The sequence below is a fragment of the Eleutherodactylus coqui genome, chromosome 1 (genome assembly GCF_035609145.1).
Source record: "Eleutherodactylus coqui strain aEleCoq1 chromosome 1, aEleCoq1.hap1, whole genome shotgun sequence".
NCBI classification, from domain to species: Eukaryota; Metazoa; Chordata; class Amphibia; order Anura; family Eleutherodactylidae; genus Eleutherodactylus; species Eleutherodactylus coqui.
Genome location: NC_089837.1, coordinates 232,911,507 through 233,055,685, shown reverse-complemented (window position 1 = coordinate 233,055,685; position 144,179 = coordinate 232,911,507). Strand labels below are relative to the sequence as shown.

Below are 144,179 nucleotides of genomic sequence, written 5' to 3'. Positions count from 1 at the left end.
AATCCTGAAGAAGGACAGCAACTCATGGCTAAATGGGGCATCCGGACGGAAAGTCTGAGCGCTCCGGCACACCTTGATACAGAATGAGACAAAGTCCTCAACCGCTGACCATCAATATGTAGTCAGGGTTTCCAATACAACAAGAATTTGGAAGTTAACTTACAAACCAGTTACGTTAAAGTTCCCTCTTCAAGCCTGATGCGAGTAAGGCCGAAATCTTGCAATGGCTGGACAGTTTCCCACCCCCAAGACAGAATGGTGTCCTTCTGCTGACGTCTATACGCCCAAGGAAGGACGCTGCTGCTCTAAGTTTTCTAAGTTTGTTTCTTCCCACCTGCTTATGTGTTTTTTCCATCCCTTGCCATTCTTCCCTATGTTAGAGGTATATCCTGTCTACTAACTCTCTCTCTACAGCACGACACAGAAGATGACCTAAAGAGAAGATTTTCCTGCCAGGCCGACCGAAGCTGTCTGGAGATAGTAACTATACTTGCAAATTTAGAGCAAAGTTCTCCCACCCTAAATTCCCAGTGATATTAATGTCAAATGCAGAAAAGAAAAAAGCAGGTGTCCTTATAGCTATCAGAAACTCTATTGATTTTAAATTGCTTAACTCCAAAATAGATGAAAAAGGCTGATATAGTTTACTAATTTGTGAAATCAATGGTTTCTCTATAACGCTAGTCAATGTATATGCACCGAATTCTTCTCAGATACGGTTTCTTGACAAACTGAAGAGAAAAATTAGGAAAATTCAGAGGGGTCAGCTTTTGGTATGTGGTGATTTCAATATAATCTCTGACAGGACTTTAGATTCCAATAGTAGAGGAAGATCGATTACTCCTACATTAGCACCATGGCTCCTAAAAGAGGAACTCTATGATACATTTAGATGTATTACTGCAAATGAGAAACAGTACTCTTTCTATTTCACGAGACATAGAATTTTCACCAGAATCGACATGTTTTTAGTGAATTTTTTTTTACTTCCGAGAGCGAGAGAAGCTTCGATCGGAACTACGTGCTGGTCAGATCATGCCCCAGTGTTTTTATCTATGGGGTTATCACAATCCAAGCATATTCCAAAAATTTGGCAGAACAATACCTACTTAATGAAAGTTGACCCTTATAAAAGCCAAATACGCACTGCTATTCAGGAGTATTTCATAATTAATGATTCTCCTGGCATAAACCCGTTTACGGTATGGAATGCGCATAAATCAGTAATAATAATCCAGCAAGGGTCCCAATATAAAAAGGAAAAAACTAAGAATCTGACTGAACTTTTAACACAAGTAAAAGATTTAGAGATATTGGTACAAAGAACCCCGACGGATACTATCCATCAAAAACTACTGAGTTCGAGACAACAAATAAGAGACCACTTGATGCTAAACCATGAGAAACTACTTAGGGCCCACAAAACCACTTATTATACAGATAACAATAAATTTAGTAGCTATTTGGCTTGTAGAGTAAAACAACTGAGAGTTAAATCTAAGATTCCGTTTATTAGGGAGCCAGGCTCGGAATATAAAATTAGCAACCCAAAAGACATAGCTGAGGCATTTAACAGGTTCTATGCAAAGCTCTATAACTTAAAAGCCGAAAACTCAATAACTCAGTAACCCAACCTAGTGACAATTAGCCCGACAATTAGCCAATTAGCTAAAACCAACTGGAAAAACTCAATGCTCCAATTACTAATCAGGGACTCTCAAAATAATCAACTCTCTCAAAAAAGATAAAGCCCCGGGTCCTGAGTGGTATTCTAATGAGTACTACAACAATTTTGGAAAAGAATTGTCAGTAAATCTTACTAAAATATTTAATGAAGCTAAGAAGCAAGGGAAATTACCTGCAGAAATGCTCCAAGCCACAATAGTAGCAATTCCAAAACCAACAAAGACCCTTCCTCTCCGACAAATTTCAGGCCAATTTCCTTATTAAATACCAATACAAAGATATATGCAAAAATCTTAGCCCAGAAATTAATAGAAATCATTCCGAGTTTAATACATAGCGACCAAGTAGATTTTACTTTGGGATGTCAAGCATCGGATGGAACACGAAGAATAATAGACCCTCTAGCCGCAGCGACGGAGATGCGAATGCCTTCTCTGCTCCTCACACTGAATGCGGAGAAGGCGTTTGACAGAATTCACTGGGGCTACGCATTTGCTGTGCTGGAGAAATTTGGATTCCAGGGAGAAATCCTTGGGGCTATCCAAGCTTTATATTTCTCTCCGTCGGCAAGAGTATTGGTCAATGGTACCCTCTCTAGCTGTTTTCAAATCACTAATGGCACACGCTAGGGGTGCCCTCTTTCACCCTTGCTGTTTGTTCTGACAATAGAACCATTTGCCAAGAAAATAAGGACAGACCCGGAAATCAGAGGTATTCCTCTATCGTTCCGTCAACACAAAATAGGCCTATTTACAGACGATGTGGTGCTGCTTATGACCTATCCAGCATCATCCCTTAGGGAGGTATCAAGAATTCTAAATAACATTGGACAAGTCTCGTCCTATAAAATTAATGCTAATAAGTCTCAAATATTGGGGATCAATGTTTCAAAAAATCTTAAGGAAATCATCAAGAGAGAGTTTCCATTCTCGTGGGAAACGGAGGTGATGCCGTATACCAAATTTAAGCCCTCTGATTAGCTCGTTATAAAAAGACCTAGATAGATTTGATAAAACAGAACCTTCGCGGCTAGGGAGAATAGTACTATACAAAATGATGGTATTACCAAAAATCTTATATGTCTTTAGGACTATGACGATACCAACTTTCCAGAAATATATTAAACTTCTACAAAATCAAATGTTGGCATTTATTTGGAAAAAAAAAAAACAAGAGCGGCAGCCTCTATATTATATTCTTCAAGAGGAAGTGGTGGTATGGGAGTCCCTAACCTCCCAGCATACTATAGAGCCACCGTAATACAACAGTTAAGAGCCCGGAGTGCCCCACAAAATCACATCAGCTGGCCGGCAATTGAAAAACACTTGGGAGGCAGTGGAAACCTTCGCACAATCTTACTAGCAACCTCAATTGACCCGAGCATTAAAATCCCAAACTGCCCGACCATTAAAGCGTCAATAGAAATATGGTTATTAATGCTCAAGATTACTAGATCTCACTCCCCGATAAAACAAGTACCACTACCTATTGATATATAGGAATTATTAATTCACAATTTATCAGTAAAACGTTTTAACTCATTATCAGACATTCAAGACAATTCTAAGTTTAAAGGGGTTGTCACGTGGCAGAAATGTAAATTTTTTCTCTTCCCAGTCCCCCTTCTAAAGCAAACATAATACACTACCCGTGGAAAGCGTTTTTAAAGAGCGTTTCTACTCACCATTAGCTCGTTTCGTGAACTTATAAAAATTCTTCTTTCAAGATGGCCGCCGGTCCTTTCCCAAGGTGCACCGTGGTTTTCTCCCATGGTGCACCGCGGGTCTTCTCCCAAGGTGCACCATGGATGTTCTTCTCCAGTCTTGCGTTCCACTGTCGATTACAGCCACCTCATTGGCTGATCGGCACCACGTGGCGGAGGCGGAGCTACGATGATGCGGAGAAGAGGGAGGAGCCAGGATGCCGCTCGTGAGCCCGGACACAGCCAGCAGAAGATTCTTATCTGCGCAAGCGCCGACTGTTGCGGCGACCAGAGAAGAAGGCTTCAGTCGTCGCCATGGAGACAGGGACGCCAGCGCCGGAGGGGGTAAGTGTATAACTTCTGTATGGCTCATATTTAATGCACGATGTATATTACAAAGTGCATTAATATGGCCATACAGAAGTGCTTAACCCCACTTGCTTTCACGGGACAACCCCTTTAAATCTTTTGACAGGTTGTGTGAAGAGATAAAACTTAGCAGTGGAGATCTCCTTCAATACTTTCAGATAAAGAGCTTTTTGTCGCTCAAAACAAATCTTACATGAACATTAGAGATGAGCGAGCGTACTCGGTTCGAGCACCGCTTTTTCCGAATAACTGACAACTCGGACGAAAAGATTCGGGGGGGGGGGGGGCGCCAGGGGGCGGGGGGTGGCGTGGTGGAGCGGGGGGTAGCAGTGGGGAATAGGGGGAAGTTCTCCCTCTCTCTCTCCCCCCCCCACTCCCCTCTGCAACCCCCTGCTCACCACCTGCGCCCTCCGAATCTTTTCGTCCGAGTAGTCAGTTACTCGGAAAAAGCGGTGCTCGAGTGCAAAAACACCCACACCGAGTACGCTTGCTCATCTCTAATTAACATCATCTATACATTTGTACAACTTACTTTATCCACAGGAAACCCTAAAAAGTAAATTCAAATATTGGTATGAGATCTTCAACGGAGAAGCTGCAGAAGATCTTAATAAACAGAAAAAAGATTTGGAAGTTTCCCATGACTTGAGCTACTGGGCTAAAACTTGTAAATGGGTCTACAAATGTACATTAAATGCCAGGCTATTGGAAGTCCATCAACAAGTATTGACAAGATGGTACTACTTCCCTTCAAGATTGGCTCAGCTATTTCCAGGTACACTGGGGGTATGCTGAAGGGGCTGTGGTGAGGTTGGATCCCTTCTACACCTATTTTGGGAATGCCCCTACCTTTGCTCTCTGTGGAATTCAGTCTCCACAATTATCTACAAAATATAGGGAACCAAAATAAAATTAAAACCACAAATGGCAGTCTTGCTGTTAGGTGTGGAGGAACTTCCCATTCAGAGCAGGAAGTTTATTACTCATGTGCTGTTTTGTGTTAAATTACTGATTGCTAGGGAATGGAAAACCAACAAAATACCTACAGCACAAAATCTTACCAATATGATATCTGAACATAGCGCACTTGAAAAACTATTTGCAATAAGACAAGATAGAACTACCAGTTTTAAAGAAATTTGGCAGCCCTGGATAGACGGGATTAAAAGGGGGATGATTCCTTAGAGGCCGGACAATTTTCAATTTTTTAAGTCTTCAAAACTTCCAACAATTTCAAAGTGTTAGGCAGGTTTCGGACAAGCTCTACTGTGGCACTGGGGGATGAAGATCTGATCAGAATAGAACTGTGGACAGAGTCTAGGATGTACCTACCTACCTCCTTAACTCCCTGTCCCTCACCCCTCCCTACCCTATTCTCCTCCCTCGCCACCTTCTTTCTGTTCCCGACTTTTCATTGTTGCTATAAATATCTGTAATTGAGTTGGGAAAGCGAGAAAAAACAGAAAATGTGCTGTTTAGGTCAATATCTTATATGATGATGTGATTATTATTATGCAATGCTGCCTAACATCACAATAAAAAACTTATTGAAAAAAAAAAAAGACAAACAAACATGTATGATAGGTTGATAACTGATCTTGGTGGAAGAGTACACAGTAAGCGACCTAAGGGCTAACAACCGAAAATGACAAAGGTGGAACCTCATAGAGGAAATCCACTGTATGGTAGTAAATTCAGGGGTAGATCAGTGCCAGTTTCAAGTTAAGCGTGATATACTGCCCCAACTGGTGTTGAGATTTTAAGGACAGTACTTAGTCCCTAAAAAAACTGATTCTCCCCTGTTTAGAATTGTCGTAAACAATGATACCCTGCCTTAGCGATATAGAGTTTCTGGAGGCAATGCTTAATACTTACAAAACTGGTACTGATTCTTATAAAACTGGTTCTGGACCCATAAACATCATTTTTCAAACTGATGTCAATTGAAAAAGTATGTTGTGATGCAATAAAGAAATGTAATATTTAACCATTAGATCAGCCTTTAATGTTACTGACTACATGTAAATAAGCACTGACTTGAATATTATCCATCCTTGAGCACAGTTTTGTTTTTTTCAATGTAGAAAAGTCTGTGGCGATCAATCTTTATATTTGTTGGAGCTGATTTTTTACATGACTCTTCCTTTCATACGAATAAAGTTACATAATACATTTCTGGCTTCCTATAGTCACCAGTAGATAGACTCATAGACTAGTAAAGTTGGAAGGGACCTCCAGTGTCATCTGGCGCAACCCCCTGCTCGGTGCAGGATCACTAAATCATCACAGACAGATGTCTGTCCAGCCTTTGTTTGAAGACTTCCATTGAAGGAGAACTCACCACCTCCCGTGGTAACCTGTTCTACTCATTGATCACCCTCACTGTCAGAGAGTTTTTTTCTAACATCTAATCTGTGTCTCCTCCCTTTCGGTCTCATCGCATTGCTTCTAGTCTTTCCTTGTACAAATGAGAATAGAGCTGATCCCCTGCACTGTGACAGCCCTTCAGATATTAGTAGACAGCTATTAAGTCTCCTCTTAGCCTTCTGTTTAGCAAGATAACATTCCCAGATCCTTTAACCGTTCCTTATAGGACATGATTTGCAGATTGCTCAGCATCTTGGTAACTCTTCTCTGAACTTGCCCCAGTTTGTCGATGTCTTTTTTTAAAGTAGGGTCCCCAGAACTGGACACAGTATTCCAGATGGAGCTCAGTAGCTGAACTTTATTGTTTGTTTGTTTTTTTTAAATTCAAAATGAGTCCATCATTTTGTGTTGAATAGTTTCATGACATATCTTTATATATCTGTTATTTTTTTAATACAGAGCTCCAAATCCATTTCTTTCAAAGGAATGCTTTTAGGGAACGTGAGATCCATAATACGGCATGTTACGCCACAATTACTTTTCTTATAGATTTTGTATGAATTTGTGTTCTCGGTAGGGATGAGCGAGTATACTCGCTAAGGCACTACTCACTTGAGTATCTCCCTGCTCGTCCCTGAAGTTTCGGGAGCCGCCGCAGCTGACAGGTGAGTTGCGGGAGGGAGCAGGGGAGAGCGGGCGGGAGAGAGGGAGAGAGAGATCTCCCCTCCGTTCCTCCCCGCTCTCCCCCGCAGCTCTCTGCCCCGCGGCGGCCCGAATCTTCAGGGACAAGCAGGGCGATACTCGGCTAAAGCACATTACTCGAGCGAGTAGTGCTTTAGCGAGTATACTCGCTCATCCCTAGTTCTCGGTGTGTCTCGGTATAAAACTGCAGACACATAGACATACAGTATGGGCCATAATATGCTAGACGAGGAATATTACAATTTTGCACATTACTGTTTTGTGCATTAAACCTTAATTGGCAGGTGTTTCTTTAATGCTTTTTTCTTTTTAAATGTGGCATATAAGAAGAAAATGGTGCATTGAGACCCCACAACCTTCATGAATAAAATACATAATCCAGAGATAAAGGAAAGTATTTTAAAAATTCTACTGAATAGAGTCTGTGATGCAGGTTCTGTATGCAGAAGAGAATGTTTGTGTTAGTTACAGAGCACATTCACACTTTGCACACTGCTGTCCTCAGGCATCAGTGTTCTTCATGCATATGTTAATGAAGCAAGCTGTTCTTGCAAACCAGTGAAAGGATATGCTGAAGTGACCTTGAAACCCACAAACTCAAAAACTGTAACTATGTTCTGCATTTAATATCATTTTTTAGCATATCCTAATGATTTTACAATGATATTCATATCCCATATGTGTCTCCATAACCAATATTGCCAAAATTTATCAAGTTTTTTTTTCCAGTTTAGTGATGTATATATATATATATATATGTATATATATATATATATATATATATATATATATATATATATATAGTACATTTCAGTGCATTACAAATTAATGTCAGGACAAGAAGACTGGGGTTTAGAGGACAGCATGCCAGTTCAGTACACTTTCACATGTTTACTTTAGGAATAGAGAATTTTAAAATGCAGTGTGTGCATGCGTGTGTGCACATGCGTGTGTGCGCGTGCCTGTGTGTGCGTGCGTGTGTGTGTGTGTGCATGTTTAGCTCTTCAACAAATGTGGTTCAGCTGTTAGCATTATTGCCTTTCAGTGCTGGGGTCCAAGGTTCAAGTTTTGTCAAGGACAACATCTGAGTGAGCTTTGAAAAACTTATCCAGATGTTTCCCTTGGTCAGATTTGAATCTGTAACTCCAGCACTGCAAAGTAACAGTGCTAACAACTGAGCCACCGCATTCTGCTCTAGATGAGAAGAACAACAAGAATAAACAGAAATGAAACATAAAAGCTCATCCAGATTTTGCCCTTGGTCAGATTTGAACCTACATCTACAGCTCTGCAAGGCAGATGTGCTAAATAACACCAAACCTATGCTTTCTACTCTAGAGGAGGAAAAGAACAGGAAGAACAAAAACAAACAGAACACAAAAAACACCATCCAAATGTTGCCATTGGAAAGTTTTGAACCTTAAGCCCCAGCAAGGCAACAGGACAAGTGTCTGAGCCACCATGCTTGCTCTTCCTTCTCCTTCTTCCTCCTCCAGTAGAAAAGAAGAATAAGAAGAAAGTGAAGAAGTATAAGGAGAAAGAATAGAAGGAAAATAAGAAGTATACTAGTAAGGGCTCCTACACACTTGCGTTTTTCTTGCTCGTTTTTTTCATGCGATATCGCTGCGTTTTTTTTTTCACGCGATTGTCAATGGGACTTTCTAATGTTAAAAAAGCATCACAAGTTTGAGCTTTGCAATTTTTGTGCGATGCGTTTTTAACATTAGAAAGTCTAATTGACAATCGCGTGAAAAAAATGCGCCAGAAAAACGCAAGTGTGCAAAAGCCTTAGAAGGAGGAGACGGTAAAGGAGAAACATATTAAGAAAATAATTTTCTACTTCTCCTTCTCCAGAGAAAAAAAGAAGCAGCAGGAGAAAGAGGCTTGGTGGCTCATTGGCTAGCACTATTGCTTTGTAGCACTGGGGTTCTAGGTTCACAGCTGATAATGGACAACATCTGCATGGAGTGTGTATGTTCTTTTTCTGTTTATTCTTCTCCATCTTCTCCTCCTCTGGAGAAAGGTGAAGTGTTGTGGCTCAGTTTTTAGCACTGCAGTTGTAAATTCAAATCTAACCAAGGGCAATATCTGGATGGAGTTTTTCAAAGTGTTTACAGATGTTGTCCTTAATTGCATTTCAACGTGGAACCCCAGCGCTGAAAAGCAAGAGTGCTAACAGCCACATTTATAGAAAGGGCGTGTACACACACTTTATTAAAGTCAATTTTTTACTCCCATTGATTTCATTAATTCAGCCATCCCAATTCACAACAATTTTTATTAAATCAAATCAGGTACTCCCAACCCAAATATGTCGTTAATCACTCCACACTAACTGCAAGCAGATGAGCTACACAGAGATTTACATAACACAACCACCTGATTCTTATGCCTGATTTTATACGTTTTACAGAGTTATTCTCCATAGTTACCTAGTTGTTTATTAGATTGGCTTATAGAAGCCCTGCTACATACATTGTTTAAAAGGGTTGTCTGGATTCTGGGCAACATTCCTATGATAGCTGAAACTGCATTAAAATGACAAAAAGAGCAGTGCTCACCCATTCTATGCAGCTGTAGCCCTGCTGTCCTCCTGGTATAAGTTGTGGAAGATGTCAGAGAAAGTTAGGTGACCAGTGCAGCCAACCAGCGGTTGCAGCATCCCCTTTTGTTCACCTAGCATTAGTGCTCACATCCTGGGTGCCACAATGCCAGGAGTTAAGAACAGTGACCTTGCAACCTCTGGTTAGCTGCAGAGGTCAGATGATTTTCTGTGACGACATCTTCCATAGCAAATGCTGGGAGGATGGCAGGCTATAGTACTGGATACCCACTGCAGAGGATGGATAAGTACTGCTCTTCTTCTTATTCTAATGCAGTCACAGCTATCTAGTGAATGTTGTCCAGTAACTGGACAGCCCCTTTAAGTCAGTGGTCTTCAAGCTGTTGGAAATCTATAACTTTCAGCCTAGGAGCTGTAGTTTCACAACACCTGGAAAGCTACAGCTTGGAGACCCGCTAATGCAAGGCAATCTTCAGGCAAAATCATCTTACATCCCTTCTGTGAAATTCCGATCCTCTCGCGCTAGTTTCACGCGCAATAGCGAATCAGAAGTGTTTCCAATTGATTTTAATGGGAAACCTCGCATACCACCCATATCGCACAGCATGCAAAAGCATTGCAATGTATTTAAGATCCCATTGAAATCAATGGGCAAGGCATCTAAGGAACACAAAAAAATTTAACATGCTGCAATTTTTTCCCTCGCCACATCACAGTGAGGAAAAACACCACTTAAGTGTATGACTCCATTCAAAGGAATGGAGTTCGTATTTGCATGAGTTTTGTAAGTCTCACATCGTAGAAAACTCGCCCGTGACTTTGGGCCGTATGAAACTGGCCTAGGTGATATAGAGATATTTAGGTAAATAGATAGACTCAGCCTTTTCTTGCAGTAGAATGGATTTTCACCAAATCTGTACCATAAGAAGTGGTTTTATATTTCTGTTGTTTCAGCACTGTAATAAGTGATACAGTTTAGTACAATGTAAGTGAATGTATTGTATTGGATGTGGAAATGCATTTATTGTTGTGAGTGACTTCCATAGTGAAAATCTGCAGCAAAATTCACACATCGATTTTGGTGCGTATTTACTCCATGATGTGTGATCGTACCCTTTAGATCTTTTCCATGTCTTGTCATAAAGTAATTCATGTTAGCAATTGTATTAGTAGAATTTAAAGGGGTTCTGTCAATAAAAAAATTCAGTACTTACCTATTTCTTTCCCGTCAGTCTTCTTACCAGATCTTCAGCTCACTGATCTGCTGTTGGCTCCTCCAGTCCCCAGGGCACCTCACCTCCAGCGTGCCAGCCGGATCCTCTTCTTTCTGTGACGAAGTGTACATTCCTGCCATTCTCCCTCCTGCAGGTCAATGTACGCTGCCTAGCAGGGAATGCTGATTCTCGGCAGCCTGCTTTAGCGCACAGGCACTGCGTCTTGATGTTATACATACTATATGAACACTAGCGCTGAGACCCAGTGCATGCGCACTAAAGCAGGTTTAGTACCCCCAGAGTTGGAGTCCCACAGCATTGTTCTTGTTACTTCATGTAATGTGTGGATATATGTGTGAAAATGTGTGAAATTAGGTATATATGACTTTGATGGTTAATAATGTGTTCCTATTGCGTAGCACTGTATGACTGTGCAGAATGTAATCTAACCTGCTCTAGCATCTGTCATTCACCCCTAGCTAGCCTTAGATTGGGTAGAGAGATTTCCATCGGCTCAAGATTGGTTAGAGGCGAGAGTATAAAAAACAGAGAATTGATGGGGTTAGCCAGTCCAGACATGGAGAGAGTCTAGTCCAGAGGAGCCTGAGACAGAGACCAAGGAGGGAAAAGCTGACTGTCTACTTTAGCCATTGCGGTGGAAAGAAGAACACCAAATGTGAGTACTAGCCAATAAAGTTTATGGAGAGAAAGAGAGAGAGAACAGAGGAAAAAGGAAAATAAATCAAGTTTATGCTGGAGGGGTTAGGAGGAGAGAGAAATAGAAGTCAGTCAGCAGTTAAGCGTTTCCAGTCACAAATTCTTACAAAGTGGTGGCTCTACGTGTGAAAAAAACACTTTATTCTTTAAAACAGGAAGCATCAGGCTTTACAGATTACATGTTTCCCCCAGCATGCCTGTCTTGATCACATCTAGCAAGCCTTTGCTTGAACTGACATTTAAAAGTTCTACTAAAACCAGCTGATAGCCTTCATTCATTACACTCACTAAAGATCCTCCCTTTTTCTAACAGACTCTATAAGTGCTGGAGAAAATCTACAGCTCCTGCACAATTCATTTACAAATCTGTCTTCTCCAATTGTTTACTTAGCCATAAATTATCTCAGACACAACTCAGCGGTCTTGACAGAAGACACCGACCTACCCCCACCACAGAGATCCGGTGGGCTGAAGGACCTGCGATGACATCATAGGCATACCGGTATGGGGTGCCGGGGTCACAATGGCAACCCGGCCCTTGCGCTTGAGGGGGCCCAGAGGCCGCCCTGCAGCATATACTGGTGACTTTAACTTTGTACTGTCGGCGGCCGCTTGCTAAGTTAGTGCGGTCCGGCCGACAGCACAAGCCAGGAGGAGAGTAGGAGAAGGGAGGAGTGGGACTTGGAGAGAGGACAGGGAAAGAGGAGGGGGTGGGGGAAGGAGCAGAGAGGACTTACCGGCACACAGGCACATCACAGCAAGACATCGAGTGGCCAGGGAAGATGTCATCTCCCTGCTGCTTCCTTCCTGTTCCTGCTGACACTGCGTACACCTGCTCTCCTGAGCAGAGAAGTAGTCCGGGCACCAGGGTATGTATCTATCAGTCTGTCTGTATGTCTTTCTATGTGTCTGTCTATCTATCTTGCCTAGTCTCATATCTATCTATCTATCTATCTATCTATCTATCTATCTATCTATCTATCACATATCTATCTATCTATCTATCTATCTATCTCATATCTATCTATCTCATATCTATCTATCTCCTATCTATCTATTTATCTATCTATCTCATATCTATCTATCTATCTATCTCCTATCTATATATCTCCTATCTATCTATCATCTATCTATCTATCTATCTCTCTATCTATCTCTCATATCTATCTATCTATCTATCTATCTATCTATCTATCTCCATATCGATCTATCTCCGTATCTATCTCTTATCTATCTATCTCATATCTATCTATAATCTATCTCCTATCTATCTATCTCCTATCTCTCTCTCTCTCTCTCTCTCTCTCTCTCTCTCTCTCTCTCTCTCTCTCTCTCTATATATATATATATATATATATATATATATATATATATATATCAATGGAAGCCGCGGGAGCCGTTCGTGTGGCAGATCCACAGGAAAATAGAGCATGCTGCGATTTCTTCCTGTGCGTGTGACCCGCAGTCCGGGAAGGAATCCCATCTGCATGCTTTTAGCTGCCCTACCGATGCTAATGCATCCCTATGGGCAGTAAGATGCACGGATCTCCCGTGCGGGTCCACGTGCGGATTTTATAAATAAAATCTGCACGCGGACATTGGCCCTCAGACATAGATATGGGGCGAGGGGGAAATAGGACCTGGGGGGGCCCCAGCTGAACTTTTGCACCCGGGCCCCTGAGCCTTTAGGTACGCCCCTGGATGACATCACTGCTGTGGTAGGATCCAAACTGTGTTTGTCTTGTGTGGGAATCAAGATGGGTGTAGTAGAGCTGTTTGTGTGATGTGTGGTGATCATAATGGATGTACCATGTAGCAGAGCGGTGTATGTGATGTGCCGTATGTAATGTGTGTGGTCAGAATGGATGTAGTAGAGCTTTGTGTGTGATGTGTGGGGATCATAATGGATGTACCATGTAGCACAGCTGTGTGGCGCCACCAGAAACACTGGTACTATCATTTTTTAATAATTACTAGTATAAAAATAAATATAAAACAAATTCTTCAGATCATAAATAAATTGCAGTTACACCCTTGTTCTTTGTGCAATTGGTATACTATTATTTGATACTGTATGTTTCTACTTAAACCATTTTGTGTGGCAAAAACTCTTAAACAGAAAAATCAAATCACCTGTGAAAGCCACATTCAAACCGCATCTGCAATCCGGAAACAGATTATCGTTCACACAGACGTGTGGTCCTTATTTATGCATAGACCGGTTTGTATGAGTGACAGACATCGGAATTACTGATGCTCTATAACACGATATATACAATGGAGGTGGCAAAGTTTGGCTTATCTGCAAGATCGCATTCAAACCGTATCTGTGATCTTAATATATTTTTTCCGGTTGCAAGACCATATGATCTGACATATATATCAATATTAAAAATTATTACTACACTATACGGCTCCAACTCGATGTAACAGTAAAGTATCAGATTCTTTAGTATATAAGCATTAAATCTGTTTTTAGATTTAAACCCTTCGGGATTCTGGTGTCCAGTTTCAAAATCCATAAAGCTTCTCTTTTAGGGCGCCCACCCACTGGCGATTTTTTTTTCTTTGCGTTTTGCGTTTTTTCTCAAGAGCAATTAGAATTGAATGTACTCCTGTCCACTGGCGTTTTTTTTTGCGTTGCGTTGCGTTTTTTAACATAGGAACTGTCAGTTGCATATGTGTCCTTATTTTTCTCCTAATGCACCCATGAAAGTCAATGGAAATTAATGGAAAAGCCGCAAAAACGCCGCGAAAACGCGGCAAAAAACGCCGCGAAAACGCGCCGTTTTTCACGCACGAAAATCGCAAACGCCAGTGGGTGGGCGCCCTTAAGTATCATTTTTTTATTTGCAACCTGTCTTTTATTAACTCTGATTAGAGATGAGCGAGCACCAAAATGCTCGGGTGCTCGTTAATCGGGACGAAAATTTCACGATGCTCGAGGGTTCGTTTCGAATAACGAACCCCATTGAAGTCAATGGGTGACCCGAGCATTTTTGTATATCGCCGCTGCTCGCTAAGGTTTCCATTTGTGAAAATCTGGGCAATTCAAGAAAGTGATGGGAACGACACAGCAACGGATAGGGCAGGCGAGGGGCTACATGTTGGGCTGCATCTCAAGTTCCCAGGTCCCACTATTAAGCCACAATAGCGGGAAGAGTGGGCCCCCCCCTCCCAACAATTTTTACTTCTGAAAAAGCCATCATTAGCAATGCATACCTTAGCTAAGTACCACACTACCTCCAACAAAGCACAATCACTGCCTGCATGACACACCGCTGCCACTTCTCCTGGGTTACATGCTGCCCAACCCCCCCCCCCCTGCACGACCCAGTGTCCACAGCGCACACCAAAGTGTCCCTGCGCAGCCTTCAGTTGCCCTTATGCCACGCCACACTCATGTCTATTTATAAGTGCGTCTGCCATAAGGAGGAACCGCAGGCACACACTGCAGAGGGTTGGCACGGCTAGGCAGCGACCCTCTTTAAAAGGGGCAGGGCGATAGCCCACAATGCTGTACAGAAGCAATGAGAAATATAATCCTGTGCCACCGCCATCAGGAGCTGCACACGTGGGCATAGCAATGGGGAACCTATGTGCCACACACTATTCATTCTGTGAAGGTGTCTGCATGCCCCAGTCAGACCGCGGTTTTTTATAAATAGTCACAGGCAGGTACAACTGGGAATCCCAAACTCCGCAATGGGAATTCCGTGTGCACCCACAGCATGGGTGGCTCCCTGGAACCCACCAGCTGTACATAAATGTATCCCATTGCGGTGCCCTGGACAGCAGAGCTAACGTCAGATTAAAGGGGCTGTCCCGCGGCAGCAAGTGGGTCTATACACTTCTGTATGGCCATATTAATGCACTTTGTAATGTACATTGTGCATTAATTATGAGCCATACAGAAGTTATAAGAAGTTTTTCACTTACCTGCTCCATTGCTAGCGTCCTCATTTCCATGGAGGCTGTCTAATTTTCGGCGTCTAATGGCCAAATTAGACGCGCTTGCGCAGTCCGGGTCTTCTTCTTTTCTCAATGGGGCTCTGTGTAGCTCCGTGTAGCTCCGCCCCGTCACGTGCCGATTCCAGCCAATCAGGAGGCTGGAATCGGCAATGGACCGCACAGAAGCCCTGCGGTCCACCGAGGAAGAAGATCCCGGCGGCCATCTTCAACCGGTAAGTAAGAAGTCACTGGAGCGCGGGGATTCAGGTAAGCGCTGTCCGGTGTTCTTTTTTAACCCCTCATCGGGGTTGTCTCGCGCCGAACGGGGGGGGGGGGGGGTTGAAAAAAAAAAGAAAACCGTTTCGGCGCGGGACAACCCTTTAAATGCAGGTGGGCTTCGGCCCACACTGCATGCCTCAACCTGACCGGGCTTTTTAATTCATAGACACAGGCAGGTAAAACTCCCTGTTGTGAAGTCCCTGTGGACCGACAGCATGGGTGGGTGCCAGGAAGCCACCGGCAGCACATAAATATATCCCATAGCATTGCCCATCACAGCTGAGGTAATGTCATGTTTAATGCAGGTGGGCTTCGGCCCACAGTGCATGCCCCAGTCAGACTGGGGTTCTTTAGAAGTGGACACATGTAGTTACAACTCCGTGTGGACCGACAGCATGGGTGGCTCCCTGGAACCCACCGGCGGTACATAAATATATCCCATTGCAGTGCCCAACACAGCTGATGTAACGTCAGCTTTAATGCAGGTGGGCAAAAAATTAATTGGATTACACTGTAGGCGAGGGCCCCAAAAAATTGGTGTACCAACAGTACTAATGTACCTCAGAAAAATTGCCCATGCCCAACCAAGAGGGCAGGTGAAACCCATTAATCGCTTTGGTTAATGTGGCCTAATTGGTAACTAGGCCTGGAGGCAGCCCAGTTAAAATAAAAATTGGTTCAGCTGCAAGTTTCAACGCTTTAATGACCATTGAAACGTATAAAAATTGTTTAGAAAAATTATATGACTGAGCCTTGTGGGCCTAAGAAAAATTGCACGTTCGGCGTGATTACGTGAGGTTTCAGGAGGAGGAGCAGGAGGAGGAGAAGGAATATTATACACAGATTGATGAAGCAAAAATGTCCCCGTTTTTGATGGTGATAGAGAACGATGCTTCCATCTGCGGGTGCAGCCTACGTATCGCTTAGGTATCGCTGCTGTCCTCTGGTGAAGAAGAGAAGTCTGGGGAAATCCAGGCTTTGTTCATCTTGATGAGTGTAAGCCTGTCGGCACTGTCGGTTGACAGGCGGGTACGCTTATCCGTGATGATTCCCCCAGCCGCACTAAACACCCTCTCTGACAAGACGCTAGCTGCTGGACAAGCAAGCACCTCCAGGGCATACAGCGCGAGTTCAGGCCACGTGTCCAGCTTCGACACCCAGTAGTTGTAGGGGGCAGAGGCGTCACCAAAGACGGTCGTGCGATCGGCTACGTACTCCCTCACCATCCTTTTACAGTGTTCCCGCCAACTCAGCCTTGACTGGGGAGCGGTGACACAGTCTTGCTGGGGAGCCATAAAGCTGGCAAAGGCCTTGGAGAATGTTCCCCTGCCTGCGCTGTACATGCTGCCTGATCTCTGCGCCTCCCCTGCTACCTGGCCCTCGGAACTGCGCCTTCTGCCACTAGCGCTGTCGGATGGGAAGTTTACCATCAGTTTGTCCACCAGGGCCCTGTTGTATAGCATCATTCTCAAACCCCTTTCCTCTTCGGGAATGAGAGTGGAAAGGTTCTCCTTATACCGTGGGTCGAGCAGTGTGTACACCCAGTAATCCGTAGTGGCCAGAATGCGTGTAACGCGAGGGTCACGAGAAAGGCATCCTAACATGAAGTCAGCCATGTGTGCCAGGGTACCTGTATGCAACACATGGCTGTCCTCACTAGGAAGATCACTTTCAGGATCCTCCTCCTCCTCCTCCGGCCATACACGCTGAAAGGATGACAGGCAAGCAGCAAGTGCAGCAGTGGGCCAAGCTGTCTCTTCCCCCTCCTCCTCATGCTCCTCCCCCTGCTCCTCAACGCGCTGAGATATAGACATGAGGGTGCTCTGACTATTCAGCGACATACTGTCTTCCCCCGCCTCCGTTTCTGAGTGCAAAGCGTCTGCCTTTATGCTTTGCAGGGAACTTCTCAAGAGGCATAGCAGAGGAATGGTGACGCTAATGATTGCAGCATCCGCGCTCAGCATCTGGGTAGACTCCTCAAAGTTTCCAAGGACCTGGCAGATGGCTGCCAACCAGGCCCACTCTTCTGTAAAGAATTGAGGAGGCTGACTCCCACTACGCCGCCCATGTTGGAGTTGGTATTCCGCTATAGCTCTACGCTGCTCATAGAGTCTGGCCAACATGTGGAGCGTAGAGTTCCACCGTGTGGGCACGTCGCACAGCAGTCGGTGCACTGGCAGATTAAACCAATGTTGCAGGGTCCGCAGGGTGGCAGTGTCCGTCTTGGAGTTGTGGAAATGTGTGCTGACCCGGCGCACCTTTCCGAGCAGGTATCACAAGTGTGGGTAGCTTTTTAGAAAGCGCTGAACCACCAAATTAAAGACGTGGGCCAGGCATGGCACGTGCGTGAGGCTGCCGAGCTGCAGAGCCACCACCAGGTTATGGCTGTTGTCACACACGACCATGCCCGGCTGGAGGCTCAGTGGCGAAAGCCAGCGGTCGGTCTGCTCTGTCAGACCCTGCAGCAGTTCGTGGGCCGTGTGCCTCTTCTCTCCTAAGCTGAGTAGTTTCAGCACGGCCTGCTGACGCTTGCCCACCGCTGTGCTGCCACGCCGTGTGACAGCGACTGCTGGCGACGTGCTGCTGCTGACACATCTTGATTGCGAGATAGAGGTTGCGTTGGAGGAGGAGGAGGAGGGTGCTTTAGTGGAGGAAGCATACACCGCCGCAGATACCAGCACCGAGCTGGGGCCCGCAATTCTGGGGGTGGGTAGGACGTGAGCGGTCCCAGGCTCTGACTCGGTCCCAGCCTCCATTAAATTCACCCAATGTGCCGTCAGGGAGATATAGTGGCCCTGCCCGCCTGTGCTTGTCCACGTGTCTTTTGTTAAGTGGACCTTGGCAGTAACCGCGTTGGTGAGGGCACGTACAATGTTGCGGGAGACGTGGTTGTGCAGGGCTGGGACGGCACATCGGGAAAAGTAGTGGCAACTGGGAACTGAGTAGCACGGGGCCGCCGCCGCCGCCATCATGCTGTTGAAAGCCTCCGTTTCCACAAGCCTATACGGCAGCATCTCCAGGCTGATCAATTTGGCAATGTGCACGTTTAACGCTTGAGCGTGCGGGTGCGTGGCGGCGTACTTGCGCTTGCGCTCAAACAGTTGCGCTAGTGACATCTGGACGCTGCGCTGAGAGACATTGCTGGATGGGGCCGAGGACAGCGGAGGTGAGGGTGTGGGTGCAGGCCAGGAGATGGTAGTGCCTGTGTCCTCAGAGGGGGGTTGGATCTCAGTGGCAGGTTGGGGCACAGGGGGAGAGGCAGTGATGCAAACCGGAGGCGGTGAACGCCCTTCATCCCACCTTGTGGGGTGCTTGGCCATCATATGCCTGCGCATGCTTGTGGTTGTGGCTCCCCAGCTGATCTTGGCGCGACAAAGGTTGCACACCACTGTTCGTCAGTCGTCAGGCGTCTCTGTGAAAACTGCCACACCGTAGAGCACCTTGACCTCTGCAGGGTGGTATGGCGCGAGGGGGCGCTTTGGGAAACAGTTGGTGGATTATTCGGTCTGGCCCTGCTTCTACCCCTGGCCACCGCACTGGCTCGGCCTGTGCCCACACCCTGACTTGGGCCTCCGCGTCCTCGCCCGTGTCCACGTCCTCTAGGCCTACCCCTACCCCTCAGCATGCTGTATTACCAGTAGTGCAGAAACAGAACGCTGTAATTAAATGTGCCACTTATTGGCCTGTGGTTGGAGGCTGACTTCGCTTACGGAACACACAGCAGAGCCAGGAAATAATTTTGCACAAGCCTGCTGTAACACTTAGCTGGCTGCGTATGAATTAGGACAACTACCCCCAGCACAGACCCAGTACACTGAGGACGGTCACAGGCAGCCCAAATAGATTTTTTTTCCCAAATGTTTTTGGAAAGGCCCACTGCCTATATACACTGTACATGTCTTCTCTCTCTGCGTCACCACTACTGGCCCTGGAGTATGTAAAATAACTGCAGACTGTTGCACTGTGGACTGGAATACAGCGGTGATGTAACAGCCAACACAGAGCCAGGAAATAATTTTGCGCAAGCCTGCTGTAACACTTAGCTGGCTGCGTATGAATTAGGACAACTACCCCCAGCACAGACCCAGTACACTGAGGACAGTCACAGGCAGCCCAAATAGATTTTTTTCCCAAATGTTTTTGGAAAGGCCCACTGCCTATATTCAATAAATATGTCTTCTGTCCCTGCCTCACCACCACTACTGGCCCTGGACTATGTATAATTACTGCAGGGCGCAATGCTCTGCACGGCCGATATACAAAAAAAAAAAAGTGCAACACTGCAAAAAGCAGCCTCCACACTACTGCACACGGTTAGATGTGGCCCTAAGAAGGACCGTTGGGGTTCTTGAAGCCTAAAATACTCCTAACACTCTCCCTATAGCAGCTCCAACAAGACAGCACTATCCCTGATCTCTGTCAGAACGCATCTGTGGGGAGCCGCGAGAGGGGCCGATTTATATACTCGGGTGACACGTGATCTCGCCAGCCACTCACTGCAGGGGGGTGGTATAGGGCTTGAACGTCGCAGGGGGAAGTTGTAATGCCTTCCCTGTCTTTCTATTGGCCAGAAAAGCACGCTAACGTCTCAGAGATGAAAGTGAAAGTAACTCGAACATCGCGTGGTGCTCGTTTCGAATAACGAGCATCTCGAACACGCTAATACTCGAACGAGTATCAAGCTCGGACGAGTACGTTCGCTCATCTCTACCTCTGATTTGTTCAAAACCAAAAACTTAAAAAAATATGCAGGATTCCCATTATGTTTGTCTAGAAAATGTTTCACCGCTCCTGAGCTCTTTGCATTGCCATTATTTATGTTGCTGATATGTTCCATGATGCGAACCTTCAGTTTTCCGGTTATACAACCAAAATACATTAAATTGCACTCTGTGCATAATATAATATAACTTAGGTTCTTCAGATTACAGTTAATGAATGTATTTATGTTAAATCTAAGTTCTTTGTCACTACTCTCAAAATAGTTCTTTTTTGAAACATATTTACACGCTCTATGAGGGTTAAAATTCTAAGTGCAACACCAATCGGGCCCACCCCACTTGCCCCGCTGCCGGCCGCAAGAAGAGACACCACACAGGGATCTGGTATCATTCCTCACACGGGACATGGCTCTCAGCTGTGCCCACGTCGACGTACTTTATTACAGATTACATGAGATCTTATACACTTTGTCCCCTCCCCACTAGGGGGTGATGGGCTCATAACCATATATGGGCAGTCCGGATTTGCGGACTGAGACAGTGAAAATTATGTACATGGTTGAACATCTTGATATGGGCTTCTGGGAAAACAGCCAAGTACATGCGTCCTTGCGTCTGGTTCGGTATCTTCTCTGAATTTCTAGAACATCTTCTTGCAAAGCCTTGGGATATTTGATGTAAGGCGACATTTAAGTTTTTTCTCATTTGGAATTGAGTAAAACTTGCATATAGGTATAAAAGCATAAAAAACACAAATGGCAATATATATATATATACCCTCACAAACCCCCCTAAAAAACTTAATATGGAGATCAAGCATCAGACTTTGCACTCTTCCTCGGTCGTCTCTCCCTTGCGTCAGGGTTTCTCCACTGCCCGTAAGTCCCTACTCCTAAAAGGGAAGGGATCCCTACCTCACCTCAGAAGGAGGCCATGGATTCCCTGGGCTTATTTCCGGGCATCCATACCCTCTATCTGTACAAGTTAACACCCCGCAGGGTGTGCCCTCGCCGGAACCTAAGGTCTTCTGCACTTTCCCTAGGCAAATGGGAAGTCCACTGACAGTCCATCTTATGAGACTGGGGCGGCGCAGTACTAGTACATCTCTCCATTCTTCTGGTAACATACGTGGTTGGCATTATCGGAACTGGCTCTTCATCTTTTTTAAACAAGGGAAATTTTGGTCACATTATCCAGTCCCTTACTCATACTCTTTGATCAAAGGGAAAATACACATACAAGAAATTACATACCCCACCTCTTTCTGCTAAAATCATATCCAGGGCCACTCTAGGGCCATGGATGCAGTGGGCCCTAACTGGTCAATTAACCCTTGTAAAGCATCTCTGGTGTAGTTTACAAACCTCTGCTGATTGTAATAGATATAATTCATCTAATCTACATTATTATTAACAGTGACAAAAGCAAATAAGGACTCAAAACCTGCTTTAACCTGATCTCTAGAATTAAATTCATCTGGCACCCCCCTTGGCACTCCTATTGCATCTATGTGTACATGTGGATCAAAGTTACCACCTTGAGTGTCAATGTCTCTCTTAGCAGGATGCGGTGTTGGATTCTCACCCTCAGTGTACTCTTCATATTGCACATTTGATTGTATTAATTTGTTGTGAAACAGGGGGCTAGTGTACAGTAGTCAAAGGTGTGTGTTAGAGGAATTGTACCACATTATAGCATGTAAAGGATATGCAGGATCATTAGTTTTTTCAGTGCGAAGTGTGGATCCAAGTGGGCTTTCCTTCGAGCTTGACTGCAGTTGGGGTGGTGAACAACATCTGGTAGGGACATTCAAACCAGGGTTTGTCTCTTAAACTTTTTCACATAGACCCTGTCACCTGGTTTCAGATAGTGACACTCATCTGTAGGACCTGGGATAAAAGCAGAGACTGCAGAATACATTACTAACAATTCCTTGGAGAGGCCTATGACAATATTAACAAGAAAATCATTCCCCAAACTCAGATACTGTGGCATGTATCCTCCTAAGAGAAAAAGAAAAACTAATAAAAGACACTCAATTCAAAATTTGTCCATTTCCTCCATCGCCTTTTGTATCTACTTTCCCCCTACTCCGCGGACGGTAGGGTGTGTGAAAAACCTGGAATATACCCAAAACAGACATGATGTGTTGCATTATTTCACCTGTGAAGTGTGTACCTTTGTTTGACTTAATCACTTCCGGTACCCCATATCTGCGGATTACCTCATTCATGAGCTTCTGAGCGATCACCTGCTTATTTACTTTGGTAACAGGGTAGGTCTCCAACCTGAAAAACATTAACAACAACAAGCACATATTCATGCTTCCCAACAAGTGGTAGCTGAATGTAGCCAATTTGCAATCCCTGAAATGGGTAGAGTGGTCTAGGCAAGTGTGATGTGGCAAATTTACTTCTGCCCTGCTGCTTATGGCAAAGATCATGCAAAATTGGACAAATGATGCAGCAGCTACAGAAAACCAAGGAGCCACCCGTCCTTGTTCAAGCGTCGACATCATTACTGCTTTGAGAGGTGCGTCTTTTTGTGCGTCAGCTGGGCCATTATGAGGCACAGGGACTATGGTGGGCAAGTGCTGTTGACTGTTCACCATACGCCGTCTCTTTTTAGTCCATTTGTCTTTTTCTTAACTGTAAAGTCTTTAGCATATCAAAGTCCAATGTTTTTTTTTATCAAAGTCCAAGTTCAAATCAAAGTCCAAAATTATTATCAAAGTCCAAGTTGTTATCAAAGTCCAAGTGTAGTCAAAGTCCAAAATTATTGTTAAATTCTTCTTTTCTTCTTTCTTTCACGGCTTGAGGGCCGCTGCTTTTGCTGTTTGGTCTGTGATGGCATTGCCTCTTGTTTCTCCGGTGTAGGAATTGGTGTGAGCTTTCCACTTTGTCAGGTAGAAGTAGGGTCTCCGTGAGACTCTGCACCGCTGCAACATTTTTAATTGGCTGTCCTGCTGTGGTAAAAAACTGTCTGGCCTTCCATGTTGGGCCTTAATCATGAGCTATGCCAAATGCATACCGGGAGTCAGTGTAAATGTTTGCCGTCTTACCTGTGGCCACTATACACTCCTCCGTGAGTGCTTTTAATTCCGCTTCTTGTACTGCGACATGCGGAGACATTCTGCTTTTTAGGACATCTTGTTGTGTAACCACCGTATATCCAGTGTGGAGTCGTCAATCACCCTGGGTACCATCTATAAAAAACAACTCAAAATATGCATTATTAACAAGGGCTTTCAGTAACTTTTTAAACTTAAATTTTCTTGTTGCATCAATGCTAGACAATCAGGCTGGTATTCTATTTCAAAAAGATCAGAACCTTGTTGCAAAAAATGTTAAAATTTAAAAAATGGCTTGCAAAAAATTTAAAAATGGCTGATTTGCAATACCTAAAATGGCTGATTTGCAATACCTAGATCACCTATGCCTTCTCCTCCCCCCCTTTAAACCAGGGTACTCAATTGGAACAATAGTAGCCGGGTTTAAGTTATTATAACATTGTAAAAAGATTTGATGGATGCAGATAAGGCCTGTAAAATGTTAACACCAATAGCAGAAACATGAGTTACACCGGGGCAGAATAACCTACAAAACATCTATTAATATTTGAAATGTGATATCCCTTTAAGTGAATTCATTATTAGTCTGTTCCTGCCTGCAGTCTTATCAAATCTCAGACAGGAGAAAAAAAACAAAACAAAAAACTTTTACTAGCTGCTCAAAATTCTCACCCCCTCCCTTGGACAAGAAGGATGAAACATTACTACGTACTATTACATCATATAGTTCCACCCCTTCGATATTGGCTCCGTGCGTCCGTCTTCTCAGCTTAATTTCAGCTTAACCGTCCACACGTCCACATCACAACCAAGCAAAGTCCCATGCATGGGGAGGACTCCCATCCCCAGTCAATTATCCACATCACACATTCCACCACAGCTCGAACACGGGTCACTAACTCTCATCCATCCATGCTCTCAAGTCTGCTCCGTCACCCCCCTTGGAGGTGTACCAGTGCACACAGATGCACGGACAAAAAAAGTTTGACAAACATACATACATCAGTTGAAAAACATTGAGGTGAGTGCTTTTAATTTTATAAAGTACATAATTCTATTGAGATGAGATTGTGAATGAGCGCTATCTTTGACAAATTATGTGAAAAAGTTTGCTGAGTGACTGAAATATTCTATATTTCTTATCTACTGAAGCTATTATATGCTGTATTAAACGCTGAAGTGTTTTAGAATCTCTGGGTATTTTTCAACCCCCCTTGTGACCCTGAGCTCAGAGTGAATCTGAAAGCCCCCACCTTTTCAAAACAAATCTCTTATCTCTCCGCGACTATGAAACACATACTGAATAAGTTTTAGCTCAAACTATTGCCTGCATTTTAAAATCATAATTAACACATATCCTGGGACCTTGCAACATTCATTTTCAACCCCTGTATAAGTAAGAATATACATTAGAAATTGCCATATTTCCCTGCCTACTAAGACAGTATAACTAATTAAATTCATTTCAATTCATTGCAAGCAAGCCAAGATATTAACCAAGGATGTTATTACATTTTCTCTCTCGCTGTTATCTTCCTGACCTTGGAAGGCTACACAGAGTCGCAGCTACATGTCAACAAGCCTCTTCTCCCCTACAAGCAAGCTGTTAACTATTTGCACTACAGTATATATATATACACATATATCCACCTAGTATGGATTATACATATTATCTATTATCTATCTTGTATTATACACATTTTCTTTCTCTCTTTGCCAACAAATCACGTGCATTGTAACTTACTTATCGACTTGCTTGTTACTCATACTTCTCTCCCCTACCTAACTGCCAATATAACCTTTAATAGACACTCTCCTGACGCCCTCTTGATCACTTACTGTACTTTTCAACATTTCACTTACGGATACTTTCTTAAACAAATAATGTGTATATACGTAACTTTCTCTGACTGTCTCTCTCTCTGCTCCTAGCAAACCTTGGTCTTCCAAGGCACCTCTCGGTCCTAAAGACCTCCTCCCAGACACCATTTTGTAATCTACCGTGCTGGTCGGTGTCACACATTTTCATTAGATTTTTCTTACATTCTACAAATTCATCCACACGGCGGCAGCCCTTGAGGGGCTCTATCTTCTTTAATAAGGTCTTACGCATATTACAACAAAAATAATAATAATAACACGCTCCATAGAATGCATCCCTCTTAATTTTCAAATTGTCAGCCCCTTATATACCGTCAGACAACCGAGGGTCCCTTCTCCTTATGGAACCAGTCCCATAAAAATGCATCTCTCTGAAATCAAATCGCTAGCCCCATATATAAGGCAAACCGACCGAGAGTCCCTTTTTTCTTATGAAGCCTATCTCACAAAATGCATCCCTCTCTGCTAAACCATTAACAACTAACTAAACTAACCTGAGGGTCCCTTCTCTTGTGAGATCAAATGAAAAGTAAGAGAAAAAAAATTCTGCAGATACAACAAACAATCTCCACTATCGCTAAAACACTACGGACTTCAACAACAAATAGACTACAGACTAGTTTCTGGGTGAGCCATTGGTGCGCATATCACGGTCAGTGGTCCATGACGGCAAACCCGGAGCCCACACGAGTTACCGTGTAGAACTCTTAACCCAACCCGTCCGGTCACAAACCACAGACAGTCCATCCTGCTGCAAGACTCGCAGTGTAAAACACAACATAAATATATACTTGTCTTACCTGGAGTTCTAAGTGAGTTGATCAGGCTCGGTTTGCAGCAGGACGGTTTCTCAGTAGCGTGGATCCGGGTGAATTGCGCTGTAAGCTCCGATTTTACCGCCCCAGTTGGTTGCGCCATTTATGAGGGTTAAAATTCTAAGTGCAACACCAATCGGGCCCACCCCACTTGCCCCGCTGCCGGCCGTAAGAAGAGACACCACACAGGGATCTGGTATCATTCCTCACACGGGACATGGCTCTCAGCTGTGCCCACGTCGACGTACTTTATTACAGATTACATAAGATCTTATACACTTTGTCCCCTCCCCACTAGGGGGTGATGGGCTCATAACCATATATGGGCAGTCCGGATTTGCGGACTGAGACAGTGAAAATTATGTACATGGTTGAACATCTTGATATGGGCTTCTGGGAAAACAGCCAAGTACATGCGTCCTTGCGTCTGGTTCGGTATCATCTCTGAATTTCTAGAACATCTTCTTGCAAAGCCTTGGGATATTTGATGTAAGGCGACATTTAAGTTTTTTCTCATTTGGAATTGAATAAAACTTGCATATAGGTATAAAAGCATAAAAAACACAAATGGCAATATATATATATACCCTCACAGCTCCACATTTATTACTACTTCATTTATAAAACCATTTTTGGGATAACCAGTTTTGCTGATCTCTATTGGTAGAGAGCTTACTTGGGGACAATCTGTTACCCAAATTCCTGGTTTTTTTTCGGGACACATAGTTCCCTCCCTGCAATTACTCTGAAGCTGGGTAGCAGCACTAGCGAACCACATGAAATGTAAGTGTTCTTGTTTGTATTTAAACCCGTTGTGTTTTATATGTATCCATAGCTTGAGAAAGGCATAATATGTTTGCCGAAATGCGTAGCTAATAAAAAAAATTGTACTTGGACTTGATATCCTTATTGAAGTATTAAGTCTTTTCCCTGCGGCTAGGTACGGAGCGCTGGCACGACTTTTATTTTTTTCATATCGGTGTACACATCACAATAAACTCCTTTTGATTAGCAGAGTAATCTCCATACTTGACAAGGTGAAACTCAACTGCTTGTATGGGTACATAGTGTGGTATACAAGAATACAGATCCACAATATTGCAAGCAAGCCACTCACATTCCTGTTCCCATTTGAAATCTCTGCATTGTTGTATAACACTTTTGTTATCAATAACAATAACTTTCGATCTAGAAAAGCTTGAACAATGGGCGTCGACTAACAGAATGGTATTTAACAAGGGGAAATGCAAAGTCCTACATCTGGGCAAGAAAAATGAAAAAAGCACATACAGAATGGAAGGAATTGGGCGAAAAAGACTTGGGTATACTAATAGATCATATATTGAACATAAGTCAACAATGTGATGCAGCAGCCAAAAATGCAAACACAATTCTGGGATGTAATAAGAGAAGCATAGAGTCTAGATTACGTGAGGTAATTACCCCCTCTGCTCTTCCTTAGTCAGACCTCATCTGGAATACTGTGTCCAGTTCAGGGCACCCCACTTTAAAAAAGACATAGACAAACTGTAGAATGTTCAGAGAAGAGTTACCAAGATGGTGAGCGGTTAAAGGATCTGGGAATGTTTAGCTGAGAGGACACTTAATAGCAGTCTACATGTATCTGAAGGGTTGTCACAGTGCAGAGGGATCAACCCTATTCTCATTTGCACAAGGAGAGACTAGAAGCAATGGGATGAAACTGAAAGGGAGGAGACACAAATTAGATATTAGAAAAAACTTTCTCACAGTGAGGGTGATGAATGAGTGGAACAGGTTGCCACTGGAGGTGGTGAGTTCTCCTTCAATGGAAGTATATAAACAAAGGCTGAACAGACATCTGTCTGGGATGATCTAGTGAATCCTGCACTGAGCAGGGGGTTGGACCCAATGACCCTGGAGGTCCCTTCCAACTTTGCCATTCTATGATTCTAATAAGATGTCCTGGTATACGGCACACCAAGGGCTGCAGAGTATGGTCCACCCATTCGCTCAAGTGCTCACAGAGAGATCCAATACCTGCAACTATTAGGCACATAGTTGGAGGGAAAATATTTTTATGGATTTTGGGTTATACGTAAAATACAGCCGTTATTGGATGCTCTGGGGATAAAAGAACAGCTTCGTTATTAGTTATGGCTCCCAAGCACTGTCCTTTTTTCAAAAGGTTATTTAATTTCCCATGCATTCTTTTGTTGGATCTTGTTTTAGTTTCCTGTAGATCTTGTTATTGTCCAACATTTTATGTATGAGAATAGAGTACAGTGTGGTGTCCACGATGACAACATTTTCACCTTTATTTGAACTTTTTATGATAAGGTCTTTGTTTGCGTTAGAATTTCCAATTCTTCATATTGCTTTTTTGATAGATTTCTGTGTTTATGTGGTTGCTTCTGTAATTCTCTTAGTTCTTTTTCTATCATATATTGGAAATCTTCTAAACATTTTACTCTAGCTGATGTTGGATAAAAGGAGGGGTTTGATATATTCATATTCAATTTTTTCTTATCATTTTCCTTTTTCATGTTGATGGTCTCTCTTTCCAAATCCTGGAGATCCAATAATGCCAGTGCCTCAGCAAGATTTCTTCCTTGATATTCATTATGAGCTGGTGCTGATATTCCTTCTATGTTGGGTTTCACATTTTTTTATCTGTATTTTTTTCAAAAAAGTATTTGTTTAACTACAAGGGCTCTACTAAATCTGTTCAGATCTATAATTGTTTGAAATATGTTGAAATGTAAATAAGGTACAAAGTTTAGACCTTTGTTGAGGACAAGTACTTGCTCCTCCGATATGACAAATGGAGTTAGTACCGTAGGACTGCGTTGTTTATTTCCTTAAACGACTTGGGTACCTTCTTTTTCCTTCTAGTTCTTCTAACCCGTTTTTTGACGATTTTATTTTATGTTCTCTTCTGATGATAAAATCCTCTGAACTTGATTGGTTGAAGCTTGGTGACTCATAGTTTGTATCCAATTCATCAAAATCAGATGAAGAAAAAGTCACTCTAGTACGGGATTTGTTCTTCTGTCCTTTATTTCTCAAAATGGATTTGGGTTTATTATAAGAGTTTTTTCTTCTCTATTCATAGATTCTTTTTTTATTGTAGTCCATTTGATTTCTTTCAAATTTATCTGCATGATGGATATTTATCTGCATACCAACTAGATTTCCTCCAGCACTTATAGAGCCTGCTATAAAAAGGGAGAATCTTTAGTGAGTGTAACGAATGCCGGCTATCAGCTGGTTTTAGTGGAACCTTTAAATTTCAGTTCAAGCAAAGGCTTGCTAGATGTGATCAAGACCTGCATGCTGATGGAAACTCGTCATCTGTAATGCCTGATGCCTGCTGTTTTAAAGAATAAAGCATTTTTTTCACACGTAGAGCCGACACTTTGTAAGAATTATGCCTAGTAGTGCTGTTTGGACTGTCGGTGTGGAGCTCTGTGGACTTATCCAATAGTTTCCCGTTGGAGAGGAGGTGAGCGTTTATTCTTTTGACTGTGTTTTCCAGTCACAGCCCACTAACTAACTCAAACTACTAACAACCACTTGTCAGTTAGTATGTGAGTGCTTCTGATACTCCACCCCTGGCAACGTCATCGCTCCACCCCCTGGGGACGTCATTGAAGGTCCTGCAACATATATAAAACACAGGGCCTGTCCGACAGAAGAACAACACAGTTAGGGCTCTTGAAAAGGGGAGGACAAAAAAAACGAAATGAGAATATAACTAAGCTGTTATTATCTCAAACACAACTCAGTGGTCCTGACAGAAGACACTGACCTACTGCCACCACAGAGATCCAGTGGGCTGAAGGACCTGCGGGGACATCACTGCTGTGGGTGGAGCCATTGTGCAGCTTGATAAAAGAGATCCAGTTGTAGCAGAGCTGTATGTGTCATGTGCTATGTGTGTGATCAGGATGGATGTAGTAGAGATGTGTGTGATGTGTGTGAATCAAGATATAGCAGAGCAGTGTATGTCATATGCTGTGTGTGTAATGTGTGGGGTCAGAATGGATGCAGTATAGTTGTGTGTGATGTGTGGGATCATAATGGATGTACCATGTAGCAGAGTTGTGTGTGTGAATCAGGATGTGGCAGAACTCTGTGTGTCATGTGTGGGGATCAGGATGGATGTAGTAGAGCTGTGTGCATGAATCAGGATGCAGTAGAGCTGTGTGTGTTATGCGCAGCGTGTGTAATGTGTGGGATCAGAATGAATGCAATAGAGCTGTGTGTGATGTGTGGAATTATAATGGATGTACCATGTAGCAGAGCTGTGTGTGTCTGAATCAGAATGTTGCAGAGCTATGTGTGCTATATGCTGTGTGTGTAATGTGTGTAGTCACAATTGATGAAGTAGAGCTGTGTGTGATGTGTAGAATCATAAAGGATGTTCCATGTAGCAGAGCTGTTTGTGTGTGTGAATTAGGAACTAGCAGAGCTGTGTGCGTCATGTGTTGTGTGTGATGTGTGTGATCAGGATGGATGTAGTAGAGATGTGTGTGATGTGTGTGAATCAAGATATAGCAGAGCAGTGTATGTCATATGCTGTGTGTGTAATGTGTGGGGTCAGAATGGATGCAGCAGAGTTGTGTGTGATGTGTGGGATCATAATGGATGTACCATGTAGCAGAGTTGTGTGTGTGAATCAGGATGTGGCAGAACTCTGTGTGTCATGTGTGGGGATCAGGATGGATGTAGTAGAGCTGTGTGCATGAATCAGGATGCAGTAGAGCTGTGTGTGTTATGCGCAGCATGTGTAATGTGTGGGATCAGGATGAATGCAATAGAGCTGTGTGTGATGTGTGGAATTATAATGGATGTACCATGTAGCAGAGCTGTGTGTGTCTGAATCAGAATGTTGCAGAGCTATGTGTGCTATATGCTGTGTGTGTAATGTGTGTAGTCACAATTGATGTAGTAGAGCTGTGTGTGATGTGTAGAATCATAAAGGATGTTCCATGTAGCAGAGCTGTTTGTGTGTGTGAATTAGGAACTAGCAGAGCTGTGTGCGTCATGTGTTGTGTGTGATGTGTGGGATCAGGATGAATGCAGTAGAGCTGTGTGTGATGTGTGGAATTATAATGGATGTACCATGTAGCAGAGCTGTGTGTGTCTGAATCAGAATGTTGCAGAGCTGTGTGTGCTATATGCTGTGTGTGTAATGTGTATAGTCACAATCGATGTAGTAGAGCTGTGTGGGATGTGTAGAATCATAAAGGATGTTCCATGTAGCAGAGCTGTTTGTGTGTGTGAATCAGGATGTAGCAGAGCTGTGTGTGTCATGTGCTGAATCAAGATGGATGTAGTAGAGCTGTGTGTGATGTGTGGGAATCATAATGCATGTACAATGTAGCAGAGCTGTTTGTGTAATGTGCTGTGTGTGTATTGTGCGGGAATAAAGATGGATGTAGTACAGCTGTGTGTGTAATGTGTTGTGTGTGTAATGTTTGGCAATCAGGGTGGATGTAGTAGAGCTGTGTGTGTGATGTGTGGGGATCATAATGGATGTACAATGTAGTACAGTTGGTACTATAATTTCCTAATAATTACTAGTCTATATTGAATGATGCATGTGGAGTCTGTAATCTAAATACTGCCAACGTAATGAGAATAATGTAACTGCTATGGGAACAAAGAATACTCTCCTAATAAAGTTTGGAATTGTTTTCATCTAAAGTCTGCTAAAGTACATCCCACCACCTACGAAATCTGCACTGAGATACCACACGACACTACAGGAGTGCAAGGACCACTACCCGCATTATTGTTTCATTCTTCAACATTTGTATTTATTATTTTTGTCCAGAATGAGTCCCTACCCATATACGGACTGGCGTCATGACAAATCCAACATCTCACCATACCTGACCCTGCGGGTAGCAAGCCATAACAACTGCCTACTGTTTATTTTATTTTCGTTGTTTTTACCACTCTTGCATGTGGCCTGTCGGTACAGAGTACGATTCCCATACATTAAAGGGGAGCAGCAGAGTCACTGCTGACAACTATCTTATTACCTGCTGCTTGGCTCTTGTCGTTGGTCAATGCGCAGTCTGGCTCACTGCACAAGCTGTCAAAGATCGGCATTCCTTGCTATGCAGTAAACGATATGTCACTAATGACGTACCATACATTGACCTGCAGGAAGGAAAATTCCAGCCATGTACATTTCATTCCAGGAAGAATGTAGCATTAGTAGGATAAATTTAACAAACAGCTGTTCATTTTCCATGGATTACTTTGATTTTGCAATGTCCAGCATATTTATGGGCACAGTGTGCTTCTAGTTAGCAAGGTGAGGAAGGCAACAAAGTACAATACTCTATACTGCTCTCAGTAATGCATCTCTGTGCCTCTTGTTATTATACATTTTAACCTTTGTAAAGCCTGAAAACTTAAATAATTCACTGGAGGGTTACTACTTGCGGGAACCCAGCTGTAACAAAGAACATAGAGTAGGCTGGCACATGTATAGAGCAGCTGTACTTCTCTACCCCCAGACATGAAGTATGATTACATGTCTTCAGCAACACTGCACCTTAAAAGCCTACAATAGAAGGTAATTGCTTTAATCATGGGCAGATTTGCTTTTACAAGGCTAAAGCTCCGATTCTTTTAATTGACTTCAAATTGTTCCACCTCAGTAGAGAAAAAAAAAAGATAATCTAATAGTTTATTCTGGAATACACAAATTAGGCTCTTGAATTTAAACAAATGACATTTCTTGTAGAAGCGCAGTAAGCTCTTTCACACCCACTTGACATTTTATTTTGAATCTTAATAAAAAATAATGGTATGAAGAAGGAAAGTGACCACACAAGGTAAATCGAACGTAATTAGAATGAACTCCACTGAGATTTACAGACATGATAATGCCATTGCTCATGGGTATTATCTTCTCTTTCATAATAGCATTTAGTATTCTACAATCTATACACTGTGACCAATCTCATAAAAGTGTAATCATTGGCATGAGAGAATTAATGACCCCGGGCAGAACATTCATTACAGTGGGATGAGGCTTCTTTCACTTGATCATGAACTTTCCTATCTCTTCACTTAGAATAGTAAACAAGGTGATACAAGTCTCCAGCCAAAGACCAACCAAGTAGGTAATAGTCTGATAACTGCTTAGGAAATAAAGATTAGAGATGAGCGAGCCTCGCTCTTCTCGAGTAACTGCATTCTTGTACAAGCGGGCTCGGGGGATAGCGGGGGTAGCGGGGGAGAGAGTGAGAGAGATCTTCGCCCCCCCCGCTCACCTCCGCCGCCCCGACGAGCACGCTCAGACAAGAATGCAGTTACTCGAGAAGAGCGAGGCTCGCTCGAGTAACTGACTTATCTGAGCGTGCTCGCTCATCTCTATGTTGCTCTTGGACTTATTTGAACCTACAGCTCCAGCACCACAATGCAGGAGTGCTCACAATTTCGCCAGCACAAACCTTGTTTTCCTCTCTTCTCCAAAGTGGGGTTCTTATGATGTTTTGTGTTTATTTATGTTTTTCCCACCCTCCTCTTGAGCATAAGAAACAAGTGTGGTATCTCACTTGTTAGTACAGCTACTTTGCAATGATGGAATTGTAGGTTCAAATTTGTCCAAGAGTAACATCTGGATAGGGCTTTTACATTATTTTTGTGTTTATTTGTGTTGTTCTGTCCCTTATCTGGAGAAGAATAGACGAGTGTGGTGGCTTAGTTGTCAGCAGTGCTGGAGTTGTAGGTTCAAATGAAATCGAGGACAACATCTGGATGGAGTTTTCCAAAGTCTGTGCAAATTCTGTCCTTGATGGGATTTGAACCTATAACCCCAGCCCTTAAATTTAACAGCACCATCCTCTGAGCTATAGTCATAGGAAAAAAACACTCACTGTCTCTGACTTTTATTTGTAAGACGATTTTTGCAGAAAATCTGGTCCGGACGCCTCGATCTGATTTTGTGGCCTGACAATCACGACAAGCAACATTAATCAGGATGGATCATTAATATGAAATTGGTGGGGATATGCTGCTTGAGATACTGTTTATCAGCTGTTTGAAGAGGCTGCAGCTCAGGTAAATGATGTCATGTTCAGGAGTCACATAGCCTGAGAACAGCTCAATCCCATTCAAGTGATTTGGATGAAGCTTGTTTTCCAGGCTATACAATGTACAGCACTGTGCTTGGAATGTAATGAAGTGGCCGTAGCAGTTGCTTGAGTGCCCGGTTCTCTTCACTCAACTGATTGGCAGAGGTCCTGAGTGGCAGACCTCACCGTTCTGATACTGATGGCCTATCCTGGGACTAGATCTTCAATATCTTAGTCTTGGAAAACCACTTTATAAAAGAAATATACATCACATAAAAAATATCAGCAAGACATATTCTGCACAAACACTACAGATATGACTTCAGTTTTGTAGCATATGATAACTATATGCATTTCTAATAAATGCATTCATTTGGAGGTATTGCCAACTTATCTGAAATTCATTGAAGCTACTTATGATTCTGGCACATGGACATGTTTTTCGTCCGATTTTCATGACCGGGAAAAGAGGTGGTGTAAACAAAACCACTGAAATCTCATAGAGATCAGGGGTTTTGTTTTGTCCCATTATATGTTCGTGATTATCACGGCAGTACGAGATATAAGTAGACAAAACCATGCTCATTTGAATCCACGCTTATCCTGCACATTTGCGCACCAAAAGTTCCCATAGAAGTCAATGAGGCATGCAAATGTGCTTGCAATATACTAGGAGATGTGTGGGACACTGCATAATTGGACAGGAAAAGGAACACATCTTGAACTCATTAGACTAATTGTGGCTGGGAGCATCAGTGAGTATTCTTTTGCGCGCACAATTGTGTAAACTGAGCAAACATTTACTTCACCCCTGACATAGCTTTAATTGAAACTTCTTTCCTGAGATTTATTTATAAAGAAATCCCATTAAAATGTGATCATAAATTATTATGAGAGGAAATTCTAAATGAAAAATGTCATTACATGAAATGAAAACTGCTTTTCTGTCCCCTCACTCCATGTTTCTAGTTCTTAAATAAGTCTAGCAACAGACAGTTACTGATCTGCACTATGAAGTCATCTAATATTACGCATTTATACTTTGCAAATAAATAAAATGCTTAACCTAGACATTGGTGGCGAGGGGGAATATAAACCCTACCCCGAAAATAAGCCCTAGCTACACTACCACCTCCAGCAAGCGATTGCTCTGTTTGGTTTAGAAAACTGCCTCAGCCAATCAGAGCCGGCACTCGATGAACCAATCACAGCAATTCATTGAATAAAATCATTGAATGACTGTGATTGGTTCATCGAGCACCAGCTTTGGTTGGCTGAAGTGGTGCTCTTCAACTCATCAGAGCAATCGCTTCCTGGAGACAGGATATGCAAGCCCTGTTGCCAGCAAGAGATGCTCCTACGGCATTGAGCACTACACAGAAGCCTGCAAGAGCGCCACAGCCTAGCAGGGGGGGAACCGAATGGTACCTGCTAAGTGAATATAAGACATCCCTCGAAAATAAGACCCTGTGCCTCTTTTGGGGAAAAATTATATAATACAGGGTCTTATTTTTGGGGAAACACGGTAGAAGAATGGTTGACAATTAAGTAATGCATTTACTCTAAAGAAGAGACGGCTATATACATAATTAACCCTATAAAATCCAATGTGATAAAGTATTATGTTTGTAAGCCCACAGAGAACCTCTGCTATGTGTTAGAGAATAAAGAAAGTGCAATTGCATCTCAAAAATAAAAAGATAGTCAGGACAGCGCCTCTAAGGATGGAGATGTTGCTTGCAGCCAAATCTTTAAACGCACCACCTGCAGAAGTTCATCATTGTGTCTGTGATGTGCATATAGAGGACGTGCTGGTGGTGGAGGACACCCTTTCCCAAAGGACATCTGAGGAGACCAAATGCAAGGAGAAACTCTGGGGTGTCAGACAATACCCCAGGTGCGAATAAGAATAAAGAAGATTCCTGCACTCAGGATACCAAGGACACCAGACAGTAAGAAGGATTACATCTATAGAGAAACCTCTTGTGGAATCAATATAACTCTATCCATGAGAAGTGGTCTTAAGAAGGTCCAGAATCCTCTGTATTTTAATCAAGTGTGTATTTATTAACTGAAGAGTCTGAACGGCAGTGCAACGCGTTTTGAAGCTGATGGATGTGGCTCCGTTATCAAGCACAAATCCTGAGCTGTCTCTACTTCAGTGCTGATAATAAGAACATGAACATAACAATAGTGCCTAGCTTATGACCTGCTTCCTAAAGAGGTGATAAGGTTGGCACTATGGTTCTGTTCATGTTCTTATTATTGTCTTATACATATGAATATGTAGTAATTAGAGATGAGTAGAGATGAGCGAGCACCAAAATGCTCGAGTGCTCGTTACTCGAGTCGAACTTTCAGTGATGCTCGAGAGTTCGTTTCGAGTAACGAACCCCATTGAAGTCAATGGGCGACTCGAGCATTTTTGTATATGACAGGTGCTCCGCTAAGGTTTTCATTTGTGAAAATCCTAGCAAATCACTAGAGATGAGCGAGCACCAAAATGCTCGGGTGCTCGTTACTCGAGACGAATTTTTCGCGATGCTCGAGGGTTCGTTTCGAGTAACGAACCCCATTAAAGTCAATGGGCGACTTGAGCATTTTTGTATATCGCCGATGCTCGCTAAGGTTTTCATTTGTGAAAATCTGAGCAATTCAAGAAAGTGATGGGAACGACACAGAAACGGATAGGGCAGGCGAGGGGCTACATGTTGGGCTGCATCTCAAGTTCCCAGGTCCCACTATTAAGCCACAATAGCAGCAAGAGTGGGCCCCCCCAACAACTTTTACATCTGAAAAGCCCTCATTAGCAATGCATACCTTAGCTAAGCACCACACTACCTCCAACAAAGCACAATCACTGCCTGCATGACACTCCGCTGCCACTTCTCCTGGGTTACATGCTGCCAAATCCCCCCCCCCCCCCACGACCCAGTGTCCACAGCGCACACCAAACTGTCCCTGCCCAGCCTTCAGCTGCCCTCATGCCACGCCACCCTCATGTCTATTTATAAGTGCGTCTGCCACAGGAAAAGCAGGCACACACTGCAGAGGGTTGGCAGGGCTAGGCAGCGACCCTCTTTAAAAGGGGCGGGGCGATAGCCCACAATGCTGTACAGAAGCAATGAGAAATCCAATCCTGTGCCACCTCCATCTGGAGCTGCACACGTGGGCATAGCAATGGGGAACCTATGTGCCACACACTATTCATTCTGTCAAGGTGTCTGCATGCCCCAGTCAGACCGCGTTTTTTTTATATATAGTCACAGGCAGGTACAACTCCGCAATGGGAATTCCGTGTGCACCCACAGCATGGGTGGCTCCCTGGAACCCACCGGCGGTACATAAATATCCCATTGCAGTGCCCATCACAGCTGATGTAATGTCGTGCTTAATGCAGGTGGGCTTCGGCCCACACTGCATACCCCAGTCAGACTGGGGTTCTTTAGAAGTGGAAACAGATGCATTTACAACTCCCTGTGGACCCACAGCATGGGTGGGTGCCAGGAAGCCACCGGCGGTACATAAATATATCCTATTGCATTGCCCATCACAGCTGAGGTAGTAATGTCATGTTTAATGCAGGTGGGCTTCGGCCCACACTGCATGCCCCAGTCAGACTGGGGTTCTTTAGAAGTGGAAACAGATGCATTTACAACTCCCTGTGGACCCACAGCCTGGGTGGCTCCCTGGAACCCACCGGCGGTACATAAAAATATCCCATTGCATTGCCCATCACAGCTGAGGTAGTAATGTCATGTTTAATGCAGGTGGGCCTCGGCCCACACTGCATGCCCCAGTCAGACTGGGGTTCTTTAGAAGTGGAAACAGATGCATTTACAACTCCCTATGGACCCACAGCATGGGTGGGTGCCAGGAAGCCACCGGCGGTACATAAATATATCCCATTGCATTGCCCATCACAGCTGAGGTAGTAATGTCATGTTTAATGCAGGTGGGCTTCGGCCCACACTGCATGCCCCAGTCAGACTGGGGTTCTTTAGAAGTGGAAACAGATGCATTTACAACTCCCTGTGGACCCACAGCATGGGTGGCTTCCTGGAACCCACCGGCGGTACATAAAAATATCCCATTGCAGTGCCCAACACAGCTGATGTTACGTCAGCTGTAATGCAGGTGGGCTAAAAATTAATTTGATTACACTGTAGGCGAGGGCCCACAAAAATTGCTGTATCAACAGTACTAATGTACCTCAGAAAAATTGCCCATGCCCAACCAAGATGGCAGGTGAAACCCATTAATCGCTTTGGTTAATGTGGCTTAATTGGTAACTAGGCCAGGAGGCAGCCCAGTTAAAATAAAAATTGGTTGAGGTGAAAGTTTCAACGCTTTAATGAGCATTGAAACGTATAAAAATTGTTTAGAAAAATTATATGACTGAGCCTTGTGGGCCTAAGAAAAATTGCCCGTTCGGCGTGATTATTGTGTTTAGGTTTCAGGAGGAGGAGCAGGAGGAGGAGGAGGAATATTATACACAGATTGATGAAGCGAAAAGGTCCCCGTTTTTGATGAGGATACAGAACGATGCTTCCATCCGGGCGTGCAGCCTACGTATTGCTTAGGTATCGCTGCTGTCCGCTGGTGGAGAAGAGAAGTCTGGGGAAATCCAGGCTTTGTTCATCTTGATGAGTGTAAGCCTGTCGGCACTGTCGGTTGACAGGCGGGTACGCTTATCTGTGATGATTCCCCCAGCCGCACTAAACACCCTCTCTGACAAGACGCTTGCCGCAGGACAAGCAAGCACCTCCAGGGCATACATCGCGAGTTCAGGCCACGTGTCCAGCTTCGACACCCAGTAGTTGTAGGGGGCAGAGGCGTCACCGAGGACGGTCGTGCGATTGGCTACGTACTCCCTCACCATCCTTTTACAGTGCTCCCGCCGACTCAGCCGTGACTGGGGAGCGGTGACACAGTCTTGCTGGGGAGCCATAAAGCAGTCAAGGGCCTTAAAGAGTGTTGCCCTGCCTGTGCTGTACATGCTGCCTGATCTCCGCGCCTCCCCTGCTACCTGGCCTTCGGAACTGCGCCTTCGGCCACTAGCGCTGTCGTATGGGAATTTTACCATCAGTTTGTCCGCCAGGGTCCTGTGGTATAGCAACACTCTCGAACCCCTTTCCTCTTCGGGTATGAGAGTGGAAAGGTTCTCCTTATACCGTGGGTCGAGCAGTGTGTACACCCAGTAATCCCTAGTGGCCAGAATGTGTGTAACGCGAGGGTCACGAGAAAGGCATCCTAACATGAAGTCAGCCATGTGTGCCAGGGTACCTGTACGCAACACATAACTGTCCTCACTAGGAAGATCACTTTCAGGATCCTCCTCCTCCTCCTCAGGCCATACACGCTGAAAGGATGACAGGCCAGCAGCATGTGTACCCTCACCAGTGGGCCAAGCTGTCTCTTCCCCCTCCTCCTCATCTTCCTCCTCCTCCTCCTCCTCCTCACCGCGCTGAGATATAGACAGGAGGGTGCTCTGACTATCCAGTGACATACTGTCTTCCCCCGGCTCTGTTTCCGAGCGCAAAGCGTCTGCCTTTATGATTTGCAGGGAACTTCTCAAGAGGCATAGCAGAGGAATGGTGACGCTAATGATTGCAGCATCGCCGCTCACCATCTGGGTAGACTCCTCAAACTTTCCAAGGACCTGGCAGATGTCTGCCACCAGGCCCACTCTTCTGAAAATAATTGAGGAGGCTGACTCCCACTGCGCCGCCCATGTTGGAGTTGGTATTCCACTATAGCTCTACGCTGCTCATAGAGCCTGGCCAACATGTGGAGCGTAGAGTTCCACCGTGTGGGCACGTCGCACAGCAGTCGGTGCACTGGCAGATTAAACCGATGTTGCAGGGTGTGCAGGGTGGCAGCGTCCGTGTGGGATCTTAGTGGCAGGTTGGGGCACAGGGGGAGAGGCAGCGGTGCAAACCGGAGGCGGTGAACAGCCTTCGTCCCACCTTGTGGGGTGCTTGGCCATCATATGTCTGCGCATGCTGGTGGTGAGGCTGGTGGTGGTGGCTCCCCGGCTGATCTTGGCGCGACAAAGGTTGCACACCACTGTTCGTCGGTCGTCTGCACTCTCAGTGAAAAACTGCCAGACCTTTGAGCACCTCGGCCTCTGCAGGGTGGCATAGCGTGAGGGGGCGCTTTGGAAAACAGTTGGTGGATTATTCGGTCTGGCCCTGCCTCTACCCCTGGCCACCGCACTGCCTCTTGCAACCTGCCCTGCTGCTGCCCTTGCCTCCCCCTCTGAAGACCTGTCCTCAGTAGGCGTAGCAAACCAGGTGGGGTCAGTCACCTCATTGTCCTGCTGCTCTTCCTCAGAATCCTCAGTGTGCTCCTCCCTCGGACTTAATGCCCTTACTACTACCTCACTGATAGACAACTGTGTCTCATCGTCATCGGCCTCCTCACCCACTGAAAGGTCTTGAGACAGTTGCCGGAAGTCCCCAGCCTCATCCCCCGGACCCCGGGAACTTTCCAGTGGTTGGGCATCAGTCAGGATAAACTCCTCTGGTGGGAGAGGAACCACTGCTGCCCAATCTGAGCAGGGGCCCGAGAACAGTTCCTGGGAGTCTGCCCGCTCCTCAGAATGTCTCATTTTCATGGAGCGAGGAGGCTGGGAGGAAGGAGGAGCAGCAGCCAGAGGATTCTGAGTTGCAGCAGTGGACGGCGCAGAACTGTGGGTGGACGATAGGTTGCTGGAAGCACTTTCTGCCATCCACGACAGGACCTGCTCACACTGCTCATTTTCTAATAAAGGTCTACCGTGTGGACTCATTAAATGTGCTATGAATGTGGGGACGCCAGAAATGTGCCTCTCTCCTAATCCCGCAGCAGTCGGCTGCGATACACCTGGATCAGGAGCTCGGCCTGTGCCCACACCTGGACTAGGGCCTCCGCGTCCTCGGCCGCGCCCACGTCCTCTAGGCCTACCACTACCCCTCTGCATGCTGTATTACCAGTAATGCAGAAACAGAACGCTGTAATTAAATGTGCCGCTTATTGGCCTGTGGTTGGAGGCTGACTTCGCTTACGGAACGCCAGGAAATAATTTGGCGCACGCCTGCTGTAACACTTAGCTGCCTGCGTATTTATTTGTAGAACTACTACACCCAGCACACACGGACCCAGAACACTGAGCACAGTGACAGGCAGGCCAAATAGATTTTTTGCCCAATATTTTTTTGAAAAGGCCAACTGCGTATATTAAGTCAATAATATATGTCTTCTGGCCCTGGAGTGTGTGACAGAACTAAAGAGTGTCGTGCTGTTATTAACTGCAACAGAGCGGTGATTTCTGAGCCAGGAAATAATTTGGCGCACGCCTGCTGTAACACTTAGCTGCCTGCGTATTTATTTTTAGAACTACTACACCCAGCACACACGGACCCAGAACACTGAGCACAGTGACAGGCAGGCCAAATAGATTTTTTGCCCAATATTTTTTTGAAAAGGACCACTGCGTATATTAGTATTATAGTATTACTGCAGGGCGCAATGCTCTGCACGGCCGATATACCAAAAAAAAAAAAAGTGCAACACTGCAAAAAGCAGCCTCCACAGCACTGCACACGGTTAGATGTGGCCCTAAGAAGGACCGTTGGGGTTCTTGAAGCCTACAATCACTCCTAACACTCTCCCTGCCTAACCACCACTTCTGTCCCTGTAGTATTACTGCAGGGCGCAATGCTCTGCACGGCCGATATAGCAAAAAAAAAAAAAGTGCAACACTGCAAAAAGCAGTCTCCACAGTACTGCACACGGTTAGATGTGGCCCTAAGAAGGACCGTTGGGGTTCTTGAAGCCTACACTAACTCCTAACACTCTCCCTATAGCAGCTCCGGCACCAACAGCACTGTCCCTCAGCTATGTCACAATGCATCTGAGGCGAGCCGCGGGAGGGGCCGATTTTTATACTGGGGTGACACCTGATCTCGCCAGCCACTCACTGCAGGGGGGTGGTATAGGGCTTGAACGTCGCAGGGGGAAGTTGTAATGCCTTCCCTGTCTTTCAATTGGCCAGAAAAGCGCACTAACGTCTCAGAGATGAAAGTGAAAGTAACCCGAACATCGCGTGGTGCTCGTTACGAGTAATGAGCATCTCGAACACGCTAATACTCGAACGAGTATCAAGCTCGGACGAGTACGTTCGCTCATCTCTACAAATCACCAAAGTCATGTAAAAAGCACAGAAATGGATAGGGCAGGCGAGGAGCAACATGCAGGGCTGCATTTCAGGCTCCATTAAGCCACAATAGTGGCAAGAGTGAGACCCCCCCCCCCCCCCCGCACTGTCAGCATAACGATCGTTCTCCTCTGCCACAGCTGTAACAGCTGTGGCAGAGAAGAACAATGTTAGTCCATTGAAAGCAATGGGCTGCCGGCGAGCGCGGGATGAATTTTCGGGAAGGGCTTAAAAATATAAGCCCTTACCTGAAAATCATCCTAAAATGTTTAGAAATAAAAAAAAAATGTATACTCACCTTTCCGCTGCAGCCGGAGTTCAGCCGCGTCTGGCCGGCAGTTCTCCAGAACTGCTGTGAGTAGTATTCAGCAGCCGGGGATTTAAAATCCCCGCTTGCTGAATGAGCTGCCTCTGATTGGTCACAGCCTCACCAATCAGAGGCAGCTCTCACTCACACCCATTCATGAATTCATGAATGGGTGAGTGAGTGTTGCCTCTGATTGGCTCAGCACAGCTCTCAACTGAATGACAGCAGTTCAGCACCACAGTGCAGGGGACAGCAGGAGAAGACGCGGCTGTGCCCCGGCAGCTCAAGGGAGGTGAGTATCTTTTTTTTTTTTTTTAAATCACTTTTAATTCATTTCCAGGGAATGGCTTATATGTAAAGCCCTTCCCTGAAAAAGAATTCAGGTGTGCCAGCGGACCATTGTCTTCATGAATTCATGAATGGGTGAGTGAGTGCTGCCTCTGATTGACAGCTGAGAGCTGCCCCTGATTGGTCCCTGTGCTGAGCCAATCAGAGGCAGCACTCACCCATTCATGAATTCATGAATGGGTGTGAGTGAGAGCTGCCTCTGATTAGTGAGGCTGTGACCAATCAGAGGCAGCTCATTCAGCAGGCTGGGATTCTAAATCCTCGGCTGCTGAATACTACTCAGAGCAGTTCAGGAGAACTGCCGGCCAGATGTGGCTGAACTCCGGCTGCAGCGGAAAGGTGAGTATACATTTTTTTTTTATTTTTACACATTTTAGGATGGTTTTTAGGTAAGGGCTTATATTTTTAAGCCCTTCCCGAAAATTCATCCTGCGCTCGCCGGCAGCCCATTGCTTTCAATGGAGCCGGCTGTATTGCCGGCTCCATTGAATTCAATGGTCAGTGCTAGTTTAATCGAGACGAGTACCGCGTGGTGCTCGTCTCGAGTAACGAGCATCTTGAGCACCCTAATACTCGAACGAGCATCAAGAGATGAGCGAACGCACTCGGTTCGGGTGTTTTTGGACTCGAGCACCGCTTTTTCCGAGTAACAGACTACTCGGACGAAAAGATTCAGGGGGCGCCGGGGGGAGGGGGGCGGCGTGGTGAAGCGGGGGGTAGCAGTGGGGAACAGGGGGGAGCTCTCTCTCTCCACCCCCCACTCCTCTCTGCAACCCTCCGTGCACCCCTGCCGCCCCCCAAATCTTTTCGTCCGAATAGTCAGTTACTCGGAAAAAGCGGTGCTCGAGTCCAAAAACACCCGAACCGAGTACGTTCGCTCATCTCTAGTAGTAATCAATATCCTTGTTGTGTTACAGTCATTATTGGTGACATGATTGTGATAGCATTGGATATACTTTGCATAGATATTTCTCTAATAACATGACATGCTATATGCCTTCGTTTTTTGATGCATTATTTAAATTTAATTATAATTATATTTAATAACATGACATTCTTTTTATTGAGGCTTTTGCGTGCTGACCTCTTTTTTGCCTATCCATTATGTAGCTGAGCGTGTGTTTATGGTTGTAATATATGCAACTTTGATTTACTATATCTTAGAAAATTTGATGCAGAATCCATATGCTTAAGGCCAATCTCACACATGCGTTCAGTTAAACGCAGCATTTTACTGCGATTTCGAGCTACATTTTTGAACACATATCACAGCATTTGATAGCAATTTTTTACACACCCCATCATTGTGACGAGTGTGGAGTACGTTAAAAAACGCAAAAACGGCGAGAAATTGAACAAACTGTGCTCGAAAAGCCCCAATCAATGGGAGTATTGTACTGCGGTTAGTGCAGCGCTCAGGACGCCATGCTAATCGCAGTAAAAAGTGGTGTGCATGAGAGTGGCCTAAATGGGCTTAAATGTAATGTACCTTTATTCCTGCCAAAAGTATTAACACTTTTTCCATGACAAGTAATACAATGATGATCTACTGCAAAATGTGAATGTTCCCTGTAAGAGAAACCACGTAATCTTGTAGATATGATACCTCTTAGTGGCTAACAAAAATACATGATGATAATGCAAGCTTTCTTAGTTTTACTCTAAGTCCTTCATCAAGGCATAATGAAATGGATCCGAAGATGCATGCATATTTATACAGTAAAGGTTCGAAAGCTTGCATTAACATCATGTATTTTTGTTAGCCATTAAAAGGTATCATATCTACAAGATTACTTGGTTTCTCTTGCTGGGAATAATCACATTATGCTCTACTGGCTAAAATGGTACAAAACTTTTTTCATTAGTTCTACTACAGGGTATGCTCGATTTGCCTCTCGTTATTTTGAACCATCAATATTATCCTATCCTCCCATTCTTGATGCACTTAGAGCAACACCTCAGCAAAAATGCCTCTTGTATGTGCGCCACAATCTGGATTTTCACTGCATAATCCCTAGACTTGATATCACCCCACAGGTTGAAGTCCAAGGAGGTGCGATCCAGCAAGTGCAAGGGTTACAATGCCAATTCCACTTTCCCAGAAACTGCTGTTCCAAAAACTTGCGGAAATCACATTCATAATGTGGGGGGAGCATGGGGGACCATCCTGCTGCAATACTGGAAATGTGCTATCTTCGTTGCACAGTGATGGAAACACCACATCACGTAACAATTGCCTATACATGGCAGCAGTAAGGTTAATGTCAATGAAGAATGGGCCCACTATCTTCATACCCCACACACCGCACCACACCATGCCTTTCTGTGCACCAACCATCTTGGCCAGTACGGGTTTGTGCCAGACCAGTAACAAAGGTTTAATTTGTTCACACAGAAGTGTGCTTCATCACTGAAGAGTACCATCACTGTGAAATATGGGTCTTGTTGTAATTGCTGTGACACCTATTCCACAAATTTAATACAACAACTAGGATTGTCCTCATTGAGATGATGTAGCGACTGGATCCTGTGGGTGCCATTTGTATGTAGCCAGTATCTGCCTAATGGTGGTTTGATTCACTCCTCTCTCCTGTGACAGACAGCGGCTGCTATGATGTGGGCTCTTGCAGAAATGCCAGTACTGTCATTGTTGTTGCTTCATCTGTGGCAGTTTTGTTACATCCACTTTTGGGAAGATCCAACACAGAACCCTTTTGGCGAAATTTGAAAAGCAATTTGTTAACTGGGCCATAGCGGATAATTAGTCTGTTAGACTGCCAACCATTAAAATCCGCTGCAATAACTTGGGTATTGCACTCCTCAGAGATCAGCACAATCTCTGTCCTCTCCTTATGTGTTATTCTCGTTACCACATCTATAACAAAAGGAAAATTGATAATAACTTTGTCAGGAATAAAGGTATGTCACATTTCAGATTTGGATTCAACATTAAATTCTCTTTTAGATACATATGTCCCACGCACCCCTTCCTATTTGAAAATATCAACTTTGTTCCAAGATCGCAGCTTTCAAAATGGCCACAGTGTTGGACACTATACATCACAGATTTGACCCCTTACCCTCAGCACCATACCGCACACAGGATGGTGTTCCCAACCACCATTTTCAATTTATGTAGGTGTTTTCCCACCTTTGGACCACTCTGTAGTACTATTTAAAAACAAATAAATAAAATACCTTTTTTTAAGAAAAAAATTGCTTTTCGGTTTTCATTTTTGAGCTCCATAACTTTTTGATTTTTCCATCAATGGGTGAAGGCTTGTTTTTTTACAGGACAACCTATACATTTTATTGATACTATTTTAATGTAGATAAAACTTTTAAATTATTTTTTACTCTTTTTTTTTTTAAGTTGGGTAATCAAAAACTGCAATTCTGGCAATGCATATTGTTTTTTTTTATGGTGTTTGACATGCAGGAATAATGTGACATTTTAATAAATGAATACAGAAACTAAATTGGGTTGAGCTCATTTTAGAATTAAATGTGCAGGGTCATAATGACTGACAGAATGTCTACAGAAGTGCTACCAGTCCAGTGATACTCGACATCTATAGAAGGTGGGAGTGGAACTGATAGATGGAAATGAAAAATTTCTGTTGCTGGCGCGACTTCCAGATTCTGGTGTTCGCGCAAAGCTAAAAAAAACTGATCGGTTGGGCTTTTACACATGGGTAGGTCCATCTGGAAGAAAAATAGAAAGAGACAGGCGTGTACAGGGCAGGGAAAGATTTTATGTGGCCAAGTGATTGAGAGAGAGTGTACCCTTACAGCACCACTGAGGAAGGGGTTCCTTTACCCTGAAATTTGTCTTGTATTGCTCAGTCAATACCTAATAAAATAGAAGCCAGATTTCTATATCCTATTCTTTGAGTCTTTGAGACTGCATAATGCCATTATAGTCATTGGGTCCGTCCAACACAGCTTGGGTCTGGCCTATGCAGGATCCAACATTTCCACTTTTGTCTTTGTTTGACTCTTAGAATGATCGAATCTGAATGGGCCCTAAGATGTGTTTCCGTTGTCGTGAACGTTTTTCACCTGCATGGATGTTGGTGTTATTTTGTCCTTCCTGTGCGTTAGACATCCATTATCTTACTAAATTCAAAGTACAAAAATTATCAGCAGCTCAAGATTGGCCATCTTGATGGCTTAGTATTGTTGCTTTGCACACTAGGTTGCTGAGTTTGATTCCAAACAAGAGCTGTGTCTGTATGGATATTATATGTTCTACTAATGTAATTATACCATTAGCTCATTTCTAATGGCAGGACTGGAGTTTTCAGCCCTAGATTTTTTTCACATTGTGACCACAACCATTCTAAATAAAGCCTACAGAGATAAATGTATAAACAATAACCATGCTTTGATCAAGTCTGCACTCAGCATCCTTAACAAAAGTACAGTATGAACAATTTGACAACAATGACTTACCCCTCTACTGCACTAAGGCTGGTTTCAAGAGTCTCTAATATGACCAAAAAACCAACCAATGAACAGCCCGTAAATCTACTGAACCAATCTTAGATCACTCCAAATCCCATTGCATCCATTCTTAAATGTGTCACCATCACCAATCTTTTTTTTAACTGTTTGAGAACTTGCACACATTTATGGATCCATGTTGTACTGATCCATAATTTGGCTGCCATAAACTGCTATGGCCTATACTGTATCTCTAATTTCATACAGAGAGACACACAGCATTTTGCCACAGATTTTGTATGAGTCCAAGAGAAAATTTAGTTCATGCTCCATCCTATGCTGCATTATGCAAGTAGTATCTCATTAGATGTATTTCTTCTTAGGGCGTCACCATATGGTAGCAAAAGTGAGAGTCTACAAATCAGCAATACAGACCCTTGGGACATAATGTCGCCATGTGCAAGAGCCCTATGGAGCAATAGTCTTACCTAGGAAGATTAGTCTTGCTAAGGAAAAGGAACCATAGAGTATTACAGAGCGACATGTAGAAAATGTTTATGCCTGGCTCCTCTTCTATCACTGTGAGTCAACAACCAGTTGGACTCACCTGGGCAGAGCACCCTGCTTTATTCTTGTATTCCCAAGTCAAAATTTATTTTTACGAGACGTTGTTATTTTTGATCCACATCTTTCACATGAACTCTTCCATAAGCTTCTTACAGTTCAGTAAAAATGTTGGCAGAAGTCAACTTTATTTGGATAATTATAATAATGCAATTTGTCGTCTTCCATGACCTTCTACTTTCCACAGACCTTCTGTAAGCTTGAACTTTAACATCAATCAGGAAACAGATCTTTGGTTGCAATGAGACTGCTTATCCATCTCACCTTGTAATTTTCCACTCTTCTCAGCTTCTACAATCCACCCATTCATATCTTCTGTTTTTGCCATAATGTTTCTTTGATTATTTAATGTGGTTTAATAAGTTTTTAGTGAAATGGAGTGAACCAAAACATACATAGCACAATCCATTAAAAGAAAACAAAAGAAAGTAAGAGAATAGGATTGATTCACTTTAGAAACTGCAAAAGAAAAATCTAGAAGAAAAATGGGGTATATAAAAGTGAGCAAGCGGGGATAGGAGATATGAGAAAATATATCTTCTATATATTTGTCAATGTCTGTTTGTTTGTTCGAGCATCACACAAACTATACGACCGAATGATATGAAATTTTGCACATAGTATAATCTCGACCCGGAGAAGGTTATAGGCTAAAAAAAAAATCATACATTTGGTAGCCTTGGCAACCTTATTTGCATATTTTTAACTCCTTTTCTGGCTCCTGCATCTGCTGGCCTGACCCAGTGAGGGTTGTATTTGGTGCTCCTGATACACTCTTTTGAATTTTTGACATCTCAGCTTCTTGCTGGTGGCAGGGATTTTTATAAACTACACCCCTTAATGCAATCACTGTTGGGAGTCATGAGTATTTTTACCACACAATTGTTTTTCAGGAGTTAATTTTAGAGGAGAAAAAATAAAATTTCATATTTTTGCAAATATGTCATTTTAAAGACAGTTTTTTTTCTAGAGTGCACATGAAAATGGGAATTTACACCCCCAAATGGATACCAGTTTATATACCAGTTATCCTGTGTTCAGAAACATACCCATTGTGGCCCTAATCTTCTGTCTGTATGCACAACTGGGCCCAAACTGAAAGGAGCAGCCGGTGCCTTTCAGAACAGACATTTTGCTTGAAGATGATTTAGGCCCCATTGCCTACTTGTAGAGCCCTTGAGTGGCCAAAACGATAGAAAACCCCCATATATGATCCCATTTTAACAACTAGACTCCTTAAAGAATTCATCTAGGGGTGTACTGTGTATTTTAACCCCACCATTTTTTAATGAATCTAAGCAAAGCAGAAGGCAAAAAATTACGATTTTCATTTTTTGGCAATTGTGTCATTTTAAAAACAGGTTTTTTTGTACAGCACACATATGAATGAAGACTTGCACTCTAAATTGGATACCCAGTTTGTCCTGTCTTCAGAAACATACCCATTGTGGCCCTAATCTTCTGTTCGTATGCACAATAGGGCCCAAAATGAAAGGAGCAGCTGGTGGCTTTCAGAACAGAAATTTAGCTTGAAGGTGTTTTAGGCCCCATTGCCCAATTGCAGAGCCCTTGAGCCACCAAAACAATGGAGAACCCCCACAATTGACCCCATTTTGAAAACTAGACCCCTTCATCTAGGGGTGTACTGTGTATTTTCACCCCACAGTATTTGAAAGAATCTTAGCAAAGCAGAAGGAAAACATTACGTTTTTTAAATTTTGGGGGCAATTGTGTCATTTTATAAACAGTTTTTCTTGTATAGCACACATATGAATGAAGACTTGTACCCCAAAATGGATACCCCTGTTTGTCCTGTTTTCAGAAATATACCCATTGTGGCCCTAATCTTATGTCTGGATGCACAACAGGGCCCAAAATGAAAGCAGTAGTCGGTGGCTTTTAGAACATAAATTTTGCTTGAAGGCCATGAATGAAGACTTGCACCCCAAAATAGATCCCCCTGTTTGTCCTGAGTTCATAAAAATACCTGTTGTAGCCCTAATCTCCTGTCTGTATGCACAACGGGGCCCAAAATGAAAGGAGCAGCTAGTTGCTTTTAGAACAGAAATTTTGCTTGAAGGCATTTTAGGCCCCATTGCCCACTTGTAGAGCCCTTAAGCCACCAAAATGATGGAGAACCCCCACAAATGACCCTATTTTGAAAACTAGACCCCGTAATGAATTCATCTAGGGGTGTACTGCTTATTTTGACCCCACGGTATTTAAATGAATCTAAGAAAAGCAGAAGGAAAAAATTAAGATTTTAATTGTTTTGGCAATTGTATCATTTTATAAACAGATTTTTTGGACAGCACACACATGAATGAAGACTTTCACCCCAAAATAGATACCCCTGTTTGTTCTATTTTCAGAGACATACCCATTGTGGTCCTTATATTATGTCTGTATGCACAACGAGGCCCAAACCGAAAGGAGCAGCCGGTGGCTTTCAGAACAGACATTTTGCTTGAAGGTGATTTAGGCCCCATTGCCCACTTGTAGAGCCCGTGAGCTGCCAAAACAACAGAGAACCCAAACAAATGACCGCATGTTGAAAACTAGACCCCTTAATGAATTCATCTAGGGGTATACTGTGTAAATTCCAGGCCCCATTGCTCACTTGTTGAGCCATTGAGCGGCCAAAACGATAGAGAACTCCCACAAATGACCCCATTTTGAAAACTAGACCCCTTAAGAATTTGTATTTTGACCCCACAGTTTTGAATGAATCTAAGCAAAGCAGAAGGAAATAATTAAGATTTTCATTTTTTTGGCAATTGTGTCATTTTAAACCAGTTTTTTTTTGTACAACACACTTATGAATGAAAACTTTCACTCCAAAATGGATCCCCCTGTTTGTCCTGTGTTTAAAAACATATGCATGGTGGCCCTAATCTGCTTACAGGACACACGGCTAGGCCTATAATGGAGGGAACACCCATTTGATTTCAGGGCACAACTGAATAAATTCCAGGCCCCATTGCTCACTTGTGCGTAAAAAATATTGACTCCCTATAAATAATCCCCCCATCCCCATTTTTTGGCATTCCCTAAATCTTAGATAAAAGTAATAATGTAAACTGTGTGGTATACCTGAAGACAGGGAATTCGGAGACCCGGTTGGGATGGGCACATGGGGCAATTAAACCAAGAACTGCATACCGCAGGTCCCGTGACATCTCCAGCCTCATAATTAGTCCCTGGTGTTATCAATTTCACGGGGATCGAGTGCACATTTGCGTACTCCCATGGACTCCTATCGTCCTTACGTGCACAAATGCGCACAAAAATAGAGCATGTAACTTTTTTTTTTCACGCAAGCAAAAGAGAAATGGCTAGAATGAACCCATTGAAAACAGTCATCTGAAGCCGCTTTTAGGCCTCTTTCACACGAGCGTATATTGGCCGCCATTTTCACGGTCGGACGATATATGGATTCTAATGCATAAGAACACATGGCCATATTCCCACGACGTAAAAGCGCCCAGCCAGGCCAATATAGCGCCAAGCACCTTCACGTCAGCCCGCAAAGATAGTCCTGGAACTATCTTTTGGGTCGGAATACGTCGGCTGCTGTATGGGCTCCTATGGGAGACAATGACAGCGGCCGGAGAAGGGAGGTAGGAGGGAGTTTAGCAAAGTGACTGCTAACTCCCTCTCTCTTTTCTCCTCCTCTCCCATCCCCTCTGGCTGTTTGCAATGAGAGGGGGCGGGACGCTTAGCTTAAGTGGAATTAGTTTAATATGTAACATGTTTGTGTGCAACACGCACGAAAATAAAACATGTTAAATTTTTTTTCTATGCAAACAAAATGCGCACATAAAGTATGCTCATGTATATGAACCATTTAAATAAATGGTTCCTTTTCACTGCATATTGCATCCGCCATATGCTAGGCAAATGCATTGGTGTGAATAAGCCCTTACACAGTGGCCATTCAAGTCAATGAGCTTTCTGTGTAATGTAGAACAGAACAAGACCTCCAGAGTGAGAGACATACTTTGTAGGAGTTCTCAACTCTTGTCAAATGACCAGGATCCCCCTCTACACCTTCTATTAACTTAAAATTACCTAGTAAGGCTTCTTTCTCATGAGCACATATCGGCTGGCCGTAGATTCCATTGCATCAGATCACATGGGCGTATTTGCGAGATGTAAAAACGCCAATATAGAGCCGGGCATTTTTACGTCGGACCCAAAACATATACCTAGAACTAAGTTTTGGGCCGGAATACGTCGGCCGCTGCATGGGCTCCTATGGAAGCCCATGGCAGTGGCCGTAGGTGGGAGGGGGTTTAGCAGCGTGGCTGCTAAACTCCCTCCCTCTATTCTCCTTCCATTCCCCATGCAGTCTCACCTCTCTTCCTTCCCGCTCGTTCTGTGCAATGGGAAGGGGTGGGGGCGGAGCTAAGCGGCTATCCGCCTCACCTCCTCCCATTGATGGCTATAGACAAGGGGTGCAGCATGGGCGGAGCTAAGCGGGCACCCTCTCCCTGCCCCTTGTCCATAGCCATCAATACGAAGAAGCAGGGCGGACCGGCGCTTAGCTCTGCCCCTGCCCCCTCCCATTGCACAGAACGAGCGGGAAGGAAGAGGTGAGCCTGCGAGGGGAAGAGAGTGAAAAGGGGAAATAGCCTGGTGAGGTTGGTGCATTTGTGCTTGCCTCACCAGGCCATTAGAACGGGTGCACAAACGTTTGATTCACCAGTTCTTTCGCCCCCCAACATAGCATAAATCGGCCAGCCGTGATAACGGCCGGCTGATATGCGCTCGTGTGAAAGAAGCCTAAATTACATGAAAATTGGTATTCTAAACCAAATAGCCCCTTTGTGCATTTGCGCTCCAAAGATATCATAAAAATCTGTGGGGGGTGTGCAAATGCACACTCAATCCCCATAAATTGCGCAATGAACTGAGTAATTTACAGGGAAAACAACACACTGGGGACTAATTAAGGCTGCGCAACCTTTTAAATCATGCTGATGTGAACAGTCCCTGTCAATGCAGAAAATACAGTAAAATACGCAAATATGCGAGATATATTGTGACCTTCACTGCGCAAAGAGCAGGTGGGTTTCTGCACTCGTCTGAAGCCACCCTAATTCTATGCCAGATGGAGGAGTTAAAGGGGTTGTCCCGCGGCAGCAAGTGGGTCTATACACTTCTGTATGGCCATATTAATGCACTTTGTAATGTACATTGTGCATTAATTATGAGCCATACAGAAGTTATAAGAAGTTTTTCACTTACCTGCTCCATTGCTAGCGTCCTCGTTTCCATGGAGCCGACTAATTTTCGCCGTCTAATGGCCAAATTAGCCGCGCTTGCGCAGTCCGGGTCTTCTTCTTTTCTCAATGGGGCTCCGTGCAGTTCCGCCCCGTCACGTGCCGATTCCAGCCAATCAGGAGGCTGGAATCGGCAATGGACCGCACAGAAGCCCTGCGGTCCACCGAGGGAGAAGATGCCGGCGGCCATCTTCAGCCGGTAAGTAAGAAGTCACCGGAGCGCGGGGATTCAGGTAAGCGCTGTGTGGATTTTTCTTTAGGTCCCTGCATCGGGGTTGTCTCGCGCCGAACGGGGGGGGGGGTTTGAAAAAAAAAAACCGTTTCGGCGCGGGACAACCCCTTTAAGGCCCATTTACACGGCGCGATGATCGCTCAAAAATTGCTAAAAAGCAATCGTCGTTGCGTCTAAATCGGTGGCCATCGTGCACTTTTCGGGCACTGCTATCTGATCGTTAAATTCAGGCCAAACTAAAAATCATCTTTCAGCCTTATCAGCAGTTCTACACGGGGAGTGCTGATAGCATTGTTTACCATCAGAGAACAAAGGAGCTGAAAGCAGATAAGAGCCCTCTGGCTATTAAAGGCTGGTTTACACAGGCTGATGATGGCTCAAAGGACAGTTTGAGTGACAGCTTTGAGTGATCATTTTGCATAAAGTATTAAGTAGCTACTCAACTACTGACATACCAATTAGGTGTGCAAATGAAGCCTTACCTGAACGCAATTAATAGCCCAAGGCACTCTGATCCTCTGTTCTCTATGGGGAAACAATGCTATCAGCACACCCTGTGGAGAACTACTTATAAAAGTGAAAGATGATTTTTAGGTTGGACTGAATTTAACGATCAGCCAGCAGTGCCCGAGAAGCGGACGAGGGGCGCACATTTACACGCAACGATTATCGCTAAAACGGTCACCAATTAGCGATTTTTTAGCGATCATCGTGGTGTAAATGGGCCTTAACTGCATTAAACTAAAGGCTTCATTTCCACGCTAATAAGCTATTAAGTAGCTGAGTAGCTACTTAATAGTTTATGCAAAATGATTGCTCAAAGCTGTCACTCAAACTGTCGTTTGAGTGATCTTTGAGCGATTATCGCTCCATGTAAATGGGCCTTTATTATCTTCATGACTCACCTTTTTTTTGTATATAAAACAGTTGCTGCAGCTAAGAAATGTTTCCGGACACAAAGTGGCAGAATGCTCATAAGTTTATTCTTGATAAAATAAGTTAAATAAATACAAATAAATAAAATAAAATATTTCTCCTAACATTTTTCTGTTGTATTTAAACAGGTCATTGCAAGTTTGTAAAAATATTCCTTTTCAGTTGGCATGATTCACAAGCATTACACAAATGTCAGCTATTGCATGAATACTTACAGCTGTAAAAGAATGTAATAAAAACACAACCCGTTTGTGATGTTTTTGCTAGAGAAGGTGGATATTGAGAGGTTTGTGCAGCAGACTGTATCACAGACCGTGACTAAAGCACAATGAAGCTTTGATGAGCTTTCACTGAGTCTCAGACTGTTTCGGATGCATCTATTGTGGGATTTCACATGTCCAGATCACTTCAGAACAACTTCATTTTTATTAATATTTTTTTTACATAGAATGCAGTAGACCTTTGCACAGAATCAAAAGATCAAAAGTTCCAGATGTCACAATATATGGTGAAGACTAAAGATTCCAAAATTGTTAGAACTACATTTGGCTTGCTTAAAGGGAATCTGTCAGCTGGAACACGCAGTCCTATCTGTAAGCATCTTGTTATAGAGCAGGAGGAGCTGAGCAGATTGATATCTAGTTTTATGGGAAATAATTCAGTATAACTTGTACTTTATTCATTTTCATCATATTCTTCTCACCTACCCTCTTTATGGGTGACATTAATGATCTGTATGCTATACTCTTTGCTCTGGGAGAGCTGTCCAGGGGAATTTGCTCTTTGTACTTGCTTTCTGCCATTAGCCAACTACTTCCATTCTAATTAATGACATTGCACCTCATACAAAAGTCAGAGTAGTTCAGAGGGCTGTTGGTGGCAAACAGAGTTTCCATTTGTAGCCATGGTTTAGGCCTCATTCACACGAACACTGTTCGCGCGCATTGGAGGCGTGCACAGAACGCCCTTCCATAGGAACCAATGGGTCTTTTCACGTGGCTATACTGTGCGCCCACAGCGCTCATGTGAAAGAGCCCTGTAGTAATACCACAGCCATGTCTTTTCGAATAAAAGCAATCCAAATGGATTGATGTTATGTGTACAATAATATATAAATGTGTATATATATATATATATATATATATATATATATTAACACACACACACACATATATATATATATATATATATATATATATATATATATATATATATATATATATACCATTTGATAATGACAATAGTGAGATGCTATCACTTTCCACTTTATCCCCTCTCTCTATTTCCACATAAGATATAAACATAGTCATAGTTTACACAAGCTCTCGGGCAGAAAATACATATTTGTTAAAACTAAAATTAAGGGCAGCATTTTTTTCTTAAGGATGGCAGCACAGAGACATTTTCGTACATGAAATATTTATAATGCACTGGAGAAATGGAGCGTCAGCAAGAGCAGGAATCACTCAGTTACCATAGTTACACTCTAAGGCCCACAGTCTCTCCGGAGCGCGTCTCATCGTCATGTAAGATAACCTGTATGTGCTGAACATGCCATAATATAACAAAGAATAATGGTTTGGAAGCTATATGTTGGTTTATTAACTCCTCATCCCACAATTAACCAGAGGTGTGATATAAGTATAATAAACAAAAAGCTCACAAGCAAAGCCAGTAAATGACTATAGACATTAGAAGAATGATGCCGGGTTCTGCTGCTAGTATTCGATGCACAGCATAAGGTGGTTGTCCATTTAAAATGCAATTAGTAATAAACCGTCATTAAATACTATACAGTTCTTCCTCAAGTTACAATGGCCTCAGGATACAAATTTTCAACATGCAATGGGCTTTTCCAGTCTTTGTTAACTTTGTGTCCAGATTCAACATACAATGTCACACACAGTCCGCACTTTACTGGAAAATCCAGCCAATCAGCATAAGCATTTCACTAGTAAAGTACCCTAATTACTGAAGTGCCTGCACTGGTTGGCTGTCTAGTAGCTCCTCTTTAGGCCTCATTCACGAGAGCATGTGCGATTTAATAGTGAAAAATAGCCGCGATCTAATTCTGAAATTAATTAGCGTTTTCTCATCCATTTACACAAGCGTATCGTGTCAAAAAAACGCTGCCGCTCGGAATTCTGTCGGTCGGTAGAATATCTTCTACTAGCTTAAATAGAGCCAGCTAGCTGTCTTCTTTTACAAGCGACGAACGCCAGTAAACTCCCTTCCCTTTTTTTTCCACTCCCATAAAAATCCATGGAAGCCGCCAGCGTTTTTGTCAAAAGAATTAGCAAGAACTGTCAAGACCTATCTTTTTACACGGCGAGTAAAATCGGCGACCGAAAACGGTTGGCGAATTGACAATTTTACGGTGCCTGAAAACCACCCATGTGAATGAATGCATTGGAATCCAGGTAGCGATTTTCGGGCAACGTTTTACCACGGCGAAATAACTGTGGTGAAGCGCTCCTGTGAATGAGGCCTTAAGGGACAGGGCGCTGCTACATGTTTCATAATGCTCTTTACCGAAGGATGAGCTGAACCTTTCAACACCAGGTAAGGACAGCTCCATGTTATATGTCTGGTACACTATGTCTGCTGTACAGAACCCTGAAGAAGTTCCTGTCCTCGACATATAAAATAAAATTCTTCAAGTTGGAAACTCAGCTGTCAGTATATGATGCAAATATAGGTGCACTCATTATGAGATACGCAGTCATGAGATTCCAGTTATAAACAAGCAAGCACTATTAATGGAAATGCTACATTATTTCATGTTCTTGTAAGATCTCTCATAAGGAATAGCTTTTATATTCTCATTGATAACGGGTTAGAGCTAGAGATGAGCGAGCACCAAAATGCTCGGGTGCTCGTTACTTGAGTCAAACTTTCAGTGATGCTCGAGAGTTCGTTTCGAGTAACGAACCCCATTGAAGTCAATGGGCGACTCGAGCATTTTTGTATATGACTGGTGCTCCGCTAAGGTTTTCATTTGTGAAAATCTTAGCAAATCACCAAAGTCATGTAAAAAACACAGAAATTGATAGGGCAGGCGAGGAGCAACATGCAGGGCTGCATTTCGGGCTCCGAGATCTCACTATTAAGCCACAATAGTGGCAAGAGTGAGACCCCCCCCCCCCCCTCGTCAGCATAACGATCGTTCTCCTCTGCCACAGCTGTAACAGCTGTGGCAGAGAAGAACAATGTTAGCCCATTGAATTCAATGGAGCCGGCAATACAGCCGGCTCCACTGAAAGCAATGGGCTGCCGGCGAGCGCGGGATGAATTTTCGGGAAAGGCTTAAAAATATAAGCCCTTACCTGAAAAGAAAGATTTTAGTGTAAAAAAGAATAAAAATGCAGGCATTCTCTTCAATGGAGCCGCTGCTGCTGCCGGCGACTCCATTGAAGACAATGGTCCGCTGGCACACCTGAATTCTTTTTCAGGGAAGGGCTTTACATATAAGCCATTCCCTGGAAATGAATTAAAAGTGATTTAAAAAAACAAAAAAAATAGATACTCACCTCCCTTCAGCTGCCGGGGCACAGCCGCGTCTTCTCCTGCTGTCCCCTGCACTGTGGTGCTGAACTGCTGTCATTCAGTTGAGAGCTGCACTGAGCCAATAAGAGGCAACACTCACTCACCCATTCATGAATTCATGAATGGGTGTGATATCTGCCTCTGATTGGCTCAGCGCTGAGCCAATCAGGGGCATGTCTGACTCACATCCCCTTCACACCCACTGCAGGCCGGCCGCGCTGAACTCCGTCTGCCGGGACAAGGTGAGTATATATTTTTTTTTTATTTTTACACATTTCTGGATGAATTGCAGGGAAGGGCTTACATATTTAAGCCCTTCCCGACAATTCATCCCGCGATCGCCGGCAGCCCATTGCTTTCAATGGAGCCAGCTGTATTGCCGGCTCCATTGAATTCAATGGGCTAACATCGTTCTGCCGGGACAAGGTGAGTATATATTTTTTTTATTTTTACACATTTCTGGATGAATTGCAGGGAAGGGCTTATATATTTAAGCCCTTCCCGACAATTCATCCCGCGATTGCCGGCAGCCCATTGCTTTCAATGGAGCCGGCTGTATTGCCGGCTCCATTGAATTCAATGGTCAGTGCTAGTTTAATCGAGACGAGTACCGCGTGGTGCTCGTCTCGAGTAATGAGCATCTCGAGCACCCTAATACTCGAACGAGCATCAAGCTCGGACAAGTATGCTCGCTCATCTCTAGTTAGAGCCCATTTTCGGGTATTATTTACCTATGTGGTGCACATTGAGAAATGCAGCTTGACATGCTCTTATTAATTACTATACATTGTTTCATTGATTACAGACATGTTATAGGGTAAGCTTTATATTTTAAATGACCTCTCAGTACAGATAACACATTACATAGAGCCCTTCTTTTTTGCATTTTTTTCTGTTTTCTTTGCATATCTTTATCACCATTCGTTCCTAAATGGGCCGGATCTAATACATAAATATGAGAAGAAACCTATCAATCATGTAGAGTATTCAAACATATTGTCAAATGGCTGTCCCCTGGACTACTTGGTGGTTTATAGGCAACCCATATTAGCATGGCCGGCACAATATGAGAAAATGAAGCTACAGGGTCAAATACATGTGTTACTGATGATACTGAGCAGATTAACTGGACAGCGTACAGATGCATCACAGTGTCTCATGCTGGATGATAAATGTTGTGTCTAGAGACTATTGCCTAGTATCACTATTTTGTATCCAACTTTGCAACAATATTTTGCTTTGTAACAAGTGACTCTACATCTCCAGGCATATTGCAACAAATGTATCAATATCAGGTGAAATGTAATAAATTTGTTGCATTTTACACAGGAAAAGGGAAAAAAGCATGGCAGAAAGTGGCAGCAAAAATTCCCCATGCTGAGAAATTGCCCTTATATTTGTATCTTAATATTTATGTTGTTGTCTAATTTCAGAATTGCTTGCTTGATTTTCCCTCATGTTTTCTTTGACATGGCTTCTTGTGAAGCTGCATGTTCTGAGCTCAGTGGGTCTTCCTTGTGAGGCGTACTCTCTCTCCTTTCCCACCCTGCTCTAGCCTGTGTGCGCGCATGTCTCCATCCCACTCCTTTCTTACACTGACAAGCACAGAAGACTCCTCAGGTAAATAAAAAGTACTTGCATATATAGAATACCTTACTATACTGAGTACTCGAGCGAGCATTGCCTTTAGCGAGTATCTCCCCCGCTCGAGACTGTAGGTTCGGGTGCCGGCGCGGGGGAGCGGTGAGTAGCGGCTGTCAGCAGGAGGGAGCGGGGGGGGGGGGGGGAGAGGGTAAGAGAGATCTCCGTTCTGCCCCGCTCTCCCCCGCAGCTCCATGCCCGCTGCCGGCACCCGAACCTCGCTTATCTATACTGAGTACAGATGCCTCTATGGTGCTCTGAAGTAACCCAATAAAAAGCAGGGGAATAATAAATTACCACACAGAGTTTTTTTCTTCTTCAGGGGTGAGTGGTGTATTGCCTATTATGGAGGACCATTTATATCAACCTGCAGCACATAGATTGGCATGAAACGGTATTTTTAATCAAGACTACTTGAAAAGTTGTTTGTTAAAATGTTACTTTTGATTAATTGGAGTAAGAAATCATGCTTCAAATGGGCACATAGCCTTTAAAAGGGTTTTAATATCATCTTCTATCCACATGATAGGGAATAACGTTCAGATCAGTTGGGATCCAACAATCCCAAAAATAGGGTGTCCCAAAGGTCCCTACAAGAATGTAGCAGAAGTTGAGCCTATGCGCCACTGCTTAATTCATTTCAATAGGACTACCAGACATAGCCAAGAGCCTGAGTTCAGCTATCTCCATCTGTGTCTTTGTGATAAATGAAGTCATCCTTTGGGACTCTTGTTCTCAGAATCACTGGGGAATAGCTTTAAAAATTGCTACAACCCATTTAAGTATTTTAGCATGTTATTAGTTTATTTTGAGTTTAGCCATAGAGCAACTTTAAATTTTGTTTAGGAGTTTAAACAATCAGCCGTCTAACATTGTGTTGTGACAAATATGTAATGTCTTTAATATGTCAATTCCTCTTTTTTTCATATAAACAAGAGGGAGCCTGACATAGCATCAATGCCATGATTAGTAATATCAGCCTGTATATCCATAATTAAATGATGGTGAACGATCTGCACTGCAATGGTTTGGTAGCTTTACAACATGCAGCACAATGCAATAAAGCTGCCTCCAGCACAACATCTACAAATTATGATTCCTCTGATTCTTTGGTCATAAATAACATTGATTTGAAATCTACCAAAAATGTTGCTCTCTTATCGTTATTTTCACATATGGTATTTGCTATTTTTAAAGTCTTATCAGTATTTCCAGCAGATTCTGCATTTTATAAAGGGTCCTAATATAACAAGTCCCTTCTCTGTTTGCTTGCACATTCTCTAAAGCTGCTCTTTCAGAATACAGACAATGTACTTGTTACAATCTTCTTACAATGTTTCCTAATTGCCTTAGTTTATCCAGTAACTGGATAATTTAATGTTCCATCTTCTCATAGTTCCTGTTGACTGAGTGGGAGGAAACTAACTGAAGCGTCTATAGCAGGAGTTGGCATTCTTTCCAGCATGGGTTTTATTTCGTTTAGAGCCTGAGTTAGGCAATTTACTAAGGGAACATGGACAAGTGCAGGGGGGCATTCAGGAGACACTGCTGTAATTTTTTTGCATGCATCTTTTCAGATGTCCCAGTGCCCACACAACACAAAGCAGCTGATAGCACTGGTCGATACTCACAAGTCTTACATGATTTCCCTACCAAGGGCAGTGCCAGGCAGCATGAATCTATAAGTAAGTCATTTGTCATTTCCCACTTCTGTGTAGAAGCCAGAAAGAACAACATAGTGATAAAACATTAATGTGACCCTGCGACATTGGACAAGCAAAGATTGCCAAACGTCCTCTCTGACTGCCTGATGTACACTCTATATGAGTATTAGTGTAAGACACTACACCTGCTTTGTTTGACCAGTGCTGTCCACATGAGTGGCACTGGCACCCTTTACTGCTGATGTATCTTAACCCTCTCCAATCAACTGTCTGACATCTAAAGACATTATGATTTAGGGCTATACAGCTCCGATGTTGAAAGACATCCGTTGGGGTTCTCTTACTGTATATTGCCAGCCTCTCTGTTGTCGGAGCCTATCCAATGTGTCACCTCATGCAGTACTGGCTTTAGCCAGCATATAGCGCCATAGTATAACAGCAGAAAAAGAGTAAGCCCCCTAGGAAAACCAGGATACAAATTGGATAGGAAAGGGTTAATGCAGTGCGCATCAGGAAGTCAGGGAACAGTTCAGCCATCTTTGTTTGTCAAGGTCTCCACTGGGACTTAAACCGGTAGATTGCAATCTACTATTTGGCCTCCACTGCTCTATAGTATGCATGCTCTTGTAAGTCAGCTAGAACTTTGTTTGACTACTTCAAGGTGTACATGTGCTAAAATGGTCAGCAACATAGGAAAAAAAGTGATGGAAGGCAACCTGAACTAAAAGAGTCTGCAAGATGCTGAAGATGGGAGTGCAAGAAATTCAGCAAACCTATATAGTACTTATTTAATCATGTGTATGCAGCTCCTAGGTGTCTTGAATAATGAACCACAGTACGAAAAGAGTGGTTAATGTGGATATAGAATCAATATTAGCTGCTATCTCCCAACAGTTCAGCTAGTCTGCCAACCATATTGTATTATATTGTGAAAGCCATCCTGTGTAGTCATGTGCTCACATGGAGGCCAGCTAATGGTGAATTTTATTTCATGTAAACAGCATTTTATAAAGAATCAGATTTATATTAAGACGTATAATGGAAGGCATAGCGTTAGGGACAAAAGTGTTTTAAATGGAGCTGCAAGTGGCATCTTAAACATATACAGCGCTGTTAACTTCAAAACAAGTAGCTGTTAACATTGTAATTTTACTGAAGTCTACAGCAATTTCCTATTTGCCATTCCATTATATGTTGGACATCACATATAGAGATTCTCCTATTCATCTACACACACATGGACAAGTAAGCATGTAATAGTTGGTGAGGTTTTTAGTGAGTTTAAAGGGGTTTCCCGAGCAAATACTATTAATGACGCATCTTCAGAATAATTCATCAGTACTTGATAAGCTGGGGTCTACAGCTTGAGACGCCGAACAATTAGCTGATTGGGTGCCTGTTGGCAGCAACAAAATACACAAGGTACAGAGAGGAAGCAGTTAGCTCTGAGCCCCGTGTAGTGGCCAGCACTGGTAACTGCAGGCGCAGCTCTCATTAAAATAAATGATACCTGTGCCAGCAATTACTAGCATTGGCCACTACAGGGGTTTGGAGCTTAATGCTTCCGCTCCATACAACTGTGTGTTGTGGAACTAACAGAGGACACCTGATCCGCTGATCAGCCAGGGTCCCAAGCAGTGGACTCCAGCCAATCACCTATTGATAACATATACTAAGGATCCACCATCAATAATATATGCTTAGAAAACTCCTTTAACAACTCATGCAAACAGAAGATCCATGACTAAAGAGTCTCTATGGTTCTATATTATGTGGTCATAGGCACTTCATATGCTGCTACTTAAATGAGGCATTGTATCGTCCTCTAGAGTCAACTCTTTTAGGAGAGAATAAGATACTAGTACAGTGTGCTTTGGAGCATTCCACCTTTTTTCTTGTGTATTCTGTAAGAATCTGATATAGAAAGCCTCTGTGACACCTTTCTATGAACCCAGAGAAACATGAAGGTACAATTTGGCCCGTAGCTGTGTCTTTCTGCAGTATTGTGTGCAGGAGGATTTAGACATGTAGTCATATATTTACTAACTGGATAGTTCGTTTGTGAACTCTTCAGTCACTAATGTAGTGGCATTGTTGCAAAAAGTAAATTTGAAGCCATTTTCACTTATTCCATTAAAAGTAACTAATTCATCTGCATACAAGCCAGTTCTATGAAAGTACCATGTAATAACAAATATTCATATGCAAGCTATAGCAAAACTTTGATATGATGGATCAGACATAGCCTTTTAAAAGCTGATAATAAATAGATCAACATATCCAAGCTATTAGAGGTATCCGTATCACAGGAGATAAACCTCCAGCCTCTATAGGAATACAGCAGTACTTGCTAACCTATTGGCCATTTGAAAATAAATATGATAAAGAACACATATAGAATATACACACTCACAGATTTAGGATACATTAAAGTTAGAACAAATTATATTGAAAAAGTAGTGCAGAAAGGCCGGGTTTCCATGTAACGATAACTGCATGCATTCGAAACTCCGACCACCCGCGGCCACCACTAACCTCATGATCTGGCCAGCACTACCATAAAGGACATGCGGCTATTGGCTGCTGCTGGTCGGCAGGGCTTTGAATACATGTGGTTACTGCAATATGGAGACTCAGCCATAGAGTGATTTGTGGTAACTGATATTTAGTACTGGTGACTTTAATCTCTTCAATTAGTGGAAATGATGCTTGGTAACAGAGCAAATCACAAACTACAATAGCTATCAATGACAAAATGAATGCACCTTATACAAATTACTAATAGAAGGAGCTATGGCAACACCTCCTTCATTCTGTGTAATATTATAATCAGCTGTGAAGAACAGTTTGGACACTGACCAAAACCACAGTAAAAAAACACAAGCGTGTAACTTCTGCTAAATTTAGAGAGTGATTGTTGCTTACTGTCTGTGAACACACTAACCCGTAGTAATCATTGTACAATACCGAAGACATAACTACTATCAACAATAAAATAGTTCCGTTTTTGAGAAGCACTGCTTGACAAATTCATCTGAGATTCCAAAAAATAGTTCTAATTGTCTCTACTCAATGGCACCGGTTCAAACACTCCATTTTCTAGTTGGAGGAAATGGTACTAATAATGTAAAAAAAATATAAATATATAAGAAAAGGAAATGTAGCGTCGCAAATCTCAGTAACAAACCAGTTTGGCACATTACAGGCTTGGTTCTTTTGTCTTATAAAGCCAACATGCTTTGCTGTATCTTCCTAGGATGACTTTGCAAACAGCAAAGGACCCTAACTTATCCCCAGATTTAAGTAAAGCATATACTTAAATGTCTTTATGCAATATTCAGAATAAAACGCAGTGTGTTGGCTGCTATATGGCTTTATATAAAAGGATGGAGCCTACTATAATAATATACTTTTTTCTTTCCTGTTTTTTTTACATTGCACAACTTTGAATATGGATAGGTGAAATAGTTTTTCACAGAAGTGTTCAAATGAGCGCTTATAAATCTACAGAGATACTTTGGATTCTATTTACAAACCACAAGTTGGCACTTACAGAGTAAAAGCATTAATCGGTGGCCCCCTTAACACTTGTACAGTAGAGAAAACTTTTTAATATTACATTATGCAACATTAACATATATGATACATTGCCAGTTGGTACATTCCTGTAGAGAGTTTAGTTATTTTTGCAAATGATCCCTCTTCGTCTAAATCATGAGAATTGCAGATATCCCGCTAGTCAAGAGACAGTAATGGCTGCTGCGTGTTGTCGTCTTCGTTTTTGTCATTGTGTTTTAACACTCCAGGATCCACAACTGATTGAGATCTACAAACCAAAAAAAAAAAATGATTTTCAGAGTCACAGCAGAATGTTCCCAAAGCCCTCTGGATAATGTCTTGACATTCAATAATGTCTATAAATTTGCAATGGAAAACATTTGAGATTCGATACATATTCATACCCTGGAAAGAGCAGAGCAACACTACACAGCACTGTATTTCTTAGCTGCTCCTTATTCATATGCATGTTGCTAGGCAAAATGAGATACTGTGCTCTGAGAATTCAGACCTCCTCCCGCATCCTCCTAGAAAAGTATATTTAGGTCTATTAAGAAATACAGTTTATGAATTATGAATAATATTAATCTAGGTTACATTATTTATACTCAGTCAGGACATATAGAGGGAGATTTATTAAGATAGGCGTTCCATGCACCCATCGGAAATTGAGGTGTCAGATTATTTTGTGCAGGGGTTTTAAAAAGTGCGCTCTTTTAATAAATTTGCGGATTTTTGGTCAAAAAAATCGGAAAATGAAGTATACGTATGCCAAGTTTAAGCAGGTGCAGATTTGCAATACAATTTGCACCATTTCCTGGCGTTAAAATGAATAAACATGTGGCTGTTGGTTGTTCCTACCAGCTATGTGAGAACTTGCTTATGGTCACCTCTCCAATGGGGAGTGATCTCCCTGTTATACTCTTGTAGGAACCAACCTTCACCTGGTGTGAAGTTACCCTACATCCAATGTTGGGAGCAGGACCTTAGTATCTATCTTGCTTCCCAGATGGAAGAATTGTTGCTTTTTCATCTCTAAACGTGAATCCTCTATAAAAATATTACATAGCTCTTATTTAGTTCCTATGAAAATTCATAAGATTTTCCCTAATTGAGTTAGAAGTTGCATTCATCAGGAGTCAACGCTGCATATACGGTGATCTAGTCCAAGGGTAAGATTGATTAGGAGACATGTAGTCGATTTGATTTCAAGAGTCATCAATATTGATTTCAAGAGTCATCAATATTGATTTCAAGAGTCATCAATAAGTCTTGCCCTCTTACTCCCTCTGTTAATCACCTGGCCGATGAACCACCTGGGCTCAATAACCAACAACATAAGTTAGCATAAATTATTTGCATGCCTGCTAAAATTCCCGTAGCTCCCCACGGTCAGCCTATCAATCAACTCTGTTAAACCTGGGGTGTCCAGAATGATGTTGTACAAGAAATTGTCAGTCATGAGAAATGATAGGATGGATTCCTTTGTGAAGAGCTAGTAACCCTGGTCTAGTTTCCTACATATTCCCGGCTTACCACGATTGATGCTGATCTAATGAAAGCCTGTAAATTCCTAGTCCCATGAGAGTAACATCATATCATTTCTAATGCACCTAATCTTCTCTACAGCATGAATCAATAAATACATTTTTTCCGCAGTTTGATACAACCAGTGTTCCAACAATAACATTTATGTTTCTTTTATTTATTGTGACAACATTATGAAATTATGCAACATGTTGTCAAGTTTCTTACATTTTGCCTCTCTAGGTTATCTTCATTATGGGATAATGCCTACAGCCATATTTATGCCACGTTCCCCGCGGCATAAATCCGTGGTGGAATAATGCAGCTATTAGCTTCAATTGAATCTAATGGCTCAGTCTTCAAATGTGGAATTCTGTTGCAGATTTACGCCGTGGGAAAAAAATCACGGCTTGTTCTATTTTACCGTGTTTTTCCATGGCGGGATGTCTCCATTAATATAGTATTAAATTAGACTGTGGAAAAATGCGGTAAAAAGCACATTTTTCCACGATTGCCAGTGGGGGCTTTTTTTTGTTTACCCCCGCGGGGTTTCCATGGCGTAAAATGGCGGGCATATCCCACTCTGTCCATAGAAAGGAGGCCTAAGTATTGAATACTGGACTGGAAAACCCTTTAATAGAACATTTATTAAAAGAAGGGTGAATGACAGGGGTCGGCTTTCCTCTGAGACCTAGGAAGGGCTCCAGTAATTTACATGCTGTAACCCTTTCACTGCTGGAAAGTTGACATGTGCTCCTCATACTGCTGCGAAGAAGTGAGGACAATTAGGAATTTAAGGGCTATTCAATATAAATATTCAATGGCCACTGAGTCCTACAGCAAGTATAGCATTTATATCAGGACTGTAAGGCCTCCATCATGCAGACGTTTTCCTACAGCGTTTAGCGCTGCCTATTCAACATAGTGCTAAACACTGTACAAGGCTCCCACTCAATGGGGCCGTTCACACAAGCATCAAAACGCTGTGCTTTGACAGCAATACATGTCCTATCTTCGGCCGTTTGCAGCCCTGCATCTCCCATTAAAATGAATGGGCAGCGGTAGCAGCACTGCTGAAAGTGCAGCACAACTTGGTGCCGCATTTTAGGTAGCGCTAAACGCTGTGCTAGCAGCACTACAAAAAAAATTTATACTCATCGATGCTGGTGCTGTCCAGGTCCCTGGCAGTGCTTTCTAGGGCTCTGGGCACTTGTCAGAGGATCTATTACTATTGAAAGCATTCAAAGACCCTCCGCCTCCAGCATGAGATTGCTTTGATTGGCTAATCTAGCGCCAATCACTGCCAGCACTGGATGCACCAATCATAGCCATTCAATAAATGAATGGCTCGCAGCTCAACCAATCCGAGAAAATCTCTTGCTGGAGGCGTGGTCTTGGAACTCTGTTGCCAGCCAGAAATGCTCTACAGGCATAGACAAGTGCCTGGAAGCCTGCAGGGACAGTGCCTATTGGGTGAGTATTTGATTTTTTTTCAGCTGTCTTAACTGCGTTATCAGTTGTGCTGCTGAAAACGCAGCCAAAATATTGGCATAACGCATGCCAACGCTAATAAAATCGCAGTAAATGCAACATTGAAAAACGCTGCGTGTGAGGGAGGCCTAAGGAGGAGGCACTTTACACACTAAGGGATTTCTAACAGATGGCAGCTCAGGCTCCTTCTGTAGTAATAGGTAGAAGGTAGCATATGGTCTGTCATTTGTAAGTTCTTGTGAGTCTTCAACAAAGGGAAGTGCAGTCTATGAAACTCTTATATGTCATTGTGTATTACATTCACTCCAAGTCATAAGTTTTTAAAGAGGATAAAAAACCTTCAATACTTCTGGAGTGAAACCCAGCAATCTAAGTGGTGAGGGAACCCTTGGGCCCTCTTAGCTTTTGCGCCCGGTGCAATTGCGACTCCTGTGACCCTTATTGCTACACCACTGCATACTGGAATCACCATTAGTTTCCCTTTAGGGTTTTATCTGGAATGAAATTCTGTTTCGTCTACATTCATTTGCATACTTGTTAAAATAGCATAATATGCGTCAATGGATAGTGCATCAAGAGTCATTCTCTACAATGCACCAGCAGCAAGTTACTACTTGGGAATTACAGATCCGAATTCCCTTCACAGAAGTCAATGCAGTGTAAAAATACAATCCTTAATACGCTGTTTTATTTTATGTGGAGAATATTGATCCATAATAAGGATTTGTGTCCCTGTTATAAACGACCCATAGAAATCAACACAGTTCCAAACCTGAATCCATATTTTCGACTATAGGGTAGTAAAGATCAGTAATGCATATCTATACACGTAATTCATGTCTATTGAGAAGATACTGATGAGCAGTTTTTCCATCAACATGCCAAACGTACATTAAAATTGTTTATTCATCTGTATTGTGGAGCAATACTACAGCGTGAGAATGACCAAGTGTGACCACCGCCATTTATCATGATTCAATAACTGAGTACTGTAGCTACCCAGTAAAATATAGTCCGTTAAATTAGAGTACTGCTCCATTTACACGGTCATGATACATATGTTTTTGTATCTTATGAAAGCAAAGAAAAAAAGATGCTAAAGCAGATTTTTCTACAATGCTTGAGCCGGTGATATTTTTGGCACATAAAGATGTAGCTGCACTTTAAAAGGGTTTATAGGAGTTATTCTATCAAAAGGACTGTTGTATCCTTTTCAAAATATTATATTCAGTGATCATGGCCTTATGAATGGACAACCATGAAATATAAGGCATCCTCAAAAAATAAGCGCTAACTACACTACCGTATATACCGGCGTATAAGACGACTTTTGAACCCCGAAAAATCGGGTCTGAAGTCGGGGGTCGTCTTATGCGCCGGTAATACAAAAAAAAAAAAGTGTAAAAAAAAAAAAATTCATTACTCACCTCCCCCGGCGTTCTGTCGCGCTCCGGCAGGATGTCGCTCGCTCCTCGTCCCCGGCGCAGCATTGCTTTCTGAATGCGGGGCTTGAAATCCCCGCTTCCAGAAAGCTAGTACACACGCCGGCAGCCATGACAGCATTGAATGGCTGTGATTGGCTGAAGGCGCACGTGTTAGCAATCACACCCATTCAATGATGTCATTGAATAGTGTGATTGGCTGAAGCCACGTGTGTTTTAGCCAATCACAGCCATTCAATGATGTCATGGCTGCCGGCGTGTGTACTAGCTTTCTGGAAGCGGGGATTTCAAGCCCCGCATTCAGAAAGCAATGCTGCGCCGGGGACGAGGAGCGAGCGACATCCTGCCGGAGCGCGACAGAACGCCGGGGGAGGTGAGTAATGAATTTTTTTTTTTCTCCACTGTATACCGGCGTATAAGGTGAAAGTTGGGGGGTCGTCTTATACGCCCCGTCGCCTTATACGCCGGTATATACAGTACATAAAAAAATAAATACTCACCTCGCAGGCGCCGTCCCCGTCCCTCTCGCTCCTCTCCAGGCACTCTGGCAGTCTTCCGTGTCTCCTAAGCGCTGAGAGAGCATTCTCTTCCTGGTAATGTGGGTTGAATACCCCGCCTCCAGCAAGAGATTGCTGTGATTGGCTCAGAACAGCAGCCTCGGCCAGTCACAGCTGGCGCTCGATGAGCCAATCACAGCCATTCAATGATGTCATTCATTGAATGGCTGTGATTGGCCCCTCAAGCGCCGGCTGTGATTGGCTGAGGCCGCGGTCCTGAGCCAATCACTGCGATCTTTTGCTGGAAGCAGGGTATTCAACCCACATTACCGGGAAGAGAATGCTCTTTCAGCACTGAGGACGACACAGAAGACTGCCAGCATTCCTGCAGAGCAGCAAGAGGGACCGGGATGTCGCCTGCTAAGTAAGTATTAAGACACCCCCCCCCTCCCTCACCTTTCCACTGAAAATAAGACACTGTGCCTCTTTTAGGGCAAAAATTAATATAAGACAGTATCTTATTTTTGGAGAAACACGGTATATGACTTGCATTTATCATAGTTTTTACCTCTGCAGGCTCTATCTCTAATTCTCAGCTTTCCCAGAGATTGTGGGTGGAGACTAGCTGTTATAATGTCTACCATACACAACACACACAAAAATAGGAGATCCTGCTCCACTATCTCTGTAGCACATGCTCAAAATCAGCAGCTTAAAGGTGAGGTGATTCAGTAAAACACTTACCGGAACCAGCATTGTCTCTGTGAGTAACTCAGTCTCTCATTGCAGCTTCTGTAGATATATTACCGTTTTCTATTTTCACTTGTACTATTGATTGATGCAAAATTTCTTAAAATGACAGAGACCATTTAAAGGGAAATTGTCAGGTCTCCTACGCTGCCCTGGCTACGGGCAACACAGTACAGTGACAGATAGGTTGATTTCAGTAGTCTGCCTCTTATATATATAGATTGAGTGGTTTAAAAACCAGAATTTAAAAGTCTGCTTTATGGGACTGGAGATGAGTCTGATGACAGTCATGCACATTCATATATACATGCTGCCACATACTCCGGCTGCTAATTGACAGCTCCTTCTATGTTTATGTACACATGGAGAGACCTATCAATTGCTGCTTGGAGGGACTAAGAAAGATTGCTGAATTCAGCATGTCTGTCACTATACCATTCTGCCCACAGCCACAGCAGCTTAGGGGATCTGACAGCTTCCCTTTAACATATCATTGCATGCCTTGGCACAGATTAAATATGCCTTTTTGTGTTGGTAATGCCACCTTATTTCCCGTTACAAAGATTACAAGATGCTTGACCGTTAATACCCAATAGATAGACGCAGTTTTTAAATGACCCCTAATGTCTATTTCCTGACTAAATAGCATCAATTCAGCTAATATTTCTTGATAAGTGTGCTAAATCTTTAATGGTTATTGACAAAGGCAAATGAAACTTACCTTTTCATGGTTTTAGGAGACAAATCCTTTTCAACATCTACTTTTGTTGGCATACTATATGAGTCTACATTGTAATCGTTTTCATCATCATACTCATGGTCCAAAAGTGTTCTTGCCCACGTTCCCATGTCATATGGTGGCAACATTCCTCCAAACTCAGAAGGCAGAATCTCTGGGTGGATCAGCTGATGCAAGCTATTGAGATTATTACCATGTAAAAATATCTAGCAGAGAAAACATGAAACAGAAAGCTCAATATTCTCACTTAGATGGCAAATCCTATAATTTATAAGTGTATGTCTGTGTAAAATTACAGAAATTGATTTAATTCAGTTTTAAAGACATTTCTTTTAAAATTCATTTAAAAGGAATATTTGCATTGACGACATTACAAGAAATATTCAATTTTTAAAGGTTTTAAAAATAGAATAATAAAGTCATACTCAAATCTTCTGAGGCCTCCTGATCCTGCAAAGGAGCCGTAGTCTCTGCCACCCTGGTCCTGGAAGAAGCTGAGTGAGGTGGTCACGTGACATGCATTAGACCTCATGCACATGGATGACATGGTATCACCACGAGAGAAACGCAGCGATATCACATCGCTGGCCAGTGCGATATCACTGTGGTTTCTCATGGTCATACCACGATTTTATAGCACTACATGTGAGGATTTTCGGGGGGAAGTGGGTGGCTTGAAGTATAAGCCCCGAAAATCAGCCGTAGCAGAGATTTTTTTTTTTAAAAAAAGCATACGTCACCTAGAAGAGCTGTCTGTGGCTCCGCTGCAGCTTCTCCACGGCACTGATTTTCTTCTCTTCTGGCCGGGGATTGACTGACGCTTAGCCAATCAGAGCCAGCACTCGATGAATGGCTGTGATTCGTTCATCGAGCGCTGGCTGTGATTGGCTAAGCGTGAGCCAATCAGAGGCAGCACTTCCAGGAGGCGGGGATTTTTCAATCCCCAGCCAGAAAAGAAGAAGACAAGATCGGGGATTGGGAAGAATCAAAGAAGGTATATCAGCAGCACTCAAAACACCAGGTGCACAAGGCCGACTGGTGGAGGAAAAATCTATTTCCTTACGTCAAAGGAACTTCAAAGGATGCCAAGCCAACCTCAAGGTTGTAGACCTTCAACCCAAGTTCATGCAGATATATAGAAAGGAGGTGGCAGCATAAACGGTGCTTTCACAGATGTTTCTTTAAAAAACTCGACCTGTTACAGTCTTTATCAAGCCGCAAAACCTGTGAAACAAAGTAGAAAGTCCTTGTTCCAGGATCCTGGAACATGGACTTTCTACTTTGTTTCACAGGTTTTGGGGATTGGTAAGAAGATGCGGCCGAGCTGACAGTGCTTCTTAGGTGATGTATGTGTATTTTTTTTTTCTTTCTGCAGTAAGGGCTTAGGCTATAGGTTTGACAGTAGGATTTCCAAGTTGCATCACACCACACAACATGGACTACAAAACCTCACGAATTGCGTGCATATCGCAGGACCCGTGAGGTTTTTGTGTTGAGTTGTCACATGCTACAAAACGCATTTGTGTGAAGGAACCCATAGGAAAGCATGGGCTTCACATACATGCGATTTGTAGTACTGTAGCAATGCGACAAAATCATGCGACTTTGTCGCCCGTGTGAACGAGGCCTTATGCACATGACTGCTCAACCAATCACAGGCTGCAGCTGTTTCTAATTTTACCATGAATAGCACATGACCACCAAAGCCTATGATAAATAGCCAAAGTAAAAGTAAAATAAATAGCAAGCGATCACCTCGTCTTCAAGAATCAGAGCCCCAAGGAGCAGGACTGCAGTTTTGCTTTGGGGTAGGGGGGCAAAATAGAGGCCAGTATGCTTTATTTTTCTATTTTTAACTTTTACCTGACTATATTATTTTCTTTCAGCCCTGGTAAACTCCTTTAATCCCTTAAGGATCAGGGTCTTTTGGTCTAAAAGGTCCAAACACTTTTTTGGGATTTTATCCATTTAGTGGTTTTATAGCTCTATTTTTTTCTTCAGCTACCAAAATTATTTTTGCTGCTTTTTTACATGACAAATAGGGCTATTTTATATCTTTTTTCCATTTTTTTAGTTTTATTAGGGGTAAAAAGCTAAAAAAAAGTTTTTTCTAAAGTTATAGTTGTTTATTTTTAAAATTAGTATACTTGCGCTAAAATAAAGTGCAGCCATTTTGTTATATAATTAGTATAGTCTCAGATTACAGGGCACATACAGTAACTAATTAGATTGGTGTCAGCAGTGGGTTGTTTTATTTTTCATACATATTTTTTTATTTTATTGCAGAAAAAAGGAGCTTTAGTACCGGACAGTATTTTTACAATCAGCTGAGATTAAAGCCTAGGATCAAGCACCATAAATTTATGATGCTTGGTTCTTATTGGTTTAACCCCTTGAGTGGCGGGTTTCCTACCACCCTGTCGTGCCCTCCAGGGCAGGTTTTTTAAATGGTCTAATCATTGAATTGCAACTAATTTTGCAGTTGCGTTCCAAGAGCCATAACTTTTTCATTTTTCCACTGACACAGCCATATGAGGGTTTGTTTTTTCCGGGACAAGTTGTACTTTTTGATGGCATCATTTTTGGGTATATATAATGTATTGCATAACTTTTGTAAAAACATTTGTAGGGAGATTGGGGAAAAAAAGAAATCCTGCCATTTGTTTTTGGATTTCATTTTTACGGCGTTCAACATGCAGAATAAATAATAAGATATCATTATTCTCTGAGTCAGCACCATTCTGGCGATAGCAAGTTTATACAGTTTTTGTATGTTTCGGGGAGGAAAAAAAGAAATGGGGAAAAAAAGAAAAAAAGGGGCCATGTCATTAAGGGGTTAAATTATGTACCAACTTCCTTCTCTGGGTCATTATGACACAGGGATACCACATGTGTGATTTTATTTTAAAATTTTTTACAAAGTAATGGGAGACAAGTGCTATTATTTTTATTTTTTTTTAATAATTTTTTTACTTTTGTTTTTTTAACTTTTTTTTATTTTTGTCCCTTTAGGGGACTTCCACAGGGACCCATCAGGACCCCCTGATCACTTTCCGGGGGTCTGATGGTGACAGCCCTTTACATGCTGCAGTGACAGCCCTTTACATGCTGCAGTCATATAGACTTTGCAGCATGTAAAGGGTTAACACAGCAGAGATCAGAGGTTTTCTCCATTCTCTGCTGTAAGAGCTGGTTCCTGACTGTCCTCTGGCAGCTAAGCACCAGCTCTCCCTGCCACAGAGATCATGGGCTTGCTTCTGACAAGCCGATGGTCTCTATGGCAACCTATAAACAAAGCAGGAGACTTAGAAGCAGGAGATTGCCGGCAGATCGGCAATATCTTCCTGCTTCTCATTGTCCTGCTTTGTTCTCTGTGGGTCTGTGCAGGCAGAGCATAATGTCACAGCTTGTGGCAGTGTGCTCTGCAGCTCCCATAGTGATACATAGCCCGGAAATCTTCCGGGCTACACTATTGGCAGTGGAGCTCGTCCCGGAAAATTTCCGGGCGTGCCACTCAAGGGGTTAAGTATTATTTACTAAAAATGAGTGTTCTCAATGGCTAGTCACAAAATGTAATAACCGACTCTACAGCAAGTGGTAATTACTAAGTCGGCCAACTAGTCTTATTTTATTTTACAACACATTTAAAATATGTACTGGAAATAATAACTTTGTTGATATAATGTTAAGTAAAGCATTTGGGTTTTGTATTGGCTACAGCCAACCTAAACCAAAAAGAGCTCTGAAAAAAAAACCAACCCATGAAATAATTTCCAAATCAGAAGGATGCAAGCTTCTTGAAATGAGTTGTGATCGCAAAATAATTAAGTGCATTTTAAAAAATAGTCAAGTGGGTCATGAAAAAACATTAAAAAGATTCAAAGTATCTGCAAAGAAATTGCGAAGAATTAAGTAAGAAGCCTCCAGGGAAACCTTCAGTCGCCTGTGCCACCATTTTCCAGAAAGCCAATCTTGTCAAGTGTGCAGGATGATTGGATTACATTACAAATTAAGATGGATTTAAACATCACTGAAACATCAATGCCATCTAATGCTCGTAAATATACTGTACATCTGAGAAAAAATATACCCTTTTTCGTGTCTTTTCCTTTAAAAAGGGCCTTATGACGGTATACAGGGCATGAATGTACCAAGGTTGATTGACAAAATGGATTCCTCCAAACCGAGCTGGAAAACTATCCTGTAAAATAGAAAAAAAAATTATAAGTCCAGTACATGGCAGAGAAAGCATGAATTTGTGAAAACAATTGTACTGAACCCACCAGGCAAAATAACAACAATCAAGCGCCTTGTGACTCTTCAGCAAGCAGCAAATGTCTTCGAGCAACCAGTTTACAAAAAATGCTGTAAATGAACATTTGGTTTTATGTATAATTTACATTGGCCTCGGGATTCCTTTCAGCATAGCGCATTCAGTGTGTAAATAAATTGTTATTTTTATCTTATCTGGTTCACTTCATCTGTCTTTTGTTGCTACATAACTGGCAATGGGTGTGAAATAAACTCAAACCAGTAATTAAAGACATTTTCCTCAACTATAGCTTTAAATAGCAATTAGAAGGCAAACACTGGCTTGAGTCATAAAACACTTGTCCTAGGGGAGTACAATAAGATGTGTTATAAGACAGCTAGCTTTGACCAGCTATTCTGTTCTTCCCTATGGGAAAAAAAATCCATGTGAGTATTGTTCTTTTTATGCATGAACCTAGCCATGTATGGCAACAAATGCAAGAAGTCTGATCGGTAAAGTGGTTGAGCTCGAAGCGAGACTGTGTGATGAAAATTACGATATAGTGGGAATAACAGAAACATGGCTTGATGATAAGTGCAATTTGGCGGTGAATTTACAGGGTTATAAGCTCTTCAGAAGATACTGTAGGGAACAGAAAGGGGGAGGGGCATGTTTGTACGGTAAATCCTTCTTAATGCCGAGGCTACGGGAGGATATAGGTGAAGGAGATGAACATGTGGAATCTCTATAGGTAACAAAATGCAGGGAGAAAAAAATAACAAAATACTGTTAGGAGTTTTCTATAGACCACCAAAAGCAACAGAAGAAACTGAAACCTTACTATTAAGGCAGATAGAAGAGTCAAACTGCAATGAAGTAATTATTATGGGAGACTTTAATTATCCGGATATAATATGGGAAGTCAAAACCTGCAAATCTCACAAGGGTGATAAGTTCTTGAGAACAATTAAAGATAACTACCTTGCCCAACTTGTGCGGGAGCCAACTAGATGGAGGGCCACTCTGGACATAGTATTAACTAACAAACTAGACAGAATGGGCGTGCAGGTTGAGGGGCACTTGGGGAACAGTGACTACAATATAATCAATTCCAGCTGTCATTTAATAAGAAGCCTTATCAGGGAACGACAAATAAACTAAACTTTAGTAAAGCAAATTCTGATCATCTCAGAACTACTATCGGTAACATTAATTGGGACAACGGCATTTGACACTTTTTCCGCATAGTAGGTTGATATATAAAATAAGGCAGCTAGGAAATGTGTGTATCTGGGTAAATAACTGGCTTGGAGATAGAAAGCAGATGGTGGTAATAAATGGTTTGTACTCTGAGCCAGTGGGATGCCACAGGGTTCAGTATGAGGCCCCATTATGTTCAATATATTTATTAACCCCTTAGTGACCAAGCCTGTTTGTGCCTTAATGACCAGGCCAAATTTTGGAAATCTGACCTGATAGAAGGACTCCACAGTAATATATCAATATTTGCAGATAATACAAAATTATACAAGGTTATTAATACAAAGGTGGTCAATGTACAGCTACAAAAGGACCTAGATAAGGCGGGGGGAATTGGGTAGAAAAATGGCAAATGAAGATGTTGATAAATATAAGGTTATGCACATGGGCAGGAGAAACAGATGTCACCAATATACACTAAATGGGGTACTAATAGGGAAAAGTGATATGAAAAAAGAGCTGGGGGTACTAGTAGATTGTAGATTTAACTGGAGCAAGAGGCATAGGGGCGAGGGATGAGAACATTATTCTTCCACTATATAAGGCACTTGTCAGGTCTCATATGGAATACTGTGTACAGTTCTGGAAAGATGTTACATTGCTTGAGGGGATTCAAAAAAGGGCACCTAAATTAATAAACTGAATGAGAGAACTAGAATACCTAGAGTGGCTAACAAAATTGGTATTATTTACCCTGTAAAATAGATGGCTAGGGGGCAGTATAACTACATTTGGGGACAGTACAAGGATCTCTCCCATGATCTGTTTATATCTAGGGCTGTGACGGTAACAAAAGGACATCCTCTACGTCTAGAAGAAAGCAGGTTTCATCACCAACACAGAAAGGGGTTCTTTACTGTAAAAGCAGTGAGACTGTCTGCCTGAGGACGTGGTAATGACAAAATCCATAGAGGAGTTTAAGAGGGGACTAGATTCTAGAGCGCAATGATATTCCAGGATATAGACATTAGGTGACCAGTGGATTATTAACCGGGGTCTTATATTCAGGTAAGAACTATCAAACGTTGATCCAGGGATTATTCTGACTGCCGTTATGAAATCAGGAAGGAATTTTTCCCCCGAATGAGATAATTGGCTTCTGCCTCATTGGGGTTTTTGCCTTCCTCTGGATCAACAAGAGGAGGGGGTTGAAACAGGCAGAACTAGATGGACATTGTCTTCCTTCAGCCTAACATTCTATGTTACTATGACGAGTAGAAAGGGCTTAAAAGGGTTATCCCACAATCCAATATTTTTGTCAATTCCAATGCCTTCCTAATATCACAAATTAGAATGGCACATAGACAGATGAAATCATCATATGCCTTCCTTCTACTGTACATATGTACTTAGCACTCATCACTTACAAATATGGTGATCCTACTGCCCATGTGACCAGCATTTATTGCTGGGAAACTAGAGTTCCCAGAAACGCCTGCATCACCTCAAAGTTCATTTCTATGTATTTACCAGTAACACTACTCTGCCTGTACATTAAAAAGGTTAATTGGAGTATCAGATTAGGTTGACTCCTTTTCCGCCCCTTGAGCTTGCAAAGAGCAGGACCTAGTAGTTATACAGTATGAGGAGGGGAGGAGAAGCTATCCAGCAGGGCCTGAACTGTCACACAGTGTAGAGGGGAGGGGGAGGGAGCTATGCAAAATTTATCTTCCAGATCTCTTTATGAAATATTATCTGTACTATGTCCCACACCAGAAAAGCAGCAAGAGATTAGGAAGGTAAACAATTGGTTCGAGAGTTGGTATAGGATGGAGGGATTTGGGATCTTTGAGAACTGGGCTGACTTTGATGTTGATTACAGGTTCTACCGTAGGGATCAGTTGTATCTCTATGGGGAGTTGTGGCTAGAAAGTTGGAGGAGTATTTAAACTGGGGACTTTAGGGGAGGGCAACCAGAGAGATAGAGGGAAAGATAGTGTAGACAGTGATCTAAGACTAAGTAATGAAAATAACACAAATAGAACTGAAAGAACAGTAATAGGGATATACTGAAAATAAAAATAACCAAAAACTTCTAAACTGTATGGTGACTAAGGTAAGAAGTCTGATCAATAAGGTTGATGAACTGGAAGTAATAATGTATGAAGAAAACTATGACATAGTGGGAAGAACTGAGACCTGGTTGGATAAAAGCTGTGGCTGGGCGGTTAATTTACAGGGTTAGTTTGTTCAGAAAGGAATGAAAAAAAAATGGAAAGGGGATGGGTTGTCTTTATGTAAAGTCTGGTTTAAAGCCACACTATGCAAGTATATATTTGAAGAAGATGAACATGTGGAGTCTCTATTGGTAAAGATTAGAGATGAGCAAGCATACTCGTCCGAGCTTGATGCTCGTTCGAGTATTAGGGTGCTCGAGATGCTCGTTACTTGAGACGAGCACCACGCGGTACTCGTCTCGATTAAACGAGCACTGACCATTGAATACAGCCGGCTCCATTGATAACAATGGGCTGCCGGCGAGCGCGGGATGAATTTTCGGGAAGGGCTTAAAAATATAAGCCCTTCCCAGAAATTCATCCAGAAATGTGTAAAAATAAAAAAATATATATACTCACCTGGTCCCGGCAGACGGAGTTCAGCCGCGGCGGCTGGCAGTTCTCCTGAACTGCTCTGAGTAGTATTCAGCAGCTGGGGCTTTAAAATCCCCGCCTGCTGAATGAGCTGCCTCTGATTGGTCACAGCCTCACCAATCAGAGGCAGCTCTCACTCACACCCATTCATGAATTCATGAATGACAGCTAAGAGCTGCCCCTGATTGGTCCCTGCGCTGAGCCAATCAGAGGCAGCACTCACTCACCCATTCATGAATTCATGAATGGGTGTGAGTGAGAGCTGCCTCTGATTGGTGAGGCTGTGACCAATCAGAGGCAGCTCATTCAGCAGGCGGGGATTTTAAATCCCCGGCTGCTGAATACTACACAGAGCAGTTCAGGAGAACTGCCGGCCAGACGCGGCTGAACTCCGGCTGCAGCGGAAAGGTGAATATACATTTTTTTTTTATTTTTACACATTTTAGGATGATTTTCAGGTAAGGGCTTATATTTTTAAGCCCTTCCCGAAAATTAATCGTGCGCTCGCCGGCAGCCCATTGCTTTCAATGGAGCTGGCTGTATTGCCGGCTCCATTGAATGCAATGGGCTAACATCGTTCTTCTCTGCCACAGCTGTTACAGCTGTGGCAGAGGAGAACGATCTTTATGCTGACAGTGCGGGGGGGAGGGGGGTCTCACTCTTGCCACTATTGTGGCTTAATAGTGAGACCTCGGAGCCCGAAATGCAGCCCTACATGTTGCTCCTCGCCTGCCCTATCCGTTTCTGTGTAGTTTCCATCACTTTCTTGGGTTTTGAAATTTTCACAAATGAAAACCTTAGCGAGCATCGGCGATATACAAAAATGCTCGAGTCGCCCATTGACTTCAATGGGGTTCGTTACTCAAAACGAACTCTCGAGCATCACTGAAAGTTCGACTCGAGTAACGAGCACTCGAGCATTTTGGTGCTCGCTCATCTCTAGTAAAGGTACAATGGAGAAAAAATAATAATAAAACCCTTATGGGTGTTTCTAACGGTCACCAAATATGACAAAAAAATACATGTCAACATTACGAACTACATGGGAAATCACTTGGGAAAACTGACATGGAGAAGGATTGGGGTTTTAATTAACTGTAAACTTAACTGGAGCAACCAGTGTCAGGCAGCTGCTGCCAAGGCAACCAGGATCATGGGGGACATTAAAAGAGGTATAGGAGCACATGATGAGAACACTGTTTTTTCTCTTCACAAATCACTGGTCAGAACACAGATGGAACATAGTGTACAGTTTGGGGCAGCAGTACTCAAGAAGTACATATCAGAGCTTGCACAGGTTCAAAGACAGGCAACTAAATAATAAATGGAAAGGGCAGAATACAATACAATCAAAATTGGGGTTATTTAATTTAGAAAAAAGACGGATTAATGGCAACCTAATAACTATGTATAAATATATCAAGGGACAATACAGAGATCTCTCCTATCATCTGTTTATACGCAGGACTGTGAATGTACCAACTGGGCATCCTCTGTGGCTAGAGGAAAGAAGGTTTATACAGCAGCATAGAAGGATTTAGCAGTAAGACTATGGAACTCTCCTCCTAAGGACGTGGTGACGAAAAACTCACTTAAAGAGTTTAAGAGGGGCCTGGATGCCTTTCTGTAGTCACTGATTAGTGCAGAAGGATCGATGATCCAGGGAGTTAATCTGATTTCCAGATTGGAACTGGAAGGAATATATTTCACCTAAAATTAGGAAAATTGGCTTCTACCTCTAGGGTTTCTTTTGCCTTCCTCTGGGGGAAGAGAGCGATAATCGGCTGAACATAGGTGTTTGTTTAAGCCTTACTCACTATGATTAGAGATGAGCTAACGTACTCGTCCGAGCTTGATACTCGTTCGAGTATTAGCGTGTTCGAGATGCTCGTTACTCAAGACGAGTACCACGCGATGTTCGAGTTACTTTCACTTTCATCTCTGAGACGTTAGCGCGCTTTTCTGGCCAATAGAAAGACAGGGAAGGCATTACAACTTCCCCCTGCGACGTTCAAGCCCTATACCACCCCCCTGCAGTGAGTGCCTGGCGAGATCAGGTGTCACCCGAGTATATAAATCGGCCCCTCCCGCGGCTCGCCACAGATGCGTTCTGACAGAGATCAGGGAAAGTGCTGTCTTGCTGGAGTTGCTATAGGGAGAGTGTAAGGAGTTATTTTAGGCTTCAAGAACCCCAACGGTCCTTCTTAGGGCCACATCTAACCGTGTGCAGTAGTGTGGAGGCTGCTTTTTGCAGTGTTGCACTTTTTTTTTTCTTCTTATATCGGCCGTGCAGAGCATTGCGTCCTGCAGTAATTTTACATAGTGCAGGGCCAGTAGTGGTAAGGCAGGGACAGAAGACATATTTAGTGTATATAGGCAGTAGGCCTTTCCAAAAATATTTGGGGAAAAAAATCTATTTCGGCTGCCTGTGACCGTCCTCAGTGTACTGGGTCTCTGCTGGGGGTAGTTGTCCTAATTCATACGCAGCCAGCTAAGTGTTACAGCAGGCTTGCGCAAAATTCTTTCCTTGCTCTGCTGTGCGTTCCGTAAGCGAAGTCAGCCTCCAACCACAGGCCAATAAGCGGCACATTTAATTACAGCATTCTGTTTCTGCACTACTAGTAATACAGCATGCGGAGGGGTAGGGGTAGGCCTAGAGGACGTGGACGCGGGCGAGGACGCGGAGGCCCAAGTCAGGGTGTGGGCACAGGCCGAGCCAGTGCGGTGGCCAGAGGTAGAGGCAGGGCCAGACCGAATAATCCACCAACTGTTTCCCAAAGCGCCCCCTCGCGCCATGCCACCCTGCAGAGGCCAAGGTGCTCTAAGGTGTGGCAGTTTTTCACAGAGACAGCTGACGACCGACGAAAAGTGGTGTGCAACCTTTGTCGCGCCAAGATCAGCTGGGGAGCCACCACCACTAGCATGCACAGGCATATGACGGCCAAGCACCCCACAAGGTGGGACGAAGGCCGTTCACCGCCTCCGGCTTGCACCACTGCCTCTCCCCCTGTGCCCCAACCTGCCACTGAGATCCAACCCCCCTCTGAGGACACAGGCACAAGTGCCTACTGGCCTGCACCCACACCCTCACCTCCGCTGTCCTCAGCCCCATCCAGCAATGTCTCTCAGCGCAGCGTCCAGACGTCGCTAGCGCAACTGTTTGAGCGCAAGCGCAAGTACGCCGCCACGCACCCGCACGCAGAAGCGTTAAACGTGCACATTGCCAAATTGATCAGCCTGGAGATGCTGCCGTATAGGCTTGTGGAAATGGAGGCTTTCAAAAGCATGATGGCGGCGGCGGCCCCGCGCTACTCGGTTCCCAGTCGCCACTACTTTTCCCGATGTGCCGTCCCAGCCCTGCATGACCACGTCTCCCGCAACATTGTACGCGCCCTCACCAACGCGGTTACTGCCAAGGTCCACTTAACAACGGACACGTGGACAAGCACAGGCGGGCAGGGCCACTATATCTCCCTGACGGCACATTGGGTGAATTTAGTGGAGGCTGGGACAGAGTCAGAGCCTGGGACCACTCACGTCCTACCCACCCCCAGAATTGCGGGCCCCAGCTCGGTGCTGGTATCTGCGGCGGTGTATGCTTCCTCCACTAAACCACAATCCTCCTCCTCCAACGCAACCTCTGTCTCGCAATCAAGATGTGTCAGCAGCAGCAGCACATCGCCAGCAGTCGGTGTCGCTCGGCGTGGCAGCACAGCGGTGGGCAAGCGTCAGCAGGCCGTGCTGAAACTACTCAGCTTAGGAGAGAAGAGTCACACGGCCCACGAACTGCTGCAGGGTCTGACACAGCAGACCGACCGCTGGCTTGCGCCGCTGAGCCTCCAACCGGGCATGGTCGTGTGTGACAACGGCCGTAACCTGGTGGCGGCTCTGCAGCTCGGCAGCCTCACAAACGTGCCATGCCTGGCCCATGTCTTTAATTTGGTGGTTCAGCGATTTCTGAAAAGCTACCCACACTTGTCATACCTGCTCGGAAAGGTGCGCCGGGTCAGCGCACATTTCCGCAAGTCCAAGACGGACGCTGCCACCCTGCAACATCGGTTTAATCTGCCAGTGCACCGACTGCTGTGCGACGTGCCCACACGGTGGAACTCTACGCTCCACATGTTGGCCAGACTCTATGAGCAGCGTAGAGCTATAGTGGAATACCAACTCCAACATGGGCGGCGTAGTGGGAGTCAGCCTCCTCAATTCTTTACAGAAGAGTGGGCCTGGTTGGCAGCCATCTGCCAGGTCCTTGGAAACTTTGAGGAGTCTACCCAGATGGTGAGCGGGGATGCTGCAATCATTAGCATCACCATTCCTCTGCTATGCCTCTTGAGAAGTTCCCTGCAAAGCATAAAGGCAGACGCTTTGCACTCGGAAACGGAGGCGGGGGAAGACAGTATGTCGCTGGATAGTCAGAGCACCCTCATGTCTATATCTCAGCTCGTTGAGGAGGAGGGGGAGGAGCATGAGGAGGAGGGGGAGGAGCATGAGGAGGAGGGGGAAGAGACAGCTTGGCCCACTGCTGAGGGTACCCATGCTGCTTGCCTGTCATCCTTTCAGCGTGTATGGCCTGAGGAGGAGGAGGAGGAGGAGGATCCTGAAAGTGATCTTCCTAGTGAGGACAGCCATGTGTTGCGTACAGGTACCCTGGCACACATGGCTGACTTCATGTTAGGATGCCTAGGAGACCCTCACGTTACACGCATTCTGGCCACTACGGATTACTGGGTGTACACACTGCTCGACCCACGGTATAAGGAGAACCTTTCCACTCTCATACCCGAAGAGGAAAGGGGTTCGAGAGTGATGCTATACCACAGGACCCTGGCGGACAAACTGATGGTAACATTCCCATCCGACAGCGCTAGTGGCAGAAGGCGCAGTTCCGAGGGCCAGGTAGCAGGGGAGGCGCAGAGATCAGGCAGCATGTACAGTGAAGACAGGGGAACATTCTCCAAGGCCTTTGCCAGCTTTATGGCTCCCCAGCAAGACTGTGTCACCGCTCCCCAGTCAAGGCTGAGTCGGCGGGAGCACTGTAAAAGGATGGTGAGGGAGTACGTAGCCGATCGCACGACCGTCCTCGGTGATGCCTCTGCCCCCTACAACTACTGGGTGTCGAAGCTGGACACGTGGCCTGAACTCGCGCTGTATGCCCTGGAGGTGCTTGCTTGTCCTGCGGCTAGCGTCTTGTCAGAGAGGGTGTTTAGTGCGGCTGGGGGAATCATCACGGATAAGCGTACCCGCCTGTCAACCGACAGTGCCGACAGGCTTACACTCATCAAGATGAACAAAGCCTGGATTTCCCCAGACTTCTCTTCTCCACCAGCGGACAGCAGCAATACCTAAACAATACGTAGGCTGCACCCGCGGATGGAAGCATTGTTCTCTATCACCATCAAAAACGGGGACCTTTTTGCTTCATCAATCTGTGTATAATATTCCTCCTCCTCCTCCTGCTCCTCCTCCTGAAACCTCACGTAATCACGCCGAACGGGCAATTTTTCTTAGGCCCACAAGGCTCAGTCATATAATTTTTGTAAACAATTTTTATACGTTTCAATGCTCATTAAAGCGTTGAAACTTGCACCTGAACCAATTGTTATTTTAACTGGGCTGCCTCCAGGCCTAGTTACCAATTAAGCCACATTAACAAAAACGATTAATGGGTTTCACCTGCCCTCTTGGTTGGGCATGGGTAATTTTTCTGAGGTACATTAGTACTGTTGGTACACCAATTTTTTTGGGCCCTCGCCTACAGTGTAATCCAATTAATTTTTTGCCCACCTGCATTAAAGCTGACATTACATCAGCTGTGCTGGGCACAGCAATGGGATATATTTATGTACCGCCAGTGGCTTCCTGGGACCCACCCATGCTGTCGGTCCACATGGACTTATAAAAAACTCGAGCCTGACTGGGGCATGCAGTTTGGGCCGAAGCCCACCTGCATTTAATCTGACGTTAGCTCTGCTGTCCAGGGCACTGCAATGGGATACATTTATGTACAGCGGGTGGGTTCCAGGGAGCCACACATGCTGTGGGTGCACACGGAATTCCCATTGCGGAGTTGTACCTGCCTGTGACTATTTATTAAAAAACGCAGTCTGACTGGGGCATGCAGACACCTTGACAGAATGAATAGTGTGTGGCACATAGGTTCCCCATTGCTATGCCCACGTGTGCAGCTCCTGATGGCGGTGGCACAGGATTATATTTCTCATTGCTTCTGTACAGCATTGTGGGCTATCGTCCTGCCCCTTTTAAAGAGGGTCGCTGCCTGGCCGTGCCAACCCTCTGCAGTGTGTGCCTGCGGTTCCTCCTCATGGCAGACGCACTTATAAATAGACATGAGGGTGGTGTGGCTATGAGGCCAGCGTGTGGCATGAGGGCAGCTGCAGGCTGCGCAGGGACACTTTGGTGTGCGCTGTGGACACTGGGTCGTGCAGGGGGGCGGGAGGGGGGGGCAGCATGTAACCCAGGAGAAGTGGCAGCGGAGTGTCATGCAGGCAGTGATTGTGCTTTGTTGGAGGTAGTGTGGTGCTTAGCTAAGGTATGCATTGCTAATGAGGGCTTTTCAGAAGTAAAAATTGTTGGGAGGGGGGGGGGCACTCTTGCCGCTATTGTGGCTTAATAGTGGGACCTGGGAACTTGAGATGCAGCCCAACATGTAGCCCCTCGCCTGCCCTATCCGTTGCTGTGTCATTCCCATCACTTTCTTGAATTGCCCAGATTTTCACAAATGAAAACCTTAGCGAGCATCGGCGATATACAAAAATGCTCGGGTCGCCCATTGACTTCAATGGGGTTCGTTACTCGAAACGAACCCTCGAGCATCGCGTAAATTTAGTCTCGAGTAACGAGCACCCGAGCATTTTGGTGCTCGCTCATCTCTACTCTGCATGCCGCCACTGTCATGCGTACCATAGGTTTGCCACCACTGGTCTCTTTGTTTTTCACCGTTTGAGATTCCTTTTGGTTTATATTCACAAAAAAAGACACCAACAACTAAAAAGGCCAAAATCTCACAATATGTGAGAACAGAAGGCCACAGAGTATACCTTGTAACTTTGTAAAATGTTCTTGTTTTGCACAGCGTATTTTAATTCCTCTCACTGCACAGGTAGCTGCGTAGGGCCTACAAATAATTCATAGTGGATGCATTTGTGACCATGAACAATGTCTAAAGCCACAAACAGAGGATATCAATATTCCCCACGTCAAGTGCAGTTTGTCTGTCTGTTTTGCTGCTATACACAGTGACCCAAGGAGAAATATATGCTCTAGAAATACATCTCCCACTGTGCAGATCAAATTTTGGATAGGCATATAGATGCGATGCAGTTTTTTTCTCTTGTCCTTCCTATCTTCTTTTACAACCCAGTTTACTTCTCAGCTGGTAAACAAGCTTTCACACCCAGTAGCAATATATACTCTGTAGAGTATTTGTTCCTCACAGAGCACGTTTTGTATAGGCTTATAAACATGATGCAGCGTCTCTGTCCTTTGCTCAGATGTAAAATGGCCCTTGGGCCTATGTTACACATGGCTAGGTTTTTTGATGCAAGTGGCCAATTTAAACTGCTGCCCACATGCAAGATGGAGGATACAGTTGGTGACATCATCAATGAACCCTGACTACTTATTAGCTGCACTCTCACCTCAGTAGCAGGTATTTTGAGAAATTTAATTTCCAAAGTATTTAATCAAAAAACAAGTTGGACTTGGATTGATGAAGTTTTTCCACCTGGCTGATCAAGACGAGCAACACTAATACCGAATTATGAGACAGGAATGGGTGGATCTCCACAGAAGAAGTAATGGGATGTTAGGGACCTTTCACACATGATGGAATAGGCAGCAAGACATATTATAAGCCGCAGTAAATTATGCACCAAAATCTGTACGCTTCCTGCAGACTTTGATGTAGAATTGAAAATGATTGAAAACAGGCCTGCAAAATCTGTAGTAAGCACAGTATTATACATGGAATTGCGTATTTACAGTGTTTTTACGCACCCGAATTATTTAAATGGGTTATGCGTGAAATATGTACTAAAACGTTGAAAACAGGACATGCAGCATGTGAGGCTAGTTTGAGAGGCCCCAATGAAATGCATGCAGGTTTAGGCTGGGTTCACACAGGGCGGAAATCCCGCGGTTTGGCCGCAGCAAAAACAGCGAGATTTCCGCCGGGAGAACCGCCGTGGAAAAACCTGCGGCGGCTTTGAAGCGGCCCGACCGCTCGCTCTTCTGCTGTGGCCGGCGCTCCCATAGACGAGAGCGCGGCCGCAGCTGAAAGAAAATATAAATAGACATGCTGCATATTCTAAAGCCGCGGCCTGACTTACGGCAACAGATTGGCCGTCCCGTGTGGACGAGATTTCTGAGAAATCTCGTCCACATGGCTGGCTAATCGCAAGATTAGCGGTCGCAGGCGGATTTGCAGCGGCGAAATTCTGCGCAGAATTTCCGCGGCAAATCCGCCCTGTGTGAACCCAGCCTTAATGTTGTGTATTTCATAATATGGAGCAAAAAAAAAACACTCGTGTGAGAGTAGCCTTATGATATAACCACCAAACAGCAATCAAAGCAATTCAACTCCCATTACAAATTGGTATAATTTGTCAAATTTACAAACGTCCAACTGCTTACAAATAAACTATCAAACAAGAACAATTAAAATCAACACAACTAATATAACAAGTAGTTTCTCCACAAAATACCACTTTTGATGACTAGTGCAGTCTCAGAATTATCCCCCCCCCCCACTCATGACAAGCATATAGAACTGAGTACAGCACCCGTTTGCAGCTGTATATGTCTATAGCGCTGCATGGCGTACTGTACTTGGCTCCTGTCCATCTCCAGCGAGCAGTGACAGAAGGTGTTGTGTAGTGGCTCTATTAGACCTGTCTGGCATACGATGTGTCTGCTATATGCAGGGGAAAATGGATTTTTTTTCTTAAAGTTACAGCTGTGGAGTTGCGGTAAGGGGACTAGTTGTAGTTTTCGACATGACTGTAAATTCCTGCCACCACTTACGATTCTAGATCGCATTGGCAACTATTTTTCTCCCCATCTGAAGCCCTGACATTACATTCACCTCAAAATTCTTTATGGTATGTTTAAAACTACCTCAAACAATGCCAAACAAGTTGTTTTTCAATGTTTTTTTTCTCACTCCCTCTCCCATCTCCTAGCAAGTTGCTAGCGAATCCGTAGTGCATATGCAATATTAATTGTGTATGCACTGCAGATCACACACATCCATAGAGATCAATGGAGCCCATATGTGCAGAATCTGCGATAAAATACAGCATGTGCGATTATTCTTCCACTCATGGAATCTGTAATTCCTAACCGCACATGTGAATGAACTAGTGAAAGTTCATGCCTTTCAATGTCCGTGTATCACCGCACATCGTACACACAGACAGCGATCACAAAATCTGCATTTCAAATCCAGTCCTGTGAAACTGGCCTAAGGCATATTAAGAACCATGTTGGTATCAGAACTGATAAATATGCTGCTCCCAGGACCTTCATGTACTGAACTCACTAACCAAAATGCCACGTGTATTACTACGCAGGTACTAAGTGTTCCTAGTGCTTAACAAATAAAAAACTGTCCTACACTAAGGTTGGCTTCACATGGGCCTAAGCGTATTTGTGCATGCCTGACCGCTATTTGCAGAATGAACTATGCTTTTTTGCCCGCACGTTATCGTATTTTACTGTACCTTTTGCGCCCACTAAGCATGCTCATTTGCATGTGGCAAACAATGTGGCTAATTAGTTCCAGATGTGTTCTTTTTCTAGCACAATTACGCAGTGTTTAACGCATCTCCTTGCAGATTGCATGTAGTTTTCTACAAAGCCCATTGACTTCTATGGGGACCTTCAATGCGCAAATATGCAGAAAAATAGAGCATGTTCTATTCTTTTTTTTGCATGAGCAAAATGCATTCGCAAATTACATAGATGTGAATGACCCCTTTGAAATCAATGAGTTATATTCTCTGCGTGATGCAGGTGCAAACTTTGCACGTAAATATACCCATGTGAAGCAGGCCCAAGGGCTCCTTCACGCGGACACTGCTGTATATACGCTTGTGAGAGCATGATGTGAATGCGCTGTGAATGGAGTGCTATCACGTGCTTCTGTGCATGTATCTGTGCATTCTACTGTACTTTTGTTGTGCTGTTGGGCCTGTTCACATTGGCGCAGGACACACTGACTGGGCAGCCTAATTAGTCCCCGCTGCTATTGATTAACACTATCAAATTGCGCAGTTCAGTATGGTGCCTTTTGTGTGCACAAAATACAGCATGTCGCGTTTCTATTCACCCAAAGGAAATGTGGGCGTAAAAACACGGAATGTAAAGAAACTCGTTCAAAGCAATGAGTTCTATTGTCAGCGAAAACGCGTGCATAATGGCCCGTGTGAAGGAGCCCTACAAGTGGTGTGGGAGATATTCAGGCATGTCACAGGCATGAAGGATTTATTCAGCGGGACTGGTTTGCATCAAACTGTGACAAGGTCTAAACGCTAACTGACAAGACTATTAGAAGAGGACAAGAAAAGAGGCCACTAAGTTATTGTGACTTTGGAAATTGATCTGCCATCAGAATGCCAGGCTAAATGCCATCTTACAAAACGAGTGCAAACACTACTACAAAGGCACGATGGCAACATATACAGGAGAAATCCCCATCTGTGTGTTCTGCAGCACAACAACAATTATCCAGGAGTGCAGAAACTATTGTTCCAGACATTTGCTCGCTATTAGGCCTCATGCCCATGGTCAGTTCGAATTCCGCCTGCGAAATATCATTTGCTATAGACTTCTATGGATTCTTTGGTGTGCAAACAAGCAGGAAAATAGGGCAGGTCTTATTTTTTTCATGCGTGCAAAATACTTACATGGGAATGGACACATTGAATTCAATGGGTTCTATTCTCTGCCTATTGCATAGACAAATTTTGCGCACATAAACACGTTTGTCTAAATGATCCCTTATGGCACATGTGTCAAACACAAGGCCCGCGGGCTGAATCCGGCCCGCTGCCTCACTTTATGTGACCCGCAGGGCGCCGATGGCTGATTCCGGCGCACACTCTGACATCAGTGTGCAGTCTGGATCCTCCTCCCCTGAGTCCCCTGCTCCTCAGTTCTGCAAGAGAGGACTCAGGGAGGAAGTGTACCTGGCGCACACACTGACATCAGAGTGCAACCGGGCTCAGCGCGAGCAGAGGGGAAGCAGTGCTGACAGCAAGGAGGAGGTAAGTATATGGGTTAAGGGGGAACTATTATTACTGAGGGGGGTTAATATTACTGAGGGGGGTTAACATTTCTGAGGGGGGGTTATACTTCTGAGAGGGGGGTTAATATTTCTGAAGGGGGTTAATATTATGGAGGGGGGTTAATATTACTGAAGGGGGTTAATGTTACTGATGGGTTAATATTGCTATGGTGTTAATATTACTGACAGGGATAATATTATTACTGAGGGGGATTAGTATTACTATGGGGGGGTTAATATTGCTGAGGGAGATAAAATTACTATGGGCTTATTACTACTGAGGTGTTAATATTATTACTTTGGGGGTTGCTATTACTACTGGGGCCACTGTGGGGTACCCTGTTACTACTAGGGCCACTGTAGGGTACCCTATTACTACTGGGGCCACTGTGGGGGTCGCTATTACTACTAAGGCCACTGTGGGAGTCGCTATTACTACTGGGGCCACTGTGGGGTAGCCTGCTACTACTAGGGCCACTGTGGGGTACCCTGTTACTACTAAAATTGCGTATGCACACAGATTCGCTCTCAAGTTGCTAAGAGACCAGAAAATAAATGGTATAAAGAAAGCAGGAATTTGTGGGCAAACAATGCAGGATGGAGTCTGGGGAGTCACACCCTCATCCAGACTGTCTGCAACCTCCACTTTTGGGCTCTTCCTCCACAAGAATAAGGCTGGGTTCACACCGGGCAGAAATAATGCAGAATTCAGGGGGTTGGGCAAGTTTCTGATGTCATTCCTTGCTTGCTCCTGCGCAGACGATACGCTGTCCATATGTGTACAACCAAACGCATTGGTGACCTCGGGAGAAATTAGCGTGAATGGGTAATATTTCCAGCTATTAAGTATTGAGCTTAATTAGCTGTGAAATTGCCCATTCACACGATCAGGAGCTGCGTGGTCACCAATGCGTTTGGTTGTACACATATGGACAGCGTATCGTCTGCGCAGGAGCAAGCAAGGAATGACATCCTAAGCTCAATACTTAATAGCTGGAAATATTACCCATTCACGCTAATTTCTTCCGAGCGTTATGCGATACTATTAGAGCGTAAAAAGCACGCTCGTGGGAAAGAGCCCAAATTCTGTAAACACAAACGTCAGACCTCGTGCCCATCATATTGTGAGTAGGCACTACTTTAGACCTCAAAATGTGGTTTGCCACTCAGCTTCAAAGAGGTTAGTGATGTGTGGAGGAGGAATGCGCATAAAAATACCTATTAATTATTCATAAAGGGGTATGGTGCTCAGTATGACACTTTAATTATTGTTCTCTAGGAGCAATGCTACAATGGCTTCATAATAAAGGATTGAGGGCTCTTTCACACGAACGTAGGCATTTTTATGTTTTCCCGTCCGCGCTGTTTATTGGCATAATGGCCGTTTTTCCGTGATGACAGCGAGCATTTTCTCGCACATTCACATGACCGTGAGCGTCGTTTTAGGCGAAAAAATACGTTGAGCCCAGGAAAATGCTCGTTCTGCAAAATCCTTGGGATGCCTTCCGATGCCTATATAGAGGCACCTGTAAGCTTTTCACAGCGTTGGACGCTGCTTAAATGCCTCCCCCTCCCTTTCTTTGTCCAGCTCCCATAGGAGTCTATGGAAACCGCCGACGTATATGAGGAAAAAGATAGTTCTAGAACTATGTTTTTGCCCAGAGTACATGCGTTTACGCGTGTTTCAGTTGCCTATGTTCTATTTTTGACGGTTGAACATTTTTGCATGCCGTATATTCGCCCATATGAACGGATGCATTAGAAACCAATGGCTCAGATATTCGCGTGTATTGTCCGAGCGTAAAAACGTCAACGTTTATGTGCTCATGTGAATGACTATAGTAGAGCTCTATAGAAGTCTATAGGGAGCCTTAATAACATAGTAACTTCCAAGAGACTTTATACTCATATGGAAATCTTATCACAGCAGATAGTAGTATCGGGAGCAAAGATGTAACATATTGTATAGAAGCGAACAATCTTCTTACCTGAAGTCCTTCTATTGCTAGTCTCAGCATGCTTGGGGTCAACTTTGAGGCTTGTTTAAAAGTAAAGTTGCTCCAGTCTATAATCAGTACAAATCCATTCACCTGAAGTTCTGGATCTTCTATCATAGCTTCCAGAGACAGCAATATGGCACGCAGAATGTCTACAAGTGTGTATCTAAAAGAGAAGACATGTGTTTAAACAACATTCCAAGTATCCCTCACCATTCTCTCTTCTATAACCACTAGGATCTGACATAATTTTATTCATATAATTAAACAATCAGTAGGGACTAAATTTACACACTTTATTATGCTGGAAGGGTGGTACATAAAAGAGTCAGATATCATTGGAGCACTGGCACCAGACCCGTTGATATCCACTACTCAGGGTTGTCCCGGGCTGTCTAGCAGGCTGAAGGAGGCTCCCACAACACTGGTTGTTGCGGGTTCGGCAGAACCAATGAGAAGCAGTTATGCCAGTTTTCTATGTATTAAAAAAAAACAAAAAAAAAAACGATATATTCACCTCTTTTGATCCCCAAGCTACTAAAAACACTGAACTCTGTGATTGGCTGCAGCAGCCTGTAATATCCGGTGCACAGGCTGCTGCAGTATGTAAACATCAAGTCTCAGGGAAGACCAGAACAGGAGATGTGGGGAGCTGGGAAGGGTGACTATAAGCTTATTATATTCTGGAATCCGGGTATACAGGCAGGTAAAAACTATTAGGGATTGATCCAGGGATTAGTCTGATTGCCATTAGGGAGTCGGGAAGGAATTTTCCCCCAAATGGGCTAATTAGGTCTTGCCTCTTGGGGTTTTTTGCCTTTCTCTGGATCAACAACATAGGAGGGTAAAAAGGCTGAACTAGATGGACATTGTCTTCATTCCGCCTTACATACTATGTTACTATGTTACAATGTTACTATGGAATGGGGAAAATGTTTTTAACCCTTTCCAATCCAATTTGTATCCTGGTTTTTCTAGGGAACGTACTCTTTTTCTGCTGTTATACAACAGCGCTATACGCTGGCTAAAGCCAGTACTGCATGAGGTGACACATTGGATAAGCTCCGACAGCAGAGAGGCTGGCAATATACAGTAAGAGAACCTCGACGGACGTCTTCTAACACCGAAGCTGTACAGCCTTAAATCATAATGTCTTCAGAAGTCAGACAGTGGATTGGAAAGGGTTAACATAAAAATGTATCTGAGACAAATCCTTTAAGTAAAAAAAGAAGGAATAAAAATGTACTTATAAAGCATTTATACAGCTCTTATGTCAAGCAAAAAAGTAGGAATGTAGAGAAAATAAATAAAACTGAACAAATGAAAAAAAAAATTGTACTGCAAAGAGCATTTCACACATTGCTGTAGAAAGTACATACTGTACAGTAAGACCAACAGACTCGGTATGTAGGAAAGAATAAAGTACAGATGAGGTCAAATCAATATCATATACTGTAAGAAAATCTGCTGCAATGTGAAGCCAAGGGTGAACCATTATTTTAAGAAATAAGCATACTCATTGCACATCAGTTAAACACCTTGAATAAATATGTTTCTACATTTTGCTCCATCTCTATGCGCAAGAAACAAAACTGTCAAACTACAATAAAGAAATAGAAATGACTCAAACCATGATGAAGTCAAACATTTACTATACACTAAATGGTCAGTTTATTAGAGACAGCTGCCTGTTCATGAAGGGAGCTTCCATGCATAGAAATTAGAGATGAGCGAGCATACTCGCTAAGGGGAATTACTCGAGCGAGTATTGTCCTTAGCAAGTACCTGCCCGCTCAGAAGAAAAGATTCGGGTGCCGGCGCGGGTGAGCGGTGAGTTGTGGGAGTGAGCAGGGGGAGCAGGGGGGAGAGAAGGAGAGAGATCTCCCCTCCGTTCCCCCCCACTCTCCCCCGCAGCTCCCCGCCCCCCGTCGGCACCCGAATCTTTTCTTCCGAGCGGGCAGGTACTCGCTAAGTACAATGCTCGCTCGAGTCAAAGCATCAAAGCATCGCATGTTAAAGTCCCCCAGGGGGACTTCAAAGTAAAGTAAGAAAAAAGATCAATAAAGTTTTTTAAATTGTAAAAAAAAAAGTTATAAAAGTTTAAATCACCCCCCTTTTGCCATATCAATTATTAAAAAATCTAAATCATAAAATAAAAATATGTATTTGGTATCGTCGCGTCCGTAAACAACCGATCTATCAAAGTAGTGCATTATCTTTCCTACACAGTGAACATCGTCCGAAAAAAAAAATAAAGAATGCCAGAAATACACTTTTTTAGTTACCCTGTCTTCCAGAAAAAATGCAATAAAAAGCGATCAAAAAGTCGTATGTATTCCAAATTGATACTATCGCAAACTACAGATAATTCCGCAAAAATTGAGCCCTTGCACAACTACGTCGACAGAAAAAATAAAAAAGTTATTGCGCCCACAAAATGCCTGCAGAAAATAATTGAAAAAAATTAAATATATTTTTTTAAAAAATACAAGTACTACAGCAAAAAAAAAAACTATATAAGTTTGGTATCATAGTAATCATACTGACCCATAGAATAAAAATATCAGGTCGTTTTTATTGCAGTTTGTGCGCCGTAGAAGCAGGACGCACCGAAAGATGGTGGAATGTCGTTTTGTTTCCATTTCTCTCCGCTAAGAATTTTTTAAAAGTTTTTCAGTAAATTATATGGTACAATAAATAGTGCCATTGAAAAATACAACTCGTCCCGCAAAAAACAAGGCCTCATACAGTGACGTCGATGGATAAATAAAGGAGCTACGATTTTTTAAAAGGGAGTAGGAAAAAAGCAAAAAGCTCCGTCACTAAGGGGTTAATGAATTTAATTGACATTTGTTACTGATAGATACTTACTGTAATATACATCCTGTGGTATTTATACATATTAAGGTATGTGGGATATATCTGAATGGGGGTTTGGAAAGCTTGCTGAGATCCTCTCACTTGTAGGTTTCATTCCATTGTACCATCTAAGTCTAAATTGGAAGATGGAACAATACCTCTGCAGCACCACCTATTGGAAGGCAGTATTTCTGCAAGTCAATGTCAGACTTTTTAACAAGCCTTGTAACAATGATCAGAAATTGTAAGCCAAAGCCAGAATAACCATGCACAGCCAGCTGTTTCAGTTTTTTTGCCCCTCATCAGTGTGCAGTAGGTTTCTGGCTTGGCTAGTGAGGGGCCTAAAGATGTGGGTCAGGAAGGGTATCATCTCTTCTTAAGGAGAGCACTTAGAAGGTGTGTGAGGAGATTTGTAAGGCCATACAAGCTCCTCTGAGAAATATGCAAATGGAAAGATGGGAGTCATTGTTACAAGGTTTGTTAAAGAGAATGCCACCTTCTAATAAGTGGTGCTGCAGAGGCATTGTTCCATCTGCAATTTGCATATTTCCGAGAGGAGTGTAGATGTCCTTATAAGTCTCCTCACACCATCTAGGTGCTCTCTCTAAGGAGAAACTATACCCTTCCTGATCCATTCTACCATCTGTGTGATTGTTCTCAGCAAGAGAAACCAAGTAATCTTGTAGCTATGATACTTTTCAATGGCTAACAAAAATGCATGATGTTGTTGCGAGCTTTCGAACCTATGCAGTGTTCTTCCTCAGGTACAATGGAACCAATCTAAAGACGTATTTATATTAAAACGTATACACATGATCACATGAGAGATTACAGAGATGGTGAACTTAATTCACATTAGAAAAATACCAGAGACAGGATGAGAGGGCACAGACATTGTGATTAATAGAACTTAGACAAATACCAGGGAGGGATGACCATAACAGTAAATGTATATTTGTTCCATTATGCCTGAGGAAGAACCCTGAGTAGGTTTGAAAGCTTGCTGTAACATCATGTATTTTTGTTATCCATTAAAAGGTATCATATCTACAACATTACGTGGTTTCTCTTCCTGAGAACAATCACACTTTGTTCTACTGGCTAACACTGTACCAAACTTTTCTTATTGTACCATCTGTAATGATTCCTTATGCTAAATCTTATTCAAATATTCTCAAATGATAAACATGTGGAAAACTGGATGATGCACAAATCAAAGGATAGTGAGAAACACCACAAAAAAGACCATTGTTTATAAACTGAGAAAGCCTGCAATCGAATTGTGTTATTTTCCTTATATAACCATTGAAAACCGCAAGTTTCTTGAGGAATATCTTATTTTACAGCGCAGAAAATGTCTTTGTTGTGAACAGTTTTACCAGATTAAGTGATGTAATGCGAATGGTCAGCTATGAAACATGTAAATTTATGCTGTTTTATGAAAATATTAGGACTGCTCCTTTCCTAGCAATTTGAGATGTCAAATTGATGTCAATGACATGCTGCTCTTTTCAGAACTCTAAATATCCACTTGAATGGCTCACAATGCAAAACTCAAACATTCCTCAGTGGTTTTTCACATGCTGTTCAAAATAGTTGCTTGGCAGTCGTGTCTTAACATCACGGGTACAGTGCCCTTCGTTGAGAGTTGTGATGGTTTGAGGTGTGACGGATCAGCTTTCATACCGCATAGTGCTCTTGAAAAAATCAAAGCTGCTCTGGGATTCGGTGCTTTTAGACAGTTTTTATAGTGAACCATACGCAAAACATACAATGTGGACTGTTTCTGCTGCGGAAATGCCAGAAATGTGAAAAACGCTGTGGACAAATCCGTATGTCTGTTTATGTTGTGGAAACTACGCAGAAATGCAGCAGACTTTTGCCATAGAGATCGATGGAAAACATAAAATCCGCACCAAAATCCATCAGTGCGGATTTTGACATGGTTTTTTATCCAGATCCATAAAAGATTTTATCCTTTCAATGTGGATTTTGACGGTTTTCCTGCAGATTTTGGTCCGGATTTTCATTGTGGAAAATCCGCTCCATTCTGCGCTTCGTGGCAGAGTGCTTTCAGATGAGTGGAATATATACACTATATGCACTGAAAAACATGGACAATTCAGCACCAAAATCCACATGTAGATATGCAGGTATTGGAGCAGAATTCTGCATCTGCATCTGATTTCAATGGGTTAATTCTCATTTTCGTTTGTGTGTGCATGTAAAAAAATGCAGTATCCTCTATTTTAGTGCGAATTTGTACACCAAAGGCTTGATAGGAGTCCATAGGGTGTGTGCAACTGGTACCTGTGTAATTGTGCATTACACAGCGCAATTGTGCAGGCCAAGGAATACATCTGGAACTAACTAGGCTACATAGCCTTTGAAATTATGGCACGGGTTTGTCCTGCGCCCATGTGAAGTGCCCCCGTCAGTGCAAAAAGTACAGCAAAATGCGCAAAAACACAAGTAAAAGCACGATTTTCACAGCGCAAATATGTTTTGCTAATACATGCATTTTGGCACAAGCGTCCATGTGATGCCCTAAGCTGCGTCTTTTAATGTATCTTGCACAAATATTCCACTCCTCTGAAAGCACTCCAAGAAGGCATTCACATGGGCGAGAACAAGTCGTACCTGACATTCTCTAACATGACTTGCATCACTCAGCATGCGGACACGCTGCTGTGTGCGGTGCAATGTGTGGGAGGCCGCACAGCTGCATATTCTATTCTCGTGTGAGACTCGCATGAGAACAGAACAAGCTGCAATTGTTCTATCTTGCAGTATCGCTGCAAGAAAAAAATCACCCATGTAAATACTCCCATTGCAAATAATAGCTCATGTCCACGGGCGGGTTGGATTCTGCATTTGGGAGCCCGCAGCGGAATCTGACCCTGCCCGTGGCAGAGGACCCTGCTTACCCGTCGGGTCTTCTTTCTTCTGTATTGCCGATGTGTGCGGAAGCACCAGCCGGCGCACATGCGCAGTAGAGTTTTGGGTTTTTATTAAACTCCTGCTTTCCCACAGACTTCAATGGAAGCCATCCATGCGGGAACCGCACTGAAATGGAGCATGCTGCCATTTGATTTCCACACCCAAAGATCCGCAAATCAAATCCACATGCTTTAATTCAGTTGCAGACGTTCATCTTTCCACAATTCAAATCCGCCCGTGGACATTGGACCAAGGGGGTTGTGTTTTTTAGCAAGTTTTGTACATCTTGTAATGCACAAAACACGATTTTCTCGCTTGTTAACCCTTTAGTGACCAAGCCTGTTTGCGCCTTAAAGGGGTTGTCTCACGCCGAAACGTTTTTTTTTTTATTCAATAGGCCCCCCGTTCGGCGCGAGACAAACCCAAGGGATGGGTTAAAAAGAAAAAAAGTTTATTACTTACCCGAATCCCCGCTCTGCATCTTCTTCTTTCTTCCTTTACCAAGATGGCCGCCGGGATCTTCACCCACGATGCACCGCGGGTCTTCTCCCATGGTGCACCGTGGGCTCTGTGCGGTCCATTGCCGATTCCAGCCTCCTGATTGGCTGGAATCGGCACACGTGACGGGGCGGAGCTACGAGGACCAGCTCTCCGGCACGAGCGGCCCCATTCACCAGGGAGAAGACCGGACTGCGCAAGCGCGTCTAAAAACGCCAGAAGACAGCGAATTTAGACGGATCCATGGCGACGGGGACGCTAGCAACGGAGCAGGTAAGTGAATAACTTCTGTATGGCTCATAATTAATGCACGATGTATATTACAAACTGCATTAATATGGCCATACAGAAGTGCTGAACCCCACTTGATTTCACGAGACAACCCCTTTAATGACCAGGCCAAATTTTGCAAATCTGACGCGTGTCACTTTAGCATGGAAATACACCAGAAAGGTTTTGCATATCCAAGCGATTCTGACAATGTTTTTTTGCCACATGTTGTACTTCATCTAGGCGGAAAAAAAAGACCGATTTTCATTTTTTTGGCAATTTTGTCAATTTAAAAACTGTTTTTTTGTACAGTGTACATAGGAATGAAGACGTTCACCCCAAAATGGATACCTCCATTTGTCCCGTGTTCAGAAACATACCCATTGTGGCCCTAATCTACTTACAGGACACATGGCAAGGCCTGTAATGGAGGGAATGCCCGTTGGATTTCAGGGCAGAACTGAATAAATTCCAGGCCCCATTGCCCACTTATACGGAAAAAAATTTGACTTCCTAAAAATAATCCCCCCCACCCCCCATTTTTTGGCATTCCCTAAATATTAGATAAAGGTAATAATGTAAACTGTGTTTTATGTCTGAAGACAGGGGTAATTACGGAGGCTGCTTGGGATGGGCACATGTCGCAAGAAAACCGGGTGTCCCCCCTCCTCTCATGTATTTTGGGGGGTATTTTGTGACCTCAGCGGCGGGGATGGGGTGTAAAAAGTGGCGCTCTGTGAGGCTTTGTAATTTTGCTGCGGTGCAGCGGTCTCACACAGAAGGCGCTCAAGAAGGTGCTCCTGGAACTGCATGAAGGCAAGCTTTCCCGGGGCTTCTTGTAAATTACGTATTACAGGTAGCGGTCTAAATAACGCCGGGCTCACACGGCCGTATGCAGAATCCGCTTGCGGAGGCCTGCAGCGGATCCCAGCTGTGAGCCCGGCTGTGGCCCTGCGTACGGCCGCGTAATGTACTGCGCATAACAGCCTACTCACACAGGCAGTCATGCGCAGTACTTTTTTTTTTGTTTGCATTTCCCGCGCCGTCGCTTAGAGATGACCCGGGTACCCGCAGCCCGTACACAATGTATTTGCATATGGGCTCTAGGTCGCAGATATTCGCGGTAAAATATAGCATGCTGTGTTCTGTTTCTGCGAGTGGATTACGTAATTCTGACCCGCTAATTGGGGGGACTTGTGTAATCCAATGTATGCGATTGATTCGTGGATTACCGCTGATCAAGCGCATGCAGAACCTGTAATTCCTCTCCGGTCATGTGTGACCGGCCTAATGTTATATCGCTACTTTATCACGTGACCGGGGACCGCTCAATGAGGCCACCGGTCACTGCTCCAAGCACTCAGCGACCGTTGGTCGCTGAGAGCAAGGAGATTTAAAATTTCCTGGGCTCCCCGGCTCCTGCGAATGTGTCCGGCATCTTGCCGGCGAGCGCATGCGCAGCAGCCGGAAGGGTCCATGGAGGATAATCGCATCTGGATTCAAATGCGGAAGCCTCTGAGAAGATGTTTCATCTCCCCCCACCGATCGCATCGGTGAGGGGAGATGAAACTGCCACTTTTTAAAGAACTTTTACGTGATCGCCATTATGCATTGGATAACGGCGATCACGTGACCTGTAACCGCATACCGCGGCTCCCCGTGACATCTCCAGGCTCTTGGCTACCTTTGGTAGCCAGCAGCAGGGAGATTTTCCATTTCTTGGGCAATATTTCACTTTTGCGCATGTGTCCGCCATCATGCTGATGGGCGCATGCGCTGAAGCTGGGGTAAGGTCCGCGCATCAACATCCTATCAGGGAACAAATCCGGGACCTTGGGTATGTAATTTCATCCATGAAACTTTAACTTTTTTTTTTTTTTTTAACTTGTAACCTTTTTTTTTTTTACTTTTTAACTTTATATGATCACCGGTTTCCGATGGATAACGGTGATCATATGACTGGAAACTGCATACAGCGGTCCCCAGTCATATCTCCCTGCACTCAGCTATCTGTGACAGCCGGGTGCAGGGAGATTTTGAATTTGCCGGGCTCGCCGGCCTTCTGCGCATGCGCACCACATCGGCGCATGCGCAGAAGCCAGCGGGGGTCCCGACACCGGCCGGAGGACATCGGCGGACCTGAGGTGAGTATTTTCACCTCCCCTCATGGATTCGATCCATGAGGGGAGGTGAAACTTTTCTTTTTTTACACTTTTTTTCACTTTTCCGCGATCGTCGTTATCCATTGGATAACGACGATCGCGGTACCGGGGACCATCCATTGGATAGCGCCGATCGCAATGCCGGGGGGGGGGGGGGGGTCCGAACAGCCCGGGATGAAAGCTCCATGCTGTCAGCTACCTGCGGACACCGACAGCATGGAGCTGTCACGTCCACAGCCCGAGGGGCTTTATTCTCTGCAGGACACATGTTTTTATGTCCTCAGAGAATAAAGCCCACTTCGGGAGGACGTAAAAACACTATGGGCTGGTCGTTAACGGGTTAAATGCACTTTTAGGCCTTTTTCACACAGGGAGTTATGTGCGCAAAATTTACGCACATAAAAAGCTTGCAGCTATTAGAACCAATGGTTTCCTATGGGAATGGTCAAATGAAGGAATTTTAGACGTGTAAAAAACATCTGAACGTTCCCATAGGAAACCATTGTTTCTAATAGCGGCAAGTTTTTTTACACACGTCATTGCTCGCATCGATTCCCATGTGAAAGAGGCCTCGTGTGAGATTTGTGCATTGTGAGACGCACAAATCCTGCACGAATATGAACCCCTATTCTTTTGAATGGGGTCATACACATAAGCGATTTGTTCCACCATCGCACTGGTAATAAATCGTGGCATGTCCTATGTTTGTGTGTGTTCTCGCTTTGCATTACCATTGTGTTCAATGGGGCCAGCATGCGATGCAAGTAGAGATGAGTGAATATACTCGTTTCGAGTAATTACTCGATCGAGCACCGTGATTTTCGAGTACTTCCGTACTCGGGTGAAAAGATTCGGGGGGCACTGAGGGGAGGCGTGGCGGAGCGGGGTGTAGCAGCGGGGAACAGTGGGGAGACCTCTCTCTCTCCCTCTCCCCCCCCCCACTCCCCGCTGCAACCCCCCACTCATCCGCAGCGCCCCCGAATCTTTTCACCCGAGTACGGAAGTACTCGAAAATCGTGGCGCTCGGGCGAAAAAGGGGCGTGGCCAAGTAGGTTCGCTCATCTCTAGATGCGATATCTCCCCATTAAAAACAACGGAAGAAAATCCACAATCTGGACAGTTTTGAGAGAAAAACTGCAGGGAAAATGCTTGTTGGTGAGCATGATATTGGACAGTTTCACAGCCCAATATCACATTTGTCCGTGTGAAGTTAGCCTCAGGGCTTAAACAGGTGGTCGTATAATGGGACAAAACAAAACCACTGATTTCAATGGTCTCACTTTCACTATTGGGATTCTCGCACCTAGTATAGTTTTTCTATGAGCGAGGAAGATAGGACAGGACCTATCTTACCATTTTATTTTCCCTTTGAAAAGATAGGGAGTATATTGAGCTCCCCTGACACAGCTGTGACAGCTATGGCAGGGGATTCCTTCATCCTTGTGGGGTTCCTCTGCCACAGCAGTGGCAGAGGTCGGCGATGCTATCCCACTGCTTTCAATGGGGCCAGCGCTGCTGCCACCCCATTGAAAGCAATAGGTTGCAGGCAAACCCCGCAGCGATGATTTTCAGAGAAGGGCTTTAAATATAAGCCCGTCCTTAAAAATCATGCCTAACTGTAAAAAAAAAGTTTAAAAAATGTACTCACCTAGAACAGCCTTCTTAATGACAGCTGGGCACTGCCTCTGATTGGTCAGAGCGCTGAGCCAATCTGAGGCAGCACTTTCTGTAGGCGGGAATTTTTCAATACCCGGACTCCAGAAGACGACTGCCAGGGCTAGAGAGAAGAGCTGGATGGCTCTTCTAGGTGAGTACATTTTTTTTTTTTACAGCTAGGCATGATTTTCAAGGTAGGGCTTATATCATAAAAATACATACAGGGCAGGGATTTCTCTTAGAGTGATTTTAATTGAAAACGCTTATCAATTATGTAATGGTTTTATAAACAGGATCAAAAGGGATGAGTTTGGCATCCATTTGCATTGATTAGTAAAGGCTCATTTACACCAGCCGATGATTGCTAAAAAAATTCACTAATCGGCGATCATTTTAGCAATAATTGTCGCATCTAAACGCGCACCCAATTTGCGCCCATCGTGCTCTGCTAGCTGATCGATGAATTCAGTCCAAACTAAAAATCATCCTTCAGCCTTGTTAGCAGTTGGGGAGTGCTGATAGCATTGTTTCCCCTTGGAGAACAAAGGATCTGAGCGCAGATAATAGCCCTGCATTCAGTGAAGGCTTCATTTTCACACTTAATTGCTCTTAAATAGCTGAGTAGCTACTTAATAGTTTATGCAAAATGATCACTCGAAGCTGTCACTTAAACTGTCGTTTGAGCGATCTTTGAGCGATTATCTGCTTGTGTGAATGGGCCTTAAGTCTTTATATTTGTGACTCCATAATGGGATTTGAGAAAAGAATCTTTGCCTCCACTTATGAACTCTGGTGCAGTGGCCTTCTGGTGTGACAGGTGGCTGGTATATGAGATGGCACAGCAGTGACAGATGGGGGCAGCACATTTTTATCAAAAGCAACTTAATAATGAATCCAAAATACTGGATCACCACATAGGAGGGTGTGTACTTCTTGAATATTACTGCATTAACTCATAAAATAATATTACAACATAGGTGATCTATAGGAATGGCATGGCACTTTGACACTCACTAATAAAAAAAATCATGAATGTAACTACCCATCATTATTCCTCACAGGTCCGCATCCAATCATTGTGGTCTACAGCACCGTTGGTGCAAGCGTCTGTACATTATACAGAAGGTTACTCCCATCTACCATAATCATCACTAGTGCCTAGCGCCATGATCAAGTGCCTCACTGTCCCATCACAACCACGTTCCCCATCATTTGGTACATCCCTGGTATAACATAACTTCACAAACATTGTGAACAACACAAATGTCACATCAGGGCCAAAGTGTCACATCAGCATGCCGTCACAGTCCATACAGTGTGCACATTAGTATGTTGGGGGCGCTACAGTTTGCTGTTAAGAGGGTCAAATTGATTGTCTCTGGGCTGCTTAATGCTAGTAAAGCAGATCCACACCACATTTGGTCTTTCTGGTCTCAGTTCTGAACAGTTGCCTCTGCAGTTTGGGACCAGAGCATAGTGGCACCCATCCTCGTCACGCCAGGAAAGGGTGCCCACTGGTTTTGTAGTCTCTCTCTTTCTGGCTCTGGGCATCAGGTAGCACAGGTCTTTCATCCCCTCCAAGGGCCAGAACATCTCATTCTGTCAGTCCCAGACAGCACAGCCCTGCCTGTGGCCTCCAGTCGATGCTCACTGGCTAGGCTCACCATGGAGACCCAGGTAGGCAACGGCCTCCTCCACTTTCTCTCTGCTGCTTCTCACACTCAACTCTGCTACATGACTAGTGACTGTGACACAGCTAAATACTTTTTATAGGCCAGGCAGGGCTCTAAGTAGCTTCTAGGATCTTTGGAGTGGGCGGGCTTTGTTATCTGTCACAGCTAAGGGGCTGTCCTCAAGGTCCAGACGTTACAGTTTGGATGGAAGCTCTACTTCCTAAATCTCACCAGTGCTTCTGTGTGCTCTGTAGATGGCACCCTGGCTACTTTCACTCCTTCCCACTCTGGCAGTGTCACTAGAATGGTGGTCTTTAACACAGATATGCCAGCACTATACATCCTGGTGCCTCTTCGTCCCCCCTCCCAGCCAGGCCTGGACCAGAGGGGGTGGAGCTTAACCATGCAGCTTCCGAGCCGCTTTTGACAGCAGCTGATCTTCTGAGTCCTGTAGGAGGGAAGGGGGCCACCACTCAGTCCCCTTACACTCGGATGCTTGATTGAATTTTGGAGTGGTGGTGGAGTTCTTGGCCACTTGTGCTTAGCTGAATTCCACTAATGGTCCTGGAGAATCTTCTCTAATATGTATGTGGCCATATGTGGACAAAAATATGGAAACACCAAAGACCAAAGCTGTAGTCTTCTTTTTAATCCAATTCTACACAATGATCACCTGTCTCTGTCATTCAACACACATTTCCATCCACGCTGGTGTTTGTTTGATACGTTTTTTTCAGTCTTACTGTAAGCAGTCATAATCTTGGATATTGAACCGTGTGATACAGCAAAAACTTCCACTATCTTTGTTACAGGCCCCAGCAATTTGACCGCTTTGGAATTCCATTACCTCTGCCGTGATTCACCCACAACCGCGCAGAACGCTGTCTTGAAAGCACATGCATGGGTCCCGGACCATTATGAGGAATCTGAATGGGATTTTAATCATTAGCACTGAGCTGCCCTTTTGATACAGTTAAAACATACTGATAGTATTGTGAAATATGATTAATAATCCCATGTAGTTTAAGGCATGCATTTCGTGCGTAGTTTCCATATTTTTGTCCACCCTCTGTATGTAAATATACAGATGTGTCCACCCTTACCTTTTGGCTAAGGTCTCCAATTTCTCATCAAATTTCTCATCAAACCCTTTATAATTATCTGGATTTCTGTGCTGATTACTAATAAGATGTGGTCAGTTTGTTTAATAAAATGTGGTCAGTTTGTTATCTGAGTCACAATTACAGACAAACACAATCTAACTAAACTAATAACACATGAACAGTTGTATTGTTCATCTCAGAAGCATACCTAAAGGGTCAAAGGCCCCGGTGAAAACTTTAGCTCGGGCCCCCCACATCTGTACCTGTACCCATACCTAAACCGTACCACATACAGCTGCAAATGGAATTTACATACATGATCTAGCCGCTTGGCATAAGCTTTCCAAATATGACTTATTTCCTGGACCACATAAAAATTTGTATGCAGCCCCTTAGGCTAATTTCACACTGACGAGTGCGATATCGGGCCATGAATCACAGCCAGATATATGGCTCACCAATATGCAAATTTGCCGCGGATATTGTATCAAAAACATCTTGCATCACTCCGGGGAAGTAGCAATCCTCTGCTGCGGCTGACAGCCAGCAGAGGAACAAAGAATTTTTCCCATTGTTTTTAATGGGGAAACCTCACATTGCACTGCATGCACCTAGCATGTGATACTATGCTTCCGCTGCCCCATTGAGATCAATGGGAGATGCGATAAAAGGGTACACCCAAACATAGGGCTGCAGAGACATCATATCTCCTGTATATAGTTAGATATGTATAGCTGGAATAAGTTATACATCTCCTGTATATTTTCCAGCAGGATAGTGCTCAACTGCATACACAAGGGCGTCACAGGAATGTCTCCACAACATTGCCACGCTAACGTGGCTGAGCGATCACCAGATTAATATATGGGACCACCTGAAATGCCAACTTCGACAGCCAACAAGTTTGGACGATTTTGAGGGGCGGGTTGGGGGTGGGTTAGGGACGTTGCCAGCAGCAGGTTTCAGTTTGAACATGTGAAACTTACCACCGTCACCGATCATTCCTCCCCCTCCTCTTTGGTAAAGGCAGTGGATGGATGAAACACCAGAGAGGTACATGTATGGGACAGTATTCCTGTGTGTGCGTGTATAAGCCTGCCTATGTGTATATACTCAATGTGGTAAACTGTGTTCTTTGTATACACTATATATGTGTATATATATTCTATGTATACACTGTATATGTGCCTGTATATGTGTGTATATATACTGTATGTGTACAGTGCTTGTACACACTGTATATGTGTGTGTATATACTGTATGTGTACCGTGTTCTGTGTATACACTGTATATGTGCCTGTATGTGTGTATATATACTGTATGTGTACAGTGCCTGTACACACTGTATATGTGCCTGTATATGTTTGTGTATATACTGTATGTGTACAGTATTTTGTGTATACAGTATATATGTGCCTGTACATGTGTGTATGTCTATAGGGCTAACAACACTGTCTTCTGCACCAGTCATGCTTATGATGCTCTGAGTTCAGCTCTGGAGACCCGCGGTCAGGTTGGGACGCATTTTGAAACTCTGTACAAAAAACAGATGGCGCCGACGACAGTGTGTTTATTCTCTGCCAGAAGTTCATTCTGGTGTGTACCGGAACAGTGGCAGCACCCGTGACAAACATTTTTCCTGTTCTACAATCTATTGGGCATCCCTTTCCTAGAGGTGTCCAGAAGAGGCCCAGCACTGCCCTGACCTTGGCTGCGTGCATCCCTCACTCCTGGAGGAGGCCCACGCTAAAATTTTGCACCCAGGCCCCTGAGCCTTTAGTTACGCCCCTGCCTCCATGCCCAATTGTATCACATCTTGAATCCAAGCTAGAGGCAGTACAACAGGGTACTAGAGCCTCCATGTCCACTCATATCACATCTTGTATCCAAGCTAGGGACAGTACAACAGGATACTAGAGCCCCCATGCACAACTGTATCACATCTTGTATCCAAGCTAGAGGCGGTACAACAGGGTACTAGAGCCTCCATGCCTGCCCGTATGACAACTTGTATCCAAGCTGGAGGTGGTACAACCGGGTACTAGAGCCTCCATGCCCAGCTGTATGACAACTTGTATCCAAGCTGGAGGCAGTACAACAGGGTACTAGAGCATCCATGCCCGCCTGTATGACAACTTGTATCCAAGCTGGAGGCGGTACAACAGGGTACTAGAGCCTCTCTACAAGGGGTCAGTTCTCCACAATGAATACTCCTTTTGCCCTGATATTGTAATTACTTACTTCTATCGATGTTACAATCACACAAAAGTTTCATCCAATTCCAACAATTCCTTTTAGGGAAGGAATTTTTTTGCAATGAATATTTATACAGAGGGTTTTTTTTATCATTCCTAACTAGTCTCATTTTTTTTTCTGACATACATAACCCCAAATTTGATAACCTCTCTGGGTATTGTAGTCCACCCATTCTGTTTATTACTTTAGTTGCCCGCCTTTGTACCTGCTCAAGCTCTGATATCTCCTTTCTGACTACTGCTGTCCAAAACTCTTCCCATTATCCTCTGCATGGTTCCAGTGTGTGTAGGACTCTGCTATGGATTGTGTTGGTGTGATTTACATTACTAAATCGATACGATCTCCACTATGCGAACATAAGAAGCTTACAATAATGGTTGTAAATATTTAAAGAACTGTCAAGCCAAGGTTTTGGCTTGAACTGTTCATCGTCCACGGCTTGGTTTGCCACGTTTTGGGGACATAGGAACGTGCGGTAATATCTTGTATCTCTGGTATCTCTACAGATTGGATCTACTACAGAGATAGATAACAGTCACTGAGCTGTAGACCACTATATACCTGCGTGTAGCAAGGCTGAGTGTGTATAGCTACGTGTAGCAGGGCAGAGTGTGTATAGCTATGTGTAGTACAGCTGAGTGTGTGTACCTGCATGTAGAAGAACTGCGTGTGTGTACCTGCATGTAGCAGAACTGAGTGTGTATATCTGCATGTAGTAGAGCTGAGTCTGTGTAGCAGAGCTGAGTGTGTGCAGCAGCATGTAGCAGTACTGAGTGTGTGTACCAGCTTGTAGTAGTGCTGAGTCTGTGTAGCAGCATGTAACTGAGTTGAGTGTGTGCACAAGCGTGTAGCAGAGCTCAGTGTGTGTAGCAGCATGTAGCAGAGCTGGGTGTGTGTATAGGAGGTAATCTGTAGTAAAACCACACCTCTCTGAATATTAGCCATGGGGACGGGGGGGACTTTTTTTCTCACAACATAAACGTAGGACAGTCAGCCTAGGACAGTTATGTGACCACCACACCTGAAACAGCAGCTGTGACTCAGGAACCGGACAAGCAGACGGATGTAGTGTGAGGATAGCAGGGAGCACAGATACCAGGAGCAGGAGGATGATGACATCATCACCCGGCTCTGATCCATACACTGCGTCGGCCTCCCTCTCTCTCCTCCTTCCTTCTTCCTTGTCTCTCCTCCTCCCACAGAAGGTGGCAGTCAGTGCTACTGGATGGTAATGCACTCAATGTGCATTCTATATATGGCAGGGGCCTATGGGGCCCCTTAGCACAGGGACCAGGTCACAACTGCGACCCCTGACAGTATGCCTATGCTTGATGCATTTATATATTTTATTGAGTTCATTCAGTAAGCATACACAGTGTAGGGAGAAAGGTAAGTGAATGTGTGTTAATGATGTCTCCAAAAGCTAATTAGCAAAGGGTATTTCAATTAGGAGATAAGATTGGAAGTGTGCATTTCATAGGTGCTTTGTCTGCTAAATAAGGGCACATAAAGCCTGGTTACTAATGAATCTGTTCTTCCCTAGAAAGACTGGTCAATGTGAACCCTACCAAGATGCAAACAACTCAGAACATCTCAGAAGGCATATAACAGAGACACAGGAAACTACCAAGCCTTCAAAACCAGTGCTTACGACCTAAGTGTATATCAATCCATGATTAGACAAACTGCAGTATATACAAATGGAGAAAATCACTATTCTTCCTAGGAGTGGACATCCTTTTAAGTTGACTACAAGAGCACACCTGGCAATCCTGAAAATGGTGAGAAAGAAGCCAATGGTATTAGCAATAGACCAACAGAAGACTGTAGAAACTGCAAAACCCTCTGTTCACGTGCCCACTACTAGAAAAACCCTGAACAAGAATAGTGTTTATGAAAGGGCACCAGGAAGGAAGCTACTGCTGTCCAAAATAAACCATTGCAGCCCATCTAAGTTTGCCTGACACCACTTGGATGTTCCACAATGCTTCTGGGAAAATGCTGGGTGATACAACAAGACAATGGCGCACAGCTTACAATCAACAAAGGAATGATTGAAAATAAAGAAGAGCCCAAACCTTAACCCCTTAACGCCACATGGTGTAACTATATGTCCTGGATGAGGGGTACTTAACACAAGAGGACGTACACTTACACCCTGTGGATAGCACAAGATCAGAAGAGATCCTGCACTATCTGGCAGTGGGATAGCTGACCTCCCACTGCAACAGTGGGCGTGCATAAGGACAGCGACCCCTGCTTTTATTATTGGCCAGCACTCGATGAATGGCTATGATTGGTTCAATCACAGCTATTCATCAAGTCCTGGCTGTGATTGGCTAAACTTCAGCCAATCACAGTCAGGGCTTCCAGAAGGTGGGGATTTTTCAATCCCCGGCCAAAACAGAAGAAGATGATCAGTTCTGGAACCTGGGGAGAAGATACGGACAGGCTGACAGTGCGTCTAAGGTGATGTATGTGTATTTTTTTCTCTTCTTCAGCTACAGCTTATTTTCAGGGTAGGGCTTATATTTCAAGCCTCCCCCGAAAATCCTTGTATGTGATGCTACCAAGTTGCGCGTCTTTGTAGCGTCAGATTTTCTTGCGGTGATGCCATTTCACCCGTATGAACAAGGTCGAATGCTGCATTATTAATGCTATTTAAAAAAAAACAATGACAGAATTAATGTGTTTTCTCTGCCTGCTATCATAAGAATATTAATAAAAGTTTTACAATATAACAACTGCCATAACAACTACAGTTTGCCATGCCAAAAACAAGCCCTCACGGCCATGTTGAGGGAAAATTTAAAAAGTTATGGCTTTTGAAAAGTGGAGATGAAAATCTTCCAAAAATCGTTGCATCCCTATGCCTGAAATAGGCGGTGTCTTTAAGGGGTTAAAGAAGAACTCTGCATTTTAACTGTCCTTCCATTTATTAGTGTCATAATGTAGCATTCAGGCCTGGGTAGTGTCACAGATTTTGTGTGATTAGCGTTGTCAGTGACGGGGAGCTATGGACAGCTTGGAGTGGAGCTGACTCCTCTTCAGTAAAGCAATCCCCCGCTCTACACAATACATTATGACACTTGGAAGGGAAGGGATGATAAAGAGCAACTAGTTTCTATATACAGATGCAGCAGCGTTACCTGAAGAAGGCTGTGTACACAAGAAATATTGGAAATATTCATGAACTGAAAGTCATTTGCATTGAGGAATGGTCCAAAATTCCTTCTCCATGTTGTGAAAATCTTATTTTCAGCTACAGAAAGGGCTAAATGCAGGCGATTGCTGCTAGTGGGGATCTACAGGTTATTAAATTCAAGGGTTTGCTTACCTTTTCTCTCTGCCCTGTGTTTACTTAGTTGGCTCAGTAAGTCTGCTCTCACACAGCCATTTTTTAACCGAGCTTTCAAACGCCGCGCTAACCATGATACAACTCTCCCATTGATTTCAATGCGGCTTCGCAGGCCGAGTGCTGTCTGCTCAATTTTCGCACGTTTAGCTCTTTTTAACGCACCTCATCATGCATCCCAATGAAAACGCTGTGCAAAATCGTAGTAAAACGCTGTGGTTTCACATGTGTGAGAGCAGCCCTAGAGCTCCTTCCCGTAGGCATTATTACGTGCACCCGCCAGCGCTGTAAAAACGTGTGAATGGGCACACAAATCTAATGATTGTGGGCCCGTTCAGACGGCACAGGCCTGGCGCATATACGTTGGGCAAGGCGAAACAGTTAAGCTCTGTTAAGCTGTTTTCCCCTTTCTCTCCCCCTTGACGGCTCTCTGCCTCCCTCCTCCCTCCGGCTGTTTGCAATGGGAGGGGGCGGGATGGGGCATAGCTAAGCCATGCCTCTGTCCCGCCCCTCCCATTGCAAACAGCCAGAGAGGAGGAGAGAAGAGGGAGGGAGTTTAGCAGTCACACTGCTAAACTCCCTCCCACCTCCCTTCTCCGACCACTGTCATAGGCTCCCATAGCAGTCTATGGCAGCAGCCGTATTTCGGCCCGGAAAGATAGTTCCAGTACTATCTTTCCTGTCCGGCGTAAAAGTGCCCTGCGCTATATTGGCCGGCCGGGCACTTTTACGCCACGGGAATATGCCTGTGTGATCTGGTGCATTGGAATCCAATGCATCAGATGGTAGCGTATATCGTCCGGCTGTGAAAACAGTGGCCGATATATGCTCGTGTGAATAAACCCTTAAAGACATGAACAGTACAACTGCTTGCATGTTATTAGTTTAATTAGATTGTGTCTATAATTTTTTTTTGTCTGTAATTGTGATGTTAGATAACATTCGAACCACATTTTATTAGCAAGTGCAGGAATCAGCGTATCTCCAAAGGGTTCACTTACTTTTTCTAATAGCTGCAAGATATGAAATATATAATGTAATTAGATGAAAACAGCAAAATAAGGGTGAATCAGTAATTGTAAAACCTGTAAAACAAAAAGCACACCACTACTCTGTCCATAAGGCACATTGTGTCATTGTAATCCTTGGCAGCAGTCCCAATTTATGGGAGGGAGATTTCTCCACATGGTGCACAAGGGAGATGATGATTGGTAGAGAAGCTTGTTAGTTATTCAGTTACATCACTGCACATGTTAGAAACATTGCAGAAATGTCTGCAATGTGGCTATAATGGAAGGAGTCTAATTGCAAGCAGAGCTGTAAAAGATGAAGAGGCTATGGAATCCATCAAGAGGCACCTATCGTACCTTAGAGATCCTGATGGAAAGATGATGATTGCAAAAGAGAAAGTATTGTTTTTTTTTGTTTTTCTTTTGATAGAGGTATTTGAGGGCAGATGTTAGGAGAAATGCTACAGACACTGGCCATATAGAGATGCTGCATCAGAAGACTGACACTAGACAGGTCAGATAATATAGAAGGAAGCACACTAGGGCAAATTTACTAGAAAATTGTACCAGAAAAATGTATTGCATGTTTTATGTCACATTTACTATGTGTTTTTTTTTTACACTTTTGGATCCTTTTTTTGACTTAACAAAAAAAAGGCATGGCCAAAATTGCACAAAAAATTGTGGCAAATTGTGCCAAAAGTTTGACACAATTTTTGGCATAAACTAAGCCAACTAATAGGAGGCATAAATTCAAACTACACAGTCTTAAAATGTGACAGATTTACCATCTAGCTGTGAAGAATCTGCAGTATTTTTAGCCTTTTAGACAGTATTAGTAAATGTGCCCCACTGTGTGCTCACCCACACACCAGCTAAGTACAAGATGAGTAACACTGGCTGGATCAACCAGTAAGAAAAGCGGGTGCAGTAGATCTACCTGTTGGCTGCCAAGAACCATAAACTTGAAGGAGAAGATCAAAACAGCTCAGCATGTAAAATCCTGGATATTTGAAGAATTGGCACGGCTGACTCTTTTAGATAGGCCAACCAATATATGTAAATCTCAGATGACAGAATGTGTTTTTTTGTTCTCCACACCATACAGTGTAAATTTTAATGCAATAAGACAAATTGTATTAAAATATTTGGCAGTTCTAAACCAGAATTCTACCTGAAGAAATATTATCAGTCGACGCTGCAGATGTGTTTCCAGGCAAGGTAGATCATTGGGCAATCTTCTCTCGCCTAGACGTTTTTACGGTCAATCACAACCCTAGATCTGGTTCTTACAAAATGAATTTTTCAAATACGGCAATGGCAGGTGTTCAGTGTGTACATACGTTAGCAAGAAAGAAGTTTTATTCCCCCGTTAAAGAAACATTACATCTATTTTAAATTGCAGTACACATTATGCGATTTATATCATGTTATATTTGAGCTATGTAGGTTGCGCAATTCAAAAAATGTAAATCTGCATAGCAGAACAATACGTGTAACCAGAGGCATATCTAGAGGCTCTTGGGCCTCGATGCACAAATCTGTAATAGAGCCCCATACCTACCATGTGCTATTTATAATACTGGTGTCTTCTTATGTGATGGAGGGGCCTTTAGGCTCCCTAATGCTCCAGGGCCCGGTAGCAACTGCTACCCTTGCACCCCCTATAGGTACACCCTTGCGTAAAAAAAACAGAAGCACAAAGATGTCTGGGCAGCAACACACTTTACTGACGTAAAGAACAATACCAGATTTACTTTTTAGTACTTTTTGGTACTAACAAAACATCTAGACCAATAAAAAGTGGTAACTGGACACAGCTCCCCCTTCAAGGGGTTGTACCAGAATCGCAGTTATCATCGCTAAGACTCCCACCAATCTTGAAAACAGGAGACCTGTGCCCCCAGTTGCTTGTCCCAGAGCGGTCACTTCCTTCCCTGCAGTGACGGGAGAATGAATAGAGCGCTGGCACGCTGCACGGTCAGCACTCCATTCATTTCAATGGGACTAATGGAAACACCTGAGCCCTTGCCGTTCACCTATCTCAAATGAAGAAACAGCATTCTTGCATGACCAGCATTCCATTCAGTCTACTGCTTATTGTGAGGAGTGCAGTAAGTGCAGATTGAGGAGGATGGGGCAATCTGGACCTATTTTTTGGGGTCTCAGTAGAAATAATTCTAGTACAACCCTTTTAATAAGGAGGTTAGTTGGAACCTACAACTTAACACCAGATTTCCCACTGGTCTGAACTTGAAAAATGATGTAATGTATCTTTATTAAATTGCGTCAGTGTGGTGGTATTTTTTTGTTTCTCCTTGTGTCTTCTGTACATATAAAGTTGATCTAGTTTATTTCAGCAAATGTCATGCATGTAATGAATTGATTGCCGTGAATCCCACCCCCATATCTCACTCGCCATCCATGTGAATTACCTGAGGATGCGGGGCATTTTCAGCCTTGCACCACTTCAGGGATGAAGGAATCACTTGGTCTCTCCAATTATTTTTGATGGGGCCGGTGCTGCTCTCTATGGTTAAGTCAGGTACTACATGTTCCTGGGACACGGGTTGACGGCGGCTCTGTTGTATTTTTGGTGCATGACATATTCTGCAGGATGCTGAAGAAACTTCTGCCATTATAATAGGAAGTGACTTACAGCTTTTATCAACTATTTATGTATTTACAAATATTTAGTTGTTTTATATGTATCAGTTATCTGGCTATTTGTCTTTGATCTTCATTTTTTCTTATTTTGAGTTGACATTTTAGGAGGTTAGAATCCAATTATTAGTTTTCTAGAAAGTTATGGTGTTGAGTAGAGATGAGCGAGTATACTCGCTAAAGGCAATTGCTCGAGCGAGCATTGCCTTTAGTGAGTACCTGCCTGCTCGAGACTGAAGGTTCGGGTGCCGGTGCGGGGGAGCGGTGAGTAGCGACTGTCAGCAGGAGGGAGCGGGGGGGGGAGAGAGATCTCCCCTCCGTTCCTCCCCGCTCTCCCCCGTAGCTCCCTGCCCACCGCCGGCACCCAAACCTTCAGTCTCGAGTGGGCAGGTACTCGCTAAAGGCAATGCTCGCTCGAGCAATTGCCTTTAGCGAGTATACTCGCTCATCTTTAGTGTTGAGTTACAATGTTTCAAAAGTACAATGGATGGCCCATAACCAATTAATATTGTAACTTGAGGGAACGCGGTATAAGTGGCAACTGATTATCGCACACCTTTCTTTCTTTAAACAAATTTTTTTTTTTTTGATAGTTCACATGCTTTATTTTTTTTTTTTTCTCAATAAATTTTTATTGAAACAGTTAGAAGAATTGTACGTACATCCATTGTTACATTTAAATAATGAAAAACATAAGACGTAGTGTATATGGATCTACTGTAAGAAGTAGAAATAGAGATTTTCCATTTTGTACAGAGTATACATAAAAGCATGAAGGTACAAGTGTAAGGAATAGTAAATAAAGAGAAAATACAAGTATAACTGAGAATGACATCACAACGGGAACATTTTGTTCCAACTGCTCCACATCAGGTCGTATTTACCTAAGGTATTATTTTTTATAGCAAAGATTTTCTCATAAATGCTGTGTTCTGAGATCGTGTGGATAAGGTCTCGTATTTCAGGGGTCCCATTAGTTCTCCACCTCCTAGCAAGCAACACTTTGGCACTCATCAGAATATGGGCAATCATTTTCCTGTGATTTGCTCTTATTTCCTCCAAATTTAGGAGCAAGAGGGCTACTGCTGGGTTTCTTGGAATTGGGTAACATACCAATTTATTTAATAGAGTAAACACCTCTTTCCAAAACTTTAAAATTAAGGGACATGACCAGAATATGTGTACTAGTGTTCCTTCTTGCCCACATCCTCTCCAACATGAGGCGTCAGGGGATATATGCCTTATCTTAAGCTGTAGAGGGGTGAGGTACCACCTAGTCATTACTTTCAGATGAACCTCTAACAGACTAGCCGATTTCGAGGCTTGTTTTGCCCACCTGAAGGAATTAAGCCAATTATTGGATGTGAATTTGGAGGACAGCTCCTTCTCCCAGTTTAGGAGATGGCATTTTTTTCCCTCTTTCATGTCACCTGTTATCATGTTATAAGTGGTTTTTGTTTCAAAGTTTTTGTTTTGTGTGGTATTGTTTAAACTTGCAGCTATTGTTTTAGGCAGTTTGAGTAAGTTGATGGGATTTTTCTGGAGAAAGGAACGTATCTGGAGGTACTTAAATACCTCCGAGCTAGTTAGGATATATTTCTGGGCTAAGGTCTCGAAAGATCTTAGAGTATCATTGTCGTATAAATCTGAAATGAATTTAATTCCTGCGTTAAACCATGTGTTGGTACGTAAACCCTGAATGAAAACTTCTAAAGCTTCCAAGGGGATTTGTTTTAAATTACAGGATATTTTATTGTCCGCTGATTTTAAAAGGTCGACCCAGGCCTCTAGGGTTGCTACCATCGGTAAAGATAAGGATTTAGTTGACATATCTGTGCCTATAGAAAGTTTAGTGCCCATTAGTTTTGTGTATATCAAGGAAGAAAGGGAACGCACCTCTCCTATTTCTGATTCTAATGTGGGCCAGCTGATCCCCGGGTCACGGGAGAGCCAGGGTAGTGACTGCTTTATAAGTATCGCGTTGCGGTATGCTTCTAGGTTAGGTAGAGCCACTCCTCCCTGAGTTCTATGGAGGAACAGAATTGAACGCGCTACTCTGGGCGGTTTTCCCAACCAAATGTAGTTTGTTAGTTGTTTTTGAAATCTTGCAAGAATGGTGTGGGGGACTGGTATCGGTAGGGTACGGAAATAGTATAGTATTTTGGGAAGTATAAGCATTTTGTATAGTACTATACGGCCTAACCACGAGTTTTGTTGTACTTTAAAAGTGTCAAGTTCTTTTTGTAGTTCTTCTAATAGTGGAAGAAAGTTGTTGGGGACTAATTCTGAGAGGGGGAAGCAAAGGTTTATCCCCAGATAGGGAATGCTTTTTGCCAATGGAAAGGGAATTCTCGTTGAATCTCCTCTCTCTGCTCCTTATTGACAAATATACCCAAGATTTGCGATTTTGATACATTTAATTTGTAGTACGAGATGGCAGAAAATTGAGATATTAAAGAACAGACATTACGGAGAGAAACTAGGGGGCTTGTTAAAGTAAGTAGGATATCGTCTGCAAATAAGTTTATTTTATGGGTTCTTTTACTGGCATGTACCCCATAAATTGTAGGATGTTGTCTGATATATTCTGCCAGAGGTTCCATTATTAAAGTAAATATTAATGGAGATAATGGGCAGCCCTGGCGGGTTCCATTTGAGATTTGAAATGGGTCAGAGAGGGTACCATCCACTAGAACTCTTGCTGAAGGGGAAGAATACAGCGCTCTAATTGCTTTAAGTATGTTTCCCCCGAAACCGAATTTTTCCAAGACCGAAAAAGCATATCCCCAATGGAGCCTATCAAAGGCTTTTTCAGCGTCTAGGGCTAAGAGAATGGCGGATGTCTGTGAGGATTCTAGCTTTGATAGAAGATTTAAGACCCTTCTAGTACCATCTGATGCCTGCCTCCCTTTAGTGAATCCTACTTGGTCTGAATGGATAATATCAGGTAGAATTTTTAGTAATCGTTGGGCCAGAATTTTTGAATAAAGCTTTGTGTCACAATTTAGTAGGGAATTGGGTCGATAATTAGATATGGTAGAGGGGTCCTTACCTGGTTTGGGTATAGTAATTATTGTTGCTTCCAGCATTTCTGATGGTAAATTACTTTGTGCTATGATTTGATTAAATGCTAGGGACAAGTGGGGAGTCAGGGTTTCTGCAAAGTGTTTGTAATACTCGTTTGAGAATCCATCTGGGCCCGGGGATTTTTGAGATTTTAGTAGCTTGATAGTGTCTAAGATTTCTTTGTGAGATATGGGTTTGTTCAAGGATCTACTTTGTGTTTCCGAAATAGATGGGAGGTTTATTTTAGATAGGAAATTCTGAATTTCTTTTTGTGTCGGTTGGGGAGTAGTGGAGTCTTTCTTGAGATTGTATAATTTCTCATAGAATTTTTGAAAGGCGTTAGCTATTTGTTTTGGGTGAAACACCTTTCCTCCCGGAGTATCTGTGCATTGTATATAAGGGATCTTAGCCTTTATGATTTTCTTTTTTGTAATTTTTGCCATCAATCGTGAAGGTTTGTTAAACGAAGTGTAGAAATTAGCTCGAGAGAACTTTAAAGATTTTTCAAAACTTTCCAGCATGAGATTACGTAATTTCTGCCTCAACAGGAAAAGTTGGGTATGATCAGAGTTAGGTGTCGAGGACCGGAGAATTTTTTCTTTTTCAGAAATCTGTGAGAGAATCTCAGAGATTTGAGCCTCCTTTGCTTTTTTGTGTTTGGCGCTCATCTTGATGAGGACCCCCCTTATATAGGCCTTATGTGTATTCCAAATAGTAAGAGGAGAAACATCTGGTGTGGAATTAAATAAGAAAAACTCCGACAGGGTCTCAGATATCTTCTTCAAGTTTTGTGGGATCCCCATCAAGAAGAGGTTGTTTCTCCAAGACCTCACCCCCCCCAGGCCATGACCCCATGTAAAAATGGCTGAAACCGGCGCATGGTCAGACCAAGTCGCTGTACCTATTTGTGCATCTGTAACAAAAGGCAGGGACTCTCTGTCCACCAGTATTAAATCTATTCGTGAGAAAGATCTATGGCGAGCGGAATAGAAAGTAAACTCTCTTGATGAGGCGTTTAAACATCTAAATACATCGTATAACGCTTCCCTCTGGATCCATGGCTGTAGAACAGGAGTTCTTCTAGGGAGACTGGTGGATGTGTCTAAGGAGCTATCTGGGATAAGGTTAAAGTCCCCACATATTATTAATCTGCCTTTTTCGTGCCTCCGCAGCTTCCTAATAGTTTTGTTTAGGAATCTTATTTGTGCAGAGTTAGGCGCATAAACATTAAGTAAAGTGAAGGGAATTGAGTTTAAAGTACCAGAGAGGAGTATGTATCTTCCCTTGGGGTCTTGTTCTATAAATGAAATTTCCGTGGACACCGTGTCTCTGAATGCAATCATCACACCTGCTTTCTTTTCGGAGGCACAGGCCAGGTATATGTTAGGAAATTTATTATGGGTCATTTTTGGGTGAGCGGAGGCATCGAAGTGCGTCTCCTGGACACAGAGTATGTCAGTTTTGGATGTAAGGGCCTCTCTCCACATTGCGGACCTTTTAAATGGGGAGTTCAACCCATTTGCATTTATAGAAAGAAGCTTAACAGCCATTTTATCTTGAAATGGGTATTATGTGCTGATGTGGACGCAGTCGGATGTCTGAAACTAACAAAGAAGTTGAACATTTTTAAGAACATAAAACAAGATTCTAGTAAAGAATCTCCAAAAGGGTAGATTGGAAACAACAAGTCCGTAAGGTGTATATTGGGCTTGTGCTTGGGGGAGGGCAAAGTTCAAACGTATTTGAGAACTCACTGCGATGGATCCAAGGACCACCTCAGATGTGGAAGTTGAGTTATTCAGCGCTCCAAATTCCCGACAGAAGGAATCTTCTCATGGATCCTGGGACGTCTGGTAGGAGCCGCTGGAGTGGTCTCGCTTAGTTGTAGATTCCATAAAGTTAGAAGGTCGGCCGCTTCTTCTGGTTTGGAAAGAACATGGGTTATTCCATCTTTTTGGATGATCAATTTGGGAGGGAAACCCCATTTATATTGAATTTTTTCCCGCCTGAGGATATTGGTAATGGCAGCATATTTTCTTCTCTCCTGCAGAGTGGCCTGAGACAAGTCAATGTATAAACGCACATCTCCAAAGGGTGCTGGTAATTGGTTTGTTTTTCGAACTGACTGCATTACGGCCTCTTTAACATGGAAATAATGAATGCGTGCTATTACATCTCTTGGAATATTTTCTGCCAGAAATTTAGGTTTAGGTAATCTGTGTGCTCTGTCGATGATTAACTCTGTGGCTGTCACATCAGGGAGGATGGATTTTATCAGTTGTTGTAGATATTTAGTCAGCTCCGCAGGGGCGACCTTTTCTGGAATCCCTCTAAATTTAACATTGTTACGGCGGTTCCTGTCCTCCATGTCAGCTAGCTTAGATTTTAGTTTATCCACCTCGTCAGACAGAGCATAGTGAGAGTCAATAAGATCATTATGTGAATGAGCCAGTTCACCTACTTTGTTTTCAGTATGCGTAACTCTCTCATCAAATTCCGCTAGATTAGCTTTCAGTGTAGATGTTAGCGAATCAAAGTTAGCTTGCAGTGAATTCTTTAAAGCGACTACCATTTCTTTCATGAAAGTTTCTGTAACCGGTTTTTCAGAAGTAGGCATATCAGTTATCATGTCTTCCATATTAGAAATTGGCAGATCTTCTGGTAGATCCATCGTAAGTTTTTGTTTTTGTTTAAGCGGACTTGCCGAGGGAGAAATATGTGCCTGTTTCTGAGATTTAGAGTTCGCTTTAGGTGTCTGTTGCGCCCCTCTGTGTACTCCCTTTCCTTTGGAAGACATTGTTTTTCCCTCAGAGTTGTAATAAGATTTGTTGGATTGGCGCTTTCCTATTTTTTGTTGGGAGATGGTTTCCGCAGAGGGATTTAAAGATAAGGAGTTAAAGGGAGATTGAGTATCTCCCTCAAAGTACGCGGAAGTCAAGCCTTCGGATCTGTTTGTACATATACTGTGGTTAGGTGGTGAAAAGGTCTCCCTCTCAGAATTCCTTGTAGCAGGAACACAGTTATGATATACTTGAGTGGGGATTGCAGGCAGGGAAGGGTTAATGATTTGTTTGCACTCACCTCTTCCCCTCTCCTGATACGATATCTTGAGCTGGTCCCTCAAAATGGCGGACGCCAGAGGCGGGAAATTCTCCGCTGCTGTGGAGACCCTTCTCCACTCCGACGGAGCAGAGAGTTCGGTTGAAGAGACCGGAGCAAGAGAAGTCGTTGGTTTAGGACTTGCAGGGGAGGTAATCCCCTCAACAAACTCCGGCGCAACCGGCAACCACCTCTGGACCTCCGGAGCACCCGCAGTCAGCGATGCAGGGCTTGTAGCGGAGGGATGCTCAGATTCCAGCCTCGGCAGAGCAAAGAAGTCCCCCGCAGCTTCCGAAGTGGCCGCGGTCACCGGCACGGGGTTAGCAGCCCGGGCACTATCAGCCTCAAAAGCCGGCGCTGTCAAGAGTCCCCCTGCAGCCTTCGGAGCGGCAGCTGTCAGTAGCGCTGGCTCAACAGGGGGGAGATGCTTGTCGGTACCTTCCAGCAAGACGAGGAGCTCCCCTACAGCCTCCGGGACAGCCGCGGTCGGCGGTATAAGGTCGGCGGTCAGGGCACCTTCAGTACTGTGTGCCTGCAGTGCAGGGAACCCTGCTTCAGTCTCCGGGGATGCAGCGGTCAGCGCTTCTGGACTTTCCGAGGAGGTAGGCTCCTCAGCAGCCGTCGGCAAAGCAGCGGAGCCGAGTGAGCAGAGAGATACGGCTGCGGGCGGCAGTGAGGTATTAATCAGTTTATCGGGCTCACCTTCTCTCTCTCTTTCATCCGTCCCCGACAGCAATTCTCCGGTCGGTAGTGTAACGACCGCGGATCCGAGGAAGTCTCTTCCTTTCTCCGATGAGGCAGGCAGCGAGGAGCAAACTGCAGGACTGGAGGTGCGCTTGATGACACGTGGCGAGAAAAAGTCCTCCAAACGGCCCGACACCTGACGAGTCGATCTACGGCGATTCATCTGCCGGTAAGTCAAAACTGTGGAAGCCAGTGGAGTGGGTGGTGAGTCCTCGGTAGTGCTTTTTTGTCGCTTTAGAAGTGAGATCTCTCAGAGCTCCGGGATCAAGCGTCCATCTTGGTGCTCAGTCAGGCCACGCCCCCTCTTTAAACGAATTTTGAGCGACAATCATTACATGTAAATGGGTCTTAAATCCTGTAGTGCTGCTTCTAATGATGGAATTCTAATTTATGGCCTGCACTTTATCTCCTGATATCACAAGCCACAATCCTTTAAATACTGAGCTCCTACGTCACAGTTGGCAACTAGTGAGTTTAACGTGCAGATGAGGAATGGATGCTTTAGCCACAAGGCAAGTAGTGCACATGCATCAGACCCCTTGGCAGTGGCTGGTGGTGCCATTTGCAACTGTGTTTGATTCTTTGGATGTGAATATAGTTGAAAACCTGGAGGGGGGTATGCGAAAAAGGCAGTCTGGTCTTGTACTATATCTTCTTTATAAGGAGTTTTCCTAGTAATGCTGAAAACTATATGAGAAACTCCCAATGCCCAAAACTATATAAAAGAAATATACTCACCGCAGTGCTAGACTGCTGTTTACCGAAATATAGAAATTATACTGATTTCATGCTAGTAGTCATTCTGAAGAAAACTATACCATAAAGCCAGTTTTCAAGGCAATCAACATGCCTGTTTCAGTGACTGGCTTTCTGAAGTGGTGATTACCTAGGTCTAAATATTTTTATATTTGTGATATACAACAAGGTTCTAAGATTCATTTTGTAGCAATGCCTAGTTTGCATTAGTCAAGTAACTGACCCTTGTGAACTGGACCCAGTAACTGTGGTAAGTACTTCACTTGCACTTATTTTTGATGCTTGACATAAGTCCAGCAACTGGGCCTAGTGAACTCCAGAAAAAACAATCCTTTCCTCTTCCGCTATTTCATTTGCCTATCCACTGTTCTGTCTGGTTACATTGGGAGAGTGCACGGTGAGTTCACAGTACAGTGGGAGAGGGGAGGTTGAGTGGGCAAGCAACTATGCAATCTGTTCTATCATCCAACTCGACTCAGTGCTTGCCTATATACTCTACTGTTTACTTTACAAATGTGTTTACACTGGTGGAGTGGACATGCTTTTCCTTACTTGCCTGTCTATTTGACTGCTTACTTGACAAATTGTAAGCCAGGCTTTAAGGTCAAGCTCACACGAATGAGTCTGGCCGGCGACACTGCATAACATCTTTTTTTGTATTGCAGATGACTGCAGCAGCTCTACATCAGTCATGCACAGTACAGATTTTTTTTTAATTTGTATTTCCGGTGCCCATTCGCAATGTCAATTGCTTATGGGCTTCGGGTCGGACAGCCTCCAATTACTTTAATTAACTTACAGAGGCAGAAAAGGTTGCTTTATTACCTGGACAGGAGTGGTGGCCGTAACTATTATGGGGTCTAAAAGAATAGCATTATTTATTACAGGGGCAGAAGAGTAGCAGTATTAATTATGGGGGCAGAAAAGGCGCATTATCACTTATGGGGGAAGAAAGTGGGCATTTTTAATTATGGGTCAGAGGAGGCAGCCTTTATTTAAAGGACACTGTAACTGTACCAGCTACCCTAGTTGGTATACCCATGTTCTTGAGATTACTTGGGGACCTAGTGGTCAGATCCCCACCGATTAGCAAGCTATCCTCTATCCTGTTGATAGTGGATAACTTGTAATTCTGAGAATACCCCTTTAAGTAGTAAGAACATGAATATGGTACTCGTAGTAAGATACAGTCAGTATGCTTTACTGCCATAGAGCCTGATTAGTTTGCCCTTTTTGATTTGTGTATTACTGGAATATTTTTACCAGTAGGATATGTAATTTAAATATCAGCATAAATGAGTTATACAGCAAGATAATGATCCAGAATTCGACGAGTGAACAGTTGAGAAAAAAACATAATTACAGCTTAGGCCTAGGCAAAGTCCTCACTTAAAATATACATATCATTATAATTTGTGTATCAAAAATGAGTAGTACATATGAATATTTGAAGCGCTGTAATTTATCTTATTAGGGAAAAGTGGCATCTCTGGCACTTTCTTGCTGTCTTTAGTGCCCCCTTTTCCTGCCTGTAGACGCTCTGGAAATGTTCTGAAACCTCTTTGGTTACTAAAAAAATCTATTTACTATGAAACAGTAAATAAACAGCATAGGGAGGTGACAATGGAGTCATCTGATGGGCTCCTACATCAAGCATCAATGTTGATCCAGGGATTATTCTGACTGCCACTATGGAGTCAAGAAGGAATTTTTTTACCCAAAAAATGGGCTAAATTGGCGCCTGCCTCATTGGGGTTTTTTGCCTTCCTCAATCAACAAGGGGGGTGGGGGTGGAAACAGGCTGAACTGGATGGACATTGTCTTCTTGCAGCCAAACATACTATGTTACTATGTTACCCGGAAGAGTTCAACCACTCAAAGAGCAGATAGAGAGAACATGCATTTACAGAGAGCAGCTATGAGAAATAAACAGACTCTCTCCCACTATACACAGGTTAGACCAGGGGTGTAACTATAGGGGATGCAGGGGATGCGATTGCACCCGGGCCCAAGACCCTTACTTAGGTGGCCCTTAAGGCCTATCTTCTTCATATAGGGAGCCTAGTAGTATGAATAAAGCATTATAGTTGGAGCCCCTGTTACAGATTTTGCATTGGGGCCCAGAAGCTTCATGTTACGTCTCTGGGTTAGACACAACATTTCTGCAATACATCTACAAATACATTTACAGTTGATACAAGCAATTATTAGGTTACAGTGGAGAATTTATTTGATGTGTGATGTCTTTACTCAGGTACTCAATAATAGGGGACAGCTAGAGGGGGAAATTAGATATTAATCAGATTTTGAAACTAGGTCCAACACTGTCAAAAGTTCCCTCATATTAAGAGCCCAACATTCAATCCTATATAGATATCTGGCAGATAAGTGTTGCTCGACAGCAGACCTGAACAACTTGGCAGTAGGTCAGGGCCAAAATAAAAATCGGTAAACCTCTTGGAGCTGTGCATAGGTTTCTAGCAGCTCACTTATTAAGTAAGCTGCTAAAAACCTATCTCGTCTATAGCTTAATGATTAAACATTTGAAAAAGTAAACTAAATATGGGCTTTCAGAATCACATATAACTTTTTACCCTACAATGTACTCACTGCAGCATATACATGACTTCAAATAATGTAGGTTGAAAGATTTTGCTGCACCGCCGCTCCCAGGGCCTACAGGATCTTCCATGTCTTGAATGATAGTTATGTGACCAGCCATGCTGCTCAGAACACGGCTGGTCACATGACTGTCATTCACTCAAGGTCCTTTACCCTGCACAGTCATGTCACAGTAGCCGCTACTGCTGCTAGCCGCTAGCGGTAAGGCTTAAACTTTACTGTTAGTGGCTAGCGTGACATGATGATGTCAAGACGCCAGTGACTATCCTCTTAACATCATAGTTACATCACAGTCCGCAGGCCACCAGGAATCCTCTGCCGGGCCGCATGTTGTGCAAGCCTGCTCTACAGCATAGTGTTTTTAAAATAAAAAGACGAATAAGTAGAATAAAGTAGCAAAAATGCAACAGACTGTTTCTCCAAATCACTCATATTAATCTGCCAAAGCCTTCTATGCACTGCCAATCTGTCTCTTGAGGAAGGCCTACAGGATCAGACAGATGGGTACATCTTTGAGAAACCATCTCTACAAGTGTTGACCTTCTCCCTTTGGCCCAGAAAAACAAACGAGAAGCAAAATTGGCATCATAAAATGTTTCTGTTCCATGTTGGATTTTTCAGGATTTTCCAATGTTTAAAGTCATTGCCCTTCACTGAAGCATTCTCTTAGACAACGTAAATTGCTGCCATTAGACTAAGGCCTACTGCCTGTAAGTGAATACTAAATATTGGTATCTCTTTTCAGTTTGCTCCAAGACAAGATTGCTGCAGTGTATATCAGGCAAACAATCTGCTTTAAAAACATTATTTCAACCAGCACATTTCCTTATTCAGAACATTCGGAAGAGCAAAACCAACTCTTGCCAGGAAACCAAGAGTTCACTTTTTCCAGGACATATAGTATAATCTGTATTCCTTCTAAGCATATGCGTGGAAATGGAGTGAGTGTCACATGTACTGTACAGTAGAAGAAATATTAATACACCACTGCCTGTGGAATATGGAAATATTTCTTCAAAAATATAGGTAGCATAGAAAATGACCATCGTGAACCAGCAAAACCATCAGTTTTGTATAAAGTAGCATTCAGAGCAAAGATGCAATGTAGGATTGTGCTCACAAGGGCAAGTTTCAGCGATATTGATGGAACTCAAGTATGTTAATAGCACATTGATTTCAATATATGCTGCAAGATTGAAAAATCGCTGCATGTCCTATTTTTGGGTGATTCCTCATAAGGAATCTCCCCATTATTATCTATGGGATGTTTAAAAAAAAAAAAATGAGTCCGATGCGATTTCTACCATTGGAAAGCATTGGAAGCACTTGTGATTTTTTTCATGCATGTTTTTCATGCAAGTACAAAGATACAATGCAATGTGTTTAAGCAGACACACATTATTCAGAATCGCAATTCTACAAGCGTGATATCGATCCGAGTTTTATGGACCGTTATTATGCTTGCCTGTGTTAATCTCCCCTTAATGAGATGCAATAATCAATCACATTGATAAAGGCATAATGAAGCTGTTCAAACAATACAATGCAGCCCTCAGAGCTGTTTTTTCCTAAATTTGGTCACAGAATTGCATTTTATTTTTCACAATCTATAAATTGAGTGAAAAAGCTGCATGGTAGTGGGCCACAGCTTGATGACACTGAAGAGATTAAGCAGGTTCAATCCCTGGCCTGTCATCTTGAAAATGCTATTTTCATAGAAATGCAGCTTAAAAAGTACAAGATCCTGCTTGCCATCGTTATAGAAAACATGGAAACAATGTATTGTTAGCAAAGCCAGAGGTGAATATATGTAACATTATTACTAGCAGGAAGACTACATAAAAGGTATGAAGTAGAGTAATCTCTCATCCACCTGTTTAATGCATTTAAACCCATTATTGTGCTGCACCTAGTTGCATAAAATTTCAAGGCATGCCACATTTACCTGCTCTGGTCCCAGTTAGCAGCAAATAATACCAGTATCTTCCTGCCAAAGTGGTCAAGATTAGAGAGTACTCCTGGGAATCCATCCTTGAGTCCTTGCTTTATACCTGGATCAGTGGCCTTGAAGTTCTTGAACATATCCAGGTTTTGTTGTCTGTACTCAAAGTATTGGGCCAACAAACGAAAAGCCTCAAAGTGGTTAAATTTCCTCGCCCTCAAGAACCTCAAGATGAAGGCATCATCTGTCCTTAGGAAACCAATATCTGGTCGAGTAATAACCATGTCTCTTACCTCCTGAATATCCTGATGCAAGGTATCTGGGTTCTCATTCAGCTCCAAGCGAGCTTTCTCCAGTGTCTCAGGAGACAGGCCAGCCTGTAAGTGAGTCATATTGACTGGGCAAGCACAGTTCTCCCTACGTTCCTGAGAGGCCCTAATTGCAAGTTGTGCCAAGCAAAAAATGCAGGACACAGATATATATGAATAATTCAAAGCCAAGATAAACCAGAGTAAGGATTTCCTTTACAGCTCTGTAAAATCACTGAATCCCTCCTTTTTCACAGCATAAAGAATGAAGCAATTGCAAATATAAACCCTTGTTGCTTTATCTCCCAGGCTCAAGGATAACAATTGAATAGATGAGGAGAGCGCCCCCAGGTGGCACTAATATTCAGAAGCATTGAGTATCCTCAGCATTTTGGCCATCATTTTTAAGTGTATATATCCCAAGCCAATAGTATCTCCTTTTTCTTCTGATGAAATCTCCTTCGGTCTGTGTATGCAGAAATCCAATGTGCTGTGTTGTTTCAGTGATCATCGATGAGAAGCCCTGATAAAGACACAGCAGGGGCTTTTGTCAGCCTGCTCAATGGTTATATAAATCCCATCCTATACTGTGAACATGTCATCCTAGGAAGGATGCGGCAGCCTGCAGCACCTGAGACAAGAAGCCTGATCCAGCAGCAGAATCATTCAACATCACAGAGCAGGAAGGCAACAAGGAGGAGGCTGGAGTCTCCTCTACATGTGCCTCTGATCTTGGAGCTGTGATGACAGTCGCTTTCCAGGCAATAAGGTTCTGGAAAAGGGATGGTCCAGTAGCTCCACTTCCTCCTGATGTGTCACACCACCATGGATCATATGATGCCTGCTCCTCAGCATCCAGCACCCATCACTAGAGTGGCCAGCCTGACTCCATAGCTGGTGCTCCTGTCTTCCAGCTGCTGTGGGCTGGATGGCAATGAGATGAGAGGTTGCCCGTCTGTTCTGTGCCTTCAATCACTTGTGGTCCTGCTGCTGGAGGGTGGGTGACGTCAGCCTTGGCCCAGCCAGTACTATGCAGCTAGCAGCTGGGGCTCAGCAGTATGCAGCATCCTCCTTGCTCTTATCTCCCCCAACATGCCACTCACATTCTTTGTTAGCGATCTCTATTTAATTCTGCACCTGCTGTCTTTTCCTTTGTGGTCCCACTATCTGCACAGTCCCTCCCTGCCCTTTTTCAAGCCCACCATAAAGCTTACAGCATGTAATAAGAACACGACTCACAGCCTCCCCCTGTTTTGATACACTGAATACTAACTTTAAATATTCATTCTTGTTTATATACATTGTATCCATGTGAAATGTAAAGTAAACAATACAAATGCTGTACAGCTTACTTTTCATTTAACTCTTTGGGCTGCATTGTTTGTGGAAGTAATAACTCATTAAGGTAAAAAGGATCTGTCAGCTCTCCTGGCATTTTAGGGTCTATTCACACAGACAATTTTCACCCGTTTGTGATATGGATGGAACTCGCACATGAAAAGAACACATTACTTTAAAGGGCTTCAACAGATGAACGTATCAGCAAATATGCTCACCGCAACGAGCGTATTTGTGCATAAACAATGATTGTCCGCAGGGTCACACCCTTCAACTTGATTTTTTAAACCTGCCATAGATGTCTATGACAGCTTTCTGAGGGCTCAGTCACACGGGCGCCGATCCGCCCGTGTTTCTGGACAAATCTCGGCATGACCGGCTCCATTTCCGTCCATATGTTCTTTTTTCTGGCCGGTGTGGAGAGTTGTCCGCACCTGCAGTGCGGTTGTCTTATCGTCCAGAAACACAGGCAGATCGGAACCCGTGTGACTGAGGCCTGAAAGATAGGGCAGGTCCTATCTTTTCTCACACACAGGATTTGCTTGCGAGAAACACACTCATGAGAACGAACCTATTGAAATCAATGGGTTGGCTTTGTCACCTTTTGCGGGCATACATTTCATGCGTGCAAAAACCGTGCACCAACATATTCATCTGTTTAACGGCTAAATCTGTTTATTTTCATTGGTAATTTTTCTGTGGATCCAACGGTTTAAGATAGAGCAATCATACTGTGTTGTATTTTTGGGCAATTAGTCGCATTGTTGCTTTGCAAGAACCATAACTCGTTGACATAGCCATATAAGGGATGTTTTATTTAGGTGAAGGGGGGCAAAAGAAAAACTGAAATTCTGGCATTATTTTTTTAAACTATCTTTATAATGTTCAACATGCACGGTAAATAACAAAATTCCCATTATGTGTTACTTTTCAAAATTTAGCGGGGTATTTTATCCATTAAAAAAGGATTTGAAAGGGAAAAATGTGCATTTTTTTTAAGCTGGATTTTTTAACTTTCTTGAACTTTTTTTGATGCTATTCTTTAGTCCCTAAAGGGGACTTGATGATGTGATCATATGATGTTGGGATAGTACACTGCATTACTTATAAAGTACATGCATTCTACTAAGCCTATGACAGCAGCCTATTAGGCGGGTCTCACACAAACGGATTTGAATTGCAGATTCTATGTTCGCATATTCCGTGAGCATAAGAAAAATCGAAGCATGCTCTATTTTACCGTGGAATCCACGCAGACGGCCTCCATTGAAGCCATGGAGGCATCCAAACCACAGCCCAGACGCAATTAACATTATGTTTGGGCTGCAGTTAGCCGCGTCATTGCTAAGCAATGGCGTGGGGAATACAAACAAATAAGAAAAAAAACTGCACTGTGCATGACTGCCTGCGAGACTCTGCAGTTGTACGCAATACAGATTAGTACCATACGCAGGTTCACTGGCCAGGCTCACAGCCAGAATCTGCTGCGGGCCTCCCGCATGCGGTATGCAATCCTTTTGTGTGAGCTCAGCCTTAGACTCTGCTGATGCAGGGCCTAACAGGGTTAGTTACATGGCAGACACAGAGACCTTTGTCAGGCTTCTGGCTGCCATGCGAACCCATTAGTACCTTGCCATCACACAACATCTGTTTACATGCTGTACTTGCTATTGATGATGGCGTGTAAGGGGTTAAACTGCCAGGATCTGTGGTTTCTCTGCATCTGGTGGTTAGGGCAGGAGCCTGGCTGTCAGTAGTCATCCACATAAAAAGATGCATGTGCAAGTTTAAAGCCCATTAGTGAGGTGAGTAAAAAGGTGTATTGGCCATTACTAAGAGGTTGAGAATTGCCTATTATTTCTTATAGGAGCTTGAAAAAATTGTATTGCACTCGTACATAAATTCATGCGTGTGCAAAAAATCGCAAGTACAGTGATGCAATGCATTTTTCTTGCAAAACACATTGCAATCACAAACAAATATCAAAGCTTTATGAGCGCGATTTCGGTCAGAGTTTCTCGGATCAATATCGTACTCGCCTGTGTGAATACACCATTAGTAAATACAGTTTAGTATAAGGTACAACTATTTGTGTTGTTACTTTAGTTAGATGGTGTTTGTCTATAATTGTGACTCTGGTAACAATCAGACCACATTTTATTAGTAATCAGTGCAGGAATCCAGGTAGTTCCAAAGTGTTAATTACAGGAATGAGTAAGAGCTTTTTCACACAATTCGTCCGAATTGTGGCAAAAAAATAGCATGAATGAGAGGTAGACGTGACCAAGTTGCCGCTGCATCTCCCATTTTCTCGCCCATTCAGACGGCCGGGTGTGGTGTATGTACGCTGCAGCCCAGAATAACGGTGGATGCAGGTGAGGGGAGTTTAGCTCTGTTAAACTCCTTCCCCCTCTCTGCCCCTTGCCGGCTGCCGGCAAGGAAAGGGGGTGGGAGCTTGGCTTAGCTAGTTGTGCTAAACTCCCTTCCCTCCCTCCCCAGCCTATGGGAGCTGCCGGCAAGCGGAGGGTGAGTGACTTTAGCAACACGAGCCACTGCTAAACTCCCTCCCCCTTCCCTCTCCTGATGGCTCTCATAGGCTCCCATAGGAGTCTATTAGAACAGCCAGAGTATTCCGGCAAAAGATAGGACAAGACCTATCTTTTCCAGCCGGTGTAAAAGTGGATGGACGGAATGCGCACCATATGTGCTATCTTTTCTGGATGCCTGATTTTACACACCGGAAAATTGCCCACCTGAACAAATTATTGGAATCCAATGCTTCAGATGGTCATGATTTTTGGCTGGTGTTTTAAAGCGGAAAATTGCAACGATAAAACGCTCATGTGAAACTAAGCCTAAGGAGCAGCCTGCACGGATTGAAAACTCTATTCCAAGCAGCACCTCTGGACTGATACTTCTGTCCTGATGGCCAGACACTCAGAGTAATGGGGAGGCGAGCCAGCAGTGGGACAGGGGGCAAGGTCATAGCAGTTGCGTGGTCTACATACATTGGATGTACACCACTAATTGTAACTATATAAGGCCATACAGCCTTCAGTCAAGTAGTTCCTGACATGGTCAACCACATGACATATTTGGGTCATTTGACAAGGTCCAAATAATTGCCACTCTAGGCAAACTCCTCCACAGCACAGTCATGTCCTGTTGAGGAGCAGGGGTGTCGAAACATCTGTTCTAGTGATAGGTTGTAGTCCCAGTAATGGGACCCCTAGCGATTATAGCTTTATCATCTATTCTGTTAAATTTATAGAAGGGATTCCAGGGTGGTTGATCCCTACAATGATGTTCGTATGTCCAAATTGTGGATAGGTATAGTTGTTATCCTAATGAGGCAACCCCTTTAATAAACAGACCATATTTACTGGTATTCCGGGTTCAACTTTTTAATTAGCTAGGCAAACTAGGTGATTTTTCAAGATAATTTGGACTTCATTTTTATGAATCTTTTCCCCTTAGGGCTATAGACCAGGTTCAGACTGAGAATAAAAATCAGTCCTGGCCGAGAAATAATAGCAATAACTGCACCTCTCTGCAGTCCACCACCACTGCAGACTACAAACAGTAGTGTAAGACAAACTTTCACTCACCGAGTCACTGTTGTATGACACAGCATGGCAGTGAGCATAACCCGACTACCCTCCCCAGTCTCCAGAGCTTGAAGTACATACTCTGAGACTGGGAAGAAGAGTCAGAAAGCAGCAGCCGAGTGAGTGACAGTTTATCCAGTTGTCAAGTCTGGCAGGGGCCCAGCTACAGCAGCTTTAGATAGCACAGTGGTAAAGTAGCCTTTGGCTCCCCTGGCTTAGGAGTCTATGGAAACTGTTGCCACCTTATAGCTATACCACTGATAGCATCACACAGGCCTCTGTAGTACCACCTCCTGCAAGGTAGCTTCTCCATAAGTTAATGTCCAACTTTAAAAGGTAGGCCTTGCATATCCTTAGTTGTTTTAGATGGCCCGTTAAAAGTTAGGAAATGGACCCAACTCTTTCTCTAGAAATCTTCAGAGCCTTGGCTGCTGCCTTAGTAGAAATTTGCTGGTATTCCAGAATCAAGGCATGTTGGAGTCTATGGTTTCTGGAATGATCACCACTGAAGGTCTCCTAGAACACTTTTCATCACTGATGTTGAAATGGCCGGTCTTAAGTTTGGTAGCCCACTTTTTCACTGCAGAGAACAAAGGGTACTTAACGCCTAATGTTAGCACCATGTCTCTGTGAATGTCTTTTCAGAAATGGAAACTTCATCACTGTTCTGCTCTCCTTTGCAGTTAAACCTGCTACAGATGCCGCCATACTGTCTTCAAGCCTGTAAAATATGAGAATAACATGAGATTATGACAAAATTTGCTCACAAAGTATGGCAAAGATTGAGCTTTTAAATGATATCTTTTATTGATGTGAAAATGAATAAAGATTGCAAATCCAAGTAATAGTGCTTCTCTTAGTACTCCTCCCAGTAATTGTTCTCCTCTTAGTGCCCTAGGTAAAATACCCTTTTTATGCTCGCACACAGTAATAATGCCCCTTTTGTGCCTTTTACAAAATAATTGTGGCTCAGTTTCATGTCGAGACAACTTTACTCCTCTGCAACCATTTCCAGTCTCTATGGCAAAACAAATAAACTCAGACCCCAGTCTAAACCCCTAAATTCATTCAGACGCTAATCAGATCCCTAAATAAATTCAGAAGCCAGGCTGGATGATTTGAGTCCTTAATTCATTGCACACCAAATTCAGACAACTGAATCCCAGAATTCCCTGAACAAATCTGTCACCAGGAAGAGAGGTGGCATTGGAAAAATGGAGCACAGCACAGGAGCAAGACACAAAAACAAGATGTAAACCTCACTAGAGAGATTTAAGACTTCGTTAATTAGGGCAACCACCACCTCCACACCTTTTTACTTACCGTATTTTTCGCTTTATAAGACGCACTTTTCTTCCTCCCAAAGCGGGGGAAAAAAGTCGCTGCTTCTTATAAAGCGAATGTGCAAAAATTCATCGCATCGGCATTTGTTCGCGCGTTTAAACGTGTGATAACGCTAACTGAATCGTGGTCGTGCAAAAAAAGTCGCGATCGCACGAACAAATATGCGATCACTTACTAGTTTTCTCTCCTCCCCACTGCTGCCCATATATGCCACTGATTGGTGGTGAGCCCCGGCGGGAACTGCTGCTGCTTCCCCGCCTCCACCAATCGGCTTTTTCCCTTCTCCTGCTGAAGAAGCACCGCTATGACACGGAGCTCCGCTGTTCCAGACCTCTGCTGCTCCATCGCCTGGCACTATCTCTGCACTGGCCCGGGGTGAGTTCAAAATATTTGTTCCCTACTTTCCCACTCTAAAACAGGGGTGCGTCTTATGATCCTATGCGTCCTATAAAGCGAAAAATATGGTATCTAACTATACACAGACACATTTATTTTGCTGAAAAAGCCACAGCAGTGACCATTAATAAATCTAAATATCAAACAACAGTTTTATGTAACAAGTAGCATATAAAATAACATACCAAAAGATTAACACCATAATAAATAACCACTGCAAATTTTCAGGAAGAGTTCCTGGAAGCAAACGCTACATCTCCACCACTTGCTTCACCATATTTCACAGTGCTATTACAACTTTTATCCATGGCTGCAACCACATGATTTAAGGGCACCCATATTAACTCAGACTAACCCTCCATCCCTGTCAGAAATCAAGGCACACAGCTCTCTGTCTCCAGAGCTGTGCTGGGTATGTAGCCAAGCGCCTCAGGAAGGAACAAAGGTGAAGGGCTCCCTGGATTGCAGCTGCAGCATGAGCTTACTGGGCTGCCAGGACCTACAGCCCATCCAGCTCTGCAGCCAATCAGGTACAGGGGGCGTCACCCACCCCTGTCAATCTTGACTCCACCATTTCTTCCTGGTGGCGTCAAGATACAATAATACCTTAACTTCTTAAGGACCTGGTCTTTTTTTCATTTTTGTTTTCAGTTTTTCCTCTCCACTTTTAAAATGTCATAACTTTTTTATTTATCCATCGTCGTCACAGTCTGACAGCTTGTTTTTTTGTGGGATGAGTTGTATTTTTTAATAGTACTAGTAATTATCAGGCCATTATAGTAACAGAGTTTCTGGTGGTACATCACACACAGTAGTTTGATTACCACACAAGACAAACACCGCTTGGCTCCACTCACAGCAGTGAAATCACCACAGGTCCTTCAGCTCGCCCGATTGCTGTGGTGACGGTAGGTCAGTGTCTCCAGTCAGGAGTGCTGAGTTGTGTCTGACATAATAACAGCTTAATGGCGCCAGGGGGCAGAAGAGCTATGATGGGGCCAGGGGGTGGGGCTATGACATCATCAGGGAGCCGAGGTATGAGACTCACACACATACATACAAACAGACAAGTGGTCGTTAGTAGTTTTACTGTTTAATGTACCGTATAATGTACTGAAGAATGATTAAAAGTTCTAAGTAAAATGAAACTGAAAAAAAATGGAATTCAGACATCTTTGAGACTTCCTGTTTTTATGGCATAGTGCAGCAACATGACATGATAACTTCATTCAGTACAACTACGACAATGCCAAATTCATATAGCTGTTTTTGTCAGGACTCGGGTCCGAGATACTGAAAGTCCCTAAAACTGCCCGTAACCCCTGTCCCAACCTACTTGCCACCTTGGGGTAACTCCCAGGGCAACAACTGGGCGACGGTCCCTTCACTCACTAGGGAAGCGGGACACGGGGACAGACGACAACAACACAGGAACAAACAAACAAACACTAAAGCAAGTCAGACAATCCGGGTCAGCAACAGGAGGGTATGCGGTACAAAAGTGTCAGGCTGTAGGCAAAGTCGAGTCCAGAAAGCAGAGAATCAAAACAAGGAGTCAAATGGGAGTCAAGCAAAGAAAACGTGGGTGCAGCTGGAAGACCAAACTAACACTGGCAATGATCAGCACACACAGACTGGTTTAAATGCTGTCAGAGCTCCCGCCCCAGCAGCTGATTGGGGCGGGAGTCTGACAGCAACAGAATATCACACAGACGAAGCTGGGGAACAGCACCCAGCCCTGCAAGATAGGCTCAGGATGCAAGCCTGGTTGCCCTGGAACTCAGGATGCGGCGCCGGACGGCGCCCGTAGCATCCCTAACCATCCGGCAGCAAGGAGGAGCGCGGCGGCCAGGGGAGGTAACCAGGACCGGGGCTCCCCTGTGCAGCTTGGCAGCTGTTTGCGAGCCACCGGCCCTGACAGTACCGCCCCCCTTCTACAGAGCAGGTTTGAGGGGAAAAGCCCTGTGGAACCGTCAAACCAATTGTGGAGCATGCATGTCCTGGGCGGGAACCCATGAACGGTCCTCAGGGCCAAAACCCCTCCAGTGTACCAGGTACTGTAGAACCCCCCTAATGCGCCAAGCATCAATCAAGTGCTCTACTTCATACTCCAGTTCACCCTGAACTAGTGTAGGAGCGGGCAGGCTCTGGGCGGGCAGACAAGGTGTTACATATTTCTTCAGTAACCCCTTGTGGAAGACTGAATTTTTCATGACTGAGGGAGAGATACTCTGTATGCCACAGGATTCACCACCTGAGAGATGGTGAACGGAGGTGAATGGACCATCGAAGCGGGGAGCCAGCTTTAAGGATGGGACCTTAAGTTTCAAATTTTTAGAGTCAAGTAACACCTGTTCACGAACCACGAACGGTGCAGAGATCGTGAGTCTTTTGTTAGTTTGAGCAAGAAGTTTACCCTGGGAACCCTGAAGGTTCTTATGAACATGGACCCAAACTGTGCCCTGCTCTTCGATAGCAGAATACGCAGACAGCGTTTTAGAAACAGATGGCGCAGAGAAAGAAAATTGAGGCTGGAAACCATAATTACAAAAGAACAGCTAGACCTGGGAAGACGAACTTACATGATTTTTTATGGCAAATTCGGCGAGAGGTAGAAAGTTAATCCACTGATATTGTTTGTCTGATACAAACAGTCGTAGGTATTGAATTAATTCTTAATTCATCCTCTCAGTTTGCCCGTTCAACTCGGAAAAAAAAGCTGACGAAAAAAATAAATCAATATTCAAGTTCCTGGAGAAAGCTCGCCAGAAGCGATTGACAAACTGTATACCTCTATCTGAGACCACGTCCTTAGGAATCCCATGCAACTGCACCACCTCTTTGATAAACATCTCAGCTAACGGTTTAGCGTTTGGTAACTTGCCCAGAGGAATGAAATGTGCCATCTTGGAGAACCGATCTACGATGACCCAAATTACAGTATTCCCCTGCGGCAGCGGCAAATCAGTAATAAAGTCCATGGACAGATGTGACTAGGGCCTGGACAGGATGGGCAAGGGAAGAAGAGACCCTTCAGGACGTCTCCTGACACACTTCCACCTGGTGCACACCGGACAAGCAGTAACAAACGCTCGAACGTCCTTAATCATATGAGGCCACCAGTAGATTCTGGAAAGTAATTCTAGAGTTCCTCGGACACCGGGGTGACCAGCAAGGACCGAGGCATGCGTCTCCTCTAACACCTTCAACCTCACTGGTAAAGGAACAAACAGTTTGCCTTCCAGAAGGGCTTAAGGGGCAGGCTGCTGTGCAGCCTGAATTAGAGGTGAGAGGTCAGAGGAGATAGCAGCGAGAACCACCTCAGGGGAGATGATAGTCTCAGGCCCAGACTCAGAAGGTTCCGGAGTACCAAAACTTCTAGATAAGGCATCAGCCTTAACGTTCTTTGAACCTGGCTGGTAGGTAACCAGAAAGCTAAAGCATGAAAAGAATAGAGCCCATTGGGCTTTTCGAGCATTCAACCTCTTAGCTGAATCTAAATAAATGCGGTTCTTATGGTCTATAAGTACCCCGATCTGAGGACGTGTCTGTTCCAAAAAATGCCTCCACTCCTTAAAAGCCCATTTAATAGCAAGTAACTCTTGATTGCCAATATCATAGTTTGGTTCTGCAAAGGAAAACTTTCTAGAAAAATAAGCACACAGCCTAAGATTCGTGTGTGTGTAGAAGGCCCCTAAGAAAGTACGCCCCCCCACTCCAATCTTGGAGGCGTTGGACGAGCACAGACGCGGAAGAGAAGGCAGTCTTCAGGGTAGCGAAGACCGCCAGGGCAGATATAGCAGTGCAGTGTCCCTTAGGGGGACCCCGGACAACTGACTTACGTGGAGAGCAGGAAGTGTAGAGTGGTGGCTTGTCACGGTGGGACTTACCATCCTCCTTCCCAGAGGGACACACAGCCAAGGCCAGAGTAGCACTGCAGTCCACCTAAGACATCCCTAGGATAGGGGATACCCACCAAACAGGATAGCAAGGGGTTAATTGTCATGCGTGATGCCACTGTTCCTACACACACCAGTATGACTCTCAGCGGATTAGAAATTCAACCACAGACAGTTCTTGAGTACCATGGGTTCCTAGGAACAGTTAGGGCCCAGCATAATTTTACTTGAAATTTGAAACAGATAATACAAGGCAGTTCAATTGTAGGTTTCACAGTGAAGGCAAATGAATAGACTTCAGAACTTAGTACCTCCACACGGCTCTCACAGACTTAAAGACGCACGTGTGTGAACAGAGATTATTAATTTGTAGTACCTCCACTGAGCCTTGAAGATGCGTGGGTGTGACAAATAAAAGATGTACCTCTACGTGGTGATCCAGACTTCAGACAGCCATGTAGGAAAAATCAGAAGATTAGATAGTATCTATGCACCGCCTTGAAAGAAAGTGGTTATTTAGAGATGCTTTCTCACACTCTTCGGGCTAACTCCATTAACCCCTTAGTGACCAGCCCATTGCCTTTTTACGTCCTGGCCTGCTGCGCTTTATTTCCAGAGGAAGTAAAAAAATGCTTCCTCTGGGAATGAAAGCCCTGCAGGCTCTGCACATGACAGCTCTATGCTGTCAGTTACCAGAGGTAGGCAACATGCTGGAGCTGTCATCTGTGGCTGCGGGACCCCTCCCCCAGATCACACGATTGCCAGTATCCACCAGATAGCAGCAATTTTATTAAAGTGAATTACAAAAAAATGAAAGTTAAAATTTCAGCTACCCTTACGGATCAGATCCGTAAGGGGAGCTGAGGATACTGCATCCCATCCTCCGTAATGTCCCCCGTCGTTCCGGTCCTGCAAGACTTGATGCCGGCGTCTGAGCATGTGCGTCTGATGGCATTACATCACACGCATGCGCAGAGGGCCAGGAGGCCCGTGAAACTTAAAAACTCCCAGCTAGTATGAGTAGCTGAGAGCAGGGAGCTGTCACCGAAAACTGCCATATGCGGTTCCTGGTCACATGATCGCTGTTATCCAATGGATAACAGCGATCATGTAAATGTTAAAAAAAAAGCTTTAAAAAGTGTTTAAAAAAAAAAGTGTGTTTCATCTCCCCTCATGTATCATATCTATGAGGAGAGATGAAATTAGGTGCCCAAGGCCCCATGGACCTTACCCCGGGTTATGTGCACGCGCCTGTCGCCAAAGTCGCGGATGCATGGGCAAACGCGGCAGATTACCGGGGTAATTTAAAATCTCCCCGCACTTAGCTACTAAATGTAGCTGAGAGCCTGGAGATTTCATGGGGAGGGTGCAGTACACTGTTCTGAGTCCCGTGATAACTGTTATCCAATGGATACGGGCAATCACAAAAAAGTTTAAAAAAAGCTAAAGTTTCACCTCCCGTCACGGATCCGATCTATGAGGGGAGGTTAAATTACTTAACTAAGGCCACTGGCGATGTCCCCCGATGGGATCCTTATCCGTGGACCTTTCCCTAGCTTTGGCGTACGCGCCCGTCGCCAAAATGGCGGACGCAAGCAGAGAACCTGGGAAGGGCATGGAAAATTTAAAATCTCCTTGCTCCTGGCTACTAAAGGTAGCTGAGAGCCTGGAGCATTGACCAAGGGCAGCAGTGAGCTGTCCTAGGTCATGTGATCACCGTTATTCAATGGATAATGGCGATCATGTAAAAGTTAAAGGACAGTTAAAGTTTTATGCTCTGTTCAGTTTAGGCCCCGCTGTGCAGCCAGACAGAATAATAGGGCCACAATGTGTATGACTCTGAACACGGTACAAAGGGGGGTACCCATTTTAGGGTGAAAGTCTTCATTCATATGTGAACTGTACAAAAAAAGTATTTTTAAATTGAAACAATTGTCAAAAAAACAAAAATCTTAATTTTTTTCCTTCTGATTTGCTTCATTCCTGAAAAAAAACTGTGGCATCAAAATACTCATGACACCCCTCAGTAAATACATTAAGGGGTGTAATTTTTAAAATGGGGTCATTTGTGGGGGTAGCTATCATTTTGACACCTATGAACCTTTGCTATCTTGGCTTGGTGCAGGAAAACAAAGTGTTCCTCAAAATGTCAATAATCAATGTTAAATTTGTAGTCTCCTAAATGGTTAAAAAAAACAACAAAAGTTTTTCCAATGTGCGCCCAAAATAAAGTAAACAGATGGAAATATGTATCTTAGCAAAAATGTCTACATTATGTTTGCACATGTTTGATATATTGCAGTTGGAAATGTAAAAAAATTATGACTTTTTCAAAATGTTCCCAATTTTGATGCTTTTAATAAATATACACAAATTCTAGCGGTCTCCTTTTACCGCCTAAATGAAGTACAAAATGTGGCGAAAAAACAGTGTCAGAAATACTTGGATATGCAAAACTTTTACGGATTTATTCCATGTTAAAGTGACACATGTCAGATTTCCAAAATTTCGTCTGGTCAATAAGGCGCAAACAGGCTTGGTCACTAAGAGGTTAACATCCAACCACATGTAGCACGGGAAATCTTTTCTCCTCTTCCATGCTTCAGTAAATGGGAACTGAAGATACCCCCTATGTACCTGGACCTCCTGAACAGCAACATTCCTGACGACATGGACTCTTTCCCGCTCTCAAGCACTCACTTTTATAACCTTTTCTCATACCACATGACATGACATAACTGATACATTTACATGCAGGCTTTGGATTTCACAGACGTTAACCTCTCAAGTGCTGCAGCTGTGCAACATTCACACTAGAAATAATAAGACAGCTTTGCACAGTGCATCAACATAAGACATAAGATGAAGGACATAAGACATAAGATGAAGGATGAAGTACTGGATCACTACAGAGGGCCTAGGCCCCAGGACACCAGTGCTGAGACGCCTGTGAGTGGGCAGAGGGCACTGCAGGTTAGGAGGGGCAGCGGGTGTTACATTAGCCCCTCGTTGAACAGTTGTCCAGGAGCCCAGCCTGCAGGAGGAGAAAAGTTAAGAGGAGGAAATTCAAGAGGAGTTCAACCGAGCATCTCCTGCGTCAAGTCAGCAATGAGAATTGACTCATTTGGGCTTACTTACATGAGCATATTTTGGCTGTGCATTATGTGCGTATTTATTAAGCACCAAAGCAGGACATGCCGTGTTTTTTTCACGAGCGTAATATGTGCATGTGAAAAGGAGAGATCTGAATAGCCCAATGTAAATCAATGGAGCTTTAGCGCTGCGTATTAAACTCGCAAAAAATATGTGTATAACATGCAGCCTAAATTCACTCATGTGAGTGAGTGCTTATTTGTATATTTGCTGTGTAGTACGTATTATGAGCATAAAAAAAAACTTATGAAATATTCAGCCAAAATATGCAATTGTGAGTGGGTGCTTTGTCACAGAGATATTTGGCTGGTGGTTCTAGGGACGACTCGGAGTGCCCCCTGGGACAGCCTGGTGAGTGTGCTTTGGCACAATGGGTTTAACATGTGTGTGATTTAGCAACGGGAAGGGCAACGTGGAGGTTATCATGGAAAGATTGCTACGGGAATTAGTGGTTAAGTTGCTTGAGGCGTTGTCGCTGTAGCATAGCGGGTCCAGGGGTGGTGGATAGGTGATAGAGGCATGTTATGGAGCCGTGTATTGCCAAATTGCACTTGCACAGATTATTGCTATTTCATTGCTTACAGGGCCATTTCACATCGGCATGTGATACACCCGCACCTTGATTTTAAAGGCTATTTAGCCTAATCACTTACAGAATTATTCTTTCTCCCATGCAATTCCGCGGTTATTGAATGCGCCTCCCATAAACTTTTATGGAACCTTTAATGCACAAATGCGCATGAAACTAAAAATCAATGGGCGCTCAAACATGCTCATGCGAGTTTGCCTTATGGCAGCTACAGACAAGCAGATGCATAAATATGCTCGCCTTAGCACAACGTATTTGGGCAGTGAATGGGGTTAGTTTGCGTGCATATTGTAATACATGTTTTTTGCACACACAGTGTCTGTACATGTGTGCACAACACCCCCCCCCCCCCCCCGCCCTAATTAAAATTCTATGCAGACTAATGAGGTTCAGATGTGTATTTTCACAGTATCGGGCATATGGTGACCCTTAGGGCTTCTTCATATGGGTGTGTTTTAGTCCCGTTATGCGGGCGTGATTATAACGGGGCAAAAAGAAGCCATTGATATCAATGGTTTCATTTTCTTTAGCTGTGTACTCGCCCGTTATCTGTACAGACGAGAAAAGATATGACTTCCTGCTGTTTTTTCAAACGAGTCTTTTAGAATAAATCTGCAATTTATTAGTCAAGCCTTATCTATCTTAAAACGAACCATAACTTGGAAATTTGCGCTCATAATTCATAGTCTGGATTCCAGCTTACCGGTGACATACGAGCTGGTGGTGGCTGCGATAGCGTGCGGGTTTTGTAGAGTGCTGGAGACATTAGACCAACCACGGGTGATTTGAGCTTTCGCTCTGCATGTGTGCAGAAGCCTGGAAACCCCGCTAGAGTGATCAATCGAGACTCTCCCGTGACAATTGATAGCAGTGAGCGTGCTCGGATTAGATGATCAGTGACAGAGGTGGGATCGGTCAGGGTTTCCTCTCTTCATGACACTAGGCTTTACATAAGCCAACTTGTTCTTAACACATTGTAGCGTTTCCTGTAAGGGCTCCCACACACTTGCGTTTTTTTAACGCTGCGGTTTTTTTTAAAAACAATTGTCAATGGGACTTTCTAAGGTTAAAAACGATGAAGGTTTAAGGATACGATACAGAACACGGAGTTACAACAATAGAAACTTTTATTACTCTACAAATGACTAGCTGCAAAGGAGAATGGTTGTGCAGTTTCAGAAAACAATGAAGATATCATGAAAAGTTATGTTTAGAGATGAGCGAACGTACTCGTCCGAGCTTGATACTCGTTCGAGTATTAGCATGTTCGAGATGCTCGTTACTCGTGACGAGTACCACGCAATGTTCGAGTTACTTTCACTTTCATCTCTGAGACGTTAGCGCGCTTTTCTGGCCAATTGAAAGACAGGGAAGGCATTACAACTTCCTCCTGCGACGTTCAAGCCCTATACCACCCCCCTGCAGTGAGTGGCTGGCGAGATCAGGTGTCACCCAAGTATATAAATCGGCCCCTCCCGCGGCTCGCCACAGATGCATTCTGACATAGTTCAGGGAAAGTGCTGCTGGTGCCGGAGCTGCTATAGGGAGAGCGTTAGGAGTTATTTTAGGCTTCAAGAACACCAACGGTCCTTCTTAGGGCCACATCTAACTGTGTGCAGTAGTGCGGAGGCTGCTTTTTGCAGTGTTGCACTTTTTTTTTTTTTTTGTATATCGGCCGTGCAGAGCATTGCGTCCTGCAGTAATTTTACATTGTCCAGGGCCAGTAGTGGTGAGGCAGGGACAGAAGACATATTTAGTATATATAGGCAGTGTGCCTATCCAAAAACATTTGAGGAAAAAAATCTATTTGGGCTGCCTGTGACCGTCCTCAGTGTACTGGGTCTCTGCTGGGGGTAGTTGTCCTAATTCATACGCAGCCAGCTAAGTGTTACAGCAGGCTTGCGCAAAATTCTTTCCTGCCTCTGTGTTGCCTCTTACATCACCGCTGTATTCCTGTCCACAAGTGTACTGGGTCTCTGCTGGGGGTAGTTGTCCTAATTCATACGCAGCCAGCTAAGTGTTACAGCAGGCTTGTGCAAAATTCTTTCCTGCCTCTGTGTTGCCTGTTACATCACCGCTGTATTCCTGTCCACAGTGAAACAGTCTG

At 43.6% G+C, this 144,179-nt stretch overlaps 1 protein-coding gene across 1 annotated transcript; it reads right to left on the bottom strand.

Annotated features, from left to right (window-relative positions):
• Positions 1 to 65,002: 65,002 nt before the first annotated feature.
• CLVS2 (clavesin 2) lies at positions 65,003 to 127,829 on the bottom strand. Its single transcript, XM_066591188.1, has 5 exons — positions 127,441 to 127,829; positions 92,754 to 92,928; positions 75,442 to 75,552; positions 71,334 to 71,557; positions 65,003 to 65,173 (listed from the first exon to the last, which is right to left on the bottom strand). Exons 1-5 carry the CDS (start codon positions 127,827 to 127,829, stop codon positions 65,083 to 65,085), a joined length of 990 nt encoding a protein of 329 aa, XP_066447285.1. The 3' UTR covers positions 65,003 to 65,082.
• Positions 127,830 to 144,179: the final 16,350 nt, after the last annotated feature.

Bases quoted from the DNA above. Each gene is read 5' to 3' on its own strand.
- CLVS2 (XM_066591188.1), bottom strand. From the start codon at position 127,829: ATGACTCACTTACAGGCTGGCCTGTCTCCTGAGACACTGGAGAAAGCT. The intron at 92,929-127,440 runs GTAAATGTGGCA...CTTCTCTTTTAG, and splicing joins GCTAACTGGGACCAGAGCAG to ATACACACTTGTAGACATTC. The intron at 71,558-75,441 runs GTATATTTTTTC...TTTCTCTGCTAG, and splicing joins AGGAAAAGACACGAAAAAGG to ATATTTTTACATGGTAATAA.